Source organism: Ceratotherium simum, chromosome 34 (genome assembly GCF_057802395.1).
Source record: "Ceratotherium simum simum isolate JZ-2026a chromosome 34, ASM5780239v1, whole genome shotgun sequence".
In the NCBI taxonomy this organism is placed as follows: Eukaryota; Metazoa; Chordata; class Mammalia; order Perissodactyla; family Rhinocerotidae; genus Ceratotherium; species Ceratotherium simum.
The window spans coordinates 1,142,277-1,272,565 of NC_141933.1; the positions used below are offsets into that span (position 1 = coordinate 1,142,277).

A 130,289-nucleotide genomic window follows, 5' to 3' on the forward strand; every position below is an offset into this window, starting at 1 on the left:
CCCTTGGCCACGCCCCATTCTCGACCCGCCCCCCCCCTCGGCCCCGCCCACCCCACAAGCTGCTCCTCTCGGCCCACCTACCCCTCGCACGCTCACCCCCAGCCCCGGCCGGTCGACCAGGACCCACCCCTCGGTTCGGCTTCGCTCTCGGCTCCGCCCACCCCATCCAGGCTCCTCCTTCGGCCCGCCGTCCGCCCCGGCTGGTCGGCCATGCCTCGCCCCCGGCCCCCCCACCAGCGTGCCGTGCGCGGCGGCGGGGCGGAAGCTGGCGTGGCACAGCAGCTGCGCGCGGACGTCCTGGGGCGGGACTTCCGGCGGCCCTCGCGAGCGTCTTCCGGCCCCGCGCGAGGGAGGTCCGGCCGGCCTCCGGGACATGAAGGTGAGCCCCGTGGCGGCCGGCCGGGGTGGCCTGAGCGCCCCGCGTCCCGGCGCCTGCTTCTCCTCGCACCGCCTCAGTTCCCCTCCGCGAAGTGGGCGCGCGGGGGACGCGTGTGAGAGCAGGAGGCGCGGTGCAAGGGAGAGCTGGTGTGTGAGAGCGGGTTGTGAGGGAGAGTGAGTATGAGAGGGAGAGAGGGTGTGTGAGGGAGCGCTTGTGTGAGGGAGAGCGGGTCCGAGAGGGAGAGGGTGTGTGAGGGAGCAGGTCTGTGAGAGAAGGTGTGAGAGAGAGTGTGAGAGGAGCGGGTTGTGAGGGAGAGTGGGTATGTGAGGGAGAGCTGGTGTGAGAGAGGAGAGTGTGAGGCAGAGCTGGTGTGAGAGGGCTGTATGAGAGAAGGGGTGTGAGAGGGAGCAGATGTGTGGGGGGTGTATGAAGAAGAGTGGGTGTGTGAGGGAGAGCAAGTGTGAGTGGGAGTGTGTGAGGAAGAATGGGTATGGGGGTGTGTGTGAGGGAGAGTGGCTATGTGAGACAGGATGTGTGTGAGAGCAGGGATGTGAGAGGGTGGGTGTGTGAGGGTGTGTGTGAGGGAGAGTGGGTGTGTGAGGTAGTGAGTGTGAAAGAGAGTGGGTGTGAGAGGGAGGGGGAGTGAATGAGGAGAGGTAGAGAGCGGGTGTGAGAGATGGTGTGTGTGAGGGAGAGCTGATGTGTGGGAGAGGGGTGGGTGTGTGAAGGAGAGCAGGTGTGACGGGGTGTGTGTGTAAGGGAGAGTGTGGGGAGAGCCAGTGTGAGAGGGGGTGCGTGAGAGAGAGTAGGTGTGAGGGAGGGTATCTGAGGGAGACCGAGTGTGAGAGATGGGGGTGAGGGAGAGTGGGTGTGAGGGAGAGAGCAGGGGTGTGAGAGGAGCAGGTGTGCGAGAGAGGGGTGTGTAAGGGAGAGTGGGTCTGTGAGAGAGCGGGGGTGTGAGGGAGAGCAAGTGTGAGAGATGGGGTGGGGAAGAGCAGGGGTGTGAGGGGAGTGGGTGTGCGAGAGAGGATGTGAGGGAGAGTGAGTGTGAGAGACGAGGGGTGGGAGAGAGCAGGGGTGTGAGAGGGAGCAAGTGTGTGAGGGGGAACGGTGTGCGAGAGGGTGTGTGTGAGGGAGAGCGAGTGTGAGAGACAGGTAAGGGAGAGCAGGGGTGTGAGGGGAATGGGTGTGCGAGAGAGGGTGTTGTGAGGGAGAGCAAGTGTGAGAGAGACAAGGGGTGGGGAGAGCAGGGGTGTGAGAGGGAGCGGGTTTGGGGGTGTGAGGGGGAGCGGGTGTGCAAGAGGGTGTGTGTGAGGGAGAGTGAGTGTGAGAGACGGGTAGGGGAGAGCAGGGGTGTGAGAGGGAGCAGGTGTGTGAGGGGGGTGTGTGAGGGAGAGCGGGTGTGTGAGAGAGCAGGAGTGTGAGAGCGTGTGAAAGGATGTAGGTGTTGGGCGGCGTGTGGCGGAGAGAGCGTGAAGGGGGAGGTGGAGGGAGGGAGCTCGCAGGGACCAGTGTAGACGTGAGTGTGTGGGGATAAGAACCTGAGTGGGAGGCAGTGAGGGTGAGCAACACAACTTGGTGTGACTGAGGTGCGTGAGGCAGAGAGAGTGGTGGCCGCCCCGTTTCCAGAGACCAGGTGGCCAGGCCGGAGCGCCGGCCAAGTGACCCGGGGCTTGTTGGCGTGCACTGTGCGGCGCCCCACGGGCTGCCCTCCGGCCCGGCTTCCTCATCTGTGCATGGGAATAACAACAGTGCGGGTCCCGGGGTTCTGGAGAGAACTCCCGCGTAACACAGGGCCTGACGCGCAGCACGTGGTCAATAAATGTCACCTGGGGCTGTGGTCGTCCTGCCTCTTACGCCACCTTCACTTCCAAGAGCGCACTCGCCTCTCACCGCAGGGCACAGTTGGCTCCAAAATTTGTGCTCAAAGACGAGAACTCGTGTGACTGACCATTGCACTTGCTGTGGGAACAGCAGCATTCTGTTAATGAAAGTCGGCTCGAGGTCCAGCCAGGTGTTGGTGACAGACACTCAGGGCACATTGGTCAGCGTTTCTCAAATTGCACATCACTGAATAGTGAGACCAATTTGATGGGTAAAAACCGGTTTCTTAGAAATGAAATAGAAAAGAAATTTTCAGAGTGCATCACAGCAGGGTTACCTCTGATAGCTGCTTTTTCACTCTGCACACACGTATGACACGTACGTACACACGGGACACGCACGCGTGTACTGAGCTATGGCAAACTATTTCTTATTGTCAGTCTCTCTAAAAGACATTAGGAAGTGACTGCTGTGACTTGCCGTCCCTTCGTCAACACACTGCTGAAACAGTCCCGGGAGCTTGGAGCCCTTGACATAGTGGGGCTCTCGTCATTAGGGAGTTACAGAGCAGGTCTGAGACCCCGCCTCCGGAGGCTCTCTGGTTTGCATTTGTCATGAACCTTCTGAGTGACCACAAGTGTGAACAGATCACTACACACCACATTCCCTGTGCAGGGGCCGCTCTGCCCAAAGGAGGTCGTTGGTGTTTGGGGAAGAAACACGTTTTGATGTAAGAACAGGATGTGTGAGCCCAGAAATCTGTTCTGAAGAGCATGATGGGAGAATTTGCCCTCAGGCCTGGGGGCAGGGTGGCAGGGTGGACAGTGGGGAGCCATGGGAGGTCCCCAGAGAAGGGCCTTCCTGCAGCTTGAACACCCCACGCATCATGCAGCTTACACACCGGGTCCCCACCACCAAGTGTCAGGGAGACAGTCTGGAAAGTTCCATGGCTGGTCAGAGAGCAGCCCGCGTCCAAGTGCTTCTCCCTGAGGCTAATGCGTCTCATCCTAGGGCTGGCCCACCGGGCACAGGTGGTCAGCGGCAGCGCCAGCCCAGGCTTGCACTCCGTCTGGTTCTTCCATGGCTCCCTCCATCCGGCACAGAAGCCGGCAGAGCCCATCTTCCTTCCTCCAGATCAGCTCCCTCTCCACCCTTTCCTCTTTCCTTCCCTGTGGTGTGAGATCACAGGTCAAGGGTCAGGCAGGTCAGGTTGCAGGCAGGGGTTTCCGGGTGGGTGGGTGGGTGGTGGCCCTGCCGCCTGGGTGCAGGACACCAGGTGGTGCGGCAGGCCGTGGACAGAAGGTGGAAGGTGGGCACGGCCCCGTGGCTTAACGGTTAAGTGCGCGCGGTCCGCTGCTGGCGGCCCGGGTTCAGATCCCGGGCACACACCGATGCACTGCCGGGCACGCACCGACACACTGCTTCTCCGGCCATGCTGAGGCCGCGTCCCACATACAGCAACTAGAAGGATGTGCAACTATGACATACAACTATCTACTGGGGCTTTGGGGAAAAAAGATAAATAAATGAATAAAAATTAAAAAAAAAAAAGAGTAGAAGGGGTGTTGGGGCGCACCCCTGGGTTACTGCTGGGATGCTCCTGGAGGACCAGCCTCCTGCTTGGTTTCTTATCCCTTTCCATCCTGAGTGACCTGGACCTCTGCCCCAGAGCAGAGGAAGGGCCAGCAGCCATAGAGGGAGTCTGAGGAGACTGGGATTAAAGACAGGGTGCCCAGCAGAATGGGGCCTCCCCATCCTCCTTGTGGCTTCTGCCAGCAGGTGCAGTTGTCCCCCCATGTGCATCGCCTCTGCAGCCCCTCGTGCCAGCCCTTCGTTCTGGAAGCACGTACGTTCATGTGTCTTTCTGGCCTCATGGTGGCCAGGCTGCTCAGAGTGGGCCCTCACAGCTTGGCAGCTGCAGTCTCAGGCTGGCCAGGCAAGTTCTAGGTGATTCTGGGCCACCTGCCCCTGCCTCAGCCCAAGCCCTCTCCTCCAGAGCCCTTCCTAGCCCCAGGGCTATGGTGGAGGGAACCCAAGTTTCATGGCTGTGGTGGCTAGATGGTGGGGCTGGGGCTGCTCTCCTTGATGATTCTGATGCTGGAAAATGTCCCCCGAGGAGAGAGGCTGGTGGGGAGTGGAGTGGGCAGAGGGTGGAGATCTGGGTGTGGGTCTTCATATCCCTCCCCCACAGCCCCTTGGAGTTGCCCTTGCCAGCAGCTCTGCACAGGTGTGTCCCTTCTGTCCTCCTCAGAAGCCCGAGGGCCAGGTCAGGTCCGGCCAGATCAGGTCATTTGTGCCTCCCTGCCTCATGGGGAGGGAGCTGCAGGGCTGCTCACTCCAGGGCCCTGGTCTTCCGCTGTCCCACGCAGGTGTGCTGTGGGTCTGTCAGGTGCCACAACGTGGGCACTCACTGCCTGACGCAGCCCGGGCCCCCTGGTCTGCACCAGGAATACCCATCTTGCCCAGGGAAGTGACAGCCCAAAGTGGGGCAGCCTATGCCACTCTGCAAAGGGAAGCAGGTCAAGAGGAGAGTTTCGAGGGAGTGAAAACAGGCTCCTGGCCCAGAGGTCATTGGGGTGGAGAGGGTGGACGGGCAGGTACCACGAAGGGCCTGGCTCTGCCAGCTCCTGACAGGGCACGCCCTGCCTGGCCGGGCCTCTGACGTCCCCAGGGGAATGTACACCCACCTGCTGGGCAGGGGACTAGGTTGGCCTCCAGTCCTCAGGGCCCTGCAGGGTCTCCTCTGGCTCCACTGCCAAGCAGGCCCTCAGCTGGTCTGGAGGCAGCACGCTGCCTGGGCCGCGAGACTGTTGACCGATGTGCCCTTCACACCTGTGCATCTTAAGGCGTGGTCAGGGACGACAGCCAGACTGGGCCTGCTTGTTTCTCAGCTGCCCTGAGAGTGAAAGACCAGGAAGCATAATCGCCAGGGCGGGAGGTCCAGGACCTAAAAATGAACTGTACAACTAAAAAGTATAGTACTGGAAAGCCAGAAGATACAGAGAAAGCGAACAGTGGACAGGACGACTGGCAGCCCAGGCAGCAGCTCACGTACTGCCAGCGTCCCCCTCTCGTACTTTCTTCTGTGAGTGTACACACGTAGGCGTTTTTAAAGACAGATGGGATCATGCTAGGTATGTATATTTTGTGATGTTTGCACCAACCAGGACATCACGAGCATCGCGTGTCTGTCCGTATTCCATCGTGTGGAAGTGCAGGTTATTCTGTGTAAACAGCACTGCGATGAACATCCTCGCATGTTTTCCTTGTAGGTAGGAAGTCTCCCAAAGCGGAATTTCTGGAAGGAAAACACGTGTTGGAAAGTATAATATTCATGACCAGATTTTCATCCAAAAAGGTTTTCCCAACTTGAATTCCCAGGAACAGCCCAGGAGAGTTGCCACTGGCCCCAGTCCTCATGATAGTGTCCTTCTCCTTAGTCCTCACAAATGCTGGGCAGAAGGGCTGTGTGATTTCAGCGTCCGTTCCTTTGATTGCTGGTGAAGCCGAGGTGCCGTTTTGGGGGCTCTGGTATCTCTGTGTGTTATGGGGTATCTCTGTATTACGAGGTATCTCTCTGTATTACATCTCTTCACGTCCACTCCTTATTTTTGTAGTGGGGTATTTTTTATTGGAGTGTTTTTTATTTTCAATTTCTAAGAGTTCATTGCATGATATGGAGAGATAATGAATAGAAATTCATTGTCTAAAATGTTCTAAGTATTTTTTTTCTGGTTTATTATTTCTTTATATTTGCTCTTGTGTTTCCTAAATGAAAGCTCCACATTTTTATCTAGTAAACTCTATTGGCGTTTTCTTTCATAATCTCTACTGTTGCTGATATAGTTGGAAAAGCCTTCCCAACCCTTAGTTTACACCAACAGGTACTCATGTTTTCTGCTAGTCCTTTCTGTGGCTCTGTTATTTTGCAATTAAGTTCTCCAGTGGCCGTGATTTATTTGGGTTTGAGAGGGAAGTGGGCAGCCAACGTTTTCCTAGATGGCCGGCTGTCAGGGCGGCACTGAGGCAGCAGGGGAAGGCTCTCTGGCTGGTGGCAAGGAAGCCACTTTCTGGGTGTCTGAGAGGAAACGGGCCCAGCAGTGCTGGAAGCTGGACGCTGGCCATTGGGGCTGGCCCAGCACAAGGCTCTGTCCTGGGGCCAGTGCCCAGCCCAGTGCCACAAGGACCCAGGCCCTATTAGGACGAGTGCTCTACTCGGCAGAGGGGACACCCCACGCTGCTGATGGTCTCCACGTGCTCTATCTCTGCAGCCCCCTGGAACCTGAGGCTGGACCCTGCTGTGACCTGCCCACCATGAGGGCGCTCCTCAGTGCGCTCTGGCTTGCTCTGGCCTGCAGCTCTGTTCACACTACCCTGTCAAAGTCAGATGCCAAAAAGGCCGCTTCCAAGACGCTGCTGGAGAAGGTAGGAGTGGTCTGGGGACTGGCTGACCATTGTGCCTTCTTCCTGCCTGCTGGCGCTGGGTGCCTAGGCCTGGGATGCAGCCTGGGAGCCGGGAGGCTGAGGCCTTGGCCTCCTCTAGTGGCTGGCCCTGTACCGCCCTGGGGCTCTGGCTGGATGGTGTCGCAGGGAGCAGCTTCTGGCGCTGGGGCCTGAGGATGCACCTGCCCCCAGTGGGCCTGTCTTTGTGATGACGTCTAGATTTCGGTCCTTACCCCGCCTTCTGCTCCTTTCCACACCTGCGCTGTCCTCCCACCTCATTGTGTTCTGTAATATCCATGGCAGTTGAGCCAATCAGACGAGAGTCGTGCTGTGTTTGCACCATCTCTTTGTGCTGCTTTTCTGAGATGGCCTAGGGAGGCAGAGTGAGTCTTCGGGGACTGTCAGCTCCTCAGGGGTGGGCCTCTCCCTGCAGTCTCCTGGTCAGCAGCACCATGTTGATCCAGACAGTCCCTGGCTGAACAGAGAGGACCGCTGCTGTTCCTCAGGGTTCTGTGTTCTGCCTGAGGACGTGGACACTGATGGCATTCTTCCCGTTGCTTTTATTTCAGACTCAGTTTTCAGATAAGCCTGTCCAAGATCGGGGCCTCGTGGTGACGGACCTCAGAGCCGAGGATGTGGTTCTCGAGCATCGCAGCTACTGCTCAGCGAAGGCCCGGGAGAGGCACTTTACTGGGGACGTCCTGGGCTACGTCACTCCAGTAAGCTGGGCCCTGGGGTGGACAGGGAGGTCCCAAGGGCAAGGTGGTCACTGGGGTCTGTGTTCTCACCTCCCTGGGCCCCACTGTGGAGGTGCAGCAGGAGAGATGCCTCCCAGAGAAGCAGCGAGAGTCACTCTGGGGGTCCTCTGGGGGTTTGCTCCCTGTGGTGCAGCTGCAAGTGGGCTCACCTGTTGTCCATCCTCTGCTAGTGGAACAGCCACGGCTACGACATCGCCAAGGTCTTCGGGGGCAAGTTTACGCAGATCTCACCCGTGTGGTTGCAGCTGAAGAGGCGTGGCCGTGAGATGTTCGAGGTCACAGGCCTCCATGACGTGGACCAAGGTTCTTACCTTGCTGCTCGTCTGAGCTCATCCCAAGGGCCCAGAAGGGTGTGAGCACATGTCTGTGTGCATATGAGTGTGTGTCAGTGACTGCATGTGTGAATGTGTATGTCTGAGTGTGAGGATGAGAGTGTATCTGTGTGTGTGAGAATGTGGGTATATTTGTGAATATGAATGTGTGTGTGTGAGAATGTCTTGAGTGTGAGCATGAACACATGCGAGTGTCTGAGTGTGTCTGGGTATGTTTCTGAGTGTCTATGTGATTGTGTCTCTGTGTGTGTCTGAGTGTACATGTATGAGAATGTGAGTGTGTCAGTGTGATAACTGCCTGGTGTTGGCCTACACCCCCGACCCCCTTGACCGTTTACACATGTGCCCAGAAGGAGGTGTCCAGGGAAGGGGGCTCTGGGAGGGAACCAGGGCCTAGACACCCTGACAGCCACGTTCTGTGGGCACACACCCAAGTTTACACAGCTGTCCCCCTTTTGGGTTGGAGAGGGGATGTGTTAGCTAGTTGTGGAGTTCTGAGACCCAGAGCAATTCCCCAGTGCCAGGAGGGCAGTGTGTCAGAGGACTGAGCAGCTCTGGGGCCTGGCCCTCCAGGTACCCCTCAGCTCCAAGAAAGAGTCCCAGGCCCCTTGGAGTGTGGCCCCAAATGTGGCCGCTTGTGTCCCCCCTGGCCACGGGGTCTGAGCCACCCTGGCTGCTCTGCAGGAGAAGGAAGGGTGAGGTCAGGAAGAAGGGGGTGAGGTCAGGAGGAGGAGGGCATGGGACCTGTGGGTTCTCTCCCCCAGCCTCCCTTTTGCACGCCCATTGCACGGCCCCTGCATTTTCCTCTTTGGAGGTGGGCTGGGTCTTCACATGAGCAACACCCCTCATTGACTGTCCCCTCATGTCCCACAGGGTGGATGCGGGCACTCCGGAAGCAGTCCAAGGGCCTCCGCATAGGTGAGTCCGGCGGGCCTGGGCAGTCAGGGCAGCCAGCCCTTAGGCCACATGCCACAGGGTGGAGGTACTAGCTGGCGTGACCTCCCTGTGTGTGGATGAGTGGCCCCCGTGGTCGTCTTCTGTGCCTGGTAATGCAGGCTGTACTGCCCAGCACATCAGTCACTGCCCTGACCACTTAGAAACAAGGCTGGCCCCGGCCCGGCATTCACAGCCCTTGGTCCACCTGGGGTCCTGTGGCCCACCCACCTGGGCTCAGCCCACCAAGGCCAGTGCCTCCTTCGCCTGTGGACTTGCCCTCCCATTTCTTCTTCATTCACTCAGAGAGCGTTTATTGGGGCCCTGTCCTGGAGCTCACAGCTGGTGAGGGAGGGACACCGTCCCAAAGTGCAGGGGGACCAGCAAGGTCTGGGGAGTGGGGTGAGGGAGGTTTGGGAGCAGGTGACAGCTGAGCAGGAGGAGCCATGGGGACAGGGGCTGGGAGGGGACCTGCGGTTGGAGGCGATGAGGTAGAGGGTGGTCTAGCAGGAGCCAGGCAGCAAGGAGCTGGCGGAGCTGGGGTCGGGGTGCTCATGGGCACTCAGACCCAGTGTGTGCAGGGATAAAGGAGTCAGCATCTTCGTCCTTCCCCAACACCCCTGGTACCCGTCCCTCTCGAGGCCCTGTGGTGTTGGGACAGCCATGCTGGGTGCTCGGCTATGTGGTCACTCTGCTCTGGAGGCCAAGGGCCAGGGCCAAGTGCAGGAGGGTCACGGTCTCTGCGTGGGTCTGTCCCCCCAGTGCCTCGGCTCCTATTTGAGGACTGGACTCATGAGGACTTCCGGAACGTCTTGGACAGCGAGGACGAGATAGAAGAACTCAGCAAGACCATGGTTCAGATTGCCAGGGTGAGGCCTGGTGCTCTGTGGGGCCCGACACAGGCTGCGTCAGGCTTCCTCTTGACTCCGGGGTTCCCAGGGCTGGGGGGACTTCCTTGGGTAACGCCCAGCTTCCCTCTGCCCTGTTGGGAGGGTACCCACCCCAGTTGGCCAGTGCTGGGCTGCAGGAGTTGGGGAGCCTTCAGGCCCCCAGAGTTTGGAGTGAGGGGAGGCACATGAGTGGACAGGACACACAAGAGCCCTGGCATCTCTACTCCTGGCTCCTGTGGGGACCACCACACTGCCCCCTGTAGAGAGTGGCTTCTGGGCCTGCAGCATGGCCTTTGGGCCGGGACCTCACTGGATACGTGGAGGTGGCCAGCTTCGTGTCTGCCTTCCCATCCATCCCTCCTGGGTTGTCAGACCCTCCTCCCTGCTCCTGTTCCTTTCAGAGCCAGCATTTTGACGGCTTTGTGGTGGAGGTCTGGAGCCAGCTGCTGAGCCAGAAACACGTGTGAGTGGTCTCTGGGTGGCTCTCGGGTGGGGCTGCTCTGTGCTCTTCCTACCACGGGTGTCCTGGGAGGAGGCTGGAGGAAGGACGGGGTGAGGGATGCCCTATTTGGGAAGAGGGCCTTCTTCCCACCGTCTGCACCTGGGGGCAGAGATGGCACCCTGAGAGTGTTGGGGAGTGGCTCTGAGAATCCCGGGCACAGCTGGGGCAGGCATCCGGCTCTGACCATGCTGCTTTGCGACCCTGACACCTGCGTGGGTGGCGAAGGGAGCATGAGGAGCGTCGCCCAGGACAACCTGGTGGGAGAACTGTGGTCCAGGCGGTGACAGCGGAGTCGGGCTTGGACAAGAGCAGGAACTCCTTTGCTGAGCACAATAGAGCCTTCCTGGGGACAGTGAGAAGGGGCTAATGGATTGCGCCCAGGGGCCCTCGGAGCGGACAGCCACGAAGTCCTCTGGGAAGAGAATTGGCCACCCAGGCCCACAGGCTCTGTGCCAGCCCTGGGGGATTGCTGCATGGCCCCCTCGCAGCATCACCCACCCTGCCTGTGAGGCTGCAGGCCGCCCCACCTTGGTCAGAGTGACCTGGTAAGGCAGGAGGGGTGGAGAGTCACCTGCAGTAGCCACTGCCCCTGCCTGTCAGGGACATGGGGTTCAGCCCCACAAAAGATGGAGGAGGGACTGAGTTCGCCTCCCCAGGGCATCCTGAACGCAGGCACGGCAGAGCGGTGATGCAGCCCACACGGCGGGCGCCAGGGACACCGGGAGCCTGCAGTCAGCTGCAGCCGTTTCTGGAACTGGCCAGCCCTCCCTTTCTGCGTGAAGGAATCCCAGCTCAGGGCCAGGCCTGAGCCCCACTTCTCCATGCCTGCCTGCCCCAAGAGGGAGCACTTGGCTGGGGCTCTCCTGGGGCATTCCCCCTCAGAGCCAGCGCCGTCCCACCTTCTACCCTCCTGCAGCTGTAGGCCAGTTTCTCCCGACGTGGAGGTGGTGTCACCACACAGATCTGCCTCCAAATGCAGGCAGAAGGTACATTGTCACGGGGGGCCGTGCAAAAGGGGAACAGGACTCCCACCTAAGGCCCAGAGGAAGGTGTGCCTGGAGCCAGGCATGTCCTGGGGCTCTCTGCCCTGGGTGGGGGTGGGGAGACCGCCATCAGCCCTGGGGGATGAGGGAAGGGTGGGGGGGCAGGCCTGCCCGGACAGCTGCAGCTCCCACCCTACCTGGGCCCAGGCCCCCAGCCGTGGGTTCCTGCTTCCCCGTGCTCAGACACCCGCCCCAAAAGGTGCCTCTGAAAGGCTCCCCCTCCTTGCGCTTCTGCCCTGGGAGGCCTCTGGGGCCGGGTTCTAGACGAGAGCTAAGTTGAGTGTGAGATGGTCCTCGTGTCTGTCAGGAGCTAGCACAGCACCTGCCTGTGAGGGGCCCTGGCTCTCTCTCAGCCGAAAGACACTCCCCCCCACCCGAAGGCTCTGCCTGGGTCCTTCGTGGGTGGCCGCAGCCCTGCCGAGGTGACCTTCTGGCACCTTCTGAGGAGGGGGAGCCTGAGACAGATCCCACTGCAGCTTCTTGTGAGACAGCTTCGTTCTCTCTGGGCTCAGGGAGGGAGGGCAGGGGGCAGGAAGTTGCCTGAGCTGCAGCAAGGATGCAGCCGGGCGAGGAGGGGGCCAGAGTGTCCAGGATCCTGAGGAGCAGGGCGGAGACTGGCCGGCCCGGCGGATGGCTTCAGGCATACTGCTGCCCGGAAGCCACCGCCCAGGACAGGCCTGGCCATGGTGAGGCGTGACTGGGACATTTAACAAGGCTGCTACTCCTGCCCCCACCCATCATCCCCATTAGGCTTCTGACTAGATGTCTGAGGGCCCTGTTTCCTTCCAGAAGCACCAGGTCAGCTTGGAAAGGCCATTGTTGGCAAATGCTAAGGGGCAGGTGGCTGTCAGCTATGGGACTCGCGCCCGTGGCCCATGCAGTGTGAAGGGGGGGCAATGGCATGGTGTCTCTGTGACGCCCTGGGCTCCAGGTCCTCCCAGCCCTCCCTCCCACAAAAGTCCTCCGGAGAGGAGCAGGCGGCTTGAGCAGTTGGAGTGGGCGGGGATGTGGCCTGTCTCTGATGGGAGGCCCCGTCACCTCTGTTCACACCCAGCATGCGGCAGGCCTGCTTCCTGGGCACACTGGTGACCTTGGGGTGGCCCCTGCGACTCAGTCCCAGCAGACACCCAGCTGGGTGGGTGCTGCCCCAGGGGCACGAGAACACCCCTCCTTTCTCACGAAGACACAGTCCCCAGGGCAGTCCCAAGAGCCAGGAAGGTGAGCGACAGTGACAGGTACTGATGGTGGCAGATGGTGTGACGGTTCCTGGCAGAGCCGATGCCAGCCTAGAGAGGGAGGCTGGCCTCCTCAAGCCTTTGTGCTCCCTGGAGGGCATGCTTGACCGCCTCCGGCCAGAGCCACCTCCTTGTCGGGGAGTCACAGCGGTACCCGATCTCTTCCACTGGGCTTGTTTCCCGTCAGGAGGCTCTGAGAAGCCGCCATGGTCCAGCGGTTGGCTTGCACCAGAACCCATCCCGCCACGGTCCAGTGATCTGCTCACACCAGACCCCATCCCAGCCTCCTCAAGAGAACTGGGGCTGGGGACCGAGCAGCTGGCCCCGCCCTGCCCTCACCTGTGCTCTGCAGACGCAAGCTGGAGCTGAGCAGGGCCTGGAGGCCGGCTCCCCACACTGTTCCTACTGTTCGCTGTTCCTGGTGTGAGTCCTGGGCACCCCAGACCCTCTGACCTGCACTGCGCGGGGCCAGTGGACTCGCTGCCCGCTCTCCAGATGCGGGCGGCTCCTGAGGGGCTGCGGGGAAGGACTGAGGGCCAGTCTGAGCCAGGGCCTCCCACACACAGTGACGGTGGGGCCAGGCCAGTGTGGACACAGCGTGAGGCCGTCTGGAAACCTGAGCGCACAGCAGCACCGCTGTCTGCGGGGCTGAGGCTCGTCAGCACCAGCCACTTGGCATTCCACGTGCTGCCTGTGGTATGAGCGGGCTGGAGGCGTCATGACAGGTGCTCCATCCCGCTGGCTGGCTCTGAGACGCTGCCACCTCCTGCACCATTCTGGGCCAGAGGAGGCTGTGACGTCACCTCCCTCTCTGCCCGCCCCCCCCAGTGGCTCACTGCCCTCTAAGACACTCCTCTCCCATCTCCGAGCACGAGTGGAGGGGCATGCCTGGTGCCCCTTCTGTGTGTCCCAGAACTTAGGGTGTTAGCCCCCCTGAACCCTTGCCTGAGGCCGAGGCAGACAGAGCTCAGTGCCCAGGTGTCCACCAGGCTGGGGGTTGCTGCATATGGGGGCTGGGCAGTCAAGGCCGGTGCCTGAGGGTGCTAGGTTAGGGCCCCCCTCAGCTCAAGGCGCTAGGCGGTGGAGCTGCCCGCCGTTCTGATCCTATGGCACCTACTGAGGTGCTCCGAGGCCCTCAGTGTGTCCTGTGGGGTTTCACAGCCTGGGCTGACCCAGCCATCAGCAGGTCAGCACGCTGGGCCCACGTGGGTCCTTCCTCACCCCCTCACCAGGCTGTATGGGGTCATTAGAGGTGATGGGTGCTGCACAGACACCCCTCTGCTCTCGAGGGGACCCTGAGCATGAGGAAGGATGGGCCAGCTGGTTCTGGATAGGCCCAGTTGGGGGGAGGGTGACTCTCACGGGATCTGCCGGGCTGTCCCAGTGCTCGAGCACCTGCGCTGTTTGGGGCCACACTGGAGCCCGAGTCTCCAGGGCAGAAGGTGCCCGTGTAGGGCCAAGCTGCTCCTGACCACCCTGACGCTCTTCTCTGTTGTATGCAGGGGCCTCATCCACATGCTCACCCACGTGGCAGAGGCGCTGCACCAGGCCCGGCTGCTCGCCATCCTGGTCATCCCGCCGGCCGTCACCCCTGGGTAAGTGCCGCGCTAACTCAGGGCGGGGGAGGCCCTCCATGGTCAACACCCAGCCCCATCTGGGCAGACGCTGCGGCCGCGGCACCCACAGGCATGGGCAGTGGGGCTCTGGGACCCGCCTCAGCACGTCCTCGTGTGTTGGCGGGAGAAGGCCACATGCCTCCCCCCAAACGTTTGAAGACATGTTGAAAGTCTCTGCATTTGAGGGACAGAGTCTTTTAGACTAGCTTCCACTCGCCCTCAGGAAGGGTGGATCTGGCATTTCGGCTGGCACCCTCTCTGCCCAGGAATCTTCACCCTGAGCTACTGGTACCTGGGCCAGAAGTGGACGACGGTGTGAGCTGGGGCTGCCTGCGTATCACCCTGTAGTGACCAAGGCAGGAAGCTCCCTCTGCATGGTAGCTGAGGGGACACCTGCAGGGAGGGGACTGTGGCCAGTGTATCCAGGACTGAGGGTGGGGGTCCCAGGCACTGCTGATGTGCCCTGGGCCCGGCTAGGCCAGTCCCTCCCTGCCACCTGGGCCTGCCCATGTGCATTTGCGGGACATAGGCATGGGCTGTGCCTTGGTGGCTTGGGAACCAGCAGTTTCTCCAGAGGCTCTGGCTGACGGTGCCCCGGAGCTTGTCTTGTTGGTGTTTCTCCTGCTCCCCACGCTTGCTGACAGCACCCCCGACAGACAGCCCGATCAGCGCCTCCTCCCGGCTGCAACAGCAGCAGCGGGATGGAGTTATGCTGGTCCTTCACCTCGGAAAGGCGGAGCGCTAACCACAGGGAACAATAGCCCCAGGAGGGGTCTGCGTGCAGGCACATGGGGAGCGGTGCCTTTTCTCTGCTGGCCCTGTGGCTGTGCTGTCCTTGAGCCCTGCGCCCAGGGTCACAGCCACGCCCCGGAGAGTGCTGCCGCCATCACCATCAGTGGCGCTCTTGGAGCTTTTGCTCAGTTCACCCACAGATGGAGACACCAGAGCCAGTGAGCTGGTTTAATTAGAGCCCCAGGCCGTCTTTGCTGGGGGCGGGGCCCTCGGGCTGAGCCCTCTGAGCCCTTGTGGCTCCTGGGACCCCTCAGGAAAGCCCTCCCCTCTTGCTTAGCCTCAGGGAGCTGACCTCAGACTGAGGAGGGCTGGTTTCCTTCCTTCCTGCTGGGCCCAGCGCCCCAGCTCACTGCTGCCAGTGCCATCTCGGGCACCCCGTGCTACCCTACGGGTGAGCTCCGCAGCCTCACAGGCAGGCGTCCACCCTGACGTAGTCTGTGCCTCCCCCCATCTCCAGCTGCCCCTGTGGCTTCCTGGGGTTTAGAGCAGGCTGTCACCTCAGAGTCAGGAAGGTGCTGAGTGGGATGAGGGGTGCTCCTAGGGAATGCCCCTCTGCACAGAGGCTGCCCCTGGTCACTTCACCTGAGGGCCAGAGAAAGCCTATGACCAGAGTGTGTGGAGGGCTCCAAGGGGGCGGTGGGCACAGGTCACTCGTGAATGCAGAACAGGTATGGAGGGCGGCTGTGTGCGCGGATGGGGTGGAGGTCCAGGCTGGAGGGCTGAGGGACGCTGGCTGGCCAAGGGCAAGTGGGCCTGGGCCTAGTGGGGCAGCAGCCACAGAGGAGCAAGGGCAAGAGGAGGAAGCGGTCGAGGCCCGGGTGACTGGGCCTGTGGGGAGGAGACGTGGGTGCCCCAGTCGCAGACGGGCACTGCATGTGGACAGTGACACCCACCTTCTGCACGTCGCCAGTTAGTTGCCCCGTCAGGGTTGCTGTGGGGGTGGCACAGCGGGCAGCATCCACATGCCAGGCAGTATGTGGCAGGGGCCGGTGACCATGTGCAGAGCCTGCACTGACTCGGAGGAGGGTCAGCCTGGGAAGGGCAGGTTGGGGGCAGGACTTGGGGTTGACCATCCGATAGGCGACATTTCAGCCTTGAGGGTGGGTGGGGGCAGCAGGTTCATGATGTCTTGGGGGAGATGCTGGCAGAGGAGGGGGAGATGGATGGTAAAGCCTTTTGGATGCGGCCGCAGGGGTTTTAAGGATTGGGGAGACAATATGGGATTCCCTCAGGGGGAGAGGGCACTTGGCCTCACACAAGGTGGGGTCTCTAGCAGGTTGGGACATGGCAAGGGGTTGACGGTGAGTCTGTGGCCCTAATGCCCGGCCTGCGACTCTCCAGCGATGGGGCCCAGGCCCAGAGATGGCAGCCGGACGAGGTGATGGAGGAGGTAGGCATCTACCATGTGGGGTGAAACTGGAGGGGCTGAGGGGCAGAGGGTTGGGAGTCTCAGAGAGAGAGGAGGCCCTAGAGGCGGGCTGACAGGAGGAAGAGTGAGGGGGAGACAGACCCCCAGGCATTCTCCCCTGAAGCGGGCAGCAGGGCTGCAGGTCCCCACCCTGCCTGGGCGAGCTGTCTCGGTGTCTAGGAGGAAACCGGTAGAGGCCGTGCTCATGTCCACTGTCAGTGGCCGCACGAAGAGAGGCAGGGGCTGCACGATGTTTGCTGGGCCCCCCCCCATCTGCAGTGCCCCAAAGAGACGCATGTGCCCAGCCCCGCCTGGAGTGCCCTTCCCCCCTCCAGCAGCTGTGGAGTCTTAGGGTGAAGGGGCCACGTGGCTGCCTGGCCTTCTGGAAAGAGGGGCGCCCATGGGAAGAAGGTGACTCGGCAAAAAGCATCTGACAGACTGGAGCCGGCCGGGAAGGAGTGTGAGGCAGCCAGAGCCTTCAGGAGCAGAGGGGCCAGTGGGCATGGGGCGTCCCGGGCCAGGGCACAGAGCCCCGCAACCCTGTGGGCCGGCACTTGACTTCAGGGCAGAAGCAGCACCCATCTGAAGATTCTGGAATCGAGGGGCTGCGTGGCCATTATCTCCCCTGCAGCTGCTTGGGTGGGCTGCCCAGGACAGGAGCGGCCGCTCACGGGGATGTGTTTTCCTTTTGTTTCTTCCTCCCTGGGTTTTCTTTCGTCAGAAACTAACCCAGAATGCAAGGATTTCCTCTTGAGCAGTAATTCTTGTTTATGGGAAGTCAGGCCGTGTCTGTTGACCAGCTGCTCTTGAGTCTCCACGTGCGTCTCATGGGTCACAGAGACAATGGCGGGGCTGCAGTTTGGGGGTGGTGCCGTCACTCCCTGTGCTGCACCACGAGGAGTGGGGGGCTGCCTTCCAGCCCAGTCCAGGCGGGCCTCGCCGAGACCCCGGGCCTCCCCCTACTCACTGGGATGCTTCATGGGTGCCAGGTGCTGGCTGCACGGCGGGGAGGCGCCCCCAGTGCCTGGCAGGCATGTCTATACCTGGGGGTCCCTAAGTGGGGCCAGACAGGCTGGCAGGCCTTTTCTCTAAAGGGCCAGAAGTAACTGTTCTGGGCTTGAGGGCCGTGGGCTCCTTGATGAGGAGCCCTTGGGCTGAGGGCTCTGCAACTGGCCAGGGTTCCTGGCGTGGGGGATCTCAGGGCTAAGCCAGACGCAGGGCACAGTGTGGAACCATGCACACAGCAAGAACACTCGGGGAGGCGTGTCCTTAGGGAGAGGGCGTGTTCCTTGGTTTCTTTGCCCCTGGGGCCTGCAAGAGTCGGATGCTCAACATGTGGTTGCCATCACCGGCTGTGGCCTGGTGCTGCTGCCTGCCTGAGCCTTGCGGTGAGGCCAGCTCTGCCTGGAGCACCTGGCATGGCCCAGGTACCCCTGCAGAAGCCCAGGGCATGCGCCAGAGGGGCAGGGACATGGTGGCGCTGTGGACGGGTGGATGGATGGGGTGCAGGAGCCTGGCTCATGGTGGGAGGCTGACACCCACGTGAAAGAGTGGGCCCAGAGGAGCTGGATGCCCCAGGAAGGGGTAGTGGGTGCGGGGGACAGTTGGACCATGGGACAGACCACACAAAGCAGAAACTGTCTCTGACAGGGCTGCCACTGAAATTGGCCAAAGAGGGGGAGGCTCGGGGGGTTGTGCCCCACGTGAGCCTGGTCCACACTCTGACGGTCCTCTCAAACAGTGGTCTTCTCAGAGCAGAGTGCTAATGGGAGAAGGGGGCTCGGGAAAACCCTACCCTCCCCGACCCCCGGGGCTGTCATTGGGGAGCGTCTTCTTGAAGGAATAGTCGGCCAATAGAAGTGAGGCCTTCCGCCACACTGAGTAGGTTTAAACAGAAGGGTTTCTCTTTATGAGGTGAGCAAGGCCCTTGGGGTGGCAGGCCTCCTGGTCCCCTCCCCCAGTTCATCTCCCCACATCCATCTGCCTGAGTCCTGCCCCAGGCCGGCCCCCCTTCACATCTGGTCCTGGCACTACCAGGACCTCTGGGGGTGGGGTCTCTCTCTCAGTTGAACAGGAAAGCCGTCAGACACCAAATGCCCCCTGGGAGCCCCTGGGTGTTGAGGTGACCAAGACATAGGACTAGGGGGATGCGCCCCTCTCCTGGGCAACCACAGTCTTCAGCCACAGCCCTGTCTTCTCTTGGGAGCCATTGAGTCCAGAAATGGTGGGGCTTGGATGTCTGTGGTTCCTGAGTAAATGTCCCACTTGGAAATAGGTGACCCTTTGAAACGTGGAAGCATTTTCCTGGAGCTGATGGCACCCGCTGTTTCTGTGCGTCCCAGAGCTGAGGCCTGGAGGGATCCAGGGCATTTCCGCACGAGCCGGCTGCAAACAAGCTTCATTCTGCTGGGGCCTGGCATCTTCTGGCCAACTTTAGGGGGCTGGTCTCAAGTGTGGCCATCGGGGAGTGTGATTGTCACTGCCCAGCGAAGTGTCTGCTCCCCAGACACATCCCCGAGCTCCCTGCTGTGGCCAGTGCCCGTCACCAAGTCTTCTTACCCTGTCCCTCTCAGGGATGGGCTCTGGGGTCATGGGGTCACTGTCTGCCAGTATTGCTTATCCTCAGGTCCCACAGGCACCTGATGTCTTTGGGGGGCCGGGACCTGGCATCTTGGCTGCTCCCCCCAAAGGTGGCTGGCCTGGGCAGCGTTTAGACAGGGTATCTCAGGGTCGCCCGGGTCCTGTGGAACAGGTGACCATCTCTGACGTCCCTGCAGTGGGATGCCCCTGCCTGGGGATTGGGGGTGCCGGCTGTGAAGAGGGGTCCTGTCTCTGCTCCTCTTTTTTTTTTTTTTTTTTAAAGATTTTATTTATTCATTTTTTCCCCCCAAAGCCCCAGCAGATAGTTGTATGTCATAGGTTCACATCCTTCTAGTTGCTGTACGTGGGACTCGGCCTCGCGCTGGACGGAGAAGTGGTGCCTCGGGGCGCGCCCGGGATCCAAACCCGGGCCGCCAGCATCAGAGCGCGCGCACTTAACCGCTAAGCCACGGAGCCGGCCCTCTGCTCCTCTTGTGGAAGGGGAATTGGAGGGCCCCCGAGGGACGTGGCAGTCTTAGGGGCTGCTGTAGGCAGAGCAGGTAGGCTAGCAGACTAGGTGTGTCTGGCAGACGGGCCACCTGGGCTCCCACCCACCCCAGCCCGAGGCCCTGGGAAGAAGGGCACCCTGTGCTTGCCGGCGTCGTGTGGGCAGCAGGGGCCTCAGCTGAGAATGGGGTGAGGCTGGCCTGGTGCACCTGCCCCCACCCGTGGAGATGGGGCTGTCCGTAGCTGGGCTGATCCCACCCTCAGATGCATAGGGGGCAGGAAGAGACGAGCCTCTGCTTGACCTCCGACAGCAAGGCTGCCCACTGGCCCTCACAGCCCCACCCGTGCTCCTGGAGGGTGGCCCTGACCAAGCTGCGGGCTGCCCTGTAGCTGCCCTTGAGTGCCGAATGACTCTCCAGGGAAAGTGACCTGAGGTCCTCCAGAGCGGAGGGAGGAAGGGGCATGGGCTGGGAGCCCTCCCAGCCAGCTTGCTCTGGCCTCAGTTGGGCCCAGGTGTCAGCTGGAGAGGGGCAGGCCAAGGGGCCGGCAGGGCAGTGGGAGATGGGCCATGGTGGCCGGGCTCGTCTCGTTGCAGGACAGACCAGCTGGGCATGTTCACACACAAGGAGTTTGAGCAACTGGCCCCCGTGCTGGACGGCTTCAGCCTCATGACCTACGACTACCCAACAGCACAGCAGTGAGTGTGGGTGCCATGGGGCCCCGTGGATTCCGTGACTTGGAGCAGAGATGCCCATTCCTTCTGGGGCCTGGACACTGGGCACTCAGAGAGGCGAGGCCTGGCTTCCTGCCAGCCTGCTGTCAGCTCTTGATTCCAGGGATGTGGAGGGCCTGGTCTTTTCTTCCCAAAGCCCACAATGGACCCTGAATTGGGTAGCCTTTTCATTCTGGAGGCACGTGACAGAGGGCAGCAGGTAGCCCCCATGGGAACACCATCCCAGGGCATCCGCTCACGTCACCAGGCCCTGGCTGCTGCATGGCAGCCGCTGGCACTGGGCTTGCTGCATTGCTGAGGAGAAGGTACTCCTGTAGGCAGGGGCCACTGCCCCGGGGGAGCCTTGGGTGTGGACAATGTCTGCCCACTGCTGCCTCTCCACCTCGGGCCTTGACCTCAGCTGCTTTGCTCCCCACAGAGGGCCCAGGCGAAGCAAATGCAGGCACAGGTGTCCAGCAGGAAGGCACCACAGGAAGCCTGAGTGTCTGCTGCCCTCTGCTTCCCATCATGTGCATGGACCCCTGCCCCAGCCTGGGGTGCCTGAGGTGGATGGCCTGAGGCCTCTGCCTGCCGCTGAAACCTGCTCCTCCCTCACACCTGCAGGCCTGGCCCCAATGCGCCGCTATCCTGGGTGCGAGCCTGCGTCCAGGTCCTGGACCCCAAGTCCAAGTGGCGGAGCAAGATCCTCCTGGGGCTGAACTTCTACGGCATGGACTACGCAGCCTCCAGGGATGCCCGCGAGCCTGTCATTGGGGCCAGGTGAGCTGGGGACGCCTCACCATGCCTGGCAGCCTCCTGTGCTGCCCTGCACCCGAGGCCCTTGTGCTGGTGGGTCTGCACGTCTCCCGGAGGCAATGGGGTGGAGCAAGGGAGAAAGCCTGGCAGCATCCGAGCCTGCGCACCAGGCACCTGCAGGGGAGCCTCTCTGAGTCTCTCTGGTTGGGGGGTGCTGTCCTAGCGCCCCTTAAGCTGGGGTACCCCCCGAGTTTCCCCCGTCGGTGGGCATGTGGACATGGTCCTGGCCCGGGACTTCAGCTGCTGTGGAGGCTCTGCGTTCTGTTGTTGATCCAGACATCCCCCTGGTATTTCTCTCTTCTGCCTGAAGGACACCCTTTACATTTCTCCCTGTGTGGTTCTGGTCTTGTTGAATTCTTTTCAGTTTATTTTGCTTGTTGTTTTTTGGAAGATATTTTTGCTGGGTATAGAATTCTGGGTCGTCAGGTTTTTTTCCTGTACTTTCATGATGTCACTTCACCATCTTCCTGCTGCGTTCTGTCCAATGAGACTCTCGAGGTAGTTAACCTCTGTTCCTCCGTGCATACTGCCCCCAGCACCCACTGCAGTTTGGTTACGATGCCTTCGTGTAGTTTTTTTTGTGTTTCTTGCACCTGGTTGTCATTGAGCTTTTTGGATCTGTGGATTTATACTTTTTATGAAATTTGGAGAAATTTAGGCCAGTTTCTCCAAATATTTTTTCTGTCCCTTTTTCTCTTTCTAGGCCTACAAATGACATACATATTAGGGTAGTCGATTTGTGCCCCACCCACTGATACTCATTTTATTTTTTTGGACTTTTTTTTTTGTTTTCTTTTATTCGCTTTTCCTGCTGTCTTCAGATTCACTGACTGTTTCTTGCCGTGTCTGCTCTGCCGTTAATCCCACCCAGTGCTTCTTCCCCTCACGTGTTGTAGTTCGCACATCTAGCAGTTTCTTTGGGTCTTCTGTGTGTCTCCTAAACTCCACGAGTGTGGACTCAGCTCTAACAGCTGCTTGGCATCCTTGCTCGCTGCTTCCATGTTGAGTCTGTTCTGGGTCCGGTTGGCTGGCAGCTCACTCCATGGCCCTGTCCAGCCTACCCTCTGCCATCTAGCTCCTGGGTTAGATGCTACATGCTGTGAATTTTGCTGCACTGGGCATTTTAGCATTCCTAAATCTTCTCCACCTTTGTTCTGAGGGCCATCACGTTCCCTGAAACCGTGTCAGTCAGCCAATTTTCTCGAGAACCTGGTCCTGTCAGTGGAGAGTGTGTCCAGAGACCATGATCTGGGCATGCGCATGCCCAGTACAGCTCTGTTGTCCTTTTCAGGGCAATTTCTGCGGGTCACCCACAGGGTGACCTGCTTGCTGCCAGGGACACAGCACATCAGCCCAGGCAGGGGGCCCCTCCTGATCTGAGGAGGGGGCCTCCAGAACCAGGAGGAACGCCTGTGAGAGGCTGAGACCACCCCTTACCTCAGCTGCCCTTGGATTGGGCCACTTCATGGGTGGGACGTCAGGGTCAGCCATGGTCTGAGGCAGGGACAGAGAACTGGTGGTCCTGCCGAGACCATGTCCCATGTCCACATGGCTGGTGCTGGGGTCAGAGGTCTGGTGCAGGCCTGGGGTGCCTGCTCCACTCCTGGCCCCTGGTGCTGGGCACGGCTCTGCATCTCTGAACCTGGGCCTGTCCCTCTGCTGAGAAGGGCCTGGGGAAGTGGTGTGGACAGTGGGAGCTGGGGCAGGAAGGCCAGGGAGCAGCTCCTCAGCTCCTGGGGGGCTCTTGCCTGGGGGCAGCCCGGGGCTGAGATGGTGCCCGGCCACTCGCTGGGGCGTTACCCCGTCTTCCTACAGCAGAGTGGGGCTCTTGGTGTCTGGCCAGCCTGTCCCTCAGAGCCCCACATGTCTGTCTGTCCTTCTGGTCAGGGCTGCTCTGTGCTCTGCCCCTCCCCCACCACAGCCCTTCCCTGACATGGGATTCCTGGGAGGTTCTAGAAGCATTGCTGGTGGCCCCCCGATCTTTCCCCACCTCCCTGAAGGGGTGTCCATCTCAGGGAGGCATTGAGTGGAGCTGTGTCCAGAGTTTGGGCTCCCGGCATCAGTCTTGGGGGAGCCTGGCCATGACGTCTACTGACCAGTCAGCCAGGAATAGGAGGGTGCTTTCTCCTGCTGTGGAGGGAGGCGTCACCCAGCCAGGGCCGCCTGTGTGGAGCCAGAGGGACCTAGTGCCCCCAGCCACCTCTGCTCCAGCCTCAGGCTCTGCTGACCCAGGCCTGTGGGAGGCAGGAGCTGTTGGCCTTGAGGTACCACTCGTCTCAGTCAGCTCAGGCTGCCACACAGACACCACAGCCAGGGGGCTCGAACCACAGACGTTACTATGTCCGGTCCTGAGGCTGGACGTCCGAGATCGAGGCATGGGCAGGGCTGGTTCCTTCTGAGGCTTCTCTCCTTGGTGTGTAGATGGCCATCTTCTCCCTGTGTCCTCACATGGTTGTCCCTGTGTGCGCATCTGTGTCCTGATCTCCTCTTCTCATAAGGACCCCAGTCACACTGGACTAGGGTCCACCCTAGTGAGCTCACTCTACCTTAATCACCTCTTTAAAGACCCCATCTCCAAATACAGTCCCATCTGAGGTGCTGGGGGTTAGGGCTTCAATGTATGAATTTGGGGGGGCACAGTTCATCTCCCATACCACCTGAGGGGTGAAGAATTATAATTTAGTCACTAAATGTGGACCCAGCAGTAGCCTATGAAGTGGGGTTGTTGCGGCCATTAGCCCCAGCTCGTGTGGGTCAGATGACAAAAGGCACCACGCGGCCTCTGCTGGCCACCAGTGCCCAGCCCCTGACTGTTCTGAGGAGAGGCTGGGGAACAAGGAATTTCAATTACAAAGGTGTGTGTGTGCACGTGTGGGTGCACATGTGCGTGTGCCCCTGTACACACATACAGACTTTTCTCTGAGGCACTGGGATTCTGGTTGCCCCCCAACCAGGGACGGAAGGCTGTATCCCATCCCAGTCCCCACCCACAGCTGGGAGATCCCCCCACAGAGGCTACAGGCCCCTGCTCCTCCTCTTCCCAGATGTGCCCCTCACAGGTAACTGTTGGCGCCCGCCTGGAGATAGCAGGTGATGGAGATCTGGGTGTGGCTGGGCCCTGTGTTGGGGACGGGCGCTCACCGCCCTGCCTCACCTTGGTGGGGAACAGATGCCAGCTCAGCAGGGCCTCCCTCGGGGCCGGAATAAAGACCGGCTGCCAGAGCGGGCAGAGTGCTGACCCAGCAGGGCTGCAGCTCACGCACCTCAAGGGCATGCAGTGGGTCGGGCAGCGGCACCTGCTTGCTCCTGCCCAGTGAGTTTGTCCTGCAGAGGGCGGCTGAAGGGGACCAGACGGAGATGACAGATCTGTGACGGGCAGACAGAGTCAGGCACTGCCAGCCCAAGGCTTTAGAAGCCAGCTGGGGGTCGTGTCTGCCTTTGGGGAGGGCCGTGGTGTGGTGCTGCCCCAGAACCCCCTCTGTGAGTGAATGGTGCTCCCACCTCCCCGGGCAGCTGAGTATCTGAGTGGGGTGTCTATGCCTGCTGGGCCGCTGGCTCTCCTCAGGACGGCAGACCCTGAGGACCTTCCTCCCAATCCCGACTCGGCCCCTCCCGTTGACCTGCCGCCCGGTGGAGGCCACGCAAGCCCAGCGCAGTGTTCAGTCAAGGTGTGCAAGGTCGCACGAGCTGCCATTTGGGGGGCCCCAGGGTCCTCCCCATCCGGTCCCCTCGCACTCTCTTCTCTGAGCTATGGTGACTTAAGTGACATCAGCATCAGCTCCATTTGCACCGAATTTCTGTTTTTCTCACTGAAACTACTTTTGAGCTGCAGCTGCCCCTTGTAGCACAGGGAAAAGATATGGGCACCCCTCAGTCCCATCCGCACCCCCTACACACGTGCGCCCCTGGGCCAGGCACCTGCCTCCTGGACCAGTCTGCTCTCCAGTCCCCAGCCTTCTCAGGAGCCCGGACCAGAGCCTACCCCTTGGCCCTCACCTGCCGCCCGCCATCTGACCACCCGCCCCCCCGAGTGAGCCTCAGGCGTGGGGAACCTGTCAGGCCAGGCCTCCGCTGACCCCTGTGGGTTGTTGTCAACCTCCATTGCCCACAGCCTGATTTCTTCCAGGCCATCCTCCTGGCTTGCAGAGCAGGGTTGACATGTGTGCTCGTGGGTGTTGGGGGGTGTGGCATGCAGAGGACCCTGGGAGGCGTGGGTCAGGGCCTCTCCCACAGCTAGGCAGCCCTCCCCCTTCTCAGGGCCAAACCCCTTCCATCTGGTGAATCAGACAGAAGAGCTTAGCAGTGGGGCTCAGGGATCGATACCTGTGTCTGGCAGGGGAGAGGAGGGCAGCCTCAGCAGGGGACAAGCACGTTCACTCAGGTCCTGCACCCCCAGAAGTGTAGCTCACCAGGACACACACCCCAGCCAGTCGCCTGCAAGAACCTACCATGACAGCCCCTGTTCCCCATGCGGGGGACAGGCTAGTTGTGAGGTGCTGGTGAGCCCCATGGCCACTCGGGCTCTCTCCAGCTCCCTCACCGACAGAGCTCAGGTAGCCTGTCTCGGGATTATCTGCCCTCCCTGTCTTGACCTCTCCAGCTAAGACGCAGACCCTTTGTGGCGGGAGTCCCTAGTCCCCTCTGGGGGCTGTGGGGGATCAGCTGCCTCACCATCTGCTCAGCTGCAGACAGGGCCAGGACCCCATGGCAGGGCGGGAGGCCAGCTCCCTCAGGCTGGCAGTGTGTCGTTTCCTGGCCTCTGGCAGCCAGGCCAGCGTTGTGCACGCCAAAGGCCCCGTCTGCGGGGGCTGTGGCACACGTTCTGCTTTTTCCCTCCTCGCCCCACAGCCTCTGTTGGCCATCCCTGGACGACACGCAGACCCCATCATGACCACAGCCGGGCTCCTGTGTGTGTGGCCTGGGTACTCCCTGACTTTGAGGATTTGGGGCGGCTATGAAACACCCCAGGAAGGGCCAAGGCCCCCCACACTGCAGACACATGTGCCCCCAGGGCACTGGTCTGGGTACTGGTCTGTGGTTCCCCCATGGCTGCGAAGGCCTCATCCAGAGAGGCTGTCCTGCTCCCCTGGCGTGCCAGGATGTTCCCTGAGGCCCAGCCCAGCCCCGCGAGAGCCCCAGCACCCATCAAGGTGGCACCTCTTCTCCTGCACCTTTGGGGCCCACATCCCCCACCCTGCTGAGCCTCTCCTGCCCTTGCCCAGGGGGGCCTCCCGGGGACGCCAGTGAGAGCCAGCCAACTGGAGCACGGCCAGATGGGTCCCTAAGGGCGGGCCACACCCCAGCAGGCCCAACTCCCCATCTCGGAAGCTGGTGCCGTCCAGGGCAGCGGTCCAGCCAAGGGTCACAGTACCGGTGGGCCTCTCCGCCCAGTGGACACGGGCGGCGTGGACTTGGCTAGGCCCGGCGCGTGCAAGGGTGCGCTTCGGTTCTCGTGTGGGGGGGTGGGTCACAGCACAGAGTGCAGGGAGACCGCAGGTCCCCCCGACAGAGGCGGAAGCGCAGTGGGGCTGGAGTTGCCTTCTGGCTTGGGAGTGCCCCTCCGTCCTTCTCTGTCCCTCCCCCCCACACTCCCCCCTTATCTTTGTCCCTCTGGGGCTGTGGCCAGCACTGCACCCGTGCACCCTGACTTGCTCTCTCCTGTTGGAGTCCTTTTTCCAAGAGAAGCTTCCAGCTGGTCTCCCAGAGGTGACTCCCCCGACCAGGAGGCCCAGGAACGTCCTTGATCACACTTGATCTGCTCTCCCTAGAAACATGTAGAATGTTCTCCTCGTTTCTGATGTCCCTGAATCCTTCCATGACGTGCCTCAGTGTGTTTTCATTGGTAATTTCTTTGTGGTGTTCCTTGAACCTTTCAGTCTGAGGCTGTGTAACTCTTTTGAGGGAGGATACAATTCACATACCATAAAACTCATCATTTCAAAGCGTACAGTTCAGTAGCATTTAGTGCATTCACAGGGTTGTGCAGTCCCCATCTCTAATTCCAGAACATTCCATCACCCCAGAAAGAAGCCCCATGTCCTTTTAGCAGCCCCCACACATACCCCAGCCCTGGCGACTCTCTTCTACCTTCTGTGTGGGTTTGTCTGGTCTGGATGTTTCATAGAAATGTGATTACACAATGTGTAGCTGCAGCCTTTTGTTTTAATTTAGGAAAATGCTCAGTCTTTATTTCTTAAGCATTTTCTCTCCGTTATTTCTCCCTTCCTCTGGGCATCTTCTGGTGCTGATGTCAGCACTTCCTCCTCACGCCCTCTCGCCTCCGTCTTCCCTCTGCTTTCTCTGTGTCCTTTCCCTCTGGCCTGTTCCTGGCCCGTCCCTCAGCCCAGTCCCTCAGCCCACGGGTCCCTACTCTGCCTCTCATATTTCGGGTTGTAGCCGCTTCCCAGCTCCCTGTGGCCCTGCTGTTCCCCTGGAGCTGGCCCGCCTGGTGGCATGTTTGCACAATTGTCCCTCCCCAGGGCTCACACCCCATTCTGGCTTCTCTGTGTCCCCATCGCCCACTTGGTGATCCCCAGGGCTGTGCTCAGGCGAGCATGGGGTTCTGTGCCCCCCACCGTGGCACCACCAGGCTTAGGCCTCCAGGGGCAAGGGACCAGGTGCTCTCTGGGGTCGTGGCTGAGCCCCGACAGAGACCCCAGCCTTGGCTGCCCCAACCACAGCCTCACCTCCTCTAGTAGGCAGCAGATTTTGAGGGGCAACCACAGAGGCCCCCACAGGAGAAGGTGTGGGCAGGCAGAGCTCCCCACAGACCAGAGGGCCCAGGGTCACCCCACCCTACAGCATCTGCCCAGGGCCCCGGGATGAGACCAGGGGGCTTGATCAAGTGGAGTCAGATGCCCACCCTCCCCCTAGCACACCCTGTTCTCCCCTGGCATCCCCTGCCTGTCCCAGATTCTTCTCGTAGAGAGCCACTTAGCAGACATCTGATCGAAGCTGCAAATGACACCTAGCATGGTGTTTTATTTTTTATTTATTTATTTTTTAAATTATTTATTTATTTTTCCCCCAAAGCCCCAGTAGATAGTTGTATGTCATAGCTGCACATCCTTCTAGTTGCTGTATGTGGGACGCGGCCTTAGCATGGCCGGAGAAGCAGTGCGTCGGTGCGTGCCTGGGATCCGAACCCGGGCCGCCAGCAGCAGAGCGCACACACTTAACCGCTAAGCCACGGGGCCGGCCCATAGCATGGTGTTTTAACTAAGGATGATCCAGTAGTTTTGGGTGATTAGAGCTGGTTGATGGGGGTCACGGCTGTGCCTGGCCCAGACCCCATGGGGAGCAGATCAGATGGGCCCCTTGACGATGCCTGGGCACGTGTGTCCCCCGACATGGCTGACCACCGCCACCTCCCCCTCGGATACCCCACTGCTCTGTCCAGTCCTGACCCCGGCTCCCACAGATGTCTCGCAGTGCAGCCAAGAGCACCAGGGCCCCTGCCGCCACCACCCCCTCTCCTCCCTCCTCAGAGCCCAGGCTGCAGGCCCTGTCTGTGCCTCCTCCCTCGGGCTGCAGGTACCTGTCCTGTCCAGTCGTCAGCTGCCTGCCGGGGAGGACTGCAGAGAGACATTGAATGTGCCTTACAAGACGTGGGGTGCGCTGGAAACCGTCGTCCTGGCCCAGGGCACCGTGGGAACCCGCCTGTCCCCTGTGTGTCTCCTGCAGGGTGACGGTCTGTGTGTCTCAAACCACTGGCTCCTGGCGATCGGGAAGGGCCTGCCGCAGGCTTGGGGCCGCCATGTCCACAGTGAGGAGGGCAGGCCGAGGGCAACCTGGCCTCTGGAAGGGCCCAGAAACCACTGCCCCGGGCTGCTGTCCCCAGAGAGCTGAGTGGGGTCCTGCGGGGCTTCCAGGAGCTGCCCCCAGGCCCTGTTCATCTTCTGAAGCCTGTGGCTTGCCCCAAGCGCCCCCTCAGTTGCAGAAGTTGCTGCGTCTCCTGCAAGCACCCGGGCTGCCCCGTCTCCCCAGCAGGCACCTTGCCCCAAATGCAGGTGCCCTCACTCTGCCCGCTTGGACGCACCTGGTGCAGAGATGACACAGTGAGAGGTTCACTCAGGACACCAGGCATTGGCACGGTCGCGCACTTACCTCAAGTCATGGCACACAGCGGAGAGCTTAGAAATGCTGCCGGGGCTTCTGCTCAAATCTCAGGAGCCGTCTATTGGGCATTTCTGTCCTCCCCCAGCGAGGACCCTGGACGCTGCAGCAGGAGGCGCCCGTCCTGCAGCTGCCCTGGGCCGAATGTTCCAGGCCCTGTCCCGTGGTCCTGCTTCCTGGCATTCCCTCACGTCCAGTGTGCACACCTGGCGCTCCCACCCGGCCCAGCGTGCTGCTGGCGCTCCACAGACCATCGGGGGATGACAGCCCCCTGAGTCCTGCTGCCCCTGGGTGGCCTCACCCCTTCCATGACAGCCGTGGCCACCACTCTCCTGTCCGGGTGTCAGGGCTGTCGGCGAGGCCTCCAGGGGGCTGGGGTGCCAGGCGGGCCGGGGACAGTTCCTACACCCATGTCCCGGTCTCCCCCAGGTACATCCAGACACTGAAGGACCACAGGCCCCGGATGGTGTGGGACAGCCAGGCCGCCGAGCATTTCTTCGAGTACAAGAAGTGAGTGTCCAGGAGGAGGCCCTGGGTGAGGGTGGGGGCACATGCCCAGGCTGGCCGGGGGTCACAAGCTTAACCTCTGGCCCTGAGGGCCAGCCCAAGGAGTAGGACCCACAGAGGGGCCTTTCCAGCAGGACCTGAGACCTGGCTGGAAGGTGGGGAGGAGCTGGGAGAACGAGGGGAGGCAGGGCGGGCAAGGCCCACGGGCCACTCCCTTTTGCAGGAGCCGCGGCGGGAGGCACGTCATCTTCTACCCGACTCTGAAGGTACGTGTGGGCCCAGCTGTGGCGCTGGGGGCGGGGGCAGCAGGCATGACCCCTTCCCGCAGTGACCCTTGCCCACAGCGAGGCCATGGTGGGCAGTGGGTCAGCACGGGATGAGGGGCTCAGGCCTGGGCACGTTCGGGGGCTGCCATGGTGACGAGAGGCAGAGGCTGACGCCCCCCTCTGCCTGCAGTCTTTGCAGGTGCGGCTGGCGCTGGCCAGGGAGCTGGGCGTCGGGGTGTCCATCTGGGAGCTGGGCCAGGGCCTGGACTACTTCTACGACCTGCTCTAGGCCCAGCCCTGGAGCAGATATGTGCTTTCTGAGTGACGGAGTGACTGACATGCAAAATACAGACTTCTCTGTTTTCCATACTGTGTCTGCTGTCCTCTCGGGCCGGGGCAGAGGGGTCCTGGATCCTGGCCCCCTCGTCAGTGACGGGGGAGGGACAGTCCTGGCCGGGGGTGCCCCAAGAACACAGGACCTTCTTCCCCAGCCCTTGCTGGCTGCCTGCCATCTGCTGGGTGGAGGCAGGACCCACAGTCCCCACCCCACAGGGCGGCCTGGCGGGGCCTTTCCCATGGCACCCAGAGTCCAGGCTGCTCCACGTGGCCTGTGGTTCACTGTGAGTTTGGAGTCTCCCACACCTGGACTCCAAGCCCCTGGCAGGGGCAGCTCCACCCAGCATCACCCCAGGACCATGTGAAGGGGCCCTGGCCTCCCACTGCCCACACAGGCTCAGCCCGCCAAGGCTGCAAGCAGAGTCACACAGATGAACCCACCAAACACCACACGGCGAGGGTGTGGGGGCTGCTGGAGAAACCGGGGCTCGGAGAAGCCAGCCCTGCCCCAGAGGACCCGGGCCTGGACAGCAGGGCAGCAGCAGGACCCCTGAGAGCCCATTGGTGCTCATGGGCCATGGGGTCACCGTGGAATGACAGTGTGCTGGCAGGTCCCAGTGCCTGTGGGTGCAGCCACACTCCCAGGATGAAACAGGGATTGCCAGGAGTCAGAGGACAGCTGGCCCCTAGCCCCCATCCGCTATCCCCTTGTCCCTTCAGCCAGGAGGGCTCCTCACCCTCACTCCTGGTGATTAACCTTAGTGGCTCCAAGCGGATGAATCCCTCCGTAATCAGCGCTGAGCCAGGGTGCTGACCGGGCGGACTTGCTGTCAGATGCTGCATGTGAGCTCGTGGCTGCACCCCGGGCTCTGGCTTCCCTGAAGCACTTGGGGTCCCGGGCAGGGAGTGCTGGGGACAGGGTCACATCCCACCCTCCTCCTGTGGCATGTGAACAAGGGAGGGTTTTAAGGGGATAGATGTCTGTCCTTGGGGTCAAAGTCTGGCTAGGCCCACCAGTCCCTCGTGAAAGCCACTCTGCCTGCAGGAGCTGCCTAGACGAAGGACCCCGCTGTTCGAGGTGTAGGCAGGAGGTCCAGCCTCATGGGCCCACGACAGAAACCAGCCCGGCTGGGAGGGCAGCCAGACTGGGCTCCCCACTTCTGCCAGTGTGGGCTGTGGCCAGGAGCTCAGGATGTGGGTCAGACAGGCCCTGCCAACTACCCCTGCCCACGACCCACCCAGAGGCCCTGGGGCTGCCCCCACCCAGGCCTGCTCTCCGGGTGGAGTAGGGCAGACTGTTGATTCTGAGAAACCAACCCACCTTCCCAGATGGGAAGGCTGGGCCTGACCAGAAGAATGGATGGGAGTTTGGGGGTGAAGTGGGGCCATTGTGAGAAGTCAGTGCGCTCAGCTGCTGTGGGTTGTGTGTGTGTGTGTGTATGTGTGTGCGTGCACACTCCAGCATGTGTGCGTGTGTTCACGTGTGCGTCTGTCTGCATGTGGGTCGGTGGGCAGGAATGCTGCTGGCACGTGGGGCCACAGCTCAGGTCTCCCTGGGCCAGACTGTCTCCCCAACATGGCTGCTCTGGCTGTGGGCAGGGCCAGAGGGCAGAGCAGCAGGCACAGGCCAGTCCCCTCTCCCCCAGCTTCGAAGGCCCAGGTGGTGGGGAGCAGGGAGGCCGCTGCACCAGGGCAGGCGTTGGATTCTGATGAGTCTGGAAGTCTGTAGAGGAGTTCGGGGGTGTGTAGGGTGTGTGGGAGGGTCAGTTGTGGGGGGCCTGCAGTGTGAGTCCACATGTCAGTGGATGTAGAGCCAGGTGGGTGACGGGACACCAGGCATGTGGGGGGACTTCTCAGTTTGGGGATGGGGGACTGGGAGGCATCCCCCAGAGGCATCCACATGGGGAGAAAAGTGAGCCTGAGAACCATGCAGAGGCACCAGCCAGTGCAGGGCAGCATGTGGCATCGGCACGGAGGCCGGGCCCTGCACGTCCCAGTAGGACCCTGGTGGAGCAGGGGCTGCCAGAGCAGCTCAGGGGCCATGGGAGAAACTGAGTCAGGGCTGGACGCAGAGGCACCTGGAGTCTAAGGGGGCCACGTAAGAGGCTGTGAGCAAGAAGGGTCCCAGGTCTGCAAGTCATTTCTCTTGCTCCTGCAAAACCATGTACGCACGCTGGGCACACAGAACGAGGAGCAAGGGAGGCAGGAGATCAGGGTTGGAGAGAAACGCGAATGGGGGACCTGGGTCCAGGCCAGAGGGCAGAGTGGGCGCTGGCCGGGGTCAAGGGGGGGACAGTACTGCTGGATGTGCGACTGTCCTCAGGTCATTTCTGGCTGCTTGCTGCTACATAAGAATCAGCTTGGATGCGTTAACTGTGTCCTGAGGCCTGCTAACTCCATGTGTTAGCGCTGGTGGTAAATCCCCTGGGGTTCTGGGGGCTTCCATGGAGCGAGGATGGCAGTGTGGGTGGGGCATGGAGACATGACAGGAATCAGCGAGGGACTGAGGGCCAGGAGGGGCCAGCACCCAGGTGGTCTGGGTTGTGTCTGTGGCCACGGGCAGTACTTGGCCGGGCATCAGCAGGTGGGTCTGCCACACGAGAACAGTGACGCAGAGGGGGTGTCCCAGGGGGTGACAGAGTCGGCAGGACCAGAGCCAGCAGGAATGGGGGCTAGAAATTGAGATGATGGGGTGCCGTTTGGAGGGGTCAGATGCCCCACAGTTAGTGAGGCTTTTGGAAGGGGTCCATCCCCCAACCTGGACCCCCAGACCCACGGGCCTCTGCACTCCCCCATCAGTCCTGTTCCCAGGAAGCCCCACCCCTGTCTTTGAGGTGGTTTGAGGCAGATTCACCATTTCTCTAATTCTGGACCCTGTGACAAGTGCTTTGCTCCTGACAGCCCACCTTATTTGCAAAATCCATAGAGTAACACTTAGGGGCAGAGTTCCCAGGAACCAGACAGGAATGGAAGATAACGGGAAAGATGGAGCTGAACTCCACTGGGTAAGGACACCCCTGGGGGAGGGCGGCGAGGCCCCGGGGCTGGATGGAGACGGGGTGTCCCTACCACAGGCCGCTGGTGGCTCAGAGAGGCTCAGGGCTGTCCCTCGGAGCCAACTTCATGGAAGTTTTGAGGCTGTCCTCTGCGGGCGTGGGAGCTGCCATCTGCCTGGCCCAAGCAGCTCACCTGGGCCCACACATGTCCAGGAACCCCACTCCAGGCGCCGGGCCCATATCAGTGGGGGGAGCACAGCCACACAGGGTCTGCCTGGGTTTGGCACCCCCCAAGGGGTTAGGGCAGTGACAGACACGGGTGGGGGGCTGCTGTCCACGCACTTTATTAAGATGCACCTGGAGCCTGCCCGGGCCGCCATGGAATGTGGATGACGGGACTGTGGCCCCGCCTTGAGCACCAGGACTAGTGGTCGGCCCCCCACCCCCCCACCCCAACCCATGTGTGGCCCCATCCCCCTGCCCTGGACAGGGGTGTGGGGGAAAAACACTGCTCTGGAGAATACATGGATGTAAAAAGCGCCAGAAGCCCCTCCCGCCCCCAGCCCCGGGCACGTGGCCAGTACTAGGCCACTGCCTCCAGCACGGTGCTCACAGGCCTGGCCAGGGCTTCTGGGGGCTTTAGCCGCCTGCTCCTCCCCTCCCCCACGCCCAGACTGACATGGAGTTCTGCAGTGGGAGAGGTGGGTGGGGATGTGGTCGTCTCCCTGGTGGGCGATGTCCTTTGGCAGCGAAGCGGGGGTGGCGGGCAGCAGGCAGCCTATGCGCAGTAGGTGTCGGCCTTCACCACCTGGCAGTACATGGTCATAGCGAAGGTCAGGCCCAAGATCTGCGGACACACAAGAGGACTGGGCGAGGCCGCTCCAGGGAACCATGAGCCTAGAAGGGGTCCTGCCCCCGGCAGGCGCCCTGACCCAGAAAAGCCTGGGCCTCCGGATCCCACCCCACAGCTTCCCGGATGGCCTGGTACTCCCCTTCTCTGGGGATGCCTCCCCCACAACCAGCAATTTGGGTCCATGACAGCCACACCCTCTCTGAGCCTCCGGATGGGACCCACCCACCACAGGCATAGGGGGACCCCGAGGGTTCCTAGGGCTTAGCCCCCAGACACGCCTTTCCTTGGAGTTTGGCCACCCTGGGCTCTGCTGGCGGCTCTTAGGGCCTGTTTCAGGGCTCATCAGCTCCAGGCTGGGCCTTGTGCCACATGCCTCCTCCCCACTAGCCTGGCGGCCCCCAGCGGCCTGCCCCCTACCCATTCATCCAACTGTGATCACCTCTAAGAGTGTCTGTCTGATCTGCCTGTGACCCCCCCTCTGTGTACCCCCAGCATGGGGGCTGCCCTCATGTCTGAATTTATTGCCACTGACTGATCTTAAGCCCCCCCGGGGGCGCTGACACTCAAGACTTCCATGGGGGGGCCGGCCCCGTGGCGTAGCTGTTAAGTGCACACGTTCCGCTGCTGGCGGCCCGGGTTCGGACCCCGGGCGCACACCGAGGCACCACTTGTCAGGCCATGCTGTGGCGGCGTCCCATATAAAGTGGAGGAGATGTTAGCCCAGGGCCAGTCTTCCTCAGCAAAAGGAGGAGGATTGGCATGGATGTTAGCTCAGGGCTGATCTTCCTCACCAAAAAAAAAAAAAAAAAAAGACCTCCATGGTGGCCAGGAAGCTGAGGGCAGGGGAGCAGGGGCCGGCCAGCTGGACCCGGGCACCAGGGCCTGGGCTGCCCACCCTCGATCTGCCTGTGACCACCAGCCACCATGGCTGCCAGGCCTGGGGCTGCAGGAACAGGGCTGGCCCTGTGCACAGGGGTCTGCAGCACAGAGGCATCCAGTCTGCGCCTTCAGCCACTAGAAGAGAACAGGCCTCTCTGCTTAGGAGCCAGGGGTGGCCTCTCTGTCCCAGGTGTCAGAGGTCACCTCCCGTGGAGGTCATCCCTGACCACCTCCATGGGCCCCACTTCTGCCTGGGGGCGTGGGGCGGGGGGCTGGGTGGGTCCAGGAGGTTCCTGGGATGGCCCTGCTCGAGTACCTGCACCAGCGCCGTGCATAGCCCGAAGACGCCCACGGCCAGCAGGTTCTCCTGGAGCCACATCTTCACCGTCTCGTAACATGGCTGGAGGAATAGCGGGCGTCACCGGGGCCGGCCGTCCACCCCCAGGTCCCCGGGGCCAGGGCGGGTGGGCGGGAGGGCGCGGGCTCACCGCCTTCCACCAGGTGCCGGGCGCGTGCAGCCCACAGCTCTCGCTGAACTCCAGGCAGCAGGAGTCGGGCACGCGCGAGGCGTTGTAGACCTCGAACCAGTCGGTGTAGTTGGAGACCCCGCAGCAGCGGAACTGTGGGAGAGGGCGTGGGGGCTGGGACGGTGGGGGCTCGCCCCTCGTCTCAGCCACGGCCCCGCCCGCCCGGCCCCGCCCCCCGCTGCGCCCCGCCTCCTTCGCCCCCCTCCTCACGTCGGTCTGGATGATGCTCCAGGCGTTGGTGAGGCCCACGTTGCCCGGGGTGCCATACAAGTGCAGGCCCTTCTTCAGGTCTCGCTGGGCGTACCTGTCGATCTGCAGGTGCAGTGGGGTCAGCAGGGCCACCCCCGCACCAGGCTCCGCCTCCCTCATCCAGACCCCACACCAGCTCCCACCCCCGGCGCCCGCTGCCCCCTCCCTGGAGTCGCCTCCTCCCAGAAGACCCCCCAGCGCCCAGCCTTTGCCGCGTCAACTCCGTGGGCCTCCCGTGACGCTGAGCACTGGAGTATGGATCAGAGTCTGACACAGCAGCGTGAACTCAGCTCCATGCACAGGGACAGAGGGCCAGGAACGGAAATACTGAGAGCCGTGTCTGTACACACGTCTCTGTGCTGCCGGCTGAGGCCCAGAAGCCACGACACCCCGTGGCAAGGAGCACCCCCACCCAGATCTTGGTTCCTCAGACTGTCCTCCAGTGAAGGAACCAGGGCCCCTTGGAGAAGGGGCTGGTGCAGGGCCGGGGCAGGAGATGCCCAAGGTGGGCCTGGAGCTCTTCCAGCGCCAGAAAGGAAGTGCTCCCCAAAAACTGCATTGAGGGGTATGCCAGAGGGACACGAGGGCCAACTGAAAGAGCTCCCTGTGGCCAAAGCTAGAACGATGAGCAAAAAATAACATACTCTTGGATTATAACTCAAAGAACAAAATACATGCAAATGAGCCCTGATGTAAATACAGGATTAAATAAATAAATGGGGGAGGGGAGGTTGTTCCCATCCCTAATACGCAGCCCAGGACGCAGGAGCTGGGAGCTCTGGCCCAGCCACCACCGACGGGAGCTCAGGGAGCGAGAGCACACAGCTCCACTCACCTGCCTTCCCTTCCCGGCATGAGACTGCTCTGCCCCCGAGGACCAGAGACCTCCCGGAGCCTCCAGGGCCCCTGGGTCCCCCTCCAGGCTGGGCCTCCGGTGGCTGTGGGTAAGACCAAACCTGCGGCCCCGGGTTGCGCAGTGGGTCGGATGCAGGGGCTGCTGTCCATCCACAGGGACAGCCGTTCTCAGCCCTGCCCGCAGCCCCGTCACCCACAGCACCCTGGCCCCTCGCTGGGCAGTGAGGATGGAGCCTCCACACCCGAAGGTGGGTGGAGGTGGCCATACCTGGTCTGTGTAGGCGAAGAAGAGGATGGCGATGGTGGCCTCCAGCAGGAACACCAGCAGCAGCATCACGAAGAACTGGGGGGAGGGACACGCCTCAGCAACCCCGACCCCACCCTAGCCCAGCCCTGCCACGGCCCCCAGCCGCCCCCAAGCCCCTGGAGCCTTCCAAGGGCAGGGACCCAAACCTCAGACGGACACCCAGTACTGCTGAGGACCCCCAGCCAGGTCCCCACACCCAGAGCCCACCACACTCCCCCGATGCTGCCCTACCTCCCTCAGAACCCTCCCGTCTCTGTCCCAGGGCCGTCCCATCTCACTCAACCTCTGGAGCACAAGCCTCACATCTGCGAGCACAGGCGTGTGCTCCGTGCCTGTGTCCCTGCAGTGGGTGGGCAGAGGGAGCGATGCTCCAGGGGGCCCTGGCACGAGGTGGACCGGCTATGTGACCCCCAGCCCCAGGTCACACCCCTCAGGGCAGCCAGGGGTGGCCCACGTCCATTCAGGCAAGACAAGGTGCGGGAGACGCCACCTCGAGCTGGAGAAGCCTCCATCTCTGACTATACCAACCTTGCCCGCCAGGCGGCAGCCCACCACTCAAGCACCCCCAGGGGCACAAGCCTGACCTTGGCCCCGGCCCCCCCAGGCCAGACTGAGCAGCAGAGGCAGCCTGCGCTCACCCTGCCTTTCCCACCACATTCCTCCTCCAGCAAGGAGGGGATGGGGCCAAGAGCCAGGATAAGCAGGGGGCACGCCGCTCTCTGTGAAGCCCCCACCCTGCCCCACAGGGCCTTGGATGAGGCCAGGGGAGCAGGCCTGTCCTATCCTGGGGTCCCTGATCTGGCCTCCCCTCATTCTGGACTCAGGACTCGGGGCCCACGCTGCCCCCAGGAGGCTCCAGGCTCTGAACTCCAGGTCAGCCCATGGGAAAGGCCAGGGTCAGGACCCCATACGCACTGCAGCTTCCTCCTCTGTCCAAGGGGTCCGAGCCCCCGAGCAGGGCAGCTGGGGACCCAGCCGCACCCCGACTTGCTGCTCCGAGGGGTCTGAGCCCTGAGCCCTGATGGGCACATCTGAAATATGCTGGACACCTGGGGAAGCTGCACAGATGGGGGACTTGCCCTCCCAGACCCTCGGAGGCCCTGCCCCGGGCGAGGGCTCTCAGACAAAGGACGCTCTGGAAGCAGGGGGTGTAGAGCTGGAGCAGGCCCGTCACCCCCACCTCTGCGGGCATATTAGCAGGTAAGGAGCCCGGGGAGCCTCCTCCTTCCTAATGATCTGTGGTTAACCTCTCCGAGAACGGCAACATGTCCTGCCTGTGAGTCCATCCCCAAGGCTGAGGGGAGGCTCAGAGCCTCTCAACAGAGGGTCTTGGGGGGTCGAGACGCCTGGGAGAGGAGCTGCGGAGGGGGTCACGGGGGGAGTCGTCTTGGAGGAAAGAGGCCCAGTATAGGCTGGAGGGGCCCTGCGTGGCACGCGTGTGCATACGTATATGGGGTGGGCACGTGTGCGCACACGTGTATGGGGTGGGCATGTGTGCGCACACATGTGCGGGTCCCATCAAGGGAGGCCTCCACCAAGCTCTGGCACCGTCTCAGAGAGCAGCCCCCCAGCACCCAACCCCCACAGCCTCAGCCTGGCCTGGAAGACCCCAACCGGGGCCCCCAGGGGGCTACCACAGTGACCTGTCCCCATCCCCATCCCTGAGGAGAGTCTGCACAGGTGGGGAGCTGTGTGTTGGGGAGCCCCAGCGCCCCCCCCGCCACGCCCCCCCTTCACTCACAGTGAGCAGCAGGCACTTGTTCTCCTTGATGGCCCCAATGCAGCCCACGAAGCCGATGGCCATGACGAAGGTGCCGGTGACGATGAGCAGGTTGGCAGCCGACAAGGACGGGAAGGAGGCAGACAGGGTGGCGAAGTTACCCTGCGTGGCAGCCAGCCAGATGCCGACACCCAGGATGCCGCAGCCTCCCAGCTGGGACCACCGGGCGGGGAGAGAGAGGGGCAGTGAGGCCGCCGTCTGCACACCCGGGACCCCGGGGACAGAGCAGGCGGGAGTCCCACCAGGCCCCTGTGGCAGCCTGGGGTGGCATCCAAGGTGAGCCCCGTGCACCCTCGGCCACCTCGCTGACCTCCAGGGGCCAGGCGCCTCCCAGTCCTGTCCTGACACATTATGCCTGATCCACGGCCACAGTGATGGAAACACCAGGGTCCCACACTTACGGCTTGGTCACGCTGTGGTTGATGGGGTGGGGGTGGTCTGAGGATGCTCTCCTCCCCTGGGTCACGACTAGGGTGCCTGCCCCTGCCTCAATGACCCTGTTGAGGCAACCCAGGCAGGGGCCCCAGGGCTCCCCACTGAACACCAGCCGCTCCAGGAAGCAGCCCCCTCTGACCCACAACCCAGCCTGCACCCTGCCCGCCCATGCGGCCCTCGGGCTGGGTCCAGCCCCGCAGCCTCTCTGGACTTGAGCAGTCCAGGAGACCCACCTTAGAGGCCCCCGCAGTCCCACACCTGGGCACGGGAGCAGGAGCAGAGCAGAGAAGCGGCTCCCTGGCCCTCACCGCCTCTCCCCTCCACCACCAGAGCTTTTATTGAATTTCATAATTGCTCATTATTACAAAAATCAATTAAAATAACAGGAAGAACAGGGAGGAGATGAATCCAGAGAGGGCTCTCAGCCTTGCGTGGTGACAGGGCCTCCGGCCTTGGGAGCAGGGGTGGGCCAGGGCTGGCCGAGAGGGCTGAGGATCCAGCCCATGGTCCTCAGACCGAGGCCTTGGGCTCTGAGTCATCTCAGGATGAAATGGGGGAATGTGTTCTGGGGCATGGGTGGGGGATGGTCAGCCCCCACAAACGCTGACCTGGGCTTCAGGAGACCACCTTGGGTCCAATGGCTGATGGACTCTGGGGAAGGCTGGGCAGCCCTGGGTGCCCCCACCCCACTCCAGGACTGGACAGGACACAAGACCCAGCGCCCCCACCCCACCTGAGACGTCTCCCCACAGTCTGGCCCAGCCCTCCCACGGGCTCTGCCCCCAGGGCATGTGCAGAGTGCTCACCCTGCATGCCGCAGGATGGGCTGGGCCACAAGACTCCAGGGGACACAGCATCCACCCAGGGCCACCACGAGCCTCACATCGCCCCACAAAAGCCTCCCAGGCCTCGATGGCCAGACTTGCACCCCATTTCCCAGAAGAGTAAACTGAGGCTGGGAGATGAGTCTCCGCCCATCAGTCAGCAGAAGAGCTGAGGGGAGCCAGGGCCGGCCACACACCCGCCCCCCCACTGGCCCAGATCCCCAGGCCTGGGGCTTCCATCCTGGCAGGGACCCCATGACTCAGGCAGGCCCGACAGGCCCTGAGACCCCCACCCGAGAAGGCCTTCCCCCTCCCCCATGCACTCGCTCACCCTTCCCCCACCAGCACGTCAGCCCTGGTTGCAAGGGTGGAGGTGGGGGTGGGCGATGGCAGCTGCCCTCGGCCCTTGCTAGCCTGCCAGGGAGCATGCACACCATGCATTAAGCCGGGCTGGCAGGAGACTGCAATTATGGGGGGACGCAGCTCCCAGCCCCATAGCAAGAGCAGCCAAGGGCTCCCGAGGGTGTGGGCAGGGTGCCAGGGGCTCTGGCCCAGGCCTCCTACTAGCATATGGGGGTCTTGCCTGGAGCAGAGTGGGGCAGGACAGCCCCCCAGCTAAAACACCCACCACCCCAGTGGGGGGTCCAGTCAGCCCTGGGCATACACGGGGTCCTCTCCAGTCCCTCCCCCTCGCCCCACTTTGCACCTTTCACAAAAAACAAGAGTTTCTGTTTAAAAATTAGGAACAAGGCTTCTGGATGCTGCTGGCTCAGGGCAGGGCCTGGGATGCTTTGCTGAGCCGCCACCCACCCCAACATGAGGCTCCTCTGGCCGGACGGTCATCATGCCTGTTTGAGCCCCACCCCAGGGCAGAGTGGGGGGCTGCAGCTCCAGGCGGGGTGCGGGGAAGGGCAGGGAGAACTGACAGACCAGGTGCAGGAAGGGCCTGGCCCATGCTTCTGGGCACCAGGCTGAGGGGACCCTGGTGCAGTGGCTGATCTGCTCCTAGCAGTGACTGCAGAGCCGTGGCAGTTCCTGGAGGGACCCCCACGGACGGAGACAAGAGCCTCCGCCTTCGGCTGGGATTCGCACCTGTGAGGCCTGTGCACAGCGCCGCTGGGCATGGCTCCTGATCAAACTCGGTGCCGTAACCAGGCTCCAGAAGCTAGGCAGCCAGAGGGGCTGCCCAGACATCAGATCCAGGAGACCCAGAGAAGGCTCGGAGGTGGGAGGGAGGCCGGGGGACCCGCCCAGGGGAGTGGTGCGCGTGCCTGCCTGGAGTGCATGGCCCCAAAGTGTGCATGTGCCTGGGTGTGTGCCCAGAGCGTGAGGAACCAGTGGCCCAGCCGGGGGGCACAGAGGCCAGGTGATGTGCCTAATTAGAAGGTCCATCTGCACCGCAGAGCTGGCTTGGTCACAGCCCCAGGGCGGAGCAGGATCTGCTGGCTGTACGGGGGTACGCCCCCACTTGCGGGAGGGGGATGACCCCTGCGTGGGATGGAGGCAGGTCCCCTCCAGGGGCGGGGACAGTGCTGTCCATGGTGCTGGCCCCACGCAAGGCTACCAGGAGAGAGGGAGAGTGGGCCACCAGCAGCCCTGGGCAACTCCGCCCACCCCGGGAGGCACCACTGTGACATCGTGGGGCAGAGAGGAGGCCGAGACAGGCACCGGCTCATTTAATCCTCCCACCTGACCCACAGACGGGAAACAGGGAGCTGAGGGGCTGCCCATCGGGACACTCAGCACCGTATCCCCAAGGCCTCAGGGTCTCTTGGGATCTCCGAGCACCCTGGGGGAAGGCTGGAGCTGGGGCCACCCAGTGGGGGGCTGCGTGCAGAAATACCACCATGTAGACCCACACATGGGCCTCTGCCCTCCACTGGGGCAGGGGAGCAACCTGGCTCAGGGAGGGTGGCTGCCTCCCTGTGGAGGAAGCTGGAAGTCAGGCCCTCTCGGGACACAGTGACTGGCCAGGCTGGCAGACCCCAGGCCCCACACCCGGCTCACAGCGTGTCCCCTGCTGAACCAAGCAGCCCCAACTCGGGGAGGGTCACATCTCGGGGCTGAGCCCCGGGGCTGGGGCCACGGTGGGTGGGGCTGCCTCTGGCGGCAGGTCCCAGAGCAGAGGGGAGGGGCTGGCGCAAAGGGGTGTTACTTAAAACCTGAGCTGCTGCCTCTGGCTCTGCCCTCAAGGACTGCGTTGGCGGATGGCTCCTGTCAGCAGGAAAATGAGCCGATCTGAGCTCCCTCGCCCCTTGGGGATGTGTGGAAGGGTGCTGGGAGGGCGCCGCCGGGCAGAATGGCTGTGACGGGTGGGGGTCTGGTCCAGGTTCCAGGGGACCCGGGAGGGGTGGCCCCCACCCCCAGCCCTGCCTTCATTAACACTCCACGACATGTCCTCACCTCCATCCTGATGTGGCAGGAGAGACACCACTGGTTGTCACCCAGACGCACGCTGAGACACACATACACTGACACAGACACACAGCCCACGCTGTCACACAGTGTCACCCAAACAACACATGCACGCCGTCACACGCAGACACACGTTACAGGCATGGTGCTGTGACCCATCGCCCCTACGAGCCCCGAGTCCCCCCCACGTTCAAGCACCTTCATGCAGACCAGTCACTGAGAACTTGCACAGACACACACTGACCAAGTGCTCGCACGTGGTTAATAAAATTACCTGTAATTTTGCAAATGTTTCTGCATACGCAGCTTTTAAAACATTTTGGCAGGAAAATTACAGCCTCCCAGTGCAGGAGGAAATGTTAGACTCAGATGCGAACTTCAAACGCAGGGAAGCGGAGCCGAGCCAACGGGGGCCAGGAGCTCCAGGTCGCTCCTGGGTCAGGCTGGCCGGAGCGGCAATAGCTGGGGGGCCGCGATCCCACCCCAACCGTACTGATGTCCCCTCGCACCTCCCCAGCCCCACTGGCTCACTGCCTGGACACTGGCTGGACCCCCTCCCTGGCCAGATAGAAGCCCAGGCGGGGCCCAGGAGCAGACCCCAACCCCTCGACAGCCTGGGAGAGGAGCCCAGCCCACCATCGGGGTCCCCCATCCCAGCCCTGCCATCAGCTGTGGCCTCCCTGTCTCCCACCCACAGACCACGAGCACATGCCCCGTCCACGGCCCTCTCCCAGCCCAGCCCCAGCCCAGTGCCTGCCTCATGCACCCACTTCCTGCCCTCTCTTTCTTGTCCGTGTGTTTTTCAGTTTGGCCCAGAGCTAGACAGGTGGGAACCACATGGGCGATGATGCCGTCCCCCTCCAGGCCCGCTGCTGCTGCCCCTCTGGCCACGTGGCTCAGCGTGGCAGATGGCCGGGCAGCTGGCCACGTCCTTGGAACGAGGTGGAGGGCTGGGTGCCCGCAGGGGCCAAGCCTGTGCCCAGAAGCCCCTCGCCCGGCAGCCGGCACAGCCTCAGGGTGGGGGCTGGGCGTCATGGGATGACACGGTCCTCCCAGCCAAGAACAGCCATGGGGGGACCCCATCTACGCAAAGTTCAAGAATGGCAAAATTTATCCACTGTGCTGGAAATCAGGTCTGCAGGTGCCCCAGGGAGGGGTTGGGGGGACTGCGTGAAGGGGCTGGGGGTACCTTCTGGGGTGATGGAAATGTTCCCCACTTCTGCTGGACGTTGCTACCCGGGTGACAAGTCACAGTGCTGTCCACTTAAAATCTATGCAATTGACTGGAATTAATTTTCTTAAATGCCAGCGAGCCCCCACGATGCCCCCACGTCATCGGTCCTGTTCACTCAACCCTGGGAGCCCCCCAGGTACCCCCAAAGCTCAAAGGCGAGGAGACCTGGCCCTGGCCCATTGGGAGATAGCCCCGCTGACCAAGGACCCCCCAAGGCCAGGGTCCAAAGAGGAGGCGTGGGGGGAGGGGAGCAGAGCAGCCCCAGCAGGGGGCTCCAGGAAGCTCCAAGCCCACCCTCCAGGGCAGGAGGAGCTTGCTGGAGGGCAAAGAGGCATCTGAGGAGAGACAAGGACCAGGTAGGGCCGCTTAGGAGTGGAGAGGGAGGGGCATCGCCAGGCCAGGCCCCAAAGGGCAGCTCCTCGCTGGCTTGATCCTCAGGGCAGCCAAGGAGGACACGCGGTGCCCAGCGCTGCCCTGCAGGCCGGGAGACCGGGGCGAGGGCCGCAGATGGGGAGGTGCAGCTGGGACCCAGGCCCCCTCCAGCCACATGACCTACTGCCCTCTGAGGCCCCTTGCAGCCCTTAGCAGCAGAGGCCACTTCTCTCTGCCCCAGACAGAGCCCCCACCCCACCTGCAGCCCGCTCCACCTCTGCTTCATGTCTAGAAGGTTCTATCCACACAGTGGCCTGGCCGGCCTGCCTCTCCCCACGCCCTCCCTCCCAGCAGGCTGGACTCTGGGGACCCTCACAGAGGCCCTCTGGAGCCCGTCTGTGTCACTGGGCGGACAGGCCTGACACAGCCACCCAGGATAGCGCCAGAGCCGCCTGGAGCCCACAGCTGGGCAGGCAGGGCCCTCTGACCAGCAGCTGCCACCCCCAGCCCATGGGGAGAGCCACGAACTCCTGACGGGCACACACGACTGGGTCCCAGCGTCAGAGCCTTTATCCCAAAATGGATTGTTACTGTCTGGCACAGCTGCCCACCATCCCCACCACAGTGGGGAGGGCTCTGCCTGGGCAGCTGGGCACAGTGGGCAGGGACCCAGGTGGGGACCTGGAGACCCAGCGCTGCCACCACAGAGCAGATCAGCGTCCCCAGGCCCCAGCGTCTCCGTCTGCCCAGTCAGCCAGCCCCTGGCCAAAGGACGAGAGTTCGTGCAGGACAGCCTCCTGCGGCATCCTGACCTGACCTGACTGGGACTGCCAGGCAACCCCCCACCGTGGGGACACGAGCACCTGCTCCCAGGCACCCTCCAGACCCGGTCCCACCACAGAATCCCCCCAACCTCCCTCTGCCCATCTCGAGGCTGCCCCTACCCACCGCCCACCCACCCCGCTTGTGGCCCCCAAGCAGCAGGACCCCCCTGCCCTGCCCCACCCCATCGCAGGAAGAAACTGGAACCAGAACACAGGGACACCCCCAGCACCACCAGGAGGAGCCACGAGGTCTGAGGTCTGAGAGGCTCGCTGGCCCTGCCCTGTGACCTTGGGCAGGGTGCCTGTGGCGTGCCTCAGTTTCCCCAACTGCAGGGAAGACCAGGGCGAGGTGGGGGCCCGCAACTCTGCAGAGCCCTTTGCCACCCGTGGGTCCCTCCTCCACTAGTCTCGGGGTGCCCTGCCCAAGGGCCAGCCGGGCGTCGTCTACCCCTCATCAAAGGGGAGAACCCAGGGCCCCCACGTACAGAAACTGAGGCCCCAAGGAGGGCAGGACCTGCCCTGGGTCCCACGGTGGCCTGGGCAGCAGGAAGTAGGCTGGCAGGCAGAGCTCGACCCCGCCCCAGCCACGCAGATGGGCCCTGAGCACAGGTGCAGGGGGTGGGCAGAGCAGGGAGCAGCCCGGACGGAGGAAGTGGGGACCAGGAGGGATGCCTCCAGGGAGCAGCGGGATGAGGGGCCCTCGGCTCCGCTGATCCAAATCTGGGAGGACTTGGGCCGGTGAGGCTGAGTCCCAGTTGTGGCACCCGGCCATGGCGGAGCCACAGAAGCGCCCACACCGTGCTGAGCTCAGCCCTGCCTCAACCCAGGTCCACGTCCAGGACCACCCAGGACCACCCAGACTGCCCCAGGGCCACAGCAACTGCCCTGGGGGGAGCCCTGAGACCCTCACCCAGAGCGGGGGAGGGGCAGGGAGAGCGCCTCCATCCTCTCCCCCCACCCCAGGACCCCCACCCCCCCAGGGGCTGCACAGCCCCCACCCCCTCACCCAGTGTGGGCATCTCATATGGTACACCCCACCAGCTCCCGGGGCTGCACATGGCCCTCTCCATCAATGGGCTCCCAGGAGACACCCCCCGCCCTGTCTCAGGGACCTTGGCCCTAAGCTGTCCACCACCCCTGCATGCCTCTGAGGAGTGAGACTGCGTCCCCAACATAGCTGTCCCTGCCCAGTGAGGGCCCTGTTTGCCGCGGGAGGGCAGGTATGGGTCTGGGGGTGGGTTGGCTCTGAACTCCGAGGGCCCCACCGCCAGCCCCCCTGTGCCTCTCCTCCCCCTGTGCCCAGCTGCACAGACTCGCCTTCCCAGCTCCCACCTCAGGGCACCCGGCTCCAAGCACTGGTGACAGCAGACGGGCCTGTTTCCTCCCCCGAGACAGGCCAGAGACCCAGCCAGGCCACACAGGCTCGGGGAGATCAACCCCGGGACAGATGGGTGACACTTTCCTGCCCACTAGGACGCAAGGCTGGAGGACTCAGCACTGCCCTCCCAGACCCCACCCAGGAGTCCCCAAGGAAACCCCCAAACAGGCCACATAAATAAGAGTCATAAATCAGAGCCAATTAGCTCCCGAGCCAGCCTCCCACTCGCCTCCCCCCAGTAGGACCCCGCAGCCTCCCCAGGCCGAGTGAGGGACTGTGGTCTCAGCCAGGGGCACCCTAGGGCTGGGGTCCAGCCCTACATTAGGGCGGGAGGGGATGGCATTGCCAGAGGAGTCAGGCTTCAGCCCATGAAGAGAGACCTCATGGAGCCAGGTGTGCAGGTGCGTATGGGGCCAGGTGTCCGCATGAGGGCCTTGCGGGGGTCTGCCTCTGGGAGAACAGGGCTTTGAGGTGAATCCTGAAGTAAAGGGGTGCCGGGCAGGGGCTGGGCAGCAGGAGAGCCAAGATGAGGGCAGGAGGAAGCTGGAGTCACTATACCTTGACCTCTGAGCAGGTGCATGGGTGTGACCCTCATTCCCACCCCCCCTCAACCTCTCCCAGGCGCCCTCAGGACCCCTCCCTACCCCCTGCCTGCACCTGTGCCCTCCTGCACCCAGACTCCCCCGCCCCGCCCACTCCTAGGGCCCCCAGCACCCACCCCCTCTGGGGGCCACACCAGGACGGGCACGGCTGCCCTGCCAGACACAACTCCTCCTACCCCCACCAGGCTGAGACCAATGATCTCCCCACTGGCCAGGGCCCTCCACGGTGGCCCAGCCTGGCCCTGTAGGGTGGGGTCAGGACTGGGCGAGGGTCTTGAGGTCCAGCCTGCGGGGACACCTCTCCCACCACCTCAGCCCTGACCCCTACAGTTAGCTCCAGTGGGGAGACTGAGGCATGACACTCCAGAGGGCTTCTGTCCTCTGGTCTCCCAACGAGAGGGAAATGGAGAGGGAAAACACTCCTGTGGGGGGCCAGCGCCCCAGACAGCAAGGAGCCGGTGTCCCAGGAAGGGGTGCTCAGCCCCCGCCCCGCCCACCCGCAGCCTCTGTCACCAGCAGGAAGGGCTTAGCTGCCACCAGCACAGGGAGAAAGCAGAGTGAATGTCATGCCTGGCCTCCCGGCCATTCTCACCACCCCTCGCCTCTGCGTGCTTCCTGTGGGCAGGCCCAGGCCCCCTCTCTGACCCCCAGGTCTTGGACCCCTGCTGGGCACCAGGCTGGGGCAGGGAGGGGCCGAGGCCAGCAGCAGGGGCCCAGTTTGCTAGGCTAGGAGATGTAATTGGATAATAAAGGGGAATTGGATTTTCCAGCCCAGGAAGGGGTCCCAAGGGGGTTCCTGCTTTGTTCTTTTCCGGGTTGAGCACACCATCCACCAGGGACTGGCGGAGCGTGTCTGCCTGCAGCTGGCAGGGAGGCTCCTGAGGGGTTGACAAGGCAAAGACAGCTCCACATGGGGACACACAGGGTGGGCTGCTCTCAGAGTACAGGCCGGCAGGAGGGTCCCCCCCCCTCCCTGCAGGCAGGTGACCAGGTCACTGAGGAGGGCAGGTGAGGGGAGAAGGAGGTCCTGCCCACCTCCTGGGACCTGACCACCCTCACCCCCACTGCCCTCCGTCAATCTGCCACCTACATTGCCCACTACCGTCAAGACAACACCTACAGCTGCCAGTTCTGGTCACGCCGTCACCTGCAGCCGCCTCTCGTCATGCTTCCTGGGGCCTGCTGACCCTGCCAGCTGCTCAGTGCTCACCACGCTGGTGCCCACTGCAGCTGGTCAACGCCGCCTTCACATGCCGAGGTGGAGCTCCAGCTGCCCCATCTCTGCTCTGGGCCTGGGCCTCACCCCTCCCAGGAGCCCCATGCAGAGAACAAACCCTTGGGGTGACCCCCTCTGGAACCAGACATCTGGGGCAGAAGCCTCCTTGAGTCACACCCCACAGGCAACTCAGGCTAGCCACCCTTCCCAGTGACCCCCAACTCTCCCCACCAAGCTCGGGAGAAAAGAGCCAGGGCCCAGGATGGAAGGGATGTGTAAAAAGTGGACCTGGGTTTCCAGGCATTTGGCTTTAACTGGACCACATGTAAATTAATGCAAATGAAATGCAAATGAAGCCTCTCTGGAGCCCAGGTGGGAGCTAAAGCCGCGCCCCCTACTCCCAGTTGTGGGATGGCTGGCTCAGGAATTAACACTGAGCAGGAAGTGACCTTGGCATCATCTCTCCACCTAGCCTCCCCCAGCCCAGCCAGTGGAGCCCCAGGCCTGACCAGGCTTGCTCCAACCTGGGCAGGTGTGACACCTCCCACAGCCTCAGCCCACATGCTCCCTGCAGGTGCTGAGTGGCAACTCTGTCCCTCATCTTGGGGGGAAGGAGGCACCCTGTAGCACCAACACCTCTGACCCTAGACATGGGTACTTCCTGTCTGAGCAAACCCAAACCAGCTCAGCAAAAGTTATGGAAGCCCCCCACTCATGTGGGAAGCAGGAAAGCCAGACATCTCCCCAGCACTCGTGGTGGCCTGCAGTCCTGCTCAGTGTGTGGCCCCAGCCAGAGCGCTCTTCTGTACACATACCCTCCTTTCCCTTCCCCCAGTGCCTGGGCGACTGGGGATCAGCTAGCCCCTGCAGCCTCTTGGGAACTGGGGTCCCTGGAGCCTGTGGGTCAGTCCGATGGTGGGGGGAGAGAAAGGAGCAGACTGCACAGAGGGAGCGGAGGGGAGGCAACGGAACAGAGGCACCGGCGTCCCGGCGCACTGCTGGCCTCGGCCGGGACTGGAACCGCGGCGCAGGTGAGGCGCAGTGCCCGGCCGCCCTGTGGGGCGCGCAGGTGCTGGACACGTCGGGTCTCAGGAAGGGACCGGAGAGGGGAGAGCGCCCAGAGTGCAGAGGCCCGGCCGGACCCCCGCGGTACCGGAAACACTCCCCATGGCCGGCCCAGCCCTGGCCCCCAGCCAGAGCAGCGACCCCGGGCACACACCGCCCGCCCACCCCGCTGTACCTCCTGGGTGTCTTGCCCCCCATCCCAGCCGGCGCAGCGACTCTAGGTCCTCCCCGGGCCCCCCAACGCCGGGCCGGAGCAGCAGCCCCGGTCCCCGCCGCCACTCACCCAGAAGAGCAGGTTGAAGGCGAACATGAGGTACTTGACGCCCTGGAGGCAGCCGCGCGCCATGCTGCAGCGCTTCAGCTCTAGGAGGAAGATGAAGGAGAGGTCCAGGTAGAAGACCACGTACTTGTTGCCCTTGGGCGATGTGTAGCGCGCCTGGGCCGCCTTGGGGCCGGGGTTGGCGTGCAGGCCGAAGAAGGGGCCGCCGCCCCCGCCGTCCCCGGCGCCCGCGCCGCCGTACAGGCTGCTGTAGCGCCGGAACGGGCCGCCGCGCGCGAAGCCCGGCTCCTTGCCCTCCGGCGACGGGCTGCGCCGGTACGTGGACTCGTCCGTGCTCGAGCGCCGCATCGCGCCGGGGCCGCCGCCGGGCTCAGCGCCCCGCGCCCGCCGCCTCGGCACGCCGCATCCCGCCGGCCGGGCCCGCTCGGCCTCGCGCCCCGGCCCCTGCGCCGCGGCCCCGCGCGCCGCCGGCCCGCGCCGGCTCCGCTCGGACCCCGGACACCTGCCCGCCCGCCTGCGCGCCGCAGCCCCGCGCCCCCGCCCGCCCCGCGCCCGCCCGCCAATCCGCGCCCGCCCCGCCCCCGCGGACCCCTCCCCTCGCCGCCACACCGCCCAGCAAATCCGACGGCTCCGCCCGCGCCGGCCAATCGCAGCCCCGGCCCCGCGCCCCCGCCCCGCCCCGCCCGGCCCCTCCGCCCGCGCCGGCGCCCCTGCCTCTCCCGGGCGCCGCCCCGCCGGGAGGAAGATGCTCCCGAAGGGCAGGGGAAGCGCCGGAAGGGACTGGGGGCCGGGGGCTGCGGCCCAGGCAGCTCTCAGCCCCGGGGTCGACGCCCCGGGCCTTCTCCCGCGGCTGCACTGCACCCGGACCCCGCTGCCCCGCTGGGCTTGGAGACCTCTGACCGTACAGATCTGCAAAGCACTATGCAAATAGAGGGGTGACCCACTTGCTCTGTGGTGGCAACTTGGGGTGGCTCCGGCTTTGCTCCCCGACCCAGGCCTCCGACTCAGAGCGAGGTAGAGCCGAGGTAGCCCCGGAACACACGTGGGGTGCGCACTCTCCAAGTAGCCCCCCGACTTCCACCCTGGGCTGGGCAGGGCTCTGCTGGGACCCCAAAGCTCTGGCAGTTCACACCTTGGGTGCCGACAGGCGCCTGTTGGGACTGGGGTACTCAACCTTGGCGGGCGGGCAGTGCGGGGGGAGGAGGCAGAGCTGCGGCTTAAAGGGCAAGGTCCTGAGAGGGGCCAGGGAGGGAAAGCAGGGTGGGTGCCTGGGGAGCCCTGGGCCAGGGACGGTGTCACTCTGCAAGGCATGTTCGGCAGGTTTTCAGACTTAAAGGGAGGGGCCGGAACACACAGGAGTGCAGGAGTAATCAGTAGGGGCCCGGAGACAGGCCCCGTGGAAGGTCAGCACCCCACTCCAGGCCCAGAGCTCAACTCCTGGCGCCACCCCGCCCCTTCGCCCAGCCAGGGTGGGCTGACAGGGCTGAAGGGCGGGCTGCTGACCTCAGGCCCCTCCCAGCCCCTCTCCTCTGGTCCTGTCTCCCTGGGCAGGCAACAGGACCAGCTTTACCCGCGTGTGACATGTGCCGTCACACCGGACCCCTTGTTGGTTTGATGCTGCACTGCCATTGTCTTGAAATTCTTGATAATTTTTGACCAAGGGGCCCCAAATTTTATTTTGTACCAGCCCAGGCTGGAAGTCAGACCCTGCACCCTCCCAGACACATCCACACACGCAGGTGGACGTGGACCTAGGCCAGGCTCGCAGATTCCCGGGGTGACTTGCACACACCCCAGAACATGCCCCAATGCCCCTTGCACTGGTGGTGTGCACACTAGCCTGTCACATTGGGTGTGCACACTTGATGGTGTGCACACACACCAGGAACAGCCTAGGGGTGCTCACACAGGCCCACAATCACAGATGGGGACAGCTGTGCCCCCATAGCCCACCCCCCTGGTGGGGGCGGCACGGTCTCTGGGGCCCTGGTGTGGGGGGAGACATCAGCATGTGGCCCAGATGCCCCCCCCGACCTTGGCCTTGCAGCCCAGAGGCCCAGGAGGGGCTGAGACCCCTCCTCTCAGGGCCTGGGGGGAGGGAGGCCGCCGCAGGCATGGTTGTGCCCTGTACCGTGGGCTAGCAGCTGTGGCCAAGGCCTACCCAGCCTGACAGTGTCCACCCCATGGGACGGTCCCAGAAACTGAAGTGCAAAGAGGGAAAGATTCACTCAAGGTCCCTGAGGGTTGGGCAGCAGAGCTCAGAGGGGGCAGGAGAGGGAGGAATGAAGAAGAGGGGGGTGGAAGGGGGGAGTGGGAGGGGAGCTGGGAGGAGAGGAGATAAGAGGAGGAGGAGGGCTGGGGGGGCACACTGGCGATGCTGACAGAGTGACAGATTGAGAGATTGAGTGGTGCGAGAGGCGGCAAGGCTAGGGATGTCTGGACAGGTGGGGGCCCAGGGAGGTCTGGCAGCCCTGCAGGGCCCCGAGGACCGCTAGCACCAGCCCTCTGCTGCCCCCCGAGGGCTCTGCAGAGAACTGCAGCTCAAGCCCTGCAGGCAAGTCCTCCCTGGGCAGATCTAGCCCTGGTGGAGAGGGGGGACAGCACAGCCCTAGAGTCCCTGCCTGGACCACACTGCTGGCCTGGGACTTCCCATGGCCCCTCAACCCTGTCCTCCCCTGAGGGCTCTCTGGCGAGTCTGGGCCCCAGGAAAGGGACACAACAGTGACCATGTGCCAGGAGCCCAGTGGAGCAGGCAGTGGAGGGCCCCCATCAGGCCCCCGCAGAGACAAGCGTCCACAGCTCTGCCCAGGGAGCAAGTGGCAGCTGGTGAACCCTCGAGATCTCGGTAACTCCCAGCAGCCTCTGGCCCAACTCACCCAGCCCCCGCACCCAAGCTGAAGGTGGACACTTAGGGCCGAGGAGGTCCCTGCACGTGACAGTGTGTGTGTGAGGGCGCATGCTCAGAGTGCACTCCTGGCACAGGAGGCTAAGGGAGGACCCCGGGCTGAGCAGGAGACCCCCCCCGTCAGAGAAGCCAAACCCCACTACACACGCCCTGCACAGACACCAACCCCCATGATAGGGTCACAGTCAGCCAACTCCCATGCAGCCCAGGGTCAGACAACCCAGGGAGGGACCGCTGGACCTCCAGTGGCATAAATAAACCTGCAGCCGGCTTGTCAGCTCTATCCTCCTGGAAGACACTGGGGCCAGGGCAGGCGGGGAACCAGGAGGAGCAGCCTGACTCCCAGGACCAGGCCTCAAAGGATGAGGACGAGCTGAGCTGGGAGGGGAGCAGTGACACGCAGGGCTCCCCACGCGGCCACAGGCTCAGCCCTCACCCTTCATCACACTGGGGTGCGGGGGGCGGGGGGTGTCGGCCTGGGTTCCCACACTGGGCCCAGCACCCGAGATGTCCTCAGCTCCATCTCCCTCAGCCAGCGCTGTTCCAGCATCCCCCCAAACTCCTGCCACCCCCCTCTCCCATCTACAAAGCCCTGCGCCCATCACCCTAGGTGACCAGGGGAGTCTGATCTGGGATGAAACAGGAAAACTCACCCAAGGACATGAGGGTCAGTCGGAGCAAGGACACAGGCGCACCAGGGCTGCAGCCGAGGGACCCCGTCCCCAAAGTCCAGCCCCTCCCCAACAGGAGTCCCCTTCCACTAGCAGGTGGGGCCCCAACGAGACGCACTCAGGAAGCAGCATCTGGCTGGCTGGGCCTCAGTCTGTCCTAGGACCAGGGGAGCATCCAACTGGCCAGGCCGCTGGGCCAGGAGTGGGGGAGACCAGGAGGCAGCCCAGTGCTGCCCCGGTCAGGCCGTGACATACCTGGGTTTGCCACTGGAGAGAAGCCAGGAGGTGCTCGGTGCCTCCGAGGGCGGGCCAGCGGGCGGGCTAGCCGTTAGCGCAGCCCAGGCAGGCTGGAGCTCTGCGGAGGAAAGACGGGCGGGATGCAGGCCATGCTGCACTTCATCCCACCTCCACTGGGGCAGGGCAGGCTGAAGCAGAGGGACAGCCCTCCACTGGGGACCGGGTCCCTACAGGGGCAGAGGGGCGGCCGGGGGCGGGTGGGGGTGCACTGCCAGACTCAGGGGGCCAGACCACCCACCAGGGCCCAGACCAGGGAGGCTGCATCCCCAACCTCTGGCCTCTCAGGCTTTTGAGACGCGCAGACAGGAAGGCAGGCTTGTACACGCAGACAAAGAGAACGCATGTGCAGGGACGTGCACACAGAGAACACGCATGTTCGGAGACATGGACACACAGACTCAGGGCACGCAGTGGTGTGCCACCCCCCAGAGGTCCCAGACCCCTGGACCCCTGGGACCAGCCTGTGTTGTCCACTTCCCCCCGAGGCCCTGCACCCTGTCCCCTCCTCACTCGGAGCAGACAGATGCCCTGAGCCACTGACTTAGCACTCTCCCTGCAGCCAGCATCGATGACTCACGGGGCCCATTCACCTGCCACTGGCACTCACACGGGGATATGTCCTCCCCGGCCAGCCAGGGACCGTGGGGAGGGGGGCCCAAGCTCCATGTGGGGGAGTCTGACGACATTCCAGCCTTGTCCCCACTCCTTGCCCTTCAGACCAGGACTCCTTGCAGCCTGGGGGTGGGGCAGGTGGCCGTCCCAGCAGCAGGACAGGAGGGGGCTGCAGAAGCTCGAAACACCACCCAGGCAGGTGCCCACCCCCTCACGGGCAGCCCACTGCCAGCCGGTCCACTCAAACCCACACGTGGCGTAGGCAGGAGGCCACTGAGCCGGTGCAGTCGCAGCTCCTCCGTGCAGGCAACCTGAGACCCGTTCCCCCCGAGCTCAGTTAGGGGCTATGAATGCACCCACCAACCAGCTGAGAGACAATGCGCCTGGGCCCGGGGCCCCAGGACCCCACCCCCACCCCTCAACAAATGCTGTGCCCAGGGATGAAGTGGAGGGCGTGAAGGGAGGGTTTCAGCCTGCTGAAGCCTCAGGGGCCATGGGTGGGGACACACTCCTCCCAGGTTCTTCAATGAAGCCCCTGCCCAGGAGCTAAGGAAGCCAAAGCCCACAGCAACATTCCAGAAGCCAAAAAGCACACATCACACCCAGCATCACACAGGCCTGAGGCTGGGTCTGCATGCCCTGTTACCCCCAGACCTGGGCATCGGGGGATGGGCCTCCTGGGCAGGCCCTAAAGGGCAGACCACCAGCACCTCTCATGGCCCCCCAACACTCCTGGGTCCTCACATATGAGGAAGACCCATGGTCAACACCAAGCTGAGTGTGGACGAGACCGCTGCCTGGCCACACTCCCAGCCCCAAGCGCAAGGCAGCCCCTGGACCCTCTGTGAATGACCTGCAGCCCTTCTGGCCTCCACAATGCCCCTTCACGAAGGGCCCCTGACCCCCATCCTATGCAGCCCAAATGCAACACTGCAGTCAGGGCACGGGTGCAGGGGCTGGACAGGCCCAGGGCTGGCTCCCTCCCTCCCCAGGCCCAGCCTCCTCCTCCAGGACACCTCCCTGCCCCACTCAACGCTCTAGGCTTCCTTCGAGAGCAGAGACCAACACGTCGTCGCCCCCAGAACGGCACACGTAGCAGGGAGCAGGGATGGGGATGAGCGAGAGCCCCAAGACAAACACCCCCACAGCCTGCCCGCCCTGAGCTGGGCCTCTGGACTCTCCATGGCCCCTGGGTGGGGGCAGGTGGGGGGCCCCGAGGGACCGTGAGCCACACCTACCTGGGCCAGGTCCCATTCAAATAGAAACCTCCCCAAAAGCTGAAAGAGCGCTTGCCCACGCGGACTTGGAGGACTTGGAGGCCTGGAGCTGATGGGCGGCTGCCAGTGGCATGACCCACCCAGAGCCTCAGCCTCGAGCAGCAGCAGGGGCCTGGCCCAGAAGCACACATGCAGTGGGGGCAGCTCAGGGTGGAGAGCAGAGCGGAGCCCGCCCACCCCGGGCCCCCAGGCCGAGCCGGCTCTGAGGCGGCTTTGAGGAGCCAGGGCCCCGCCAACACAAACAGGCCTGTGGTGTCCGCCTTCCTGCTGCCTGCCAGGCCCCAATGCCCACCCAGGCCCCCACCCTGGGGGAAAGGCAGGCTGGTACCCCCTCCACACACACAGCCTGGGCAGGGCCCTCTCCCCACACCCAATCCACAGCCTCCCGGGCTGGGAGACACTCGCTCCAGTGGAGGGGTCCCTAGGGGAGGGGTCCCCGTGAGAGACGCCACCCAGAGGCCCCCAGTCTCTCCTCCTGGGCCCACCGAGGCCAACCCCAAGCTCAAAGCCTTGCCTCCTCACCCCCCTCTCATCCTCCCACCCTCAGGTATTTCTCTGCTAGAGGCCACGTGGAGGAGGGGGTGCAGGAGACACAATTAGGACCTGGGAGTGGGGGGAGCCTTCCCACCCACCACAGGCCCTGGGAGCACCCTGCCTCAGGTGCCCAGTGTGTGCCCACCCACCTCGCACAGACGCCGCCACCCAGCCCCGTGCCACCGAGATCCCTATAGAGCAGTACCCTCAGGGATGTCCGGAGGGTCAGTAGGTTAGGGCCATTTTGGCCTCAAGCACAACTGCAAACACCACCACTCACGACTCCACATCCCCCAGAACCGAGAGCGTTAAGTATTGGTGTGGCAGGCGGTGACCTCGCCTGACCCTGGGGAGGCGTCTGAGCGTGTATGCTCACCCCACCCGACCCTGCACGCCCCCTGTGTGAGCCCACATCTACCAAGCAAGCAGGGCCAGGGGCCGAGCCTGGGACCGCACGCCTGCACAGCCAGGATTGGGACCCTCCCGCTGGGCAGCTTCTGGTTCCACCCACACTTTACAGACCAGGAAACTGAGGCTGTGACCTAGGACCAGGGGGCAGGGTGAGCCCTCTCCCAGGCTGGGTCACCCCTGTGGCCAGCCTGTTTCCAGGGCAACCTTCAGGGCCAGAGGGTCTCAGCAGCTCAAACTCCAATCGCTGATTTCCCCTTGTCCGGTCTGCCCTGAAGTGACCCCCTCCGGCAGGAAATGAGGCTCAGGGGTTCCAAACCACACGTTAGCATGGCCCTCCCTCCTCGAGCCCCCACCACCAGGGCGGGACAGTCCACTCTCAGAAACCGCGCCCCGCTCTCCCGTCCCCATCTCCGGCCCTCCCCAGAGGCCTAGGCTCCACACACACCCAGGGGAGAAGCTAGGGCCCCCACCTACCCTTGCAGCAGACACGGCCCCACCCCCAGCCCACCACCTCCTGCCCCTGCCCACCCTGAAGAGAGCCCGGCCCACACCCCAGCCTGCTCCTCCCAGAGCGTGTGCACACACACACACACACACAGACATACGACCACCCAGGCCCCGGCAGCAAGGCAGGGCTGACCTCTGAGGCTCCCCCAGGGTCCTCTGGTCCAGCCTGAGCCACAGCAGAGTCAAGACGGGAGGATCAAGGGCCCCAAGGAGCCTCCGTGCACACGAGTGTTGGGAGTACGTGCACAGGCTGGGACAGCGGCAGCCACGCTGCTCCCCATGGCCTCTCCTGGGAACTCAGGGAGCTGGAGGAGGAGCTCAGGAAGAGGAGGCCGGCCACCGCCCCCAAATCCACACGCAGCGCTCAGAATTCCAGGAATGTCAACTTGGCTCTGGCCAGCATCAGGGCGGGAGGCTCATTCCCCACACTCTCTTGGAGTAAACAACTGCTCACGAGTCAGGGCTGAAGCAAGGGTGGGGCAGGCCCTGGGCCCCTCCTCCAGGAAGCCTTCCATCCCCCCCTAGCTCCTGAATGTCCACCCAGCGGACATCCCGGAGCCCCTCCCCTGTCTCCCTCACCTCCACAGCCGCCGGTAGCCTCTGCAGCTGAGCCCGAGTCCGACTCCAGGCCACTGTGACTCAAGGCCCCCTGTCTTGCTCCTCTGGTCGGGGACAGGATGTGCGTCCAGTCAGCCTGGGGGAGGGCAGGGAAGGGAAGTGGCCTCAGCTCGTGGCTCTGCACGTGGCAGGGTGGGGGATGGCAAACACCACTGGGGAAGCTGTCCAGAGCCCAGGTGAAGGTGGGGGCACAAATTCCAGGCAGGCAGCAGCTCTGGCCAGCCCCACCCAGGACCCAGAGGACCCTCCATCTCCCTGCTCCCCAACTGAGGCCAGAGTCCATCATCCACTCTGAGAGGGCAGTTAGCTGATGCCTGGGACCCAACGCTGGCCCCATCCCAATCAGAGATCCAGACACCCCAGGCCAGTGAACATGCCCAGAGCCTGCATACGCAAGTAAGTCATAGGCGCCACTTTGCAACACATCCACCCCTACTGCCCAAAGCTCACCTCCTCCAGGGAGGTTTCCCTGCCTCTCACTACACACTGCCCTCCCTGCAGACCCCAGCCCCGGGATCACCTGCTCAACCCACCCCATTTTCAGAGACACAGCCTCCCATCCCTTTAAATCCTCCATGGTTCCTGCCCCATGACCTCGAGCTCCACCACCTCCTCTGCCCTAGTGCAAACCTGTCTCCTTGAGCTGCCCTGCAGGTACAGCCTCCAGGTCTCTGCCCGAGGGTTCCCTTTGCCCGGATCTGTCCTGCTCTCTCACACACACTCAGGCTCGCCCCTGGGGAAATCCTGTGTTCTTCAAGGTTCAGCTCAGGGGTACTTCTTCGAAGACACTCTCCCTGACCACCTTCCCTAGCCTCTGCTCCCCTCGGGGTCCTCAGAAGTCCGATGCCCTCAGATCGCGGGCGATCCAGCGCAGCCTGGCCTGGGACAAGTGCAGACCCATCCCACACCCCCTCCCAGCCCCTTCCCTGGGAAGAAGGGAGGAGCCGCCGGCCCAGCCCGGCACCGGCCCGATTGCTCCCAGCGCGCCCTCAGCCGTCGGGGCTGCAGGTAACTACCCGGCTGGGACCGATACTATGCGGGGGAGTAGGCTGGGCGGTGCCCCGAGGAGCCAGGCCGCGGCTGGGAATGGGACCCCCAAATCAGCTGCAGAGACCCCCCCGGGCACTCGCAGGAAGAGGCTGCCAGCAGGAAGACCCCCGTCCGGGCCGGGCGGGAGGGGCAGCGGGAAGACCTGCCCGTGGTCGCCCGCTCCCGCCGGCCTCGCTGGCCGGTCAGCCCCTTTCCGCCCCGCAGCGCGTCTCCGCGACCCCGGCCCCGCCACTTGTTGCTGCGGCTCGGCTCGGGGCTCCGCGCTGGGGCACGAACTCCGCGCCGGCTCGGCTCTGGGCCCGCTCCTGGTCCTGGGCCCGGTCCCGGTCCCGGTCCCGCTGCGGCGGCAGGACCCCGGCCACATCTTCCCGACCAGGGCAGTACCTGAGCGCGCCGTCTGCCCGCCGCGCAGCTGTCAGTCATGCGGACACGAGAAACGCGAACCGCCGACGACAACCCTTTAAGGCCCCGCGCGGCCGCCGTAGGCCGGGACGTACCAAAGCAGCGGACGGGGTGGTGCCTCCTGTTCCTGCCGCTGCCACGCGGGGCCCGGGACCTCCGACCCGCGCGGAGGGAACTCGAGGCGGCGGGAGACGGACGCCGGCGGCGCCCGGAGCGGGCAGGGCGGGCTGGCGGCGGCCGGGGACGGGGCGGTCACCCCCCGCTCCATAGGCGCGCCCGGGGCGGGGCGGTCACCGCCTGCTCTATAAGTGCGCCCGCGGCGGGGCCGGCGCCACACGCGGAAGCGTCGCCGGGCAGTGCTGTTCTGCTTTTCTGTTCCGCAGCCATGATCATCCCTGTGCGCTGTTTTACGTGCGGCAAGATCGTCGGCAACAAGTGGGAGGCCTACCTGGGGCTGCTGCAGGCCGAGTACACCGAGGGGTGAGGCGCGGGCCGGCGCGGGAGGGGAGGCTGCCGGACCGTCGGCCTGCGGGCTGCGGACGGGGTAGGGGGGTCCGGGCCTGCAGGACGGGGTGGGGGGTGGGGGGTCCCGGCCTGCGGGACGGGGTCGGGGGTCCCGGCCTGCGGGACGGGGATAGGGGTGGGGGATCCCGGCCTGTGGGAAAGGGACGGGGGTGGGGGGTCCCAGCCTGCGAGCGGGGAAGTTGGGAGGGTCCCGGCGTGCGAGGTGGGCAGAGGCACTCATCAGATGCCAGGTGACGCTGCAGTTCCGGGGTACCTTCCAGCCTGACCTTCCCTCAGGACAGCGTTGCCTCCCACTGCCCCCCAGCTTGGGGAGAGATGGGGTGTTGGGCATCAAGCAACTGGTGTCTTGGGGACACCTAGGTATGCTGGTGGGTTACCGTGCCTCTCTGCCACAGTTAAAACTCTCAGCCTCCTCTCCCTGTGCTTGCTTCCTAATCTTGTTTCTTTGCCATTAGGTCCACATCTGTACCCGGCAAACCCACTTTCCTTTTAGGACGGAGGATAAGCTTTGTGACCACACAGCCGTCCTCATCAGGCTGTTGTGGGTCCCTTTTCTGTGCTTGCCCTTTAGCACTACAGTTACCACCATGCCTATTCTAGTCTCTCTTCCCTACTAGAGGCTAAACTTTGGGCCCTGTGTGGACAGCCGTGTGTCCTAATCAAATTTGAACCCCTGGGGCTTGGGGCATGCCAGCACGCCATAGGCTCTCAGTGCAAGTATGTTGGATGAACGGGGAAGCCATAGGTGGGCTGAGTGTTAGCGCCAAGCCCTGATGAGGCTGCTAGTGACGAGAGTACTAGGGAATGGCTGGCAGCCTGCATGAGACCCCTTCCCTGGGATGCCATGGGCAGGGACCTCCCAGCCTGGCCTCCTCTTTCCCAAACTACTATCTCTGCACGTTGGAGGCAATGATGTGGAAATATTCAGGCCTTGAGGGTGACTGGGGCTGGGTCGCAGGGAAATTGAGAGCTCTAATTGGCTCAGGAAATGAGAGAGGGGGCTCCCTGGAGTGGAGTGGGGCTGAGGAAAGATCCCACAGCAGCTGAGTGGGACTTGGTATGGCCTGTGCACGGCCCTCTGTCTGCCAGGGACTGCCAGGACAAACTGACCACAGCCCGTTCTCTCCTTGCCGGCAGGGACGCCCTGGATGCTCTGGGCCTGAAGCGCTACTGCTGCCGCCGCATGCTGCTGGCCCATGTGGACCTGATCGAGAAGCTGCTCAATTATGCGCCCCTGGAGAAGTGACTGCGCTGGAGTCTGCCCGCCCGCCTGCCGTGCTGACCACTTGCCCAGGGTTCATTCCACCCAGGGGTGGGCAACCAGGAGCAATGCCTGCCCCCAGCTGTGTGGGCGTGCGTCTCCCACTCTGGAAGGAATCATCCAGTAAAGGTCTTGGCAGAGCCACAAGGAGGTCCTAACAGTTGGCCTGGTTTTGTGGGACTTCCCACCGCCTGCATTTCTGTGTCCTGTCTCATGCCTGAGGCCCCTTGGGGGTGAATGCAGCCCTCGCTGCCCAGGAGGCGGGAGAGCCATCCAAATGGCAGCTGCTCCTCAGCCTGGAGGGTCTTCCTCTGGGGTGTGTGCTGTCACAGCCCAACAAAGCCACAGACAACCAGGAACCCTGGGGGTAGGGGAGATGCCGGGGGGAGGACACTGGCATCCCCATGCCCAGGTTCTGAGCCCCCTTTAGGCAGAGCACAGAGTTCCCCACATCCTCTCTCCCAGGATCTCAAGAACCAGATTTTCTGGGCCCTGAATAGAGTGCCCACTGTGGTCATAGCTGTCCCTCCTGAGGGTCCTGCTGCCAGAAGCTTCCAGGTTCCCCCCAAGCCCAGCAGGCCCCTCCCCTTGGCCAAGTTCCTGCCGAGGGCGAGGAGCAGGGCCTGGCCTCCAACAACCAGCCCTGAGACCCCCACAGCAGGTCGGGGGTCGCCCTGGAGAGGTTCTGCTGGGTATCAGGGCTGGCCAAGCTCCCAGGGTCCTGGGCATTAGCATTTATCTTGTGGACAGGCCAGAAGAGCTCTTTCCCAGGGGCTTGTCCTGTTCCAACTCAGGCTGAGCCTTAGCGCTGGCAGCTGTGACCCTGGGCGGGGGTCAGGCAGGCCCTGGTGCCCTCCCGCGGGCAGCAGGCAGGAACATGTGGTTAGGAGAGAGGCAGCCTTCTTCAGGGCAGGCCTGGATACTCAGCCATCTGAAGCAGGGTCCTCCAAGTGCAGATGACGAAACTGGTCAGGGGAAGATGGGGTCTGCCCGGAGGTAGACAGCCCAAGCTGTAGGGCACAGTGGCCAAGCCCTGGCTGCCCTCCAGGCTCAGTGTTCTTGCTTTGTCCAGCCCCAGCTGCCATTGGCAGCACGTCCTGCCAGGCCTCAGGCACCGCATCTCCCCTGCACGACTCCTGAGATGCCCCGCTCCACGCCCTCCCGCCTCCGCCTTCTCGCGCACCTGTCCCTACACGGTGGCCAGAGGATCTTTGGGAACCACAAGTAGATCCAGCCCTCCTGAGGTCTGTCCCCATTTCCTCTCTGCGAGCTCCTCCCACACCACCATCTTTCCACCCAAGAGTGGGGGAGGTTCTTCTGCTTCAAGGCCTGTGCTCAGTGTCCCTGCCACTGGCCTCCTCCCCCTTGAGACCCATCAGCTCTCAGGTCACACCCGGCTGCCCTGGACCCCGGGATGTGCCCTTCTGGCCCCCTGCCCTTCTCCTTTGTCATGGCACTGGGGGGGTGGGGTCTGTCCACCCTGCTGGGTGGGAGGGCCCTGAGGACCAGAACCGTCTTTCACTGACAGTAGTGAGTTCACCCGTCTGTTCACACACGTTTATTGAGCACCTGTTAGGTGGCAGGAGCAGTTCCAGGCATTTGTAACACAGCAGTTAATAAAACCCACAAACCCTCTGCACCGGGAAGGGGAGACAATGAGCATGTGAGTATGTGGCCTTTTAGACGGTGCTGAGAGCAGTGGAGAAACGGGGGTTCAGGGAGTAGAGGGGGCAACAGAGGCACAGGACGGGGTGAGGGGGACTCCTAGGGTGGCCCAGCCCCGTTCTACCCAACTTGCCTGCAAACCAACCCCTCTGACTCAGCAGAGGCATCAGGGAGCACCCCAAGGCCTCATGACCCCACCCCAAAGAAGGTGGCCTGGGAGGGGGCACTTTATTGTCAGAACCCAATGGTCCTACCCCACCAGCCAGACCAGGACCCCCACCAGCAGACAGGCAGAAGTGCCGCCCCGCCCCACCGCGGGAGGGGACCCTGCCTCAGGCCTCAGGGCTTTGGTGTGCAGCAAAAGGCACTTGAAGCTCCTCCTGGGGGTGGGGGTCCCCAGAGGTCACGGGGGCGCAGAGGCATGAGAAGACAACCTCCTTGGCAGAGGGGAGAGGGGTGGGAGCGGCATCCTGGGACCCCAGCCCAGGCCGTCAGTAGTTCAGCTCAGTAGTCACGGGCGGCGCGAAGCTGCAGCGGCTGCAGCATGCACGGAGGGCCGGAGTGGCACGGTCAGTAGTGCTCCAGCTTCAGGCTCTTGTACAGGCAGCACGTGAAGATCATGCCAAAGATCTGTGGCACAGAGCCGGCATGAGCAGGCCACGGCCACCAGCCAGCTCATGTCCCTGCACCCCCCAGGGCCCACCCCGCCCCGCTGCCCACACCTGCACGCAGGCGATGCCGATGCCCACAGCCCCGATGATCCTCAGGTGCTCCTGGATGAAGGTCTCCAGCTTGCTGATGCAGCCGCCCTGGTGGGGGAGGGGGGCGCTGAAGACAGGCAAGGCTCCCAGTCCCCCAGCCACAGCGCCAGGCCCCCTTGGGGTGTGGCCACACCCGCCCGCAGCATCCTGGGCACCTGGGGCCCCAGGCTCCCGCCAGCCTACCTCCACCCTGTAGATGTTGGAGGCGTGGTCCCGCTTCCCGCAGCCCGCCACCACGGTCTTGCAGCAGCTGTCGGGGACCACACGGCCGCCCGCCTCGCCAGAGCGGATCCACTCGCTGTCCTGCCAGTCCTGGGAGTTGTTGCTGCCACAGCAGTGGAACTGCAGCGGGAACACGGCCAGGCTGAGCCCCCACCCCCCCACCCCTGCAATGGGGACGGGCCAGGTCTGGGGAGGCCAGGGGGCCGTGCACGCCCCTCCCTGCGCCACCCACCAACCTCCTGCTGCAGCTTGTCCACGGCGCTGGTCACGCCCTCGTGGCCTGGCTGGTGGTACCGCCTGGTCATGGTGTCCTTCAGGTTCTCCTTCAGCTCCGCGTTCAGCTGGGTGAGGGGGGACAGCTTCAGCCACAAAGTCAGACCCTCCAAGGTGGACAGAGCAGGGCGGGCACGGATAGGGAGAGGCACAGGGAGGGCTGGGGTTGGGGGCCCGGCGGGCTGGGAGAGTCACCCCGGCGGCCATGGGGAGGGAGCTCCAGATCCCATAGACACGTGCCTCCCCCCAGGGGAGGGAGCTCCAGATCCCATAGACACCTGCCTCCCCCCGTGAGCCCCAGGTGGGCAGCTTGGGTGCTGCAGGCAGGTTGCCCACCCCTGCCGTCCACTCTCCCTCCTGTGACCCAGCCGCCACCTCCAGGGCCTGGTGGCACCATGGTCAACTCTGGAGTATGGGGGGGTGGGGGTCGTGTGTGCATGTCCCTGTGTGCGCGTGTCGCCTGTGTTCTTTCCAGTGTGTATGTGTGTGCCTTTGCATGTGCACACACCGCCTGTGCATGTGTGTGTCCTGGTGTGCTTGTGTCCGTGTCCCCGTGTGGCCCGTCCAGGCCCTCACCTGCTGGTAGTACACGTAGGCCAGAACGCCAGCAATGATCTCCAGCAGAAAGATGATGAGGAGCAGGATGAAGTACTGGGGGGGCAGGGACCCGGTGAGGTGGGGTGAGACCCAGACACCCCCATTCTGTGAGGACCGCTAGTGTCCAGGAACAACGGAGCAGAGCCCCCACCCTCAGCTCCCAAGTGGCCAGAGTGGGGCTCCAGGCAGCAGGTGGGGGCTGGGGACAGCCACGCTCCCCGAGGCTTTCTCTTGGAGCTGGTGTCAGCCCACTGGGACGTGGGGACTCCCAAGGCTAGGCAGGTGGGGAGAGACACTCCCCGAGGTGACCACAGCAGACACTATCCTGCAATGTCACGCTCGACCCCTGGCATTCTCTTCTTCCCCTGTCAGGGCCCCAGATCCAGCCCCTGGCAGCCTGGTGGGGAGCACCCCCCCCAGTACCCCCATCCCCCCACACCCAGTGCTGGCCAAGCCCTGCTGACCAGGCGCAGCAGGTTCCGCCGCTCCTTGAAGGTGGCGCAGCAGCCCAGGACACCAGTCACCATGACAACAATACCAGCCACCACCAGGATGTAGGCTGTGGCCAGGTAAGTGCCCGAGGCCAGCAGGCTGATGTAGTCACTCTTGAGGGCCAGCGTCCAGATGCCCACTGCCATGACGGCCAGACCAGCCAGCTGTGGGCAGTGCACACCGGTCACCACATCTGGCCCTAGGTCTGAGAGGGCTGAGTCCCCAGGCCGAGGCTCCTTCCGTGAACCAGGGATGGGAGGGAGGAGATGACAGTGGAGACATGGTGGAGGACAGGGGACAGGGGAAGGGTAGGTGTGCCCGCTGCTCACCCAGAAGCAGCAGTTGAAAGTGAAGAGCAGGTACTTGAGGCAGACGGTGCCGCATGTCGTCTTCTCATTGAACTCGCCCATCTTGGGGCCCGGAGGCGGGGGAGGTCAGATAGCCACAACACCAGGGCCTGACGGGAGGACAGCCAGACACCAGTGGGGACAGGGGGAGGGGACACAGATGGGGCAAGCCAACCGCTGCCCTGGGTGAAGGCCTTGGGAGAGTGTTCACCGGAACCAGGACACTTCCTGGGAGGGCAGCTCAGGAGCCCCCACCCCCACTGCAGGCAGGGCTGACATGTGGGGCCCACAGCGAACTGAAAGCCAGTCCCTTGATGGCCAGAGGGCCTGGCTTCCCTGACCAGAGCCCTTCATGGGGGCATGGGGGACCCCTAACCATCGCTGGCTGACTCACCCCTGCTGGCAGCCAAGGGAGGAAGCCCCAGCAGGCACTTGAGGTGAGCTCATGCAGGCCCCACCCGCCCCCCCACAGCATTCCCCGGGTTCCACGTCACAGGCTGGCAGGGACCGTGACAGGGACCTATAGCTCCTGGAGGGGAAGAGAGCCACTCAGGCAGACTGGCCTGCCCATGAATAGCTGTGTGGCCTTAGGGACGCTCCTCAGGCTTCTGTTGAAGAGGAAGCCTTCCTTCCTTTCTCCCAGCCAGGGTGGAGAGAATGGAGAGTGCTGGGCAGGCAGGGCTGGTAGACACTCCCCAGACCTGGGGTTCCTCCTCTGCCGGTCCCCATCACTGGAAAGGGGACAGCCACACCAACACCAGCAAGAAGTGCAGCTAGAGGCTGTGCTCCTCCCAGAGGCACCCCGGGGACACTGCCCACTCTGTGGTGAAGCCTCTGCACTGGGGAGGGCGGGGCACGCCGCTGGGCACAGACGGCAGCTGAGCCCCGGAGCCACGTTTCCAGACAGGCTCAGGGCTGCCCAGGGCTGGACTTTCACCCACCCCGCCCAGCACTCACCTGGCTGGCCCAACGGCTCCTCCGTAAGACGGGTAGATGGAAATTCCCCAGGAGGCTCTACTAGAAGAGGAGGCCACAGGTCTGACCCACGCCAGATGGGCAGGATAGGATCCTGCCACCCCTCCTGTGGTTGCCCAGGCAATGGGGCCGAGCTGGGCTTCCAGAGCAGGCAGCGTCCACTCCCAGCGGCACAGAAGGGAGCGGCCAGGCCCGGTATTTTGGTCTGGGCCAGGGCGGGGCAGGACAGAGGACATTTCTGGACAGTCAGATCCTGAGAGGGACCACACACCTTCTCCAGGCACCCCACCCTGGGCCTCAACACCAGACCTGCCACTGCCCCTTCCCCCACCAAGCAGCAGTAGCTGCAGCCCAGGGAGAAAACAAGGCGCAGACCCTATAACGGAGCCAGCGGGCATGAGCCCACTCCCCGCCCACGCACCCCTGGGCCTGCTCCGAGGTGCCGGGCTTCTGGGGAGGCTGGTTCCGAACACAGACCAGCCCCCACGGCCCGCGCACGGGCGGCCGGCTGAGGAGGGGCCCGTCGTTCCGGGCGCGCCTGGCGGATGTGATCCCCCGGGGAAAGGGCGGCCAGAAATAGTTCCCGCGGCCTGAAACAAAGCTGCCCCGCCCCGGCGCCCGCCACTCCACCGGGCCCCTCGGCGGCCCGCGCCCCAGGGAGGGGACCCCGGACCCCGCTCCAGCCAGGCCCGGCGAGGAATCCCCGCGCGGCCGCGGTGAAGTCACCGCCGCCGCCCCCCGCCAGGGCGAGGCCGACGGCCTGCCCCCTTACACCCGGACGGTGGGCGGACCTGCGGCGGAGGGAGGGGACTGGTGTCCGGGGACAAGGAGTGGGGTGCTCCAGTGGGGCTCCTGTCCCGAAGGGGCCGCTAGGCCTGTCCGAAGACCCGAGAGGGAGGCGCCTGGCCCTCGCCACGAGTCCTGCTCCGCCCGCCCGGCCTCCCGGCCCTCCCGGCGCCTGCAGCCGGGCCCCCGATCCGGGCCGCTCAGGGCACTGGGTCCCCCCGGCCAGCGGCGCACTCACCGGCCACGCGTCTGAGTCGGCCGGGCGGGGGCGGCGGCTCCGAGCGCCGGGAATGCGCGGCCGGCCCGGGGCCTGCGAGGGAGACGCGTCGGGCCGCCCACCGCCCCGCCCCGCCCCGCCCGCAGGCCCCGCCCCGGCCGGCGGCCGCGGGCAGGTCTTGGCAGGGCTCGGCGCGCGGGGCGGGACGCCGGCCGGCGCGGGCGCGGGGGTCGGCGCGGGGGTCCGCCCGGGGCTGCGGACGCCGGGCGAGCTGCGGCCCGGGGACGTGCACAGCCCAGCCAGGGCCCACACCCTCGGGAAACTGGGGAGCGGGGCCGGCGGCGGCGGGAGGCGCCCGCCAGCCTGGCCGAGACCCTGGACTGTGTCCAAGACCCCGCCCCCCGCCTAACACCCCATTCTCTCCCCCCAACTCAGGGACCACCGGAGGCTGCAGGGGTCGGCAGAACAGATGCTGGCCTGGGGGGAGGGTCTGGAGGTGCGGTAAGATGCAGGAGTGGGGGCCTCTCTGGTGCAGTGTGGAGGGCCGTGTGGAGGGGAGGCCTAGGATCCCCGCGAGAGAGAGTCCAGTCTGGAGGGTACGGGGCCTGGGAGTGGGGGAGGGAGTGAGGAAGAAAGGGCAGAGCCTGCTAGCCTGCTGGACTGGGAGGCTGAGAATGGGAGTAAGGAGGGGGAGAAGACTCCCGACCCACCAGGCTCATCCCCAGCCCCTGGGGGGCGGAGGGGGCGAGTCTGAGTCTGCAGGATTAGGGTTGGAGCATCTCTCCTTGGACAGTGGGCAGCACTCCCCCGCGGCTCCCTGCCCGTAGCTCCGCCGGTAGCTCCATCAGCTCCGGCCGGCAGCTCCCAGCTCCCAGGCAGGGTGGAGGGGCATGGGAGGCGGCTCCAGGCCCACCCCGTGAGGCTCCCCTCAGGACCCGCCAGACTCTGGGGAACTGAGCTGGTCCACCCAAGGCTGTGCCAGGGCTGGGATGGGCAGGGAGGAGCCAATGGAGACCAGAGTGGGCAGGAGACCCCACCTGGGGTTCCCTGGCAAGACAGTGGGCCTCAGTCCCCTCGTCGCTACAGAGGGCCCCTGGGGCTTCAACTTTGGACGGTGAGGGCTGGGGGGCATGACCAGGGACACCCACAGCCCTAGCACCACGGGACCATGGACCTGTACCACACATGTACCATGCACAGTACACATGTGACATATCACACGTGTACCACACAAACGGTGTGGCTCACCCACACAGAAGGCAGAGGAGGCTGAAGTGCAGTCAGTGGACTCTATTTGGAGGAGGGGGCTTTTCTGCTGGACAGAGATGGGCTTGATGGGATGGGGACAGGACGAGGACCCGCAGCGGGGTACATGAGACCCTGATCACCCCAGGGTTACTTCCTTCATGTCTGCAGGCAGGCAGGCCAGTTCAGTGGATAGAGCCCATGTCCTGGATGGGCAGCCCCCAGCCATGACGAGTCACCTTCAAGGGCCAGCTTCTCCAGGTAACGCTCAGTGAGTCACTTGGGGCTGGTCAGCGGGCACTGGGAAGGTGGCCAGAGCCACATCTGGGCGGGCGAGCCCAGCAGCAGCAGCAGCAGCAGATGGGCCCGGGCAGGCGGGCCGTGGCCAGAGCCTTCCTGCGGCCACTGCCCAGCCGCTTGGCCTCACAGGCGTCCCTCTCGTCTCGTAGCCGAGTGTTCAGCTCCCTGGGGAAGGGGAGTCCAAAGGCTCTGAGAGGCCTCAAGGGGCAGCATTCCTGGGCGGGGAAGGTGGGGGCTCTGGCTCTCCTTCAGACCAGAAGAGAGGTATCTGTCTGGGGCTGCAGCATGAGGGATGGCGGGCAGACACTTGCTCGAAGTGGGATTGGGCAGTGGTCAGGAATGGCTGGAAGCTAGGAGTTCCCGAGCTGAGATGCGCTGAGCCCCTTCCCGCCTGGCCTGAGCCCGACCGCACCTGAGGAGCTGCAGTTGTCTCAGGAGGCTGAGCTTCTCTTTCTGCATGTTCCTTGAGACCGCGACCATGTCTCTGCAGGAGGAGGGGGGAGGTGAGAGGTAGGTGGTGACCTGGATGCAGGGAGGCTCCTTGGGGCGCTCCACGACCCCCTAGAGGACCCTACCCGACCCTACACTGGAGGCGGGGCTGAGACGTGGAATGGGAACGGAAGCGGCCCACACCTGAGCCCCAAGGGCGTCCCGGCCCCGCCACGCCCGCCGGCTCCACCCCCTCCCCGGGACCCGCCCCTGAGAGCCCGCCCCAGCCCCGCCCCCCAGGCACCGTTGGGTTTGCTCCTGGCGACCCCGCGCCTCGCCTTCCAGTCTGCGGAGCTGCTCCTGCGCCCCCTCCAACTGCGTGCGCAGCGCCTCGTTGGCCCGCCACAGCTGGGCGTTCTGCGCCTGCGCCTCCAGCTGCTCGGTAGCCCGGGCCTGCAGCTGCTGTTCCAACTGGGGGGATGTGGGGGGAATCGAGGCTGGAGGGGACCTCCCCTCTTCCCCGCGGTGCTGCCTTTGCCTCTGACCCCCAATAAATCCGGGGCTGGGAACACTGAGGCCCAGGGGACCTCAAGGCTAGAGCGAGTGCATGCGTGACGGGGGCGTGTGCTGGGGCGGGCCGGCGGCCGCTCACCTCCCGCTGCCTCAGGCCCGCGCGTTCCAGTTCCTGCTCGCGGCTCTGCAGCTCCAGCTCCAGGCGGCCTCTCCGCTCCTCCCGGGGGAGCTCCTGGGACGCGCGTGGGGCACCTGAGCCTCCGCTGACTGCGGAGGGGCAGGGGCCGGGGGTGGGGCCGGGGTGGGACCCATTCAGAGAAGGCGGAGCCAGGGAGACACGCGCGTCTGCGATTGGGCCGCGCGCGGGGGCGGGGCCGCGGGCCCACCTGACTCCGCAGGCGCTGGCTCTGCGCGCGAAGCAGCTGCTCCATCTCCTCGTACAGAGAACGCACCTCTCTCTCGTGCTCGCTCTCCCGCCTTAGGGAGACACAGGCGGGGGTGGGGGGAAATGGGGAGGGGGACAGCTGCTTAGAACCTGCCAGCACTGCAGCCCCCAGCCCCCGCTCCACCGTCTCCCGGGGCGCTGCCACCCGGCTCCCAGGCCCCGCCCCAGTCCCTCGCCCTCACCGCCGCAGCGCCTGCTCCAGGCCGTCCCGCTCTCGGGCCGCCTCCTCCAGGCAGGCCGACGCGCGCATCAGAACGTCCTCGAAGGAGCCCAGCAGCTCGGGTCGCTCGTGCTGCAGCCGGGTCCAGAACGTCCGTACCGCCCACTGCCTGCAGGGAGGGGACAGGGGCTAAAGCTGAAGCGGGGGCTCCCCACGCCACCCCGAAGGGTAAGATGTACCCCTGCAGCTCTGGACAAGCCATGCGCCTTTGCCGCATGCAGGGCATCCTTCTCGTGGTGCTTTCGCTGAGCCTGGAATCTGTGCGTGTGTGGGGCAGCGAGGTGTCGCGGGTACGCGGGGCTGAGCCCGTGTGTACGTGGCTGTGTGCCAGGCACCCTCCCTCCTCCCCGCAGCCCTGGCTGCTGCCTCGTGAAATGCAAATTCTGCGGGAAATCACGCCTGGCTCCTCCCAGGTAGTTGCAGCTGAAAGAGAACCACTGGGCCAGAGCCGGCCTAGGGACCCTGGGGGCGAACAGACACACGGGCGACGTGGACAGGCAGCATGCAGAGGGAGAGAGAGAAGACGAGGGAACTGGGAGCGGGACCAGCACCAACTCACTCGCCCAGGACCGGGGCCACCCCCAGCTGCTCCAGCACAGTGCAGAATCTCTCCTCCTCCTCCTCCTCCAGGCAGCCCCCGGTGCCTTGCACATCCGACCAGCCCGACTCAAAGGTTTCCTCGGGAGGTGGGGAGGGCTGTGTGCCCTGAGCCGACTCCACCCCCGCAAACTTCCCTGCGGGCATGGGAGGGAGAGATTACCAGGCCTGTCCATTACCACTCCACTCACCCGCCTGCCCCCAACACATATCCTGCCCTTTCTCTGAGCCCAGTTTCCTGTTTTTCTTCCTTATTCTGGTCCGATTCTTGGCCTGGGAATGGGAGGTGACAGCCAGGCTCGGGCCAGAATGAGGCACGCCTGGCTCCCAGCCCCGCCTGGGTTTGGCAGAGGAGAGCAGGTGGGGAAGCAGGAGGGTCAGCTCCCCACGAGCCACAGCAGCTGGGGGGCTTCCCGTGGTGCCTGCGTGTATAGACGCGGGAGATGGAGAGGCTCGGGCTGTCGTCTATGTGGGCTGTGGAGGATCTCAGGGGTGGGGCGGCAGAGAGGGGCTCAGGGGCCGGGCTCACGCAGGCCAAGGCAGAACTCCCAAGCGGTGAGGAAGCCTGTGCCGGCCTGGTCCAGACTTTCGAACACAGCCTCGAGCTGTTTGGACGTGAGTGGCAGGTCGCTCTGCAGGCCCTGGCCGGGCAAGGATGGCAGGGCTCAGTAGCCGAGGTCAGCCCCAGGCTGGGGCAGCCTCTGGGGTCGGAGGACTCACCTGCAGGTCGTGCCGAGTGATGAAGCCCTTGGTCTCCTTGTCACACAGCAGAAACAGCTCCTGGGCCTGCTCCAGCATCGCTGCCTGTGGCTCCATGGAAACCCCCTCCTCCTCCCCCTCCTCCTGGACCTCCCCAGCCCCAGGCTTCCCAGGGCTGGCCATGGGAGTGGAGGTCTCGGCCGTGAGGTGCTGTGAAGCCAAGGAGGAGTCAGGGCCTGAGCAGAGCTCAGAGGAAAGGAGAGGGGAGGAGAAGGGAAGGCAGCGAGAGGGTGAGGAGTGAGGGTGTCTGAGGGCTGAGCCAGCAGTGCAGAGCCAGCAAGAGCAGAGGGGCCTCTCTGCACCCGGGGGGCAAGAGGGAAAAAGGCATGGCGGAGGTCCAGAGAGGAGGGGCAGCTGGGGGCGTGTGGCCCAAATGGGGTAGTGCTGCAGGCACAGGTGTCACCGTGGGGTGAAGCAGGCTCAGGGCCTGTGGGGGCCGCTCAGGGAGCCAGTGCAGGAGAGGATAGGCTGTGGGGAGGGTGCAATCTCGGTGGGGGGACAGCTGTAAAAGACCTTGTGATGGACAGAGAGGAGGAGGGGGCTCCTGGCAGTTGAGGGGAGAGGGCTTGGGTGAGGGAGTGGTAAGGGGGAGGAGCTGAGCAGGTCCTGGAGTTGGGGACCTGGAGACCGAGCTCACCCGGCTGGGCTGGTGGGAGGAACTGGCCAGTTGTGACTAAGTCCTTAGCCCCTGTGTCTGGGCCTCAGCTGCCCTCACCTTCAGCCAGCTGGCAGGCAGGTAAGCTCCTCCCCAGCCACAACCCCTCCCACCGGGCGCCAGGCCCCAGGAGTGCAGGTGTAGGGTCCGTCCAGGGCGCCCTCCATGGCCCTTGTCAGGAACACCTTCAGATTCTAGGCTTAACAGCCCCTCCCGCTACCCTAGGGCCCTCCCCTCCACCAGACCCACCCCCTCCAAGTCCCCGGAGCCTCCTCTGGGCCTCCCTCCCCGCAGGGAGGGGGCTGCCCCGCCCCCCAATCAGAGCCACCTGTCCTTCCCACAGCACCCTGGCCTCGGATTTCCCAAAGCTAACCCCCAGCCTGGCGACTCCACCATAGACACACCTGGGACTCTGGGGTCGTCTCCCCTCAGTCCAGGATGTGATTGCCTCCCCACCTGTGTTGAGGGGGCGATCTCCAAAGAGGGCAGGTCTGAGGAAGGGGAAGAGGAGGGGACACGGGGCCAGAGTCATCTCCCCCCTCATGCCGACCTTTCACCGGGCGGGTGCACCACCCCTCTGGCGGCCGGCGGGCTCCACGGGACCAGAGGTCCATCCCAGCCGGAAGCTGCGCCTCCGCCGGGCTGGGGGAGCAGGGAGGAAGGGCCGCCAGGCCGGGAGCCGCTGTGCCCCGGCCCCTGGGGGGCCGGGCCCGCCCTCGCCCTTGCCGCCTCGAGCCCCGAGGGGCCCCAGAGTCCCCGACTTCGACACACGGGGGTCAGCGCTCCCTGCGGCAACTGGGAGGGCTGGGGGCGCGGGCTGCGGACCCGAGAGGCACCTACCTGCGAGCTGCACCGCCGCACCTGCCGCGCTCCCGGCCGATCCTCCCGGAAAGGCCGCCGGCACGGGGAGCGTGGACCGGAGCGGCTCCTGCTGCCCTGCAGGCACCAAGACCCTGGCGTGGGACGGCCCCGGGCGGAGCTGCAGCCGCTGCTGTCACCGTGTCCCCGCCTCTCGGCGCTGCCTGGGCAGCTGGCTCTCGCCCCACACCCCGCCGCGCCCCTGACCCCCAAGGCCCGAGTGCCTGTCCCAGCAGAGCCAGAGCGCACGGTGAGGCCCAGATGACCCCGGGGACCTGGGGACCCTTCCTGAGCAAGGCCAAGGGGAAGAGGGGGGCTGTCCTGAGGATCTGGATTTAAGGCACCAAAAGTGTGTGTAGGAAAAAGCCAAGGAGGAAATAGACCAAAATATTTTCAGTGGTTCTCGTGGAGTGGGGTGACTTTACTTTCTTCCCTATCTTTTCCTGATTTGGGTTTTTCCCAGTTTTAAACAATAAACATGTAATATACTAGCAAACAGTATTTTAAATCAGCAGCATAAATGCCTTGCACGTGTGAGGCAAGTGAGTGGGATGGGGCAGGAGGTTGTCACCTCGGCAGCCCCCCCAGCACTCCTCTGGGGGCACAGCCCTGATGGTTCCACTGGGGGAGGGCTGGGAAGAGGAGCTGGGTGGGGCCTGCGTGTGACCTTCCTGTGGGGGGAGAAAATCCCATCCTCTTCCCTCGGGTCCCCCTTCCCAGCCCCAGCTTGGCCCCTGCACCCACCTGGCTGCGCTGGGGGCTGGAGGCCTCTGTCTTTCCAGGGGCTTGGGATCCTGCTGAACTAGAACAGGTTGGGCCTATGGTACGAGACCTTGAGAACGCGAGGGGGGCGGCCCCTGGCATACACGCACCTGGGACCTGCCCGGCCGGCTCTCCCAGTCCTACAGTCCCACTACGACCGTTATTGTTGGCTGGGGGCTGCCCCATGCCTTGGGGGAGGGGGGCAGGTGGGGACTGAACCAGGCAGGACTAAGAGCTCAGGACACCCAGCCAAGTGCCCGGCTCTGCCCCAGCACCCCTCACCCCCTGGGCCCTTGTAGTCACCAAGGAGGGCTGGCCACATTGCCTCACTGCACAGGGCAGAGGACGCTTCCAGGAAACCGTCTGTCCCCCAGAACAACATCCAGCCCCCTTTTGCCCAGATCTCACCCCGCCTAACTTTCCAGACCCCTCCTGTGTAGTGGCAGGAGACTGAGTACCCATTGGGGAAAGGGGACAGGGGAACAAGGTGTGCACACCTGGCCAGTGAGGCTTGTGATGACAAGGGGAAGACCTGCACCTCACACAGAGCCTTGGGCCAAATGCGCAAAGTGGAGGCTCCCAGGTCCCCAGCGCTCAGCTCGGAACCTCACCCTCCGCAGCCGTCCAACCCTGAAATCAGCCCCACGCCCCGTGTCACCGCAGAGTGGAAGTGCAGACGCCACCTTTTGTAAACATTGCGTAGCTTTTATTTAGCAGGGAGCTTGGTCCCCTAATATTTCCATGGCCCTTGGAAAGCTGAGCCCAAGGGTCAGCCAGCACGCCTCAGGGCAAAGTAGGGGGCAAACATATGGGTCCCAGCCAGAGGAGTGGGCTGGAGGCAAGAGACCCACAGGTGCTTTTAGGAGAGAGCCCCAGGCCGCCTGGCGGGCAGGCCCAGAATGCCAGGTTCAAGGATCTCACCGGGGAAGACCGGACCTGAAGCTGCAGAGACACTGGTCAGCTGGGAGGGTGTTGGGGCCAGCGAGTCACATACAAACCGAGAAGGCAGGGGTGAGCTGTGGCATTTATTACATCTGCTTTGGCGAAAATAAATAATTCTTTACAAACATTCTTCAGCAAACATGAAAAATGCAGAGGCAGGAGCAGCTGCAAAGTTCTCAGAAGTAATACTGCGCTGACGGGCGGGGGCCTCGGGCGGGGGTCGCAGGTCCAGGAGCCCCCAGGCGCGGGCCCCGCCCCCTCAGCCCTAGGGTGGGGCCTGGAGGGGGAGATTAAGGCACAGGTGAGTGGGGCCCTCTGCACCTCGCCCTCCTCAGTGCAGCCCGTGAGCGGTTGGTGGAGGGTTGACAGCCAAGCCCCCTTCTCCTTACTCCGCAGGGGGTATGGAGAGAGGCCGGGAGGGGGGAATCTCAACCCCCGCAGGGCCCCGCCTCACGGGGCAGGGAAGCTGGGGGGACCGGCCCTCAGCACCGGGACCCCAGGGGGCTGGGGAAAGCCGGAGCAGGGACGCTCAGCAAGGGGGCAAGCTGGGCGGGGGCTGCGGGGGCGCGGGGGCAGGATCGGCAGGGGCGCGCATGCGCAGGGCGTCCGGCGGGAAGGCCACGTTGGTGCAGAAGAGACCCAGCAGCAGCTGGCGCTGGCACTCCTCCCACTTGGCCAGTGCGTCCCCTAGCGAGAGGCTGTTGCGCATCCAGCTGGGCAGCACCTCGCTGTAAGCGGCGCAGGACAGCGGCACAGAGGGCAGCGACTGGGAGCGGCGCAGCTCCACCTGCTCTGACAGCCTGCAGCCGGGAGGGACCCAAGGAGGGAGGGTCTTAGTGGGGGCCACGGAGGCTGCGGCCCCCGGTGGACGCGGCAGTCAGGGGCTCACCTGGAGGGCAGGTGGCTGCCCAGCTTCCTCTTGGCGCGCATCACCAGGTACTGGCAGATGCTGCCCGTCTGCTCCTTCATCCACCGGATGTCCTCAGGGACGTAGGGCAGCCACTCCAGCAAGCTAGGGCGGGGTTGGGAGGCATGGCTTCAGCGGCTATGGCTGGGCCCTGACGCCCACCCGCACCCCACCCCAGTCTGTGCCCCGGCTTCTGGAACCCCTGACCCGGCATCTCCGCAGCGCCCCCAACCAGCTGCCTCTTCCCCCGGGGTGCCCACCGCTCATGGATGACCCCAAAGCCCGGTGCCCTGCGCTCCCCTCCCCACCGCACCGGATGGTGAAGGAGACGGCACTCTCCAGCGGCAGGGTGTAGGGCACCATCATGGCCGTGGCCAGACGCACGGGCAGCATGTTGGACAGCGTGGTCAGCAGGTCCTTGGGCTCCACGCAGGCCTCCAGCAGGGCTGCGGGTGGGGTGCAGAAGGGGAGTTGGCGGCCGGTCGGGGAGGCACGGGCCAGGCCCACTCTGCTCCTCGGCTTCCGCGCAGGCCAGGTCCCGCCCCTCTCCCCCCACTCCACCCCCTCACACCCTCATTGAGCGGAGCAGGCAGATGCTCCAGGATGTGATCCTCCCCGGGCGGCTGCAAGTGGCCCTCCGCTGGAGCCCTCTCCGTGGCCGCCTCGGCCTCCTCCGCGTCCTCGTCCTTCGGGGCTTGGGGGTGGGCGGCCGGCAGCGCCAACAGTGGGTTGGGCTGGTTCAGGAGGCCTGAGTGGAGAGGACGGCACCCGCCATCAGCGCGGCCGCAGCCCGGCAGGCCCGCAGGGGCCAGTAGTACAGAGCCTGCCTGCCAGCCCAGCCCACCTGCCTGGCCAAAGGGGCTGGACAAGCGCTCTCCCAGCTCCTGGGCAGGGCCGCGCACGCACCGTTCCGCCGCAGGAAGCGCAGGCCGTCCCTGTAGCCCTGCTTGCACATCTCTCGCAGCACCTAAGGCAGGGGGATGGATAAAATGGAGCAGAGGAGCCAGACATGCCCTGTTCTGCCCCCTAGACTCCCTGCACACACACACACACGCACACACCACCAAGGTACCTTGGATCCAGATCCAGGCTAGACAGGCTGCCGCCCGGTGGAGAAGCTGTACAGGACACAGCACTCATCCCCAGCCCTCAGAAGAGGGCGTCCGGATCCCCACCCCACCGTGGTCACTCAGGAGAGGTCACACGGGCAGCTTTCTCCCCCAGTGCTCAGCGAGGAGAGGCTGTGCGGGCCAGGGGGCTCACCATGGGCTCGGGAGGGAACAGGGCCTTGGAGAGGCGGTAGAGGTTGCGCAGGTTGAACTGGATGCTGGTGTTGGTGACCCGGAGCTCGTGGATGTTGGTGGAGCTGTCCTGCGGGCAGATGTCACTCTCGCCCGAGAAGGGGGACACTGTGATGGTGTTCTTGAGCTCGTAGAGGGGCAGGTTGTCCGAGATGCCGCCGTCCACATAGCGCTGCGGCAGGGAACACCACCACACGGTCAGAGGCCTGCAGGGTGAGCCAGCTGCCCCACCAGCCACCACGGGCCTAGCCAGTGGCTATTTCGTTTGGGCCTTTCACCCACTGGGCACTGGCCGTGGGCTGCCTGGCCACTGAGCAGACAGCCAGCAGTGGTGGGGGGAGGGGAGGCAGCCACAGAAATTGTGCATCTCCACGGGCGGGCCTGGCTCTTGAGTAACCCCGGGGGAAGTGGAGCAACGGTCCGTGGCAGGAGTGAGGGGTAGTGGCAGGGGCACAGATGGCCTTCCCCCCACTCTTGTCCCGTAGCCCACACAGTAGCTGACTTGTCACCCAGGAAGGTGCCCGGGGGTACTTACTATGCCCTGGAGGGAGGGCGGGATGAGGCCACAGTACACAGGAATGAAGGTGCTACAGACATTGGCCTGCGGGCGGGGGCAGAGAGGGGGTGATGAGCAGGGGCCTCGGGGTTCATACTGCACCCCCAACGCGGCCCCACCAGGGCCCACCTGGACGAGCTCATCCCTGGAGTTGAAGTGGGATATAATCACATTCTCGCCATCAGAGACACGGGTCAGGGAGATGCCCAGGCGCCCGTTGGCCCGCTCATGGCTTTCAGCAGGCAGGATCCTCAGCAGGCAGCCACGGATGATCTTCACCAGGTTGAAGGAGGGGTGCAGCGGACCCAAGAACCGCTTCCGGGCCTCCTTAGACACCTCAATGATGTTGGCACCGGCCTCGCCTGGGGCAGCAGGGCCAAGGGTCAGGGGCTGGCACTCCTGGCTGTAGCACACCCCCCACGGCTCCATGCCCGAGGTCCCCCGGCACACAGACCCAGTGTCGCCCCATCTACCCTGGAGGATTCCCAGTGCCTACCATGGGACGCAGCCCACAAGTGGGACTCTTGCCACCTGCCCTGGGGAGAGAGAGGCAGGCCACCACCCCTGGGAGGGCAGACAGCTGGGGCCGGAGCCTGCCCTCTGGCCAGTATTTCCCAACTCTGCCTGCCCCGATCCATGAGTCACTGAGCCTGGCGTGGTGTGGCACCCAGCCTGGGAAGGGGGAAGACAGCAGCTCAACTCTGACCAGACTCAGTCTTCACCCACTTGGCCAGATCCAGACCCGCAGAGCCCAGTGCAGCCCAGGGGTCCCACAGCCCAGGAGACACGAGGTTGGAAATAGTGGGGCCCCACCACTGCTGAGAAAACGTGATTGTGTCCCACGGCAGCCAAGAGCAGGCAACCCCCAACATCCCCCTTGGGGGACCCTGGGTGCTGGCCTAGGACAAAGCCAGAGTGGGAGCAGGCCCAGGAGTGGTCAGGGAGCAGGAGGCCTTGGGGAGGAGCTGAGGACCATGCCCTCCTCCAGGAGCAGCACCCTGCCCACGAGTGGGGCAGTGTGGGACCAGCACCTCCACTCTGGGGGGACTCCAGTGGCTCAAGACGGATGGTGAGAAAGAGGCTTCTTGGGAGTGGGGTGGAAGAGGCACTGCGGGAGCCATGTCCTCAACTAGTTGCCAGGGACCTAGGTGTGTCCTGAGGCCAGCATGGGGGTCTGAGAGGCATTGGCCTGCGGGCCTCCATGGGGGGGGGCAGGGCCACAGCGTGAATCCTCAGGTCCCAAGAATATAAAGCTGTGCTCCTTCCACCCCACCCCTCTCAGGTCAAAGGTCATCAGAAGGGGGCAGGGGAGAACCCTAACAGGCCCCTGCTGGGCAAGACATTCAAGAACCTGATGACCCCTCTGTCACTTGGGCTGCTCTAGTAGGCTGGGGGCTGGGCAGCATTCCCAGGACTCCTAAGACTCGGCATGCTATAAACACCCCTCGCAGACGCAGGCCGGAAGTATGTGAGTGGGGGAGCCCATCCCAGCACACACAGACCACCTGAGGCCCGGGCTGGAGAGTCCAGGAGCACCTCCCACCCATGGGGTGAGCAAAAACGGCTGGCCACAGCTGGGGACTCAGGCCCACGGTGGGCCGCGTGCAAGGCAGGAGAGGGCGGGAGAGAGTCTGCTATGCCCAGGCCTAACCTGTGGGTCTCCTTCTCCAGGGGCCCTCGGGAGGCACCAGGCCACAGTGCCCAGATGCGCTCTTCAGAAGCCACCCCCATACTAGGCCCTGGGCTCCAGGACGCAGTGACCGCTGGCTCTCGGTCCGATGCCCGATGCCGGGAGCGAGGGGGGGCGGCTTAGGCCCCTCCCCCGGCTCTCACGGTCCCGCCCACGACTTACTTTCTCTTTCCACTGACAGCTTCCGCCGCACCTGCCCGTCCCGCAACCTCTGCGCCCAGAGGCAGGCCCAGAAGCGCGCCGGGGCCGTACCCCAATCCCTGAGCATCATCCGAGCAAAACAAACCAGGCCCCGCCCCCCGGGCGGCGCCCGGGATTGGACCCTCGGCCTGAGCAGAGACCCCTCCCCGCGGCACCCGGAGCTCCGGTGGCACCCGCGGCCGGGCCAGCGCCCCTGTGTGGAGGGATGGGGGGCGCTCTAGCTCACGAAGAGCATCCCCCGGCCCCGCCCGCCCCGCTCACCCAGGCAGGCCCCGGTGACCAGCGTCGTGGCCGTCAGCGCCCCGGCCGAGGCGCCGTAGATGTGCGTGGCGTTGGCCACCAGGAAGGGCGCGTGCTCGCGGAGGCAGGAGGCCACGCCGACGTGGTAGACGCCGAGGAAGCCGCAGCCCGCGAACGAGATGTTCCACGTCGCCTCCTTGGGGAACATCGCGGCGGCCGCCGGGCTCCGGGGCTCCGCGGGCGGCCGGCTGGTGTGCACCGCGCGCTCGCCGCTCGCTCTGGAGCCGGACGCGGCGGTCCCTCGGTCACTCCCGCTCGGGGTCTCCGCCGGCGGAGGCGGCGACACTGCGCGGGGCGGGGGCGGAGGCAGTGTTTTTAGTGGGGGTGGGCGCGGGGGAAGTGGGCGGGGCGGGGCCGGCACGCGCGGCCCAATCGTGGGCGAGAGGAACGGCCGCGCCCTCGGGGCGGACCCTGAAGCCCCGCCCCTGGCCCAGAGGCCCACCCGGGCCTGAGCCCTCAGCCCGAGACCCCGCCCCCGCCCCGGAGGTCCACTGAGACCCCAACCCCCGGTCGTGGAGCCCCGCCCCCGGCCCAGACGCCCACCCGGGCCTGAGACCTCAGCCCGAGACCCCGCCCCCGGCCCTGGAGCCCCGCCCCCGCCCCAGAGGGCCACTGAGACCCCGCCCCTGGCCCTGGAGACCCGACCTCGGCCTCCCAGGCTCACCTCGACCCCGGGACCCCGCTCCCGCCCCGGTGGCCCAGCTCGGCCCGAGACTTCGCCCTCGGCCCCGAGACCACGCGAGGGGAGGGCCCTGCTGCCTAAGCATCTGCTGACCCCTCCCTCGGGGGTCCGCCTACAACACCCGCCCGGGACACTGAGGAGCTCGCCCAGGGCAGGGACCCCCAGTGTCCACCGATTCGTCCACAGCCTGACCCCCTGACATCCAGGGCCGGATGCGAATCACACACACACACAGACTACTTCAGAGCCAGCGCCCGCCGCGAACCCACACCTGACATCCGGGCCCCAGCCCTGCCGGCCGCGGCCCCCCTTCCTGGGCACTAACCCGGGTCCTACCTGCGTCCGACGCCGGCTCCTCAGGCTGTGGGGTCTACCTGGGTATGACTCGGGCCCTGCCCGCCCCCGCGAATTGCCCCAGCGGGTGGAGCACCCCGGATGATGTCACCCTGCCACCCCTTTTCCGCATTTTTCTCCTGGAGCGTGTGGGTCAGGCCTCGCTTGGCTTGGTTCCAGGAGCCAGCCCTGCACCTCACGCCACCTCGCAAAGGGGCTGATCCATGCTGAGGTGGTGGGGAGGCTCCTGGGGCAGTGTGCGTGTTTCCCCAGACACACTCACTCCTAGGCGGGCGCTCAGCTCAGGACGCAGCTGGTGCCAGGGCTGCGGCCAATCTGGCTGCGGCATGGGACTGCCCCCCCACCCAGGCCCAGGCCCAGGCCCAGAAGCCAGACCAGGGCCTCCCCAGGACACGGCCATCTGGGGTCATGCTGTCCAGCTCTCAGCCTCTGTGCTCCCTACCACCATTGTTAGCACCGATGGTGTGCCTGGCATGTGCGCCAGCACAGGGTAGCACAGTGAGCAGGGTCAATGAAGACCCGGCCCTATGGGGGGCAGGGAACAGACAGTGTTTACATAAGCTCAAAATGAGGACCTAGAGGAGTGAAACGTGTGTGGACACAGAGTTCACCCAGGAAGCGCACAGGGCTGCCCAAGCCACCCAAGCGCATGTGCAAAGGCCCTGGGTGGGGGGATTGCAAGGAGAGGGGAGCCCTGGCCTGGGCCCTGGGACAGGAGAAAGCAGGAGTCGGGATCTGACCAAATTTGACTTACAAAGACTTGTCCCTCTCCCTGCATGGGACCCCATCCCATGGAGGTATGGATGAAGGAACAGCACAGAGAGGGTGTGGTCCCATTAGGACCATCAGGGCCCTTAATGACCAAGCCCTGGGGGTGCTGCTGGAGACAGCAGGGGCACAAGTGCCTCACAGTGGGGATGGGGTGGAACCCAAGGCTGGGCAGGAAAGTCCAGGGGTCACCAGCATAACAACCAAGATGGGACCGGGCAGGGCGGGCTGAGCCCGGGACCCAAGAAGGTCCCCTACAGACCTGCTCCAAGGAGAGGCCAGGGTCCAGGCCCTCCCTGCTTCTGAGGGGCCTTGGGGCCTTGGAGGGTGGTGCTGCCCCAGTGCAGGGAGATCTCTGCCCCCATTTCCACACAAGGTTGAACTGTTTTGAGTACATTTCCTCCCTCCAGGCCCCTGGGACTGTCAGCTCTGGAGCCAGGAACAGGGCGGCCCTTCCAGGAATCCTGGGTGGGGGTGGGAGGTGGGCCCGGTGGAGAAGCCCTGGGGTCTGGTGTGTGATGATTCTACCAAGCAGTTGTCTTGTCCCCACTCCCATGGTGTCCTCCAGCCCACACAGGGGAGTCTGAGGCTGGGATGGTGAGCTCTGCCCTGGACCCTAGGTCCACTCCTCTGGGGGGCCCTCTACCCCAGCCTAGGGCTGTGGTCCCCCACCACCTGTGACCCCCGGCATCTACAGCCCCATTCATCCCCCTTCACAGCACACGCTGCCAGGATCTCTGCAGTGGTCCTTCTCTTGGCTCCATGTCCCACACCCCCGCAGCACGGATTCTCCCTCTCCCCGAGTCCCCGCTCCTCTGGGTAACCCGAGGGGTCTCAAGACCTTCTTCCCCTCACACCCCTGCACTCTTGCCCCCGGCCTCTTCCTTCAGGTCTTGGAGCCTTACCCAAGGGAAGCCTCCCCAGCCCAGCTGTCTGCTATCATACTGATTATTTTCTCCACAGGGGCAGGTGCTTCTCCAGTGCTGTGGCCTTGCACACAGTAGCTACACACCATACCACAGCCAACCAACCCAGAGCCTTCGGAGGGGGAAGCACTGTCTCCTAGGTGGCCTGGCATTGGTGGACAGTGGGAGGGCCTCTGCCCTCTCCCCCACCATTCCAGGACAGAGCCTGGTGGGAAGGGTATGGGCAAGCCCACCCCAAAAGGACCCAGTGAGCACGTGGCCCAACGTCACTGCCCACAAGCCATTTCCACACGTGCCCAGGTGTTGGCCCATCAGACTGCTGGGGAAACTGAGGCTCAGATAAACTACATGAGTGCTCCAAGCTGCTCAGGGATTAAGGTAGAGCTGAAGCACTGACCCTTGCAGGGAAATGCAGGGTCCACGCACCCACCCCCACACCTCCTCTCGTGTAACTGAAGACCATCACAGGTCCTGGGAGAAGTGCTGGCCTTGCCCAGCCGGAGCCACCTCAATGAGCAGTGCAGACCACCCACTGCTGCTTCTGAAGTTCTCCTGGGTGTCCCCCTGAAGGCTGCACTCAATGGGAAGGCGCTGGCAGACCTCAAGAGCCAGGACCATGCCCAAGAAGGGGGCTCATGTACCCTCCCAAGCCCGCTCAAGGCTTGGCCACACCCAAAACAACACACACCCCCCAAGCATTCATTTTTGCACCAGACCCTTGTATCGTCAGCACCCCCCCAACCAGGGTTCAGCTGCTCCCCCTCACTGGGATGGGCCCCTCCTGGATGAGGCCTGCCCACCCACCATGGGGCCCCCACCTGCCCTGCACTGAGGCCAGAGTGCAGAGGCCACACTCTGACCAAGTGCTCATGGACCGCTGGAGAGATACTTAAAAACAGTTTTATTTGCAGGGGAGTGGGACTCTAATCGAACAAGCCAAATCCCATGTCGTCGTCTGACTCCTCGGACTCCTCCTTCTTCTCCTCCTTCTTCTCTTCTACTGCGGAGAGAAGAGGCCAGTGAGCGAGGCCAGCAGGGAGGGCAGACTCCTAGCAGAGACCCCAGGGCACCCACCACCACAGCTGCCTGAGCCTCCACTTACCTGCGGCTGGGGCGGAACCAGCAGCAGGAGCTGTAGATCCCGGGGCAGCAGAGACGGCCACAGCCCCGCCGGCGGGCACGCTGGCCAGCTTGCCAATACCTACCAAAACCAGAGAAGGGAGGTGAGACCAGAGCAGGTGTTTGGCCTGAAGGCTAATCCAGGAGAGTGACGAAACCATCTGCCCAATGTATCAGGCCCATCCCCAAGTGCCAGCGCACAGGCTCCCCTGCTCCTGGACAGAAGGCTCTGCCACACACACCTCCAGCCCCAGAAACTTTCTATCTGGGGACTCAGCTTCCAGGTACCCCTCCAGGAGCCGCTGGGCCAAAGCACCCCACCTTGTAGGTGAGTTGAACACGTTTATAACCAGGCAGCGATGAGCCTGCTGCCTGTGTCCAGACCCTCGTCCCCAGCAGTGAGCTCATAAATGAGACTGTTTGGGAAGCTGGCTTTGCCCCATCACGTGCCCAGGGACAGAAACAGCTGCCCCAACAACTCAGCTTTCAAACAGGTCCCCTCAGCTCCAACCTGATGTCACCACAAAACCATCTGCCCAGCAAAGGGAAGCATGGGCCTGTGGTCATCCCTGGCACCCCCAGCCTCTGCTCCCAACCCCCTCCCATCCAAAGCACGTGGTCAGACTTGTTTACAAGATCTCAGTCCCCAGACACTGCAGGCACAGCAACCACGCCCAGGAAATGAGGGCGCCCCCTGCCCCCAGGAGTGTCTAGAAGCACCCGTGGCATGAGCCCACTGAAGCCCTGCCTACTCCTCCGGGCGAGGCTCCTACGGTGCTCTGGTCCACAAGCGAAACCTGGCAGGCCACAGGCTGACCAGCAGGGATTAGGATGGACGATGAAAACAAAGCGCCCCACCACCTGACGCACACACAATCTCACCCTGGGCAATGACGTCTTCAATGTTCTTCCCGTTCAGCTCACTGATGACCTAGAGCAGACAACCAGAGCCAGCAGTTACCAGGAACCCACCATCACACCCGTGGGACTTAACCGCCTTCTCCAGCCAGGGGAGGGCTGGCCTCGGGCACAACGAGGAGACGCCTTGAGGCTTCTGGGCCTGCACCACCCACTGCAGTTAATACCCACACGCAGAATCTCTGAATGGAAACGGGCTGCAAGTGAGAACCTGTACCAAATTTCTAAGACTCGTTACTACCCGTGGAAATAACGCCTTCAGTAAGTAGTAGAAAAAAAGACGGCAGTGAAGTGTGCTCGGCCCTCTTCCCTTTTGCAAAAGTGTAGCTACTAACGACTTTTTAATTACACGTGACTTGCCTTGTACTCCTACCAAGCCACGCGGGGTGGGACGTGGCCTCACACCCACGTTTGCTCCCTCGGGGCTGCATCAGGGCCCCAAAACGCAAGCCAAGACACGACCACGTGGACAGGCACAGGCCTCCCCCAAACTTGCGGACACGTAAACTGCTCTTTCCAAAGGTAAACGCGACCGGGTAGGAGTGGGCCCCACGCGCGGAGCTCCGGGCCGGCCGGCTACCTTGTTGAGCCGGTCGTCGTCCGCTTCGATGCCCACGCTGTCCAGGATCTTCCTGATGTCCTTGGCGCTGGGGGAGGTATTGCCCCCCAGGGCGGCCAGCAGGTAGGAGGCGACGTAGCGCATCCTGCAGCGGAAGGACAGGGCGGCGGCGTGACCAGGTCCCTCCCGGCCGCGCGTGGCCCGGCCCGGGGCCCCCGCCGAGCCCGCCCCGCGCCCCGCGGCCCCGACCCGGCCCGCACCGCGGCCCAGCCACCCCACTCACTCGGCTGCGGCGACGGTGGAGAGGCCTCACGCGTGCGACCTCGGCGGCGTCCGGGACGGAAAGGAAGGCGCCGGCGCGGGGGGCGGGGGTAATCCGCTACCCAGAAGCCTCCGGGACCCGCGCGCCGCGCCCCGCGGGGGCGCCTGCGAGTGGCGTCACGCGGCGCTCAGCCAATGAGGACGCAGAAGAAGCCATCGTCCCGTTCCGTCCCGCAGCCGCCACAGCAAAGACGAAGGGCAGTTCAGGGCAGTTCCGGGGCAGCCTTCTTGTACAGCGTGGGGCGGGGGTCCCCCGAAATCTCTGGGACGGCGGGGCGAAGCAAGGCGCGAGGCCGCAGCTCTCGTTGAGAGCTCCCAGCATGCCATGCGGCGCCTACAGCTCCCAGCAAGCAGCGCGGCCGCCACGCCTGGGACGTATCCCCTTTTGGGAGCGGCCGATGCTGCCAGCGAACTACAAGTCCCGTGGTGCACGGCTGCCGGAAGCGCCGGCGCGCTGCTGCGTGCACGGGCTGCACGTGGGCTGCGCGGAGGCTGCTCAGGCCGCCTCGCTTCCGGCTCTCGGTAGTTCCCTGCCGCTGGGACAGAGGCTTGGTGTTCTGCGGGGGCAGGTGGCGCTCATCCTGTCCGGGCCGGGTGACGCGGGCGAGCCGTCCCTCACATTCACACCGCATAACCGAGGCGCCTGGGCCTAGTGGCTGCCCCCCAGGTCAGGAGTGGCCAGGTCCGAGTGACCGGCCCCCGCCCTGGCCGTGTCGGCTCTGAACTGACCTTAGCATCCACGCGGATATCAGCACATGTCACTCCTCCGTGTCAGGGACCCTGCTGCAGGCTGGCGTCCTGAGAGGGGACAGCCTGACGTGATTCCGCAGAACGTACCTTCTAGTGCGAGGGGTGCAAAGTGAATAAACGAGGCAGTCCCAGGCTGAGAGAGACGCTGAGGGGACGAGGCGCTGACCCCGAGCTGAAAGACGAGAAGGAGCCGGCCTGCGAAGATCTGGGGCGAGCAGCAGGCAGAGGAGTGAGATGCAGAGGCCCACAGTGGCTGGAGATGGGTCCCAAGGCAGCAGCCGGCCCATGGGGGCTCTAACAGGGCGAGCCCTCGTGTGTAGGCATCAAGCGCTTGTGTGTTAACACAAAACAGACAGCTGCCCTAGGCGTCATGTAGTCATTCCCCCCATGTTATAGAGGAGGAGCACCGGCACAGAAGGGTTTTCTTGCTCAAGGTCACACAGCTGGGGTCAAGCAGGGAGACCATCCTCACAAGGATAGGAATTTGTTGCAATCACATAGGGAAGGGGCACATTGAGATTATTTTTTTGAGTGGTAAAATAACACAACATAAAATTTACCATTTTAGTCACACAATTCAGTGGTGTTAGGTGCATTCACACTGTTGTGCAACCATCACCACCATCCATCTCCAGAACTGTTTCCATGTTCCCAAGCTGAACGCCACACTCATTAAATACTAACTCCCCATCCCCCACCCCCAGCCCCTGGCACCCACCATCCTACTTTCTGTCTCTATGAATTTGACGACTCTAGGTCCTCAAATAAGTGGAATCACACAGTATTTGTCCTTTTGTGATTTGCTTATTTCACTCAGCATAATGTCCTCAAGGTTCGTCCATCTTGTAGCATGTATCAGAATTTAATTCCTTTTCAAGGCTGAATAATATTCCTGTGAGGGATTTTATAGAAGATTCTTCTGGCAGCTAGGCAGAAACTGAATGGGGGACAGAAGCTGGGGAGAATGGATGCCTAGGAGGAACTGCCCATCCTGGCGGGGGGGATGGCAGTCACTGGGGAGGTGGAGGAAAGAGGGTGCACACGATGTGATTTGGGGCAGAGCAGGCAGAACTAGATGTGTTCATCTGTTCATTTGCAGAGCACCTACTCTACTGGGTGAAGGAAGGGGAGAATGAGCACAGGCCGCGGGGGGCTCTCTTGAGAGTCAGACAGAGACCTGGTTTGAGGGTCTTGGCTTTGGCATGCAGCAGCTACGTGGCCTGGGGCAAAATCTGATCTCTCAGAGCCTCCTTTTCCTCCCTGGTGAGATGCACACAGAGACTGAAGGAGGCAGCATGTGAGGACGCCCAGCACCTGGCCCGGAGTGATCACCCATAAAGTCAGGACATGGAGCTGGGGCCCCACTCTGCAGGGCCTGAGAGGAGGCCCCAGAAGGCCTTCTGGAGAAAGAGGCCATTGGGGCTGGCTGGGGAAGGACACAACACTGAGAGCTCTAGCTTCTGGCAGGGGGTGGGTGTGGGGCAGCAGCTGCCATCAGCCACCAAAGCCCCCAAGCCCCCCTCCCCCCTGCCCGGAGACTGCACCAGCTCATTTTAACATGGGGCCAGGAATGCACAGCCCCGAGCAGAGCGGGCCTTGGGCCAAGAACCTCTGAAGGGGCGGGTCTCGTGGCGCGCAAAGCGGGCCTTCCCGGCGGGACGGGAAGGCTGGACGGCACCGACAGACGCAGATAACAGGAAACAGTGCGGCGGGGCGGGCGGCTCGGCAGATGGGGTCTCAGCCGCGTCTCCAGGGCGGCCGGCCGCAGAGGGCAGGCAAGGCGGGGAGGGACCCTGAGGACTATCCCGCGGACCCCAGCGGGAGCAAGGGGCGTTCTCTGACGGGGCGGGGCCCGGAGGGGGCGGCGCCCGGAGTCAGCCCGCCCGGAAGCGCGCCGGCGGGAACTTGGGCGCGGAGCCGGCACCCGGGACTGCGCCCGGCCTGGAGCGCAGGTACCGCGGGCCCCAGGCCGGCCGTGGGACGGCGGGGGTGCGGGGAAGGCGCGCTCTCCTGGCCGGAACCGGATCCAGGCCATGTGAGCCCCAAAGGCGCCGGGCACCGCCGTCCCTAGCGGACGGAGGGGTGAACTGAAGGTGGCGGGCCAGCCCTCCTCCAGGGGTCAGGAGGTGGGGTCCCGTCCCCGGGACCCCAAAGCCACCCAGTGGCTCAGACCCCAGGTTCCCTCTCCCATTCACGTCTCTGACATAGGCGAGCACAATCACACCCTCCCTGGCCTGGGCCACCGCCCCCACGTGGTGGATGAGAGTTCTGGCCCTCCTGTCAAAGCTGCTGAGCGTGAAGTCTGGAGGTGGGGCAGGACCCTGGCCTCTCGTCCAGGAGGGGAGGGAGGGACAGCCAGGATGAGCCGACAGTTCTAGAGTCACTTGTCCAAATGCCCAGAAGTAGGATGTGAAGCCTCACTTCCTTCCCACGGCAAGCAGGTTCCCCAGATTACTCTGCCCACAAGGGTCTCCCTATCTGCTGCCCTCCCAGACCTGGGGGTCCCATTCCTCAGCCCCATTTCAGCCATAATCTGTCCAGCCTAGGCTCTGGGCTCTGTGGACCAGCTGGCCTGGCTGAAGGGCTCCTCCCAGCCAGAGTCCCTGTTCCCTTGACTGGGAGGAGGGCCCAGCCCCACTCCCACCCCCTCCTCCCCCTGACTCTGCAGCCTCCCTGGGCTCTGCCTGAGCAGGCCTGCCTGGCAAGCTGGGACATGTCTGGCCCCCGAGGACGGCCGGTGGGCAATGGATGCGGTGGCGGAGGGGCTGGAGCCCCAGGCGGCTGCTGCAGAAGATGCTGCAAGAGACGCTACAGATGCTGTGGATGCAGGGCTCGGGGTGCCCCCTCTCCTGGCTGGGAACCGGCTGAGCCTGGACCTGTACCCTGGGGGCTGCCACCGGCTGCTGCACCTGTGTGCCCAGCAGCCCCGTCAGCTGCTGGAGGTGGAGTTCCTGCAGCTGAGTGGCCACGAGGACCCTCAGCTGCTGGAGGCCACCCTGGCCCGGGTGCCGTGGAGCCTGCCGCGCCTCCGTTCCCTGGTCCTCAAAGGTGAGCCCCACCTGGTCCCAGCCCCATCACTATTCTCTGTGCAGCTCTACCCAACTCCCCCTCACCAAGGTGAAGCTGGCAGAGCCGCAGCTCCTGGATGCTGCAGCTGCTCAGTGGGGTCTCCCAGCAGACCCCAGTGTGGGGGTTTTTCCTGGGGTGGGTTATGGGTGATGGCCATCAGCTGAGACGAGCCTGCAGTCTCTGTCCCTGCCTCCCTCCGTCTGCTGGTGTCTCTCCAGTATCTCCGTCTGTCTGTCTGTCTGTCTGGGTGGGCTTGGGGTGGAGATCTGTGCCTCCTCGAAGCTCCTTCCCTGGCTGGCAGGGCCACGCTGGGACCTGGGACTCTGGCTCTGAGTCGCATCTGCATTCCCCCTTCCCAGGTGGGCAACGCTGGGATGCATGGGGTGCCAGCCTCCGGGGCTCCCTGACCACGCTGCCAGCCAGCCTGAGTGGCCTGGCCAGCTTGGCTCACTTGGATCTGAGCTTCAACAACCTGGAGACGCTGCCAGCCTGCGTCCCGCAGATGCACCGCTTGCGTGCCCTCCTGCTCTCTCATAACTGCCTCTCAGAGCTGCCTGAGGCCCTGGGGGCCCTCCCCGCCCTCACCTTCCTTGCTGTCACCCACAACCGCCTGCAGACACTGCCCATGGCCCTGGGGGCCCTGTCCACCCTGCAGCGCCTCGATCTCTCTGAGAACTTTCTGGACACTCTGCCCCCGGAGATCGGAGGCCTGAGCAGCCTCGCCGAGCTCAATCTGGCCTCCAACCGGCTGCAGACCCTCCCGGCCTCCCTTGGTGAGTAGCAGCCACACACCCCTGGGCTCACTGGGCCTGATGGGAGCTCCCCTCGGCCACTGCCCAGCGTCTGCAGGGGGGCCCGCACACACAGGCTCGGCCCACCTTGGAGCCCCCGCTCCTCGTAGGCAGCCCTCGTTTGCTTCCCCACTTCTCTCGCCTTCGAGGCTCCCTGCGCAGACTTGCCCTAGTCTCTGAGTCCAGCCACAGGGCAGGGCTTCTCCGGGAGGCCCTAGCATGAGCGGCCTGGCCTGACGCTCCAGGGCCCGGGTGGCCCTGAGTGGTCCTCTGCTGGCCCTAAGCCGGTGCCTGCCTGCAGCGGGGCTGCGGTCCTTGCGGCTCCTTGTTCTGCACAGCAACTGCCTGGCCTCAGTGCCCGCCGGCCTGGCCCACCTCCCACTGCTCACCCGGCTGGACCTGAGGGACAACCAGCTCCGGGACGTGCCCCCCGAGCTCCTGGACGCCCCCTTTGTGCGACTGCAGGGGAACCCCTTGGGCGAGGCCCTGCCAGACCCCAGCAGTCCCCCAGGTAAGCTTGTTGCTGGGGAGGGGCAGACCACGGGCAGGATGCAGGCACCATCACTGTCTTCACCACTCATCTGTCTCTCCGCAGGGACACCCACGGTCCCGGAAATGCCCAGCCTGTTCCTGAGCTCAGAGTTGGACAGGTGTGAGGTGGGGGAGGGGTGGGGCTGGAGGGGCACCTGTCCACCCTGTCACCCTGTCCATGCTGGACACCTTGCCCATGCCTCGGGGGTCTTCTCTTAGGGTTCCCCAGTGCCAGACTCAGACATACAGCCCCTTCTGTGTCTGACCTGATGCTCACCTTGTCCTCGCTCAGCTTCCCTGTGACCCCCCAAGGCTGCTCCGTGACCCTGGCCTGTGGCGTGCGCCTGCAGTTCCCTGCTGGGGCCACCGCTACCCCCGTCACCATCCGCTATCGACTGTGGCTGCCGGAGCCATGCCTCGTCCCCCTGGGTCCCCACGACTCCCTGCTCAGTGGCGTCCTGGAGCTGCAGCCCCACGGGGTGGCCTTCCAGCAGGCAGGGCCGGGGCAGGGCAGGGCGGGGGCGGGTGAGGAGGGCCCAGGCCCGGCCCCAGCACTCACACCACCCTGGCCTGCAGAAGGTGGGCCTGTGGCTGCTCTTTGTGCCACCGCGGGCCTGGCGTTGCCGTGAGGTGGTGGTCAGGACCCTGAGTGACGACGGCTGGAGTGACCTGGAGACCTACCTGGAGGAAGAGGCACCCAAGGTGAGGGCTATCCTGCCTGCCTGGGAGGAAGCTCCAGGAGCGGCCCCGCCCAGACCCCCGTCCACCCCTGCCGGACAGCTCTGCCCCTCTGCCCTGACCCTGACTCCCCTCTGACTGCTCCCTCTGACCCCACCCCCCCGCCCAGCGGCTCTGGGCTCACTGCCAGGTGCCCCACTTCTCGTGGTTCCTCGTGGTTTCACGCCCTGTGTCTGACGCCTGCCTGGTGCCACCAGAGGGGACATTGCTGTGCTCCTCGGGACATCCTGGGGTCAAGGTCACATTCCCCCCTGGGGCCACCGAGGAGCCTCTTCACGTCCGCATGCAGGTACGAGCGGGGCGGCCACCGAGGGTAGGGGGTGGTACCTCAGCACAAGGTGAGCGTTCAGGGGGGCCTGTCTGCCCCAGGTGGTGCATATGGCCAGCAGAGAGCTGCGAGCCCTGCTGGAGGAGCCCGAGGGGGCCGTGAGCCCCCTGCTGTGCCTCTCGCAGAGCGGCGCCGCCAGCTTCCTCCGGCCAGTCACTGTGCAGCTGCCTCTGCCCCCTGGCGTCACAGGTGAGAGGCGGCCGTGTGGCATACCTGGACTCGTGGCCACAGGATGGGGGAGCAGTGCTCAGAAGGGGAGCCCTGCCAGGGAGGCCTGAGCCTGTGGCCCCTTCCCGTCCCCAGGCCTGAGTCTGGACCGCTCTCGCCTGCACCTGCTGTACTGGGCCCCTCCTGCAGCCACCTGGGATGACATCACAGCCCAGGTGGCACTGGAGCTCAGCCACCTGTATGCTCGCTTCCAGGTCACGCACTTTTCCTGGTCAGTGCACCCCTCCAGCCTCCCCAGTCCCCTCCCCAACCCACCCCTGTCCGTCCAGCCCCACCTCACCCCCAGCCCTCCCAGGTACTGGCTCTGGTACACCACCAAGACCTGTGTGGGGGGCCTGGCGCGGAAGGCCTGGGAGCGGCTGCGGCTGCACCGCGTGAATCTCATCGCACTGCAGAGGCGCCGGGACCCCGAGCAGGTCCTGCTGCAGTGTCTGCCCCTCAACAAGGTGGGGGCAGGGTCAGGGGTCTGGGAGGGCCAGGTCAGGAGGGTCAGGTTGGGAGGGCAGCAGGGCGGGGTCCAGAGGGCCAGGGCGGGGCTGCAGGGCGCTGGGCTCTGAGCTGGCGGGTGTCCCCCCAGGTGGATGCCACCCTGCGGCGGCTGCTGGAGCGGTACCACGGCCCCGAGCCCTCCGACACCGTGGAGATGTTCGAGGGCGAGAAATTCTTTGCCGCCTTCGAGAGGGGCATTGATGTGGATGCCGGTATGCCCCATGCCCACAGAGAGGGGACCCTGGGGTCCGCCCCCAGGCTCCCCACTGAGCCGTCCCCCACCCCCAGACCGCCCGGACTGCGTGGAGGGCAGGGTCTGCTTTGTCTTCTACTCGCACCTGAAGAACGTCAAGGAGGTGTATGTGACCACCACCCTGGACCGGCAGGCTCAGGCCGTGAGGGGCCAGGTGGGCCGATGGGGTAGGGCCCTCCGGGCTGCCTGGGCAGAGGCCAGAGCACTGAACCCCTCTCATCCCGCCCGCAGGTGTCCTTCTACCGGGGAGCAGTGCCCGAGGAGGTGCCTGAGGAGGCTGAGGCCGCCCGGCGGAGAAAGGGCGCGGACGCTCTGTGGATGGCCACTCTGCCCATCAAGCTGCCGGTGTGGGCTGGCGGGGGCAGTGTGGTGAAGGGGGCAGGGGTGGTGCAGAGAGGCCCGGGAGTGGCCAGAGATACCGGGGTGGAGCTGGGGCAGAGGCCAGGGCTCACTGCACCCCTTCCCCCCAACAGAGACTGCGGGGGTCAGAGGGACCTGGGCAGGGGCCGGGGGCTAGCCTCTCCCTGGGACCTCTGAACCTGGGCGATGCTGAGACTGGCTTCCTGACCCAGAGCAACCTGCTGAATGTGGCCGGGCGTCTGGGCCCTGACTGGCCGGCTGTGGCCCTGCACCTGGGCCTGCCCTACCGTGAGCTGCAGCGAATTCGGCACGAGTTCCGGTGAGCTCCTTTGAGCCTCCCGGGCCCCGGGCCAGCCTCAGGCCTGGGTCCTGGCTGCCAGGGAGGCCTTGCTTGAGGCTGCCTGAAGTTCCACCCAGGGGCGGTGGGGCAGGGCAAACAGGCAGGAAAGGGGGGGTCCAGGGAGCAGGGAACCCCCCCTGGGAGGGTGGGCAGGACCTTGGGTGTGGTGGGTGGTCCTGCACTGGGCCCCTCCATCACCATTCCCCCTCCTCCCAGGGACGACCTGGATGGGCAGATCCGCCACATGCTCTTCTCCTGGGCTGAGCGCCAGGCTGGTCAGCCAGGGGCTGTGGGGCTCCTGGTACAGGCCCTGGAGCAGAGCGACCGGCAGGACGTGGCCGAAGAGGTTCGGGCTGTCTTGGAGCTCGGCCGCCGCAAGTACCAGGATGGCATCCGGCGCACAAGCCTGGCCGCTGGAGACCTTACCCCACCTGGCCCTTCGGCATCACAGACCCCAGAGCCTGCCCAGGCCTAGACCCCACTGACTTTGGGCTGCCCTCTGCCATGCCCTGGCCAGTGGTCAGAGGCCCCCACTTTCAAGGCTTCCCAGGCCAGCCCTGGTGGCCTAGTGGTTAAGTTGGGCGTGCTCTGCTTCAGTGACCTGGGGTTCAATTCCTGGGCACAGACCTATACCCCTCGTCTGTCAGTGGCCGTGCTGTGGAGGTGGCTCACATACAAAAAGAGAATTAGCAGCTGATGTTAGCTCAGGGCGAATCTTCCTCAGCAAAGAAAACAAAACAAACAAAACAGGCTTCCCTGTGTGTGGGGACAGTAACCCCAGTGTGTTAACAAACGTGCCCTGTTCTGGCCGCTGTCTCCGAGCTCAGTTTATTTGTTGGGTGGAGGGGTGGTTGGAAGGCAGGGGCAGCGCCTGCGGGGAGGGGCCCTGTATGCAGACTCCCCTACAGCCCTTGCTCCTTACCCCTCACCTCTCCCACCTCCTACATGCCCAGCGCCTCCTGTTGGTCCTGATTTTCCCCAGGAGGGAGAGGAGCTCTGCTACAAAGTAGCCGCTGCAGCTGCCCCAGCACCTATGGATACAAAGTCACCTGTATGCGGGATTGTGCATCCGCCCTGTTGGCGGCGGGCGCTTGGCCCACTTAGTCCCCTCCAAGCACCTACCGTGTCGCCGGACCGCTTCTCCCCTCGCTGCAGCGCTCCCTGCCACCTGCTGGCCCGATGGCCCTAATCCCTGGGTCCCAGCCCCATGCAGGGGCGCGAGGCCCAGAGACCAAGGAAAGACCTTGGGGACCTGCGGCCCGGGATGCGGCCGGGCGCAGTGGCCTCGGCGGCCGGGAGGGGGAGCCGGAGCCCGCGCGCCGGCCCAGAGCCGGGGGCGGAGCGCGCGCGGCGCCGAGCGGACGCGCCTCCGCGCCTAGGTGCAGCCGGACGCGCGGCACGGCGGGGAGGCGAGCGCGGCGGCGGCGGCGGAGTGCGCGGTGAGTGCCCGCCGGCTGCTCCCTACGCGGCGCCCACCCGAGTGCGGCGCGGCTGTGGGGGCGAGGGGCGCCGAGGCGTCCGGGGGAGGTGACAAGTACCCGGACAAGGCGGCTCCGGCGGGGCCCGGGCGGGCGGATGCTCCGACCCGCTGCCGCTCGGGTGTGGGAGGCCGTGCTCGGCCGCGGGCGGTGCCGGGCGCGCTCCCCGTGCACACGTGTCCCCGCGGGGTGGGAGCCTGGGGCCAGAGCCCACGGAGCAGAGGCCAGGCCGTGGGGGGCGCACACGTGCAACTCAGCCGGACGCGTGTGGACACGTGCGTGGCTGGAGTCGCCATCGCCTGGCGGGGGATAGCGTGTCCATCTGGAGCCCCATCCGGACCCTCTCCAGCTGGACAGAGGTTTGAGTCGGCCTCCGAGGGGATCCCGCAGCCCACACTCCATGCCTCCTTTGTCGGCAGGTTGGCCCCCACAGACGGCAGGACAGAAAGCGCCTCCCTAGGGGTCTGGGACTTGGGAGGGATTGAACGGGGATCTAGCGGCCAGTCCGGGACTCTGAGCCCAACCCCCCATCACCTTTCTGGGCGGTGGGGGAGCTCAGCGGCTTCATTTGTGGGAGATTTTACCCCTGGGAGGGTCTGGATGCAGCAGCATCGTCCTGTGAGTGGTCTGGGCGGGCGGGGGGGGGGGGCACAGCCTGCCTGCGGCCTCAGTTTACCTGGCTGATGAAGTGGAGAGTGGGTGGGACAGTGAGGGCTGACAGCCCTGGGGCCTCAGGCCTGGCTGGGGCTGCAGAGTTTCTATGGCAACATAGGGGGAGGGGGAAGGCCTTCCACAGCTGTCTCATGGGACCACAGTGTGAGGACAGAAAAAGGGGGTTCAGGGTCAGAGGACCTTTTGCCAGTACCCCCCCCCCCCGCAGCCAGGTAGCACCCCTTCGATCTCACTTTTCTCAGTCCTGTGACCGACTGTTTTCCTAGGCTTGGGATCTCCCAGCCTGCCTCCCTCTTCCTGGGACAACTGCTCCCCTCCCCCCTTAGGTAGTCTGTCTGACTTCCGAGACCCCCCATCATCCAGGTGTCCCTCCTCAGACAGGAGAGTGGGGTATGGGGATGCTCGGGGAGGCAGGGCTCACTCCGTCAGCAGAGGGCAGGGGAGACCAGAGTGAGGATGGAGACCCTGCCCCCGAGGGCCTGGGGCAGCAGAGAGAGCTGGCCTCCGGCCACTCTACACCTGGAGGGGGTGGTGGGGATGGGAAGGGAGAAGCCATGTGAAGTTCAGAGGTCAGACTCTTCTCTGCAGGCTGGGGAATGGAGAAGCAGGTCCCTGGCACTGAGGCCCTGGGGGGAGGAGGGCAGCTTGGCAGGGAGAGGCCTCTGGGAGAGCCAGTTCCCAAGCCCTGTGGACCTGCCAGGTGAGCTGGCCTGTGGGTGGCAGCCAGTGGCCTCTGAGACAGCCACCCCTTCCCCAGCCTTTCCAGACGCCAGGCGTGTCTTCCTCTGCCCCAGCTTGAGGTTTCCCTGAAGCGCACCTTCTCCCAACAGACACAGAGGTCACACAGACACGAGATGGGCACGGACCCATCTCCACCCCACGGCACTGGATTCCCCACACAGAGGCACACAGGGTGCCCGGGCAGAGAGAGTGCCCCATCCTTGGGTTCCAGGGCCCTAGACAGATCAGCCTGCAGGCTGCTGACAGGAACCCACGGGGCAGCTTTCGGTGAGGTAGCCAGGGGCTAGGGTCCCTGGGGCAGGTGGCTTCGCTTGGCTGGCTCAGCCTGAACCAGACCCACTGCCCGCAGGCTGAGGAAGCTCTGAGGCCAGGCCCTGCCTCCCAGAAGCTGTCATACCCCTCATCCCTTCTCCCACAGCTGCAGGGAGCCTCAGTTGCCCGAAGTGAAAGAGAAAGTCGCTCCCCCCGCACCCCGGACCGCCCCACCCGACAGCCAATCCCTGCGGCTGGCACCTCCCTCGGCCCCTTGATCTCCTCCCCAGTCCGAAGGCTGTAGTCAGTCTGAAGGCTGTAGTGGTGGAAGAGCCAAGTCCTTGCATCTCTGGGTGAGTGGGACCAGGATGGCAGGAGCAGGAGAGGGGGCACAGCCTGGCCGGGGAAAGCCGAGGTGAAGGTCACCAGTCCTTGGAGGGACTGCGGGTGTGAGCCAGCCGTGTGACCCTGGGTGGCAGCGTTGCGGGGGCGAGCTGGTGACAGCTGGCCTCAGAGGGGGCTCCGGGGGAGGCCCCTCACAGCTCTGTTTTTCTGGCTGTGTTCCCCTTGGGAGGCCCCCGAGGCTGGCTTTGGCTCCCCAGCCCTGCACCTAGTGAGAGGGGCCCCTTCTCCTCTCACCCCTAGAGTGGATGGGGGTGCCAACCAGAGGGAGCCTCAGAAGGCCAGCGTCCCTCCTCCCGGCTGTCCCCTCGCCCATGCCCCACACACTCCTACAGCTCCCAGATCCTGGTTGCTGGGCTCCTCTGTGTGGGTGTGTTTGTCTGTCTGGGAGTGAAGTTCTTGGGAGTGGGGAGAGGAGGTTGGACGCAAGGCTGGGTGTGGGTGAGCACGGTGCTTCTGAGGAGAGGGGATGTCTGGAGTCCAGCGTGGAGCTGCTGTGGGAGTGGGGACTGCACCTGAGGCGGCAGCGTCTACCCGGGCAGCCGTGAGCTGAGCCCAGGTGGGGGGTCCTGGGGCGCCAGGGAGGAGCCTGTGAAGAGACTCCGCCATCCTGAAGAGGGCAGGCGCCAGCTGCCTCTGCTCAAGGATAGGGGGTTGCCACAGCCCCAGACCGGGTCGAGGTGCCCCCACTGGCCGATTGGCCCCTGCTGCTGCTGCCCTCAGAGGCGCCTGGCCCTTTAAAGGCTTGGCAGAAGCGTGCGTGTGTGAACGTGTGCGAGGCCAGCCGGGAGGACGCTGCCGTGGGGGGACCTTGAGGGGAAGCCAGGTGGCCCCAGGGATGGGGCCAGTGGCAGACACCTCCCCCCACGCTGCACCCCCAGGACACATTGATGGCCCAGCCGGGCGGTGGGTGAGGGGTTTGGTGGGTGCAGGAGACCTGGGGAGGGGGCTCTGGGGGAAGTGTGTTTCTCTGGTGCGTGGGCCTCTGAGTGGTCTGCCCCACCCCCGCTGATAACAGTCCCTCTTCCCTCTAGGACCAAAGCAGTGGTTTTGAAAATCCCCTGGAAAAAAAAAAAAAATCCCCTGAAAGTGGAGGACCGCCTCTCTTCCCTCTGGCCTCCGTCCTCCCTGTCCTCCAGCAGCACCTCCACCATCTGGCCATCCTCCTCCCCGGCTCCTCCCTGGTCGTGCTGGAGTTAAATGGCTGATAAGCAGATCAGGTCAGAATGCAACCGTGCCCTCGGTCGTTGCCCCATCTCACCCTGCCCCTCTGACCTGTGGCTGAGGAGGCTGGTCCTGACACTCCCTCTGCCCACAGTCTGCCAGCCAAGCTCATCAATGGCGGCATCGCTGGGCTGATCGGGGTCACCTGCGTGTTCCCCATCGACCTGGCCAAGACGAGGCTGCAGAACCAGCAGAATGGCCAGCGCATGTACACCAGCATGTGAGTGTGCCTGGTGTGTGGGGGGGGGCGGTGGTCGTGGGGCCGTGTGATGTGGGGACAGGGTGAGGTGCAGGCTCCAGCGTCCCCTCACCCTGTTTAAGAAAAGGGGAAACTGAGGGGAGGGCTGGCCCCAGCTCACCGCCATCCCCTCGGCTGCAGGTCTGACTGTCTCATCAAGACCATCCGCTCAGAGGGCTACTTCGGCATGTATCGCGGTGAGGCTCAACCCTCGGATGGGCAGGCCTGGGTGGCACCCTCCTGCAGCCTCAGAGGGGTCTGGCAGAGGGGAGCCGGCTGGGAGGCAGGTGGGAAGGCGGGGCAGCGTGTCTGGGCCTGGTGTGTAAGTGGACATGTGGACATGTCCCTGGGGGCTGGCTGCACCTGCACTGGGGGTGGGACGTCTGGGGAATGGCAGTTCTCAGCACCACCTCCCCAAATGGCTCTACTGCGGTGGCTGCAGCCTCCTCCCCTGCCTTCTGGAACAGTCAAGACCCCATCTGTGCTGGGAGGCTGGGAGGGGTGGGGGCGTTACCGCAAAGCGGCTTAGGAGACAATCCCCAAGTCTGGATCTGCCCGAACGCCGTGCAGTGCTGAGCTCTCACCACTGAGGAGGCCTGCAGCTGCCCCCATGGCTCCGACCCACACCAGGCCAGGCGCGGCCAAGGACGCCTGAGTTCTCTCACCTGGCACCCCCTCCAGTGCGAGCACCTTTTGTCCCCCAGGGGAGGTGCTCCTTGGGGAGGCCCACCTGGAGGGATCAAGCGGGAAGGGTGGCAGAGTGCCTGGAGGAGGAGGCGCTGCCCCATCCCTTCCTGGTCCCTGCGCCTGCCTGGCACTAATGTGTGTGAGAGGGCAGGAGGAGGCAGCCAAGGAGTGACTGGAGTCGGGCTCTGCCAGCTGGGAGGCAAGTGCAGGCTGAGAGCCTCCTGAACCGGGCCACTGACCTAGCCGTGCCGCCTGCCCCATGTGCCCCACAGGAGCCGCCGTGAACCTGACCCTTGTCACCCCGGAGAAGGCCATCAAGCTGGCAGCCAACGACTTCTTCCGCTATCACCTCTCCAAGGATGGGTGAGGGGCTTGGGCCTGCCCAGCTGCTGGGGGCCAAGGTCGTGGGGGGGCCGTTTGGTGCCTGCAGGCAAAGCACAAAGGCTCTGCCCTCCTGCGGGCCCTCACCTTGGCCTGCAGAGCCTCCTCTTCCTCCTCCTCCGCCTTCTTCCTCCTCCTCCTCTGCTTTCTTCCTCCTCCTCCTCTGCCTTCCTCCTCCTCCTCTGCCTTCCTCCTCCTCCTCCTCCTCTGCCTTCTTCCTCCTCCTCCTCTGCCTTCCTCCTCCTCTTCTGCCTTCTTCCTCCTTCTCCTTTGCCTTCCTCCTCCTCCTCCTCCTCCTTTGCCTTCCTCCTCCTCCTCTGCCTTCCTCCTCCTCTTCTGCCTTCTTCCTCCTCTTCTGCCTTCCTCCTCCTCCTCCTCTGCCTTCCTCCTCCTCCTCCTCCTCTGCCTTCCGCCTCCTCCTCCTCTGCCTTCCTCCTCCTCCTCCTCCGCCTTCCTCCACCTCCGCCTTCCTCCACCTCCTCTGCCTTCTTCCTCCTCCTCCTCCGCCTTCTTCCTCCTCCTGCACTGCTTTCTTCCTCCTCCTCCTCCTCTACCTTCTTCCTCTTCCTCCTCTGCCTTCCTCCTCCTCCTCCTCTGCCTTCCTCCTCCTCCTCCGCCTTCCTCCTCCTCCTCTGCCTTCCTCCTCCTCCGCCTTCCTCCTCCTCCTCTTCCTCTGCCTTCTTCCTCTTCCTCCTCCTCCTCCTCTGCCTTCCTCCTCCTCCTCCTCCGCCTCCTCCTCCTCCTCTGCCTTCCTCCTCCTCTGCCTTCCTCCTCCTCCTCTTCCTCTGCCTTCTTCCTCTTCCTCCTCCTCCTTCTCTGCCTTCCTCCTCCTCCTCCGCCTTCTTTCTCCTCCTCCTCTGCCTTCTTCCTCCTCCTCCACCTTCTTCCTCTTCCTCCTCTTCCTTCTCTGCCTTCTTCCTCCTCGTCCTCCTCTTCCTCTACCTTCTTCCTCTTCCTCCTCTGCCTTCCTCCTCCTCCTTCTCTGCCTTCCTCCTCCTCCTCCGCCTTCTTCCTCCTCCTCCTCCGCCTTCTTCCTCCTCCTCCTCCGCCTTCTTCCTCCTCCTCCTCCGCCTTCTTCCTCCTCCTCCTCCGCCTTCTTCCTCCTCCTCCTCCGCTTTTCCTCCTCCTCCTCCGCTTCTTCCTCCTCCTTCCTCCGCTTCTTCCTCCTCCTCCTCCGCCTTCCTCCTCCTCCTCCGCCTTCCTCCTCCTCCTCCGCCTTCCTCCTCCTCCTCCGCCTTCCTCCTCCTCCTCCGCCTTCCTCCTCCTCCTCCGCCTCCTCCTCCTCCTCCTTCCTCCTCCTCCTCCTCCTCCGCCTTCCTCCTCCTCCTCCTCCGCCTTCCTCCTCCTCCTCTGCCTTCCTCCTCCTCTGCCTTCCTCCTCCTCTGCCTTCCTCCTCCTCTGCCTTCCTCCTCCGCCTCCTCCGCCTCCCTCCTCCGCCTCCTCCGCCTCCCTCCTCCACCTCCCTCCTCCTCCTCCCTCCTCCTCCCTCCTCCTCCTCCTCTGCCTTCTTCCTCCTCCTCCGCCTTCCTCCTCCTCCTCCGCCTTCCTCCTCCTCCTCCGCCTTCCTCCTCCTCCTCCGCCTTCCTCCTCCGCCTTCCTCCTCCTCCTCCTCCGCCTTCCTCCTCCTCCGCTTCCTCCTCCTCCGCCTTCCTCCTCCTCCTCCTCCGCCTTCCTCCTCCTCCTCCGCCTTCCTCCTCCTTCGCCTTCCTCCTCCTCCTCCTCCGCCTTCCTCCTCCTCCTCCGCCTTCCTCCTCCTCCGCCTTCCTCCTCCTCCTCCTCCTCTGCCTTCTTCTCCCTCCTCCTCTGCCTTCTTCCTCCTCCGCCTTCCTCCTTCTCTGCCTTCCTCCTCCTCCTCTACCTTCTTCCTCTGCCTTCCTCCTCCTCCTCCGCCTTCCTCCTCCTCTGCCTTCTTCCTCCTCCTCCTCTGCCTTCCTCCTCCTCTGCCTTCTTCCTCCTCCTCCTGCTCTACCTTCTTCCCCCGTCCTCCTCCTCCGTCTTCCCTGCCTGCACTTGGGGAAGAGTGAAGCAGATGCTGTGTCAGTATTGCTCAGGCCTCAGTGGTCCTTGGCCCCAAGCCACTGCCGGCTCCCTGTAGGCTGAGATTTGGGGCGCACCCACCAGCTTTTCCCTATCACCAGAGAGCGAGGAGGAAATGGTAGCCTCTTGGGGCACTTGAGACCCACCCCCCCCAATTCTCCATTTCTCTTTGCTCCAGAATGGGACCACCGCCCTTCCCAGGCCCTGCCCGTGGGGCCATCTGTCTGTCGGGCTCGGTGCCCGTAGCTGGAGGGCCTGGAGGGGTATCTGAGGCTGGGAGGGTACTGTAACCCCACAGGGCTGCGTCTGCCTCCACCACTCCCATCCCCCTTCACACCCAGGCACAGCGGGCAGCCCCTGGGCGGCAGGGGCCTCTGACTTCACTGCGGCTCCCCCTCTCCGCTACAGGCAGAAGTTGACCCTGTTTAAGGAGATGCTGGCAGGCTGCGGGGCCGGCACCTGCCAGGTAATTGTGACCACCCCCATGGAGATGCTGAAGATCCAGCTTCAGGACGCAGGCCGCATTGGTGAGGGCATGGGGGCAGGGATGGAGAGCCAGGGTGGGGCAACAGCTGGACCCCTGTCCCCTGCCCCCACTGCTAGGAGAGAGAGCCAACAGGCCTGTCCCCTTTCTTCCCAGCCGCCCAGAAGAAGATACTGGCTGCCCAGGCCCAGCTCTCAGCCCAGGGGCGCGCCCAGCCCTTGGTGGAGGCTCCGGCTGCCCCCCGGCCCACGGCCACCCAGCTGACCCGGGACCTGCTGCGGAGCCGCGGCATTGCCGGCCTCTACAAGGGGCTGGGGGCCACGCTGCTGAGGTGGGAGAGACGGGGAGAGCGGGAGGAGGAAGGTGCACCAGCCCACCCCACACCTTCCAGTCACTGCTGCCCTCCTCTGCAGGGACGTCCCTTTCTCCATCGTCTACTTCCCCCTCTTTGCCAACCTGAACCAGCTGGGCCAGCCGGCATCTGGGGAGAAGTCTCCTTTCTATGTGTCCTTCCTGGCGGGCTGTGTGGCCGGGTGTGCGGCTGCTGTGGCTGTCAACCCCTGTGATGGTCAGTGCGCCAGGCTGGAGACGGGGTCTGTGAGGGGGTGGGGTCGGAGGTGAGCACCACACTGACCTCCTCTCCACCCACAGTGGTGAAGACGCGGCTCCAGTCCCTTCAGCGTGGTGTCAATGAGGACACCTACTCGGGGTTCCTAGACTGCGCCAGGTGGGCGAGGCCCCAGGGGCCAGGGCGGGACCCCAGGTGGGCGAGGCCCGAGGGGGGCGGGGTGGGACCCCAGGTGGGCGTGGCCCCAGGGGGCAGGGCACCGCAACACCAGCTCTGACGCCCCTCTCCCCACAGGAAGATCTTGCGGCATGAGGGCCCCTCGGCCTTCCTGAAGGGCGCCTACTGCCGCGCGCTGGTCATCGCCCCGCTGTTCGGCATCGCGCAGGTGGTCTACTTCCTGGGCATCGCCGAGACCCTACTGGGTCTGCTGCAGCGCCCCCAGCCCTGAGCCCAGGGCCGCCCCACGCCCACAGCTGAGCGGGACCAGAGTGGGGCTGGGGCCGGGCAGCCAGCCCAGAACTGAGCAGGAGAGAGTCTCTCCCCACCCCTCCCCACATGGACGGGGGCAGGCAGAGGAAGGGGCACAGGGTCCACGCAGGTGGTGCACACGCAGGCTCTGGTGGGGTTTTGTCTGCGCTATCACTGGGATCAATGTCTTATTTATGTAGAAAACACAGAAATCTTTACATTCCTGGAGCCAGCCCCGACTCCAGCTCCGCCCCAGCCGGAACACCCCCAGAGACAGAGCTGGTCTCTGGGCTGGGGGTCCCAGGCCTGGGCTGGGCAAGCTGGACCCTACCCTCCAGTCTACCAGCTCTCGTCCCCGAGGCTCACCCCTAGTCCACAAAGGGGACCCCGCACAAACGTATTTATTAACTTGCCGGGCACAAGTGGCCGTGTCTGTCCCTCCGTCCAGCGGTCCAGCCCCCCCCGCTGCTGCTCTTGCCCTCGGCCAGGACTCCACTTTGCCCACACCCCGGCCAGCCTTGCAGGAGGATCAGGGTCTCCTGCCCGCCCATATTGAGCCAAGAACCCCAGGCGGGGGTCACACTGAGTTCTGACTCCCAGGGCAAGCCCCCTCCACTGCGGGACCCAGCATCCTTCCTAGTGGGCCCCCTGCCCCCACCCCAGGCTGGGGGCCCAGAGCGTGTGAGGTCTGTGTGCGTGTGCGAGTGTGGTGGGGAGCAGGATGTGCCCACCAGCCCTCAGCTGGCCTGGCCCCTCAGGGATGGGGTTGTGGGGGGGCTGCTGCCCTCCCCCACGTGGCCAGGCAGTGTGTATGTGTGTGTGCAGTGTGTGTGCGTGCATGTTGTGTGCGCTGTAGGTTCCCCATTGATCCTGTCCAGAAATTTATTTCGCCTGCCTGGCCTCTCCTCTGAGACTCCCACCCCGGGTCCACAAGTGGCCAGGGGGAGGGCGCGCATAAGGACCAGTACGGAGCTTGGGCACCTGCTCTGCTTTCCAGGGGCTAGGTGCTGCCCCCTCAGTCCTCCCAGGGCCCATCCTGCTCTCTGGGCCTCTGCACGAGGCCTGGGACCACACTCTGTAAAGCCCCGCCCCCCCAGTCCCAGCCCACTGACATTGTGAATTGAGGCAGGCCGCCCTGCCCCGCCCCCGGTCATGTGATCGTGTTGGTGATTGACCCTGACCTGGTGCTGTGTCCCCCCACCCGGGCCCCTCCGCGGAGGCCCCTTCCAGTGACACTACCTGGGGCTCAGGCCTGGGCCCCCCAGTTCACGGTTGTTGCTGGGAGCTGCCCTCTCCCACCACATCTGTACGCTGGGAGCTGCTGCTGCTGCTTACAGAATTATATTTTTTTCTTTTGAGGAGTTTTAAGAAGTTGTAACTTTTTGTGTCTTGTCATGTAAGAACATAAATAAATATTCTAAGTAGATGCCTCCTCTCTCAGACTCTGTTGGGGTGAGGGGGGAAGGGCAGCCCCCTCTTCTAACTGGCTCCCCACCTCCTGCGCCCGGCCACCCACTGACCGGCACATTGGCCTGGAGGGGGTCCTGGGCGGAACTGCCTCCTGACCTGACTCCTTCGCCGTCTGGATTGGGGTGCAGGAAGTGCAGCCTCAGTGCCTCGCCTCACTGGCCCTAAGCCGCCCTTGGGATAAAAAACGGAGCTGGGTTCGGGGGCCCCTGAGTTGCCAGCCAGCCGGGGCGCCGCGGTGACGGAGCGGGCGGAGCCGGCGCTGATGCGGCCCCCGCCCCCCTTTCCTGCGCCGGGAGCAGTGCATTGTGGGAAACTCCCAGTCCTTGCATCTGCAGCCGCCGGCCGTGGACCCGCGGAGAGCGCCCAACGCCGAGGTGGGAGCGCCAGGAACAGCAGCGTAAGGCGGCGGGGCTCCGTGGCCTGGGCCCAGGGCGGATGGGGCGCTTGGCCCCTTGGGGCAAAGTGGCGGTTCCTACTTTGAAGGTCACCGGGGGGCGCGCCGGCCCCTTGCTCTCTTCAGCACAGCGGCCAGGGGAGGGGGAGGGGGCAGCCGGGTGACGTCAGCATGAGCCCAAAATAACCGAGGGTCTGCGGGGGAGAGCAAACCACCTGCCTTTTGCAATCTTGACTCCCAGCAGCTGGGTGTCCCTCCAGAACACCTTGGGGTGAGGGGCTGCTGCAGCTTCCTGGGAAGGGGGGTGCAGCTGGGCCTGTCACCAGGACAGCCCATCAGGCTGTGACCTTCAGGCGACCTTCGGTGTGGTTAGTGTGCGTGGCCAGGGTGGGGAACCTGAGCTGCCGCCTCACACTCAGACTCCCTCTCCCTGTGGGTGAGGGTAGGGTTTCTCATCCTCTGGGGGGAGAGGCAGACAGGTGTGTCTAGGTCTTCAGGGAGAGACGACTCAGGCCCCCACAGTCCTCTCCCCCAACCCCTGGACACTGAGGATCTGGGCCCCGCCTTTCCTGCAGCCCAGAGCCCTCGGCCTCTGACCTGGCCCAGATTCGGGGATGCTGATGCTGGCTGACACAGCGTGTGCCCACCCCAGGCTTACGCCACGGACCCCTCTGCCCCTAGAGGCAGGCGCAGCCTCAGGCCCAGGAAGGACTCCCTGCCCTTGAGCTGGAGCAGGCGAGGTCGGTCTTGGGGGTGGGCGCCAGGAGCTGGGGAGGGGCAGATGGCCGGCCGGGAGGCACAGGCCTGTCACTGCCCGCCTGGCTTCTCCAGCCCCCTGGGGAGACACCTCAGGTTTGTCACATCCAGGTCCTAGTGGCCTTGGGCCCACTCCCACCCCAGCAGCGCCCAAGAGCCCAGATCCTGGGTTCTTGCTCTGCCCTGCCCCCGCTCCACGTGGACTCAGCCTCTCTCCTGAGAAGGGTACATGGTCGGCTCTGCCCAGGCCCACCGTGGCTGCCATCCACCTCCCCTGACCACATACCTTTCTCAGGGCTGGTTGGGCTCTCATTCCCCTGTCAGGGCCTCACTCCCCCGGGCTGGAGTGGTGGACCCAGCACATGTGTGGGCAAGACCATTTTACAGACAAGGAAACTGAGGCTTCTGGCTGGTCTCATCCCGCCCCCCCAGCCTATTCAGGGCCCATAGCCCCTGCCTGTGCGGCTGGAGGGGCTTCTCAAGGAGCAGCAGGGGACGGATGGAGGCCAGGCCCTGGATGAGGAGGGTCCTGAGCTGAGGTTCCTGGGGGGCTGCAGAGAACTGGGCGGTTGTCTATGGAGAGCAGGCGGTGGGGGGTGCTGGACAGGAGGGCCGAGTCTCTTGCACAGCCTCATTGTGTCTCCCTCTAGGCCCATATAATGCCCAGGGGTGAGCTGTCCTGAGCCGCTGTGGTCCAGCCACCTGCCCGTCCACGCAGCCCCACACAGCCTGCCAGCACTGCCCACCATGGAATCCAGAGGGAAGTCAGCCAGCAGCCCCAAGCCCGACACCAAGGTGCCCCAGGCCGCTGCTGAGGCTAGAGCCCCCCCAGCTGCAGATGGGAAAGCTCCCTCGGCTAAGCCAGCAAAGAAGGAGGCCCAAGCGGAGAAGCAGGAGCCGCCAGCGGCCCCCACCCCACCGCCTGCCAAGAAGACCCCAGCCAAGGCAGACCCCGCCCTTCTCAACAACCACAGCAACCTGAAGCCGGCCCCCGTGGCCCCCAGCAGCCCGGATGTAACCTCTGAGCCCAAGGGCCCTGGGGATGGGGCCGAGGAGGACGAGGCCCCCAGCGGGGGTCCAGGGGGCCGAGGCCCCTGCCCCTTCGAGAACTTGACCCCTGTGCTGGTGGCCGGGGGGGTGGCTGTGGCAGCCGCAGCCCTGATTCTTGGTGTGGCCTTCCTGACCCGGAAAAAATGATGGCTCGTGCCCAGTTGTGGGCACAGCCGCTTCCTGTACAGACCTTGGGAATCTCGTGCATGCCAATTCCACACACAGCTATCTATACATGCGTACATACATAGTACATCTACATATACCCCCACATACACGCAGAGGGAGAGCGACGGACAGGGCCCCCGGCAGTGGAAACCAAGCCCCCTCGGCTGGCCCCCAGCACCTCCCCTCCCCCCCTCTGAGGCAGAAGGTTTACCCAGCAGCATGGGGCGGAGCTCTGACATCCTCTGGTGGAGGGCTCAGCCTGGGCCAGGGCACCCGGGGGCAGCAGAAGGAGTGGACTCTGAGTGTGGCCCGTCCGCCCACGGCAGGTGTGTCCACAGCGGACATGCTCACGTGTGCCAGCCTGTCCCGAGAGTTCCCAGTGGTCCTGTGAGCTTCCTGGCAGCAGCGTCCTGATGACCCCCCAGGGCAGGAGCCCTCAGGGTGGGCAGGAGCCCTCAGGGTGGGCAGGGGTCCGGGATGGGCTCTGACCTGGGTCTCCCCCTGTGGGGACATTAAAGGGTGTGGCTCTTTCACTCTCCCATTTCTGCTCTTTGCTTGCAGCTGGGGGGGTCCGTCTGGGTGGGCCCGATGCAGCGGGGCTGACCTGAGGCCGGCGGTCACATCGACACAGCTTCCATGCCACCTCCGCTCTTCGTCACCTGAGCCCAAAGGCTGGTCTCGGTCTCCGGAGGGCCCCCCTGCAGTTCTCCTTCTAGCTTGTGACCCAGGGGAGCCCCTGAGGCTGGGACCACCGCACTTCCTGCCCTGAGCCCCCTCCCATCCTTTGGCAATTGTCCTGGGGGCAGCTGAGAGCCTGGCGGGGGGGGGGGGGCCATATCGAGGACCTGCCCGGCAGCCTGCCCAGCCCCCATAGGTGGCCCCTCCTGCCTCACCCCGTGTCCTTCGAGTCTAACAAGCGTATAAATGCAATAACAGGTAGAGTAGAACCGCTTGGTGGGTGACCGGCACCCACGTCCACTGCCCCGTTGCACCTGCAGGGAGACTGCTGCGCAGCCCCTCCTTAGCACATCTGGTCCCAGCTTGGTCCCTGGCGGTGGCTGCAGGCAGGTTCTGGAGGGTGGCGGTGGACACTGTGGGAGCCTGACGTGCCCTCGCCTGGCCAGCCGGCCACTGGAACCCTGGGCCTGAGTGGAGGCTGAATCTGAAATAAACTCTGTTGTCTAAAGGCTGGGCTGGTGTCCTCGCCTGCACGGGGCCGGGAGAGGCAGGAGCTTCCTGTTGGGACATGGCGGGTCACATATCCACACTGCGGGCTTTCGGGGAGGGGTGGGGAGTCCCGGGTGCCCCTCACCAACCCCTCCTGCCAACACCATGCGCTTGATCCTAATGGGCTCTACCCATGGCCCTGCCCGGGCCCTGCCCCATCCCATGCAGCCACAGCCAGGCCTTCCTGCTGGTCAGGGCCTAGGGGCTGCAGGATCTACCCCAGGCCCGGGCTGCCAGCCACAGTGCATGGGGCAGAGCTGGCACTGGAGGAGGGAGGATGCGGGAGTGGGAGGGGGACCTGGCTCCTCAGGCTGACCTCTCCAGCCAGGGGGCCCCTTTCTCCACCCCTCTGTGCAGTGAGCTCCCCATCCCTGGGGGTGGGGGGGTGGCGCAGAGGCTGCGGCGGGGTGCTGGGCGGCTTCCTCCTCTCATCACCTCCCGCCCACAGCTCCCTGAGCCCACTCTGGCCAGGCGTCCAACTGGCCAGGCCTGCCTGTGACCCCAGCTGCGGACAAGGCTGTTGGGGTGCAGGCTGGGGAAGCAAGGCCCCACTGGGCCCCAAAAGTGCTCCTGTGGGCTTTGTGACCCTGGGGCCCTCCTCCCCCCAACCTTCTTCCAGCTTTCGGGGGGTGGGGGCATGTCCTGCCCTTCTTTTCCCAGTACCCACCCTCACAGGATGGCCCACCCACATCTCAGGCCCAGATGAGTCCTGAGAGCTTCCTTGGGATGAAACATCCTTAACAGATCGACGAACCCTCGGCCCAGACCCGCCCCTCCTCCAGTCCTGCAGCCTGACCACTGCCCGTGCTGGACTCCTCTGAGTCCAGGGGGCCACCTGCCCCGGGGCCACTGGGGCCTGAGCCCCCCACACCAAGGGGAGGGGCTGCCACACTGAGGGGAAGTGCTACCCAGCAGAGCGGCCACTGCCCACACCTCCAGCTTCCAACCCACCTGCCCCACAGGTGCCAGGGCCGCCACTCAGGCACTGTGGGGTCACTCACCAACCTCTCCTGCCGTCCAGTCCCCTCTCCCATTCTCTCTACTCCGTGGCTTGCCTACCTTTCTGACATTTTAGGGGCTTGGGGAGGGAGCAGAGGTGACTGTGAGGGTGGGCTCTGTCATCTTCAACCAGAAGTCCAGGACTTGGTCCTTTTGATGCTGTGATATTCCACCCATGATGCTGCCTCGTTTTATTTATCAATTCCCTGTTCAAGGATGTTTAGGTTGTTTCAAAATTTTTGTAACTTTAGACAAAGGAGTGATGAAAATCCTTGTATGGCCCCTGCTCCCTGTGTCTCTGGGAGTGTGTGTACTGTGTACACATCTTGCTTCTGTTTGTTTTCTTATGGGAAAATAGACATCACAAAATTTACCATTTTATTTTAATCTTTCAGGCACACAGTTCAGTGGTGTGAAGCACATTCACATTGTTGTGCAAGCATCACCACCATCCATCTCCAGAACTTTCCATCTTCCCAAACTGAAACTCTGTCCCCATTAGACACCAACTCCCCATACCCTCTCCCAGCCCCCTTTTGCTTTCTGTCTCTATGAATTTGACTCTAGGGACCTCCTATGAGTGGAATCATACAGGCGACTGGCTTGTTTCACTCAGCATAACGTGCTCCAGCTCCATCCATGTGTCAGAATTTCCTTTCTTTTTAGGGCTGAGTAATATTCTGTTGTACGGATAGACCACGGTTTGTGCATCCATTCACCTGTTGATGGACACTTGGGTCACGCCCACCTTTCTACTGTTGTGAATCATGCTGCTGTGAACACGCGTGTGCACACATCTCTTGGAGACCTGCTCTCCCTTCTCTTGGATGTATTCCCAGAGGTGGGCTCGCTGCCTCTGCAGCGTGCGCATCTTAAACTCTGCTGCCCCATCTCATGCCAGCTGCTCGGCTGTGAGGCCCACTGTTCCCCTCGCCCTGGCACCACGGGGTGGGGTGAAGCACTTGAGATTATCCCAGTCCCAGCGGGACAGACTGGCTTCTAAACTTGCACAGATCTGATGTGCTCTTTTTCACATGGTTCTCCGCCACCTCGGTCTCGCCTTTGGTGATTTTTCCCGTGGGTGGCATGTCTATTTTTCTGTTGGGTAGAATGCCTCCTTCTCATTTTGGGGAGGATTTCTTCAAGTGTTTTGCATGCTAAGCCTTGGCCATGTGGCAAATATCTTCACTCGGTGGCTGGCTTGCCTCTCGCTCTGCTTCCTGATGACAGAAGTTCTACAGTCTGCGTTTATCACACGTGACCATTGTCCCTTCTACCATGAGAGCTCTCGGAATCTTGGCTAGAAGGGTGTTCTCCTTGTACTTGTCTCATATTCTCAGCATCGATGCACGTGCAGGCTTGACTCCATCTGGCTCATGAGTTTCGTGTGTGGAGGAAGCTGGAGCTCTGATGTCATTTTTGTGCTGTCAGCAGATCTGGTGGCCTAGCATCGGGAGGTGGACGGTCCCCCATCCTCTCGCCGTCACCTCCCGGCACAGCCGGGGCCTGTTCTGAGCCGGGGTCTGCCCGCACTGCCCAAGGCCATGCTGGGCCAGCGACTGTAGCTCTGTCATATCACCTCATAACGATGCAGTTTGTTCTCTTCTTTTAACCTCCCGCACATGCTCAGTGACTGGCAGCCCCTCCCCAGGAATGTTAGAGCCGGTTAGCTGAGGTCCCTGGGGCCCCGTGCGGGGTTCTCATTTATCGTGTCCTAAACCTGAGTAATGTAGGGACCCTTCCAAAATGAAAAACCCTCTCGGAGACGCCCCGGGCTGGTTTAAATTATTTTAACTACAGAACTCCTTTTTTTTTTTTTTTTTTGTGAGGAAGACCCTGAGCTGACATCCGTGCCAATCCTCCTCTTTTTGCTGAGGAAGACTGGCCCTGGGCTAACACCCGTGCCCATCTTCCTCCACTTTATATGGGACGCCGCCACAGCATGGCTTGACAAGCGGTGCGTCGGTGTGCGCCCGGGATCCAACCCTGCGAACCCCAGGCCGCTGCAGCGGAGCTCGAGCACTTAACCGCTAAGCCACCGGGCCAGCCCCAGAATGAGGCTTCTGGTTGGCAAGGCTGCACACCACCTGCCCCTGTGCAGGTTGCCCACCCCAACTCCAAATGCCATGGGGGACCTATACCCCCACAGGCTTGCCCATGCTGGGAGCTGGCGACACGCCTAAGCACTCTGCTGTGGACGGGGGTCACACGCACACATGTGGCCTGGATCAAGGTTGGGTCACGCACGTACGAGATCTGAACCCAAGATTATGCGCACGCAGGAGACCTGGCCTCGGAGCTCTGCTCCCCCTGCTCAGCCATGTGGGCCCACCGGGCAGGCATCCTGAGAGGTCCCAAGTGTACACTAGGGCACACATCGTCTGTGAGCACAGGGGCACGCTCACATGTGCACGCACACACCAGCCTTGTCACACAGTGTCATGGCCGGGGCATCCTCTTCCTAAGAAACAGAAACAACTCTGCTACTGAGTCCGTGTGCTGGAGGAGACGGTGGTGGGCAGGCTCCTGGAGACGCAGCTCTTCCCCACCCGTCTTCCCTCCTGCACCTGGGCCTTCCCTCCTGCACCTGGGCCGGCTCAGCCAGCTCTGGTGCCTTAGGGACGCCCTGGGGCCGTGCAGGTGGGGCTGGGCCAGTAGGGGACCTTCATCCACAGGGAGGGACCCTCAATCCACCGGGACCCCTTGGCCCCTCCAGCTCCTGGGTCTGACACTCATGGACGTGCATGGGGGAGGAAGGACACCCCCTCCCTAGACCCAGAAAGCTCTCCGCGCGGCTAGGCCCAGCCTGTGGTCTGATCTCAGGCCTGTGGGTCTCCATCCAGTCTCCCCCACCCACCCAGCGCAGGCCCCAGGCTCCTGTCTGAAAGCACCGCCAGTGCCAGGAACCCCCAGCTCCTGCTTCACCCCGGGGCGGGAAGGCCCCGTAGTGGGTGAGGGCGGGGTGCTCCTGACTGTGTAGCTGGCGGTCAGGGCCTGTGGGGGCATGGGGCTGGGCTGGGCAGAGGGCAGAACCAGGGGTTGTGGAGGCAGGGGGCGCCCAGGGGAAGCGCCTCAGCCTATACTTGCCCACTTGGGCAGTTCTCACCATGACAAAGGTTTCCCTGGTCAGAGCAGAGGCTGGCAGGACCTTGGGGGAACCCTGTGGCAGCCCCTCCACACTGGGGGCCCTGAAGGGGGACTATGGGGGCCAAGGGGGGCCTCTCTTCTCTCCAGCCCAGGCCTTAGAGAGCACCCCCCAATCTGCTGAGGACCCATTTGTACACCCCCCACCCCCAACTGCCTCTTCCAGTCCGGAAAAGCCACTTCAAATGCAGGCTGCCAAACAGCACCCTGATTCCCTTACCAAACTCAGCACCCCTGAAGCACCCTCACCTCAGGAAGAACACCCCCATTCTTCCAGGGGCTCAGCTGAACCCAGTGACCCCGTTACCTGTCTCCCAGAAACCATCCTGGTGAGGTGGGACCCATCCACCTCCCACCTCCACAGACACCTGCAGACCCCTCCCCCGTCTCTGGGCTCCCACCCTCACCCTCAAAGGGACCCACCGCTGCAGGCCGCCCCCCTGCCTGGAGCTGCAGCTTTCGCCTCCTGAGACGCAGGCCTCCGTTATTTCCATCTGAGCTCCCCCGCCCCATCTCACCCTCTAACAAACTGTGCAGTCATCTTCCATGAATCCACAGTCCAGCCCTACCCTCAGGACAGGAGCCCCACTGGGCAGGGCACTTTGCCCTGACATTTCATGCTGTGTCCCCAGTGCCAGCTTGGATGGTGACACAGGTAGTTCTCAGTGATCGAGTTAAATGCCTCGATCCACAGGCAGGCAACCCTCGTCCATGGCGGGGGGAACCTTTGTCTTCGGAGAGGGACCTTTATCCACAGGGAAGGAACCCTCATTCACAGGGACGGATCTTTATCCAGGGGGAGAGACCCTCATCCACGGGGAGGGACCTTCATCTATGGGGAGGGACCTTCACCCACAGTGAGAGGACCCTCATCCAAGGGGAGAGGCCTTCGTCCACAGGGATGGACCTTCATCCATGGGGAGGGACCCTCATCCACAGGGAAGGACCTTGGTCCACAGGGAGGGGACCCGCGTCCACGGGTAGTGACCTTCATCCATGGGGAGGGACCCTCGTCCACGGAGCAGGGGGCTTCTCTCCCGGGTCACTGCCCTGCCCGAATAAGGGACAAGGGAAGGGGAAGGAACTGTGTCCTGACCGCGACAGGCCCGTGCCAGGGGTCTACTCAGGGCTGCTGAGACTTCCGGCCCGGGAAGACCCGCGGGGCTCCCTCCCGTCCGCCGCGGCCCAGCTCAGAGCCCTCTGCAGGCTCTGCGGGACAGAGCTGCAGGTGTCGGGAAACGGCTAAGCACTTCGCGCGCGCGGCGGACTCCGACCCGGGCCCACGCTGGGAGGGAGGGGGCGGAGCCCGCGGGAGGAGGGAGGGTGCATGCGCGCGGGCGGCACGTGACCCGCGTCTTCCGGCCGCGCGCGCACACGCACGCTCCGCGCACGCGCAGTCCGCGCCGGCTGCAGCTGATCTCATGGCGTCCGAGAGGCTCCAGAGCCGGCCGGCCTGCCTGCTGGTGGCCAGCAGCGCCGCCGAGGGTGAGGCCCGCGCGGGCGGGAGGGCGGGCGCCCGGGAGGCCGGCCTCGAGCACCCGGGCGCGCGCGTGGTCTCGGGAGGGAGTAGAGCCGCTCCGAGCGTCTGGTCCGGGCAGCCGCGGGTGGGCCCGGGCCTCTGCGGGGAGACGGTCTCGGTGCGGCCTGCGAGTGCTCAGCGGGGGCCCCCCGGGCAGAAGGAGCCGGTCAGTCGGGGGCCTCCGTGCGGCAGGGCCGCTGCCCCAGGGCCCCGGGGAGGGTGTGCGGAGGACGCGGGGTCGGCAGGCCTGGGGAGCACGGCCCTTCTGAGCGGTAGGTCAGGAGCGTGTCCTCCGTGCCCACCGCTCCGCCGCCCCGCCTAGCACACCCCCAGGAGGGCGAGGGGTTGGGGAAGGGACGGTCCTGGTGGACGGGGAGGTGTGGGGGCAGAGCAGGTAGGCCGGAGGGCGCCCGGCGCTGCTCTGAGCACTTCCCAGATCCTCACCTGTGCTTCCTCTGTCGCTGAGGGCAGTGATGAGCCCAAGGTGGCATCTCGGGGAGGTGGAGGGCCACGGTTGGGCCCTCGGGTCTGGCTCTGGAGCCTGGTCTCTTTCTCAGCCTCTGTAGCTGCCCAAGTGGGTGAGGTAGAGAGGGCTGCGGGTCATGAGGTCACGGGGTGCTGAGCCCCAGGGGCCTTGAGTGGGGTTTCCAGAATAAGGGCGGGAGGAGGCGGGGTCCCCCCCACCCTCTACATGGGGAGATCGAGGTGTGAGGAGCCACTGAGAATGGAGTTCAGTCCTGGAGAGGCAGGTTATGGGTTATCTCCAAAGGTGGCTAGTTGGAACGGGATGAGAGTGAGGAGGGGTCGCATCAGCTTGACTGTGCCGCAGGGAGGGGATGTTGAGGACATGGGGTGGGGGCACAGCTCTGAAAAGGCCGCTAGGCTCTGTGGGCAGGACAGGTGGGCCCCCCAGCATTCCTTCAGGGGGCCCTGGGCCGAAGCCGATGGGAGTGGGGAAGTGAGGGTTGAGGAACTGGGAGGGCAGAATTGGGCAAAGTCCAGAGATGATTTGGGGAGACTGTCTCTGTTCAACATGTGGGCTCTTTATGATGAATATGTGTTAATTTGTAAGAGTGAATAAAAATGAAAATAAGGGTTAGGGATTGGGTCCTAGGATTAAAATAAAGATGGGGAAACGCTGTCAAGCCCATTTAGAAGTAGACGTCCCTGTTGGGGCTGCAGCCTCTAGCAGCCAGGAGCCTTCCTGCTGGGCCAGGGCAGAGGGCTAGGAGCAGCGTGGGGGATGGGGGCGGGATGCGGGAGCTCTTGTGAGGAAGGGGCAGCATGTCTTTGGGTGAGGGTGAGGTGGTATCTCCGCCTGTGGGGAGGGGTCGGGATTCACACGTCCTACTGCTGACACTTGCCTCAGCCCCACCTCCCTGGACCCAGGCCTTGCTCACTGCCGCCCCTCCCTGGTGGTTCTGTGAGCGAGCGAGCTGTGTGAGGGAGATGCACACGTGGGTTTGCCTTCTGGACAGGCCTCTAGTGGCCAGGCCTGGAAGAGAGCCCACCCTGGGGATGAAGGGCCCAGTGGGCAAGGGCTGGTGCCCAGGGCTGTGAGAGGTGGGCCCCGGGTTGGGGGGTTGGGGGCTGCTCCCCATGGTAGTTCTGGGGCCAGGAGAAGCCCTGGGGTCTGGGCAGCCTCCGGCGTGCGTGGGTGGGGGTGGAGCTGTCTCGCCCTGCACCCACCAGGGATGTGCCCTTCTCGCAGGTGTGTCGGCCCAGTCCTTCCTCCACTGCTTCACGCTGGCCAGCTCTGCCTTCAACCTGCAAGTGGCCACCCCTGGGGTGAGTCCAGCCACCCCTTCTCCAACGAGATGTGCCGGGTCCATAATTTGGGGGGCGAGGCCAGGAGAGTGCTGTTCCCTGGGAGGAGCAGGGAGCCTGAGGTTGTGACCCCAGGGGAGCTGGCCTGCGCCGAGGGGCCAGGACTCTCAGTGGCATCATCAGGCTCTGGTCCCAGCCCGTGGTGAAAGGGGACCTTGCGTCGTGGGTTGGTATCTCTGGACGTGTGAGAGAAGGACGGCACAGCTTCCACCAGGAGGAGTTCTCACCTCCCACTGGTGCGGGACTCGGGGGTCATGGCCATGACGTGTCATGTGTTTGTCACTTGCACCTTTTCAGTGTTACCCCCGAGGTGGGGGGGACAGCTGCTGTTGCTTATAGTGGGAGACTGAGGGCCAGGGAGGGGCAAGTGGGGGTTGGGTGTGGCGAGGCCCCGGAGGGGGCTGGGCTGTTGGTTACCTTGTCCCCGAGGGGCTGCTGTCGTCTCAGCCCTCGTCAGCCTTTCCTTGAGTCCCTGTGAGCCGACAGCGGGTGTCCGGTGCTGACCCTGGTCTCTGGGCTCCGCAGGGGAAAGCCATGGACTTTGTGGACGTGAACGAGACCAACTCGCGCTGGGTGCAGGACTTCCGCCTCAAGGCCTACGCCAGCCCCGCCAAGCTCGAGTCTATCGACGGTGAGGGGCTGCGGGCGCCTGAGAACATGGAGGGTCGGGTGTGTGGGGTTCCAGGTGGGTTTGTGGCTCCCACAGCACTCCCTCACTCTGCTCCTGAAGTGCTCTGGGGCTTGCTGCAAGGTGCCGTGACCGTCCGGGGCAGCGTCCAGTCCTGCGTCCTGGGCCCGGGGTTCCCAAGCTCCGTCTGGGGAGAGAGGTGGCGGCACATGGAGACGTGGGAAGGTGGTGCCCGGGCCTTGGCAGCCTCAGCCCATGCAGGGAGAGTGACAGGTGACGGCAGCTGGCCGGCCGGAGCAGAGAGGAGCCGGGCTGATCCCTGTGGAGGGCCTGGTCCCGCCAGCGACCCCGCTCTCTGTGACTGACCGGCCTGTGGTCTCCCCCAGGTGCCCGGTACCACGCCCTCCTGATCCCCAGCTGTCCGGGAGCCCTGTCCGACCTGGCCAGCAGCGGGTCCCTGGCCCGCATCCTGCAGCACTTCCACTCCGAGAGCAGTAGGTGACCTCTGGGACAGGGGTGGGGGTTCTGTAGAGGCCTGAGAAACGGGACTCCACCAATGGGGAGGAGAGGCAGGAAGACGCCGGGATGTGGTGGGGGAGGGCTGTGGGCAACGACGGCCGTGGAGCGCAGGGTTCAGGGTTCAGAGCTGGAAACGTGGGGTCACTTCAGGAGCCAGACAGAGCCGATGTGAGGAGCCTGATTCTGACCAGTGAGTGGACAAGCTTGCTTGGCTGTCCACACACACGGGGGTGGGGTGCCCCCACCCCATCCCTCCTCCTTGACTTTGTGCCCTCAGGTCACCATGCCTGCGGGCCCTCTGCCTGTCCCCTGCTGGGACTGGTGACTGTGCCCCCCCACTGGGCTCCTCCGAGGTGGGTGGGCAGGATACTGGCTTTGTTCCTGGTGGGGTTTGGGGTTCCAGGGCAGCAAGGGGCTGAGAGGAAGGCTGCTCTGTGGAGACACGGCCTGCCGGCCCGGTCTGGTGTTGGGCTGTGATGGGCATGTTGGCAGGACGGGAGCGGGATGCTCATTAGGGACCAACAGGAAGAAAGCTGGGGGCTGCACATGGTGTTCTTTGTTGGTGGGGACGTAGCCTCCTCTCCCCAGCGTGGTCTGGACAGGCAGCGATTGTTCTTGGCCGCCTCGGCCATGGGAACGCACTTGTGCCAGGCCCTTCTGGGAGGAAGGCTTGGAGCCAGGGTGACCGCTCGGCGGGACGGGGGCACCGTCTCCAGAGGGACGGGAGGAGGGGCAGTGGGTGTGGAGCCCTCCTGGGTTTGGCAAATGGACCTGAGCGCCCTTGTGACTCCTTGTATCTGGTTCTTGGCCACCAAGACGTGAGGAGATTTGGGCTCTAAGCCCAGCCTGGTCCTGAAGCCACAGCCCTTGATGTTTCCGGGCAGAGGAAGGGGAGTGGGAGGGCAGATGGGGGCAGTGGCCTCCAGGAGCTCCTTGGTGGCGGTGTTGGGAGAGGGCAGGAGGCCCGGGCAGGCGTCCAGGGCCTCAGGCCTCGCCCTGCCCACTGTTTCAGAGCCCATCTGTGCTGTTGGCCACGGTGTGGCTGCCCTCTGCTGTGCCACCAACGAGGACAGGTCCTGGGTGTTCCAAGGCTACAGCATGACAGGGGTGAGTGCAGCGCAGGGTCCCTGGTTGCAGACGAGCCCAGAGGTCTGCACCTGTGCCTGAGAGCGGGGCCATGGTCCCCTCTGGAGTTCTGGCACAGGCCAGCGGTTCTTTGTGCTCTGCGCCCCCCTCCCTGCTGACATCATCCACGCCGCCCCCATGGCGCAGGGCCCCAGCCCTGGTCACTAAGCTGTGGACGCATGGGAAGGGAGTCCGGCAGGAAGGCTCTGCTGCAGGGGGAGGTGGGTTCGGGCCGAGGCCTTGCTTCCCTTCCTGTGGAGGGCACGATGCCCTTTGTTTCCAGGAGGTGGTGCTGCTGTTTGGGTGGAGGGCCTGGGTGGCCCGGGAGCCAGAGTGAGGGTCCTGGGGAGGGAGGGTCTGTGCGGTGAGCCCCGAGGCCAGCCTGGTGTGGGGTTCAGGGCAGGGCGGGAGGAGAGGAGCCGGGCTCCTCAGTCGAGCTCCACGGCCTCCTCGTGTCGCTCGGCGCCCTCTCCCCACCCTTCCAGCCACCGAGAGGCTCAGCTGAGGCCCCCTGCCCAGCTCATTCTGGTCACCCATGTGCCCTGGTTCTGGGGGAGCAGATAACAGCCATCCCCTCCCCCACAGCGGCCCTGTGACCCCGAGACGTCCCATGGCGGGAGGGCCTCCCCCTCGGCCCCAGCCTCTGGCACTGTCTACCTTAGCCCAGAGGTCCGAGTCATGGAGCAGTGATTCACACCCCCATCCCCACCCCCACGTGTAGGGCCTGGCCCCCTGCCCTGGTTTGGACCTGCCTGACCTGGGGCGGGTGCCCGCTTCCCCGCAGCCCTCCGTGTACGAGCTCATCAGGGCGCCTGGCTTTGCCCGCCTGCCACTCATCGTGGAGGACTTCGTGAAGGACGCGGGTGCCAGCTTCAGTGGTGAGCTGGGCGGGCACTCACTGGAGGCAGTGGGGCTGCCTGCTGCAGCCTGTGGGCAACAACGGCCAGGCCAGCCACCCAGAGCTGAGTGTCCAGTCGACACTGGTGGCCGGCAGCTCTGAGACCCAGCAGCCTGACCCACTCAGTGGCCGCCGGAGTCCACCAGGAGCTCGTGGCTCCTGAGATGGTCGGTGGGGGTCATTCTTGGGGCCGAGCCTGGTGAGTGGCATGGCCTGAGGCCTGTGTCCTCGGGCCTCCTGCAGCCAGTGAGCCTGATGCCGTGCATGTCGTGCTGGACCGCCACCTCATCACCGGCCAGAATGCCAGTTCCACCGTCGTGGCCCTGCAGAATCTGCTCTTCCTCTGTGGCAGCAGGTGAGGGGCGGTGGGCGGCGGCGGGGGTCGGTTCCTGGCTCATAAGCGGCCCTGTTGCTGGGCCAGCTTGGCAGTCCTGCTCTGGTGCCGGTGCCTGAGCCTTGACCCGGCGCCTGTCCTGCAGGAAGTGAGGCTGAGCCAGCCCGCCTGCCAGCGCCACCTCCAGACGGCCCAGGTGTGCCCTCCTCAGGCCTCCAGGGACCCCGCTCTGTGACAGCCTCGGAGAGTGACTTTCAGACCTCCTGACCTGGCCCAGTGGGATTGTTGGAGGCCTCCAAGGAGCAGCCCTGAGGGGCGTCAGCTCGGGGTGGGTGGGGGCGGCCCCAGCCTCCAGCACGTCCTCCTTGGGGCAGAGGCAGACAGTGCTGAGGTGTTGCACTGGCCCCAGGCGGTCACTGAAAAGTCCAGGCTGAGTGTTCCCTGGGGAGGTGGTGCTGAGTGAGTCGGCTCTGGGGGTCCCGGGATGGGGTCTTCGCCCCTCTGGTCTTCCTGGGGCCGGCACTGGATGGCCGAGTCTCTCCCCTCTGCCTGTCCCTGTCCACCCGGGTGGAGCAGGGGCTGAGCCTCCCCAGGAGCCAGGATGACCATGCCAGCTGGGCCAGGGCTCTGGGAGCCCGCTTCCGGGTGGTGAGGGCTGTGCTTAGGCCTGTGTGCTGCCCCCCACCCCATTGGGCGTTGGTGGGGCCCTGTGGGGTGGGGCCAGCTGGCTGGAGCTTGCTCAGCACTTTCACTCCCCGAAGGTGAAGAGGGTCTCCTGGGGGCCACAGCTCCTAATCCCCAGACTGGGTGGTGCCGAAGGATGGGTCTGAATGTTAACCTTGCCTGGGGAGTGGTTTCAAAACAGGATGGTGACCCCATGTGAGGCCAGGATGGACCTCAGGGCGGACACCGCACTGTGGCCGCATCCCTTCTGACATTGAGAGAAACACGTTTAATTGTGAATACAACACCGTGGGTTTCTTAAGAAGACAGCGCTGCTCACCAGGCCCTGCCCGATAGCCCCAGGTCACGTGGCCGTGCCCAGTTTTGCAGCTGCTCCGCAGGTTTCGGGGTGGAAGTGACGGAAGTGTAAGCTCCACTTGGAAGGAGGCCTGGTGTGTGGCCTCCTGGGTCAGCTGGGGTGGCGCTCAGTCCTCGTTTCCCAGGCCCTGGCCAGGACTTTGCTGGGGATGCCGTGCAGCTGTCCAGCCGGCTCCCTCCCAGCGCAGCGTGCTCGTGCTCCAGCCTCCCCGGGCGTCTCGCCTGGGCGTTGGCCCTGGGGTGAGGCCTCCAGGAGCCACTCGGGTCCTCTTGGGTGTTCCCCACCTTCCTGTCCCCCCTCCTCACTGGCTCTGCCTCATCCAGCCCTTCAGAGCAAAGAAGGAAGGAAGGAAGCAGGGCCACCCCCCTAGTCCCAGACCGCTTCCTTCTAGCCACATAGACCACGTGGAGATGCCGCTGTACGTGCCCTCTGTTGGTGTTTCCTGGGAAGATGGTGTCCCGGGAAGAGTTGTCCTGCCCTCCGTAGAACGGGCCTAGCCAGCTCCCCTGCAGGGCTCGGTCAGCCCCCATGGCTGCAGTGGCTGCAGTTATCACCCCGTGGTGATGGACGTCTCTGGACAAAAGGGTTTTTTAAAGATGGTGCCTGGGCCGGCCCTGTGGCTTAGCGGTTAAGTGCGTGCTCTCTGATGCTGGCGGCCCGGTTTCGGATCCCGGGCGCACACCGACGCACCGCTTCTCCGGCCACGCTGAGGTCGCGTCCCACATACGGCAACTAGAAAGCTGTGCAACTATGACATACAACTATCTACTGGGGCTTTGGGGCGAAAATAAATAAATAAATCTTTAAAGATGGTGCCTTAGGGTCGTTACATACGTTATCTACAAAGAGCTCATAACACTTGCCAAGGGCTTGTGATCTGTGCTTCTCAGCTTTCCAGACCAAGGCGCAAGGTGGGCTTTGCGGAGGGGCCCCCAGCCCTGTTCCCTGGGTGCCCCGTGGTGGCTCAGTCCAGGGTCTGCTAGGTCCAGGGCCCGGGGCTGGGGGCTGGGGCAGCCCACGAGGCTGGCAGGAGGAGGAGAGCGAAGACCTCCAGGAAGGTGCAGGGAGTGGGTGCAGGTGCCCTTGGGGATTTCCCCACATGCCCAGGGTATTTCAAACAGACTGACGTCTGCCCAAAAGAAATAAAAACCTACAACCCCATGGAAATGGTGCATGGACGTTCCTAGCAGCATTGTTCATGGTAACGAATGGGTAAGCAAGTTGTAGCTCCTGTAAATGGAATATTCTTTTTTTTTTTTGTGAGGAAGATCGGCCCTGAGCTAGCATCTGCCAGTCCTCTTTTTGCTGAGGAAGACTGGCCTAGGGCTAACATCTATGCCCATCGTCCTCCACTTTTTTTTTTTTTCCAAGCTGAAATTTTATTTAAAATGTAAAAGAAGTGGTTCTTGAAAACATCCTCCACTTTATATGGGACGCTGCCACAGCATGGCTTGCCAAGCAGTACATCGGTGCGCGACCAGGATCCGAACCGGCGAACCCAGGGCCGCTGCAGCGGAGCGTGCGCACTTAACCGCTTGCACCACCGGGCTGGCCCCTGGAATATTCTTATTAATGGACAATGTTAATATCCTTACAGTGGAATATTATTTGGTCATAAAAAGGAATGAAATTGTGATAACATTCTACAACATAGGTGAACCTTGAAAACGTCATGCTGAGTGAAAGAAGCCAGACATAAAGGGCCACGTGTGTTATGTCATCAATATGAAACATCCAGAAAATGCAAACAAAATAGGTCATTTGTGGGCAGGAATGGGCACAGGGCCATGATATCTCCTTTTGGAGTGATGGAAAGATTCTAAAACTAGATGGTAGCTATGGCTTTACGGGCCCAAAAGTCATTGGATGGTATACGAGTGGTGGGCTCAGCGTATGTCATATCCGCAGTTGCGCAGGCACCGACCCGAGTCTCATCCCGAGAGCTCTGTGTCCTAGGATGCAGCCCATTGACCAGCTCAGGGAGAAGCCTTGGCCTCCCATCCCACCAGGCAGCCGAGGGCTGGGAGGGACGGGGCAGAGGGTGAAGCCCCGCCCACCACTTGGACACCCCCCGCCCACCCCAAGGCTGCCTCCTCAGCACCCTGGATGGGCTGACCTGCCCAGAAGGGCCAGGCTGGGGCACCTGAGGTGGCGCAGCCCATGGTGGGCCCCGTCCCCACAGCCCTGTGCTGTCTGTGGTGCTGCCCCTGCCCTTGGGGAGGGCGGCCAAGAGGCCACTCCAGAACCACGGGCTCCCAGCTCACCCACAGGGCCTGTGCCTGACATCCCTGCAGAGAGCTGTGGGGAACTGGGGCCTGGGCCTGCTGAGGGCTCCCGGGGAGGGGGTAGGAGGGGCTGCCCAGAGCAGGGGAGGGGCACTGGGGACTCCCTGCTGACCCTCAGCCGGACCCAGGGCACTGTGTCAACAGGTCTGTCTCGACACCCTGCTGCAGCTGCACAGACCAAGAGTGGCCAGCCCTCTACACCAGGGCAGGGGGTGGGCAGACAGGGCCCTGGTACCGCCCCCCCCAGCTTGGGGACAGTCTCACCTAGACCCTGCATTGCTCCTTCCAGGAACAGAGGCTAGCCCCAGGGGAGAGAGAAGGGCTACTCTGTGGATCACCTGTCACTGCCCCCAAGCCCTTCCCCGTGCAGCATGCAGCATGGAAAGTCCAAAAAGTGCAATGAAAGTGTCTCTTCACGAGCTGTGCCATGCCCATCACTCTGAGTTTCAGAGGTGCGTCCAGAATGTTGTGGTTTCTAAGCTGGTGGCCAGTGCCGTCCCCATGAGGTGGCGCCACTGCCCTGCACGGGAGCCTGGCATCCCAGGAAGGCCTGCCTGGCCGGTATGGGGGCAGCCTGGATAAGAGGCAGGATGAGCTGTCCCTAAAGCAAGAGGGAGGTTGAGCAGGTGCTGCTCCTCTCTGCTGGCACTGGCGTCTGCACAACTGGAAGCGCAGTGCAGTTTCGACGCTGGGGGCCCCTGGGACTCCCTGTCCCCAACTCCACTAGCAGCCCCTACGGGCCTGGGGCTCATCAGGGGCTCTGGGCACAGAAGTGCTTGGGCTGGTCCCCACCTTCCAAGTCAAAGGCCTCCCAAGCTCCCAAGTCACGCCGCCCGGTTCCTGAGGTGAGGGGCTGTAACTGCCTGTCACCCCAACTGAGTGCCCTTGCAGGGCTCTGGACCCAACCCCCTCTCCGTCAGGCCCAGGGTGCAGCCGACAGCTGGGCCGTCGGTGGCCAGGGGGCAAGGGGATGGGGCCAGTGAAATGAAACAGCACAGGAAAAGTGACAGCTTTAATGCATTAGGCAAAATTTTACATAAAATCAGAAATGTATGATCCATCCCCGCTCCAATTGTAAAAAATGCAAGATTCATCGCAAGGCATGTGCAATCAGATCCCAATTCAAAGATGTCCAGCTGCAGGCACCGCACTACTTGCCATTCTCTGCGCTGAACATTCGTTCCTGCAAACGGACAGTGTGAGAGATGCCGGAGCGCAGTGGGCAGCTCACTGCCTGCCTTTGGCACAAGACTGGAGGGCCCTCTGCCAGGTCTGCACCCAGGGCAGGGTCCCAGCAATCCTGGGGATCTCCTGGGGCCACAGAGCCTGACAGTCACCGCCCCGGCTGCCAGAGGCGCGGACACACGGGGTCCCGCAGAGTTCCAGCTCAGCCGACTACCCCGGGCACTCACCGTCAGCATCCGCTCCAGCTTCACGGCGTCCGCAGCAAACTTGCGGATGCCGTCGGAGAGTTTCTCCACGGCCATCTGGTCCTCGTTATGCAGCCAGCGGAAGGCCTTCTCGTCCAGGTGGATCTTCTCCAGGTCGCTGGCCTGGGCTGGGGGAGGACACACCAGGGCCTTCCACGCCTGCCCGCGCCCTGATGGCACCTGCCCATCCAGACCCTCGGGCTCAGAGCCACCCTGAGCCCTCACTGCCTGGGGTCTCCCACGCGGCAGGTGGGACACAGGCTGCCTTAGCCCTGGCTGGAGACGTCACCCCATGGCTGCAATTCGCCCGGCTGTCTCCTGCACCCTCGGGTGACCGAGGGGCGCTGTCCTGGCAGTGGCCCGATGTGGAGGGCCCAGGAGCTTACCCGCCTTGGCCGAGAGCACAGGCGTCAGCTTGGTGCTGTCCTTGAGCAGCTCCCCCAGGAGCTTGGGCGAGATGGTGAGGAAGTCGCAGCCCGCCAGCGCTTTGATCTCGCCCGTGTTGCGGAAGGAGGCGCCCATGACGATGGTCTTGTAACCAAACTTCTTGTAGTAGTTGTAGATCTTGGTGACACTCTTCACTCCTGGGAGGACACGCACTGTGTTCCGGGACGCCTCCTGGACAGCCGAGGCAGAGTCCCTGCTGCCCCGCCCGGAGCTGCTACCCCGTGCCCCCGTCTGACCCCACCCACCCGACCCCATGCCCCGACCTGACCCACACCCAGCGCACCCCAGCCTGGCTCTGGGAGATAGGCACAGGCTCCTCGCTCGGCCTCTGTGCTGCTGCAGGGGCCGCACCCCTCGCCCCAGCACCTCAAAGGGCAGCTCACCGGGGTCCTCCAGGGGCTCATATGATTTCTTGTCTGTGTTTGCCACATGCCAATCAAGGATGCGCCCCACGAAGGGGGAGATGAGCGTCACCCCTGCCTCGGCGCAGGCCACGGCCTGGGCGAAGGAGAACAGCAGCGTCATGTTGCAGTGGATGCCGTGCTGCTCCTCGAGCTCTCTGTGGGGACGGGGACAGGGATGAGGTGGGCGTGAGCGTGGCCGGGGACCCGTGGGACCCACGGGCAGTGGCAGGGGTTCCCACTCAGGGCTGCCCGTGAGCACCTGTCGTTTTAACGTGGGCAGATGCTCAGGATTCATTACCAGAGAGGCGGGAGAGGGCCGCCCCTCCCGTCCAGAGCAAATCTGGGCTGCTCACTAGGGCTCTCTCTGGCTAGTGGGTCATGGGTGATGGTTTCTTCATCAAACCCTCATTTCAAAACAAGGGTAAAGGCAAGAGAGGTCCCAAGATGCAGTGGGTCTCTACAACCCAGACACCTGCACCAGTAGCCAGGACCCGGGTCCCTCACTTCACAGACCCACCAGGGCTGGCGGTCACCGAGTCCTCTCTGACTGCAGTGCTGTCCAGCTCTGTCCCGCCCTCCCCTCCCCCACCGCTCACCCTCACCCTTCCCAGGCCACCCTGCAGCAAGCCCACGGCGCTCCAGCCCTCAGAGAGGAGCCCCACCACGCTGGGCCCCTTGCCGCTGCTTGTCCTGCAGGAAGCTGTCACAGTCCACCCCTGAGGACAGGGCCATGGCCACGCTCTGCCACGGGCCGGGGTGTGGGCTGTGACAGCTGAGCCTCCGCTCAGGCCCCTCCAGCACAGGTTCCCGTCCCAAGGCACAGTGTCAGAGGCGCCTCCGCTGCGTGGCCACGTGGGGTGTTCAAGAAGCGAGGCTGCAGAGCCCAGACCCACATTGGGGGTCGGCACATGGCACAGACACGGTGGGAAAGAGCCTGCGGCAACTCCCACGCCAAACACTGAGCGACCTTGTGACCCAGCAGCCCCACGCCCAGGTATGTGCCCACAAGAGGGGACACAACCACACTAAACTCACACGGGCGGTCCCCAACTTACAATTTTCTTACTTTATGATGGTGCAAAGGCCATACTCCTTCAGTAGAAACTATACTTCAAATTTTGAATTTGATCTTTTTCTGGACTAGCGACATGCGGTGCAATCCTTTCTCGTGATGCTGGGCATGGCAGCCCCAGATCACGAAGGTGAGCGACCGACATGCGGACAGCCGTGCTGCCTTTCCCTGTCAGCACAGTGCTCAGTCACACGAGACGCTCAGCCCTCTCTCACAACAAAGGCTTCGTGTGAGAGGACTCTGCCCACCGGTGGCTAACGTTAAATGTCCCTCCCGACCAGGGTGAAGGCAGGCGAGGCTACACTGGGATGTTCGGCAGGTTGGGTGGACTGAATGCATTTTCAACTTACGATGCGTTTATCAGGATGCGACCCCATCCTACAGGAGGGAGATCTGTACATGGATGTTTATAGCAGCATCATCCTCGACAGCCCCAAAGGTGGAAATAGACGTGTCCATCAAAGGATGAACAGACTCGCAAAATGCGGTGTAGACACAGTGGAGGATTAGCCTTAAAAGGAATGCAGCCCTGACATGTGTGAACCTGGGAAACATGCTGAGTGAGGGAAGCCACACCAAGGCCTCGTGTCGTAGGACCCTTTATGTGAAATATCCACAAGAGGCACGTCCAGACACAGAAAGGAGGCCTGTGGTTGCCGGGGGACGTGGAACGAGCAAGCACAGGGACAGATGGTGTGAAATGAGCCACTGTGACACGGCTGGTCGAGCATTGCTGGTGTCGGCTACTTCTGGGCGAAAACACCACAGGAGTTCTCTGTCTTTACGTTTTTCTCTCTCCTGCACACCGGGAGTACGTTTGGTACAAGGATAATGTGTTCCTTACAGACTGTCCATGTCAGCATGCGCTGATGAGGACGGGGGAGGGGAGGCAGCAGCTGTGGGTACGCACAGGGACTCTGCTTTTCTCTGGGTGGTGAGATGGCTCGTCTGAGCTATGGGCCGTGTCCTCCACGCTGCCCCCGAGGGCTGCAGGTTCAACTTGCCTGCAGCCCTGAGGCCCCTACCCCTAGAATGGAGGCAGAACAACCGACAGCCCCCTCTGCACGGGGGACTTACTTTCCAGCCTGAATTCCTTCCCACGTTGACGACAGCTTTATTAGAATCCGCTCCTTGCTGATTCCTGCTTCCTTGTAGAGCTCGATGAGGCGGCTGGCGCGGGCCACCATGGCGTCCTTGTCAAAGGAGAGCCTGCGAGAGACAGGGGCCGTGATGAGGAGCAGCCTCACCTCAGGATGCGGGCGCAAGACCCCAAGCCAGCCGTGAGCTGCGCAGTGAGCAGGGCCCTGCCACGCCCTCACTTGGGGGGCAACTTAGGCCCCCAAGTCCCGATCACGTGCTTTCATGGGATTTATACCAAAACGTGGGCTGGAGATGAATCGCTGAACAGGGAGTGCCAGCCGCCGTTTCTCAGAGCGGAGCAGGCCTCCTGAGCACTCGGCCCCACTCGAGAAACTACGGCCAGAGCTGCTTCTGCCCAACCCGTCGACCGGCAGCCCCGAATCCTTACCTCGCATCTACTTCGGTTGATACTCGGCCTGGAATCTTCTTCAGTATTTCTGCTCCAAACAACACGAAAAGTTTATCAATAGCATTTTTAATCTGTTCTTCTTCTGACCTGAAATTCAAGGAAAAAATTAGGTTAGAAGCTTGGGCACGAGATTCTACAAAACGAATCCCGTTTTTCCTTTGCCAAATTCCTTTCCCTCCATCTTCTTTTTGCTTAAAAAATTTTTTTATCGTGCTAAAATACACATAGCATAAAACTGACCCTCTCAGCCACTTTTAGGTGCACAGTTCAGTGGCATTAAGAGCACTCACATTGTGGTGCAGCCATCACCACCTCCCACCTCCAGAACTGTCTCATCACTCCAAACTGAATCCCTCCATTTTTTGGCACTTGAAAAACAATCTTTTCAATCTCTCTGAAGTTGCCTGGAGGCAGACAAGTGAAGTGCACAATGGTGTTCCAAAGTGGACCACTGTCTGAGGGTCCTCCTTAGCCCACTACACACGGAAGATCTCCAGCACATGCGTGCGTCAGAGGTTAGAGCCGGCGGGGACCGGGCGCAGGGTCTGCCTGGTGATCCCTAAGACCACCACCACCTCAGCTGATTCCAGGAGCACTCTCCCCCTGGCAGGGGAGAAGGGAAGGGGAAGCTGGCTAAGACCGGGGGTGCACGGGTGGAGGGCAGGGCAGGCTCAGTGCAGAGCAACCGTCACACACCTGCACATCGCCTAGACCTCAGACACGGGAGCACCAGAAAGGGACAGGCCAGGACAGGGTGAGCTCCCAGCCAGGGCCACTGTCCCCTGCAGGCGCTGCTCTCAGCTGTGCAATAGCACCCTGACGAAAATTTAAAACATCTAGAGGGCCAGCCCTGGTGGCCTAGTGGTTAAGTTTGGTGCACTCTGCTTCAGCGGCCTGGGTTCTGTTGTAGTGTACAGACCCACACCACTTGTCTGTCAGTGGCCATGCTGTGGTGGTGGCTCACATACGAAAACAGGAAGATTGGCAGCAGATGTTAGCTCAGGGTGAACCTTCCTCAGCAAAAATAAAACAAAACAAAACCAACCACCAAACATCTAGAAAAGGCAAATCTATGGAGACAGAACCTGTCTGTAGTTGCCTGGGGGAGGGAGCAGGGACTGACTGCAAACGGGCACCAGGGAACATTCTAGAAGGTGCATGTATTCTAAACCTGGATTGTGGCAACAGCTGCACCACTGCATAAATTTACCAAAACGAATCGGACTGACTGTGCACTTAGTGAATTTTACACCAATAAAGCTGTTAAAAGATAATAAAAGGACAGAAAGCAAGTCAGTGGTTGCCAGGGCTGGCAAGACTGACTACAAAAGGGGAGGCGGGATTTCCCGGGTGCTGCAGATGTCCTGCCTCTTGGCTGGGGTGGTGTTTATAGGGCTGTATATGGGGGCCAGCCCTGTGGTGTAGTGGTTAAGTGTACAAGCTCCACTGCTGGCGGCCCGGGTTCGGATCCCGGGCGCACACCGATGCACCGCTTGTCAGGCCATGCTGTGGTGGCGTCCCATATAAAGTGGAGGAAGATGGGCACGGATGTTAGCCCAGGGCCAGTCTTCCTCAGCAAAAAGAGGAGGATTGGCATGGATATTAGCTCAGGGCTGGTCTTCCTCACAAAAAAAAATAAATAAATATAGGGGTGTATATGTTCCTGTAAACAAGACTCTTTGAACTGTACACTTATAATGGGTGCAGTTTACTACATGTAAATAACATTTCAGCAAAGTTGATAAAAATAAAAAATAAAATATAAAATAAAAACTTAAAAAGACAGCTTTCTTTCCTTGAGTCTAAGACATCTGAGAACTAAAATTCAGTAAGGGAGGAAAACAACTGGATTAGCGTGGGGCCTGGTTATGCCCCTCGGCCCTGCAGGCATGTTCAGAGTGTTGTGTGTGCGCATGTGTGTGTGTGTCTGTGCATCCCGGCCGGGTACTCACCCGCCCAGCTTCTTGCCATAGGCAATGGCCTCCTCCACCAGCTCCTGGTAGGCGGGCATCTGCGCAGCAGCCAGGATCAGGGACGGGTTGGTGGTGGCATCCTGTGGTTTGTACTCGTCGATGGCTAGGGAAATAATTTGGGAAAGCACAAAAGTAAGTGGAGTGCTGGCTTTCACCCAGAAACCCGTGACAGGTCCCCTAAAGCCCTGAACACACAGAGTCAAAGTCTTCCGAGCCGGGGCACAGCCACGCTTCCCTGGCATCTCCTTCCCTGTCCCAGAAGGCTGGGCAACAGGCAGCTGTGCGCACAAGAACCCAGACTAAAGCCAGAGACCAAATGTGCCCCTGCGAGAGGTGATTACCACTGCAGAGCGAGGAGGGAGGCTGCTGGGAGAAGTCCGCACAGCACAGAGAGGCGCCTGGTGCTGCCAAACCGCCGTCAGGAGGCGCGCTGGCGCCCAAGGCAGTGACAGCTACCGCACACGGTCATCTTCAACGATTGCTTTCTTTCTCCTTTAAACTATTCCGTCTTTTAACACATTAGTTCTTTCTTGGTAACCAAGCTAGGAATTCCAAGAAACCAGTGGGGTTTGACCAGGAATCCCGTCGGCTAGGCTGTCAAAACGGCATATGGAAGGAGGGGGAGCTAGCCCACGGCCTTCACCTTCATCACACCGCCCATCGTCTCTAGGATGAACTGGTTCAGTAAATCAATTTGGCAAATCAGTATTTTCAAAGTATCCTTTGACGACAAAACTACAGAGATGGAGAACAGATTAGGGGCTGCCAGGAACAGGGAAGAGGGGACAGCTCCCAGAAGCACAAGGGAGATCTCTGTGGCCATGGGACAGCTGTGTCCTAACTGTCCTGGTGGCTAAACGAGTAGACACGGTTATAAAACCACCACCGAGGATGCCACCTCCCATGCAGGCTGACAACTGTGGACACTGAGCCAGGCCTGCAGTATGTGCTGCTGCCAAGTTCCTGGTTCCGATACCACTCCGTGGTCACACAGGCTGTCACCACTGGGGGACGTGGGCGAAGGATTCATGGGACTCTACGGGCTAATTTTGCAACTTCTTGTGACTCTATAATTATTTCAAAATGACAAGTTAAGAAAAAGCGCTCTGGAGCGGTGCTTATGCAGGTGTGTCAAACCCACCGAGAGATGCCCTGGAGATAGTGCCTCTCGTGATACACAACTGTGGCTTGATAAAGCTGACTTCTAACAGAATTGAAAACAAAACCAAGACCCATCTGGGGTCAACACATGGGTGTCAGGGTCCAGGGACCCAGTTTTGAATGCAAAACTGGGAGGAGTGGGTGCATTGTTCCAGGAAGAGCATCCACAGCTTTGATTATATTTTCAGGGAGGCCTATGACCCCCTCAAAGGCAAGAACCTTCCCTTCACAAAATGACCACAAAGCTGAATACTCTATTTACAACTATGTAACATTTATAGATATACGTTATCAACTAATGTATTTATAAAGTTGTTAATATTCATTAAAAAATATAAAATGTCAGTGCTTGGGTTTAGATATTTCTAAAAAGGAAAAAAAAAAAAAAAAAGCAGCATTCCCGGGTCCCCTCTTGCCTGAGTGGCCCTGTGTTGCCAGAGTGGGTAACAGACTAGCCATCCCGCGGCTGCTGCCCGCGGACAACCAGCAGGAAACAACACGGACTGGGGCTCTGTCAGCTAAGTGAAGATCGTCAAGTATTC

At 63.6% G+C, this 130,289-nt stretch overlaps 12 protein-coding genes and 1 non-coding gene across 38 annotated transcripts in view; 6 read left to right on the forward strand and 7 right to left on the reverse strand.

Moving 5' to 3' along the window:
* The first annotated feature begins 304 nt into the window (after positions 1-304).
* CHID1 (chitinase domain containing 1) lies at positions 305-30,374 on the forward strand. Of its 3 annotated transcripts, none has more exons than XM_087422401.1 (12): positions 305-379; positions 6,475-6,628; positions 7,216-7,365; positions 7,575-7,707; positions 8,610-8,654; positions 9,432-9,538; positions 9,961-10,022; positions 13,842-13,934; positions 19,838-19,939; positions 20,579-20,734; positions 29,315-29,395; positions 29,849-30,374. In XM_087422401.1, exons 2-12 carry the CDS (start codon positions 6,518-6,520, stop codon positions 30,357-30,359), a joined length of 1,551 nt encoding a protein of 516 aa, XP_087278527.1. In that variant the 5' UTR covers positions 305-379; positions 6,475-6,517; the 3' UTR covers positions 30,360-30,374. The 3 variants fall into 3 exon arrangements, with proteins under 3 accessions (XP_087278527.1, XP_087278526.1, XP_004441091.1); XM_087422400.1 differs by lacking the exon at positions 305-379 and adding an exon at positions 4,001-4,049; XM_004441034.3 differs by lacking the exon at positions 305-379 and adding an exon at positions 29,616-29,658 and having other exon boundaries at positions 29,849-30,025.
* A 3,078-nt stretch (positions 30,375-33,452) lies between these two features.
* TSPAN4 (tetraspanin 4) lies at positions 33,453-58,483 on the reverse strand. 7 transcript variants are annotated; one of them, XM_014795760.2, is made up of 10 exons: positions 57,548-57,778; positions 56,879-56,993; positions 52,917-53,016; positions 49,089-49,168; positions 38,402-38,593; positions 36,622-36,696; positions 35,460-35,561; positions 35,211-35,342; positions 35,039-35,122; positions 33,457-33,837 (listed from the first exon to the last, which is right to left on the reverse strand). In XM_014795760.2, exons 4-10 carry the CDS (start codon positions 49,149-49,151, stop codon positions 33,769-33,771), a joined length of 717 nt encoding a protein of 238 aa, XP_014651246.1. In that variant the 5' UTR covers positions 49,152-49,168; positions 52,917-53,016; positions 56,879-56,993; positions 57,548-57,778; the 3' UTR covers positions 33,457-33,768. The 7 variants fall into 7 exon arrangements, with proteins under 7 accessions (XP_004441092.2, XP_087278535.1, XP_014651246.1 ...); XM_087422412.1 differs by lacking the exons at positions 52,917-53,016; positions 57,548-57,778 and adding an exon at positions 58,465-58,483; XM_087422408.1 differs by lacking the exons at positions 52,917-53,016; positions 57,548-57,778 and adding an exon at positions 58,352-58,408.
* Positions 58,484-58,691: 208 nt separating this feature from the next.
* Positions 58,692-60,306, forward strand: POLR2L (RNA polymerase II, I and III subunit L). Its single transcript, XM_004441036.3, has 2 exons — positions 58,692-58,849; positions 60,032-60,306. Exons 1-2 carry the CDS (start codon positions 58,755-58,757, stop codon positions 60,138-60,140), a joined length of 204 nt encoding a protein of 67 aa, XP_004441093.1. The 5' UTR covers positions 58,692-58,754; the 3' UTR covers positions 60,141-60,306.
* A 1,392-nt stretch (positions 60,307-61,698) lies between these two features.
* Positions 61,699-66,603, reverse strand: CD151 (CD151 molecule (Raph blood group)). 3 transcript variants are annotated; one of them, XM_087422413.1, is made up of 9 exons: positions 66,512-66,603; positions 65,470-65,529; positions 64,495-64,622; positions 64,138-64,329; positions 63,653-63,727; positions 63,040-63,144; positions 62,765-62,923; positions 62,543-62,629; positions 61,699-62,450 (listed from the first exon to the last, which is right to left on the reverse strand). In XM_087422413.1, exons 3-9 carry the CDS (start codon positions 64,573-64,575, stop codon positions 62,391-62,393), a joined length of 759 nt encoding a protein of 252 aa, XP_087278539.1. In that variant the 5' UTR covers positions 64,576-64,622; positions 65,470-65,529; positions 66,512-66,603; the 3' UTR covers positions 61,699-62,390. The 3 variants fall into 3 exon arrangements, with proteins under 3 accessions (XP_087278539.1, XP_087278540.1, XP_087278541.1); XM_087422414.1 differs by having other exon boundaries at positions 65,470-65,526; positions 66,512-66,582; XM_087422415.1 differs by lacking the exon at positions 66,512-66,603 and adding an exon at positions 65,909-66,072.
* Positions 66,604-67,765: 1,162 nt separating this feature from the next.
* On the reverse strand, positions 67,766-72,636 carry CRACR2B (calcium release activated channel regulator 2B). 5 transcript variants are annotated; one of them, XM_087422404.1, is made up of 11 exons: positions 72,494-72,546; positions 72,058-72,144; positions 70,960-71,148; positions 70,769-70,880; positions 70,202-70,376; positions 69,605-69,751; positions 69,364-69,454; positions 69,117-69,209; positions 68,769-68,935; positions 68,448-68,519; positions 67,766-68,200 (listed from the first exon to the last, which is right to left on the reverse strand). In XM_087422404.1, the coding sequence occupies exons 3-11, from the start codon at positions 71,119-71,121 to the stop codon at positions 68,026-68,028; spliced, it is 1,194 nt and encodes a 397-aa protein (XP_087278530.1). In that variant the 5' UTR covers positions 71,122-71,148; positions 72,058-72,144; positions 72,494-72,546; the 3' UTR covers positions 67,766-68,025. The 5 variants fall into 5 exon arrangements, with proteins under 5 accessions (XP_087278530.1, XP_087278531.1, XP_014651240.2 ...); XM_087422405.1 differs by lacking the exon at positions 72,058-72,144 and having other exon boundaries at positions 72,494-72,636; XM_014795754.2 differs by lacking the exon at positions 72,494-72,546 and having other exon boundaries at positions 72,058-72,197.
* Positions 72,637-74,278: 1,642 nt separating this feature from the next.
* Positions 74,279-79,449, reverse strand: PNPLA2 (patatin like domain 2, triacylglycerol lipase). Of its 2 annotated transcripts, none has more exons than XM_004441039.3 (9): positions 79,132-79,449; positions 77,109-77,341; positions 76,959-77,024; positions 76,386-76,595; positions 76,029-76,089; positions 75,694-75,870; positions 75,436-75,568; positions 75,105-75,227; positions 74,279-75,015 (listed from the first exon to the last, which is right to left on the reverse strand). In XM_004441039.3, exons 1-9 carry the CDS (start codon positions 79,316-79,318, stop codon positions 74,745-74,747), a joined length of 1,461 nt encoding a protein of 486 aa, XP_004441096.1. In that variant the 5' UTR covers positions 79,319-79,449; the 3' UTR covers positions 74,279-74,744. The 2 variants fall into 2 exon arrangements, with proteins under 2 accessions (XP_004441096.1, XP_087278528.1); XM_087422402.1 differs by lacking the exon at positions 79,132-79,449 and adding an exon at positions 78,832-79,052.
* A 3,335-nt stretch (positions 79,450-82,784) lies between these two features.
* RPLP2 (ribosomal protein lateral stalk subunit P2) lies at positions 82,785-84,888 on the reverse strand. 2 transcript variants are annotated; one of them, XM_087422421.1, is made up of 5 exons: positions 84,780-84,888; positions 84,518-84,641; positions 83,902-83,950; positions 83,003-83,101; positions 82,785-82,897 (listed from the first exon to the last, which is right to left on the reverse strand). In XM_087422421.1, the coding sequence occupies exons 2-5, from the start codon at positions 84,638-84,640 to the stop codon at positions 82,824-82,826; spliced, it is 345 nt and encodes a 114-aa protein (XP_087278547.1). In that variant the 5' UTR covers position 84,641; positions 84,780-84,888; the 3' UTR covers positions 82,785-82,823. The 2 variants fall into 2 exon arrangements, with proteins under 2 accessions (XP_087278547.1, XP_004441097.1); XM_004441040.3 differs by having other exon boundaries at positions 82,785-82,900; positions 84,780-84,886.
* Positions 83,724-83,858, reverse strand: LOC147912507 (small nucleolar RNA SNORA52). The gene has a single exon (XR_015549812.1). It is a non-coding gene; the product is annotated as a small nucleolar RNA SNORA52 (small nucleolar RNA).
* A 2,542-nt stretch (positions 84,889-87,430) lies between the features above and the next one.
* On the forward strand, positions 87,431-93,503 carry PIDD1 (p53-induced death domain protein 1). 6 transcript variants are annotated; one of them, XR_015549686.1, is made up of 17 exons: positions 87,459-87,519; positions 87,776-87,875; positions 88,236-88,615; positions 88,996-89,409; positions 89,729-89,938; positions 90,023-90,077; positions 90,251-90,452; positions 90,535-90,660; positions 90,806-90,985; positions 91,066-91,213; positions 91,328-91,463; positions 91,548-91,698; positions 91,830-91,953; positions 92,030-92,099; positions 92,226-92,339; positions 92,567-92,673; positions 92,911-93,047. XR_015549686.1 is itself a non-coding variant. In XM_087422417.1 (17 exons), the coding sequence occupies exons 3-17, from the start codon at positions 88,312-88,314 to the stop codon at positions 93,167-93,169; spliced, it is 2,649 nt and encodes an 882-aa protein (XP_087278543.1). In that variant the 5' UTR covers positions 87,462-87,519; positions 87,776-87,875; positions 88,236-88,311; the 3' UTR covers positions 93,170-93,503. The 6 variants fall into 6 exon arrangements, 5 of the variants coding, with proteins under 5 accessions (XP_004441098.1, XP_087278544.1, XP_087278546.1 ...); XM_087422417.1 differs by having other exon boundaries at positions 87,462-87,519; positions 92,030-92,148; positions 92,911-93,503; XM_087422416.1 differs by having other exon boundaries at positions 87,463-87,519; positions 92,030-92,148; positions 92,468-92,673; positions 92,911-93,503.
* Positions 93,504-94,079: 576 nt separating this feature from the next.
* On the forward strand, positions 94,080-103,752 carry SLC25A22 (solute carrier family 25 member 22). 2 transcript variants are annotated; one of them, XM_087422422.1, is made up of 11 exons: positions 94,284-94,591; positions 96,004-96,190; positions 97,274-97,459; positions 97,558-97,683; positions 97,843-97,898; positions 98,661-98,751; positions 101,215-101,333; positions 101,447-101,621; positions 101,704-101,858; positions 101,942-102,017; positions 102,153-103,752. In XM_087422422.1, the coding sequence occupies exons 3-11, from the start codon at positions 97,440-97,442 to the stop codon at positions 102,304-102,306; spliced, it is 972 nt and encodes a 323-aa protein (XP_087278548.1). In that variant the 5' UTR covers positions 94,284-94,591; positions 96,004-96,190; positions 97,274-97,439; the 3' UTR covers positions 102,307-103,752. The 2 variants fall into 2 exon arrangements, with proteins under 2 accessions (XP_087278549.1, XP_087278548.1); XM_087422423.1 differs by lacking the exons at positions 94,284-94,591; positions 96,004-96,190 and adding an exon at positions 94,080-94,133.
* Positions 103,753-104,139: 387 nt separating this feature from the next.
* Positions 104,140-106,972, forward strand: CEND1 (cell cycle exit and neuronal differentiation 1). The gene is made up of 2 exons (XM_004441046.3): positions 104,140-104,193; positions 105,597-106,972. The coding sequence occupies exon 2, from the start codon at positions 105,694-105,696 to the stop codon at positions 106,141-106,143; it is 450 nt and encodes a 149-aa protein (XP_004441103.1). The 5' UTR covers positions 104,140-104,193; positions 105,597-105,693; the 3' UTR covers positions 106,144-106,972.
* Positions 106,973-112,907: 5,935 nt separating this feature from the next.
* Positions 112,908-120,239, forward strand: GATD1 (glutamine amidotransferase class 1 domain containing 1). 4 transcript variants are annotated; one of them, XM_087422428.1, is made up of 8 exons: positions 112,908-113,019; positions 114,765-114,841; positions 115,406-115,511; positions 115,895-116,002; positions 117,040-117,134; positions 117,874-118,030; positions 118,294-118,405; positions 118,530-120,239. In XM_087422428.1, the coding sequence occupies exons 1-8, from the start codon at positions 112,956-112,958 to the stop codon at positions 118,534-118,536; spliced, it is 726 nt and encodes a 241-aa protein (XP_087278554.1). In that variant the 5' UTR covers positions 112,908-112,955; the 3' UTR covers positions 118,537-120,239. The 4 variants fall into 4 exon arrangements, with proteins under 4 accessions (XP_087278554.1, XP_087278551.1, XP_087278553.1 ...); XM_087422425.1 differs by having other exon boundaries at positions 119,818-120,239; XM_087422427.1 differs by having other exon boundaries at positions 117,937-118,030; positions 119,818-120,239.
* Positions 120,240-122,710: 2,471 nt separating this feature from the next.
* The window catches only part of TALDO1 (transaldolase 1), an 8,958-nt gene continuing 1,379 nt past the window's right edge, over positions 122,711-130,289 (reverse strand). The window contains exons 2-8 of the mRNA XM_087422424.1: positions 128,566-128,689; positions 126,593-126,700; positions 126,142-126,273; positions 123,972-124,147; positions 123,528-123,725; positions 123,124-123,269; positions 122,711-122,894 (exon numbers count right to left, since the gene is read on the reverse strand). Coding sequence (XP_087278550.1) covers positions 122,862-122,894; positions 123,124-123,269; positions 123,528-123,725; positions 123,972-124,147; positions 126,142-126,273; positions 126,593-126,700; positions 128,566-128,689 — 917 coding nt within the window. The 3' untranslated portion in view covers positions 122,711-122,861. The remainder of the gene's footprint in view (positions 122,895-123,123; positions 123,270-123,527; positions 123,726-123,971; positions 124,148-126,141; positions 126,274-126,592; positions 126,701-128,565; positions 128,690-130,289) is intronic.

Coding starts and splice junctions, on each gene's coding strand:
- CHID1 (XM_087422401.1), top strand. CDS start 6,518: ATGAGGGCGCTCCTCAGTGCGCTCTGGCTTGCTCTGGCCTGCAGCTCT. Junction 13,935..19,837: donor CCGCCGGCCGTCACCCCTGG/GTAAGTGCCGCG, acceptor GTCTCGTTGCAG/GACAGACCAGCTGGGCATGT. Junction 20,735..29,314: donor GAGCCTGTCATTGGGGCCAG/GTGAGCTGGGGA, acceptor GGTCTCCCCCAG/GTACATCCAGACACTGAAGG.
- CD151 (XM_087422413.1), bottom strand. CDS start 64,575: ATGGGCGAGTTCAATGAGAAGACGACATGCGGCACCGTCTGCCTCAAG. Junction 64,330..64,494: donor CTTTCAACTGCTGCTTCTGG/GTGAGCAGCGGG, acceptor CACTGCCCACAG/CTGGCTGGTCTGGCCGTCAT. Junction 63,728..64,137: donor GGCGGAACCTGCTGCGCCTG/GTCAGCAGGGCT, acceptor CTGCCCCCCCAG/TACTTCATCCTGCTCCTCAT.
- SLC25A22 (XM_087422423.1), top strand. CDS start 97,440: ATGGCTGATAAGCAGATCAG. Junction 98,752..101,214: donor TATCACCTCTCCAAGGATGG/GTGAGGGGCTTG, acceptor TCTCCGCTACAG/GCAGAAGTTGACCCTGTTTA. Junction 102,018..102,152: donor GGGTTCCTAGACTGCGCCAG/GTGGGCGAGGCC, acceptor CTCTCCCCACAG/GAAGATCTTGCGGCATGAGG.
- CRACR2B (XM_087422405.1), bottom strand. CDS start 71,121: ATGGCCAGCCCTGGGAAGCCTGGGGCTGGGGAGGTCCAGGAGGAGGGG. Junction 70,881..70,959: donor TCACTCGGCACGACCTGCAG/GTGAGTCCTCCG, acceptor TTGCCCGGCCAG/GGCCTGCAGAGCGACCTGCC. Junction 70,377..70,768: donor GGAGTTCTGCCTTGGCCTGC/GTGAGCCCGGCC, acceptor CCATGCCCGCAG/GGAAGTTTGCGGGGGTGGAG.
- RPLP2 (XM_004441040.3), bottom strand. CDS start 84,640: ATGCGCTACGTCGCCTCCTACCTGCTGGCCGCCCTGGGGGGCAATACC. Junction 83,951..84,517: donor ACGACGACCGGCTCAACAAG/GTAGCCGGCCGG, acceptor TGTCTGCTCTAG/GTCATCAGTGAGCTGAACGG. Junction 83,102..83,901: donor TGAAGACGTCATTGCCCAGG/GTGAGATTGTGT, acceptor TGGTTTTGGTAG/GTATTGGCAAGCTGGCCAGC.
- TSPAN4 (XM_004441035.3), bottom strand. CDS start 49,433: ATGCGGCGCTCGAGCACGGACGAGTCCACGTACCGGCGCAGCCCGTCG. Junction 36,697..38,401: donor ACAAGTGCCTGCTGCTCACT/GTGAGTGAAGGG, acceptor CCCTCCCCCCAG/TTCTTCGTGATGCTGCTGCT. Junction 33,838..35,038: donor TATGCACGGCGCTGGTGCAG/GTACTCGAGCAG, acceptor GTGTGTCCGCAG/ATCTTGGGCCTGACCTTCGC.
- PNPLA2 (XM_004441039.3), bottom strand. CDS start 79,318: ATGTTCCCCAAGGAGGCGACGTGGAACATCTCGTTCGCGGGCTGCGGC. Junction 76,596..76,958: donor CGCCCTCCCTCCAGGGCATA/GTAAGTACCCCC, acceptor TCCCTGCCGCAG/CGCTATGTGGACGGCGGCAT. Junction 75,016..75,104: donor GGCAGCCACCTGCCCTCCAG/GTGAGCCCCTGA, acceptor TCCCGGCTGCAG/GCTGTCAGAGCAGGTGGAGC.
- PIDD1 (XM_004441041.3), top strand. CDS start 88,312: ATGGATGCGGTGGCGGAGGGGCTGGAGCCCCAGGCGGCTGCTGCAGAA. Junction 90,453..90,534: donor ACGGGGTGGCCTTCCAGCAG/GCAGGGCCGGGG, acceptor CCTGGCCTGCAG/AAGGTGGGCCTGTGGCTGCT. Junction 92,674..92,910: donor CGAATTCGGCACGAGTTCCG/GTGAGCTCCTTT, acceptor CCCTCCTCCCAG/GGACGACCTGGATGGGCAGA.
- POLR2L (XM_004441036.3), top strand. CDS start 58,755: ATGATCATCCCTGTGCGCTGTTTTACGTGCGGCAAGATCGTCGGCAAC. Junction 58,850..60,031: donor CAGGCCGAGTACACCGAGGG/GTGAGGCGCGGG, acceptor CCTTGCCGGCAG/GGACGCCCTGGATGCTCTGG.
- GATD1 (XM_087422425.1), top strand. CDS start 112,956: ATGGCGTCCGAGAGGCTCCAGAGCCGGCCGGCCTGCCTGCTGGTGGCC. Junction 115,512..115,894: donor CAAGCTCGAGTCTATCGACG/GTGAGGGGCTGC, acceptor GGTCTCCCCCAG/GTGCCCGGTACCACGCCCTC. Junction 116,003..117,039: donor GCACTTCCACTCCGAGAGCA/GTAGGTGACCTC, acceptor CCACTGTTTCAG/AGCCCATCTGTGCTGTTGGC.
- CEND1 (XM_004441046.3), top strand. CDS start 105,694: ATGGAATCCAGAGGGAAGTCAGCCAGCAGCCCCAAGCCCGACACCAAG.